Source organism: Myotis nattereri (assembly GCF_964212035.1).
Source record: "Myotis nattereri genome assembly, chromosome: 1".
Classification (NCBI taxonomy): Eukaryota; Metazoa; Chordata; class Mammalia; order Chiroptera; family Vespertilionidae; genus Myotis; species Myotis nattereri.
This window is the reverse complement of record NC_138075.1, coordinates 229,830,099-229,952,297: the sequence shown is the minus strand read 5'-3', so window position 1 is coordinate 229,952,297 and position 122,199 is coordinate 229,830,099. Positions and strand designations below refer to the sequence as shown.

The following is a 122,199-nucleotide window of genomic DNA, read 5'->3' as shown; positions in this document are numbered from 1 at the left end:
TCTAATTTCTTAAGGGAGAAGCTTGGATTATTGATTTGATACTATATTTCTTTCCTAATATACATATTCAGTGCTATAAACTTCCCTCTAAGCCATACTTTAGTGGCATCACACAAATCTTGGTTTGTTGTACTTTGTTTCACTTAGCTAATTTCCCTTGAATCTCCGCTTTGACTCATGGGTTATTTAGAAGTATGTTATTTAATTTTCTGTTATCATTCTGTTATCGAGTTCCAATCCAATTCCAATATGGTCAGAGAACATGCTTTGTGTGATTTTATTTCTTTAAAACATTTGAAATATTATGATTTATCATGGCGAATATTACTGTGCGCTTACAATATGTTTATTGAGTGGAATGCTTTCTGAATATCAGACTCAGCTTGGTGGTGATGTTTGTAGTTCTCTGTCTTGCTGATTTTTGTGTACCAGTTCTGTCCAGTGCTGAGAAAGGAGTGTGAAGTCTCTGACTAAAGGTGTTGGTTTCTTGTTTTCTCCTTACAGGTTGTTTAGATTTTGCTTCATGTATTTGGAAGTTCTGTTGTTTGGTACATATCTATTTAAGATTGTATGTCATCTTGGTGAATTGACTTCTTTTGTCATTTTTATGTCCCTGTTATTTCTGGTAATTTTCTTAGCTCTGAAATTTACTTCATCTGATATGAACAACCACTCCAGCTTTCTTTTAATTAGTATATGCATGGCACATCTTTTTCTACCCTTTTACTTTTAACCCATCTACATAATTTTATTTGAAGTGGGTTTCTTAATAGACATCTGCTTGGTTAATTTTCATTAATCATTATATTTATATTTTTACATGATGAATCTATCAAGTATACTTACTAGCCTGGCTGAATTACTAATCGAATTTCTAATTGGAACTAGTACGGGGTGCTTCTTTGCATTGTAGAGCTCTCCTTATGGGACTTTTTGACCTAGAGGCTCTGAACTGGTTTGCTGGCGTGCACTAGTGTGGAGACGCAAGCTGTTTTTGCTTTAGAGAACTAAAGTTTAACCAACATGAGTGGAAATTGAATAACTTGTAGCTTATAATTAAGGAACACCACAGGCAACCCTACAACACATTTATTTTTTTATTTTTTATTTTTCTTTAATGTATTTTATTGATTTTTTTACAGAGAGGAAGGGAGAGGGATAGAGAGTTAGAAACATCGATGAGAGAGAAACATCGACCAGCTGCCTCCTGCACACCCCCTACTGGGGATGTGCCTGCAACCAAGGTACATGCCCTTGACCGGAATCGAACCTGGGACCCTTCAGTCCACAGGCCAACGCTCTATCCACTGAGCCAAACCGGTCAGGGCTACATTTATTTTTTTACTGTAGAAGCCGATTTTAGTTTCTCAATGATCTTAGAGTAATTCCAAAATGTTTGTGACATTGAATTATCATGTTTTCTGTGAAAATTACTTTTTTAAAAAATATATATATTTTATTGAATTTTTACAGAGAAGAAGGGAGAGGGATAAAGAGTTAGAAACATCGATGAGAGAGAAACATCGATCAGCTGCCTCTTGCACACCCCCTACTGGGGATGTGCCCGCAACCAAGGTACATGCCCTTGACTGGAATCGAACCCAAGACCCTTCACTCCGCAGGCTGACGCTCTATCCACTGAGCCAAACCAGTCAGGGCTGAAAATTACTTTTTACATATATTTGTAGAATGCACAGAACATTTTTTTGTGTGACTATTTTGAATACAATATTAGTTACATCTAGAAACTGAATGAGAAATTTGGGGACTTTATTATGGCTTTGGAGTTTATTAAAAATAAAATTTTATTTTAAATAATTCTTCATTTATTTTATTTATTTATTTAAATATATTTTATTGATTTTCCACAGAGAGGAAGGGAGAGGGATAGAGAGCCAGAAACATCGATGAGAGAGAAACATTGATCGGCTGCCTCCTGCACACACCCCACTGGGGATGTGCCTGCAACCAAGGTACATGCCCCTGACTAGAATCGAACCTGGGACCCCTCAGTTCACAGGCCGACGCTCTATCCACTGATCTAAACTGGTCAGAGCTCTTTATTTATTTTTGAATAATTTTAGGCTTACAGAAAAGTTGCTAAGTTAGTATAGACAGATCCCATATTCCCTTCAGCCACCTTTCCCTAATGTTGCTATCTTATGTAACTTTGGTATATTTGTCAAAACTAAGAAATTAAGATTGCTGCAATATTATTAACTACAGACTTAATTTGGTTTTCACTAAATTTTCCATTGATATCCTATTTCTATTCCAGGATCAAATCTAAGACACCACATTGCATTTAGTGGCCCAAAATTTAAATTTTTACTCTTTTTAGTTGACTCATCTTTGAAATGGGAAGATTAATTTTTATTTTCCTCAAGGAAGTCCTACAAAAGCTATTTGATATTCACGTTTAAAGTGATAGTAATTTTATATTTATGCTAAAATTCAGTAAAATTACTAGTTACTTAATAGTTTGCTGCAGTATAATTATTTTCTCTAGAAATACTTGGTAATTATCCATCTGCGGTGCAAGTAGCCCAACAGAGTAGACAGACATTCTCTGCAAGTTCCTGCTGAGAGCTTAGCCCCTCTTTAGAGGCTACTGCGGGGTGACCTGTCAGTGCAGATGCACCCCTCGCTGATGGTCAGGACAGCTTGGAGAAGTTACCACTCCCTCGCCAAAGCTGTGTGGTTGTCTTCGATAAAGAAATTCCGTAAGTGAGTGGTTTTTTTTATCCTCACCTGAGGACATGCTTAGAGAGAGGAAGGGGTGGAGGCAAGGGAGCTGGGAAGGAGAGAGACAGAGAGAGAGACATCCATGTGAGAAACATCCATATGTTGCCTTTCATACGTGCTCCAACCAGAGATGAACCCACAACCCAGGTATGTGCCCTGACTGGGAATCGAATTGGCAACCTTTTGGTTGCACAAGACAACACTCGACCAATTGAGCCCCTCTGGCCGGGCCATCAGGGAATTCTTGATCATGCTTATAATGTTGTTTTCTGTTTTTAAAGGCATAAACTGGCTTAAATTGAAGCTACTGTCCATGTTCTCCCTTCCTTTAAAAGAATGATATGTCAAGTAAATCTCAGTTTTAAACAAGAACGATAGGAAGGTTGGCTCCGTCAGCCAGCCATGGCGGTTGAGTGCCTCTCCACAAACGGAGCCGCGCTGGCCTCTGCTTGCCTGTTCACAGATGCCGCGCCAGCACAGCCGTCTCTGAATAACGACGTTTTCTTCAACGTCGTTCAGTTACAATTTTGTGGAAAAGTAATGGATTCCTGGCCTGGCCTGTCTGTGTGGAGTGTGCATGTTCTCCCATGTCCATATGGATCTTCTCTGGGTCCTCCCGTGTCCTCCCACATCCCAACCCTGTGCCCATGAGGTGGATGGCATGTCCACATTGTCTCGGTGTGAGTGTGGGCGCCCCTTCGATGGAAGGATATCCTGTCCAGGGTGGGGTTCCGTCTTGTGCCCTGAGCTGCCAGGATAGACTCTGGCCAGCCATGACCCTGAACTGGAATAAACAGGCTGGAAAATAATGACCTTACTTTTTTAAATATATTTTTTAAAAAATATATTTTTATTGACTTCATAGAGGAAGGGAGAGGGAGAGAGAAATAGAAACATCAATGATGAGAGAGAATCATTGATCGGCTGCCTCCTGCATGCCCTCTACTGGGGATCAAGCCTGAAACCCAGGAATGTGCCCTGACTGGGAATTGAACCGTGACCTCCTGGTTCATAGGTCAACGATCAACCACTGAGCCACACGGGCTGTGCTAAACACCCTGCACGTGAACAAATGCTCAGGAATCATGTCAGATTCACAACTGGGTCCGGATCAAATGCCAGTGCTTGTCAGGATCCCTAGGCGACACGTCTGTGCAGTGTGGGGCCTTATTGGAAAATGTAAGGACGGACACGTGCGGCGAAGGCACACCACCCTTAGAGACTGGCAGGGTGATGGGCAGTCTCTGAGAGTGTGTGCCCAAGGAAGTGACAGTCAACAAGTCGGAGAAGAGCTCCAGGGTCCCCTCACAAAACCTGACCTGACAACAGGAGCCTGTCCAGGGCACAGCCACATGCAGCTGGCCTGAGATCTCTAGAAAAAACGTATTTTGATAAGTTAGCTAGCAAACAAATCAGCAATACCTAAGCACGGGTTTGTAACATAAAAAGAAGAGTTTAGTCTAAACATGGACAAGCTGAGTTACCTTGCCACAGGTGAGGGAAAACAAGGCCTCAACTGTCACGCTAGGGCAGCAACCACATGTTAGGACTTACTGACGGCCACTGCAGTGTCCAGCTATCGCCAGCAGCCTCCACCAGCATAGGTGAGCATATCAAGTGTAAGTCTGACCTTGAGAGGATGAACTGACAGAATCACCTGCAGCAAGGTGAGTGTCTAAGTGTAGGAAGAAGTGAGCTCACCAAGCCAAGGGCAGTGCCAGAGTCAGAAGACCCAGAACAGTCACATAGAAAGGAAGGCAAGAGAGTTCCAGAAAGGTGTATATATGCAATTGGCTCAAAGGTATCAGGACTGAAAATAAACACAGGACTTGGTAGGGAGCTGATCACTCACTGACCTCTGGGAGGGTGGATTAGAGGGAAGATGAGCTGGGTGAGGGAGTAAAATAGGACTGAGGGGGAAGGCAGGAGAAGCAGCCAGTATTAACCAGTCTGATTAGGCAGACTTTTAAGTCATGTGGTGACAGAGGATAGGAAAAAGTCAGATAGAAAGATACCTTAGGTGGTTAAGCCCGGTCAAGAAAAAGACTGAGGGAAGTGAAGATGGGAAACTCAGAATTCAAAGGCTAAGGAAAATAACTTGATGAAGGGGGAAAGATTTGAGACCCAGAGAGAAAAGAGAGGTTTTGAAAAGACTTCAAGATAACGTGGTCACATAAATTTTGCAGTGAGTTTCCATGGGTTAACAGACTCAGTAAAATCTATCAGTTAGGAACCCCTGGAGTGTAGGATTCGCTTTGGAAAAAGGGACAAGTGCTTTCTTCCAATAAGACGGAGGAAGCTTAGAGCTGGGAGGATGAGAGCCTCTCGCAGCCAGAGCCTGGCAGACAAGGTGCAGTAGAAGAGCGAGTGCAGATGTCATCTCAGAATATTCCTGCTTACAAAACACCAAACTTCTAAATAAAGACCCAAAACATTTCTAATATTAAATATTAAAATCAACATGAACTGTACATACATTTAAGAAAGATAATAGCTCGGCCAGCTTGGCTCCCTGGTGCAATACAGAGGGTCTGTTCAGATTGCTTCCTTCCTGTTCCTATGGCACAGAAACTCAGGATTGAGCCGGACTAAGACTTTAGGCCACTCCAGAAGCTAACACAGTTGTTTCATACTGTCCTAGTTATCTATTGAAGCACTCGTGAGCTTACTCATCCAGACTCTTGTGAAGAGCTAGCTAGCTGATCAGAAACCTGTGTGTGGGGTTGAGAAACTAATGGATTTTGTTGCTGACAGTGATGGAATAAAATATTCTAAAAATTGGATTTTATTTAGCAGTAATACAGAAGCAGTCCAAAAGTAGTTATTCAGTCATATCCTATATAATAAAGAGCTAATATGCAAATGGTTGTCGTGCCCTCATGCCGGGGCCGGGGGACCTGAGGACGCGCCCTGCCCCTCCCCACCCCAGCGCTGGGGTGAGGGGACCTGAGGCCGCGTCCCCCACCTGGCGCCCGGCTGGGGGACCTGAGGCTGTGCTCCCTGCCCTGCGGGGCTTGACAGGGGTGGGGCCGGCTGGGTCTGGGTCTCGTGTGATTTCGAGGCGTGGGTGGGTGGGGACTTGACTCTGGGTCCCGTGGCACGCCCCAGATTCTGACATGAGGGAGATTTTCTATACATTTTACCAATTTTCTTTCATCTCTGACACTTCTATTATAGAGAAAGGGCAAATAGCAATATTAAAATATTTCCTCTAATTAATTCCCTTTTAATGTGTATGAATTTCGTGCACTGGGCCACTAGTCCTCTGTATATATAAAAGCTTAAGTGACCAGCTGACCGACCGGCCAGTAGCTATGACACGCACTGACCACCAGGGGGCAGACGCTTAACTCAGGAGCTGCCAAGTTGCAGTCACTTGGCAGTGCCGGTTCTTGGGTGATACACCTGGAACCAGAGAGGAGGGAGCCTGATCCCAGAGTGTGTCACCCAAGAACCGCCCTCTCACAATCTGGGACCTCTCGGGGGATGTCGGAGAGCTGGTTTTGGCCCGATCCCTGCAGGCCAGACTGAGGGACCCCACCGGTGCATGCATCGGGCCTCTAGTTTAAACATAATCATGCAGGTGTGAGCTTAGTTCTTGTTGCCAGTTTTTATGCTGACAGTTCTGGTGTTGAACATCCTAAATCATTCTCTTTGTTAATCCTCATCCGAGGGTATTTTTCCATTGATTTTTAGAGAGTAGAAAGGAGTGGGGGAGACAGAGAGAAATATCAATGTGAGTGAGAAACACACATTGATTGGTTGTTTCCTGCATGCACCCCAAACAACCACATGCACCCCAAACAAAGCCAGAGATCGAGCCTGCACTCAAGGTACATGCTCTTGACTGGAATTGAACCTGGGATCCTTCAGTCCACGCCGGGTGCTCTATCTACTGAGCCAAACTGGCCAGGGCCATCCTAAATTATTCTTGAGGCCAAGAGGAAGACTCAGTCTGGGCACACCTGAGATCTGGCTTCACTAAATTGCTCATTCATTCGCCATGTATAAGGTGTTCCCCAAAAATGTATACACACACTTCAAATAATTATAAAGGCATAAAGGCGGAGTTTATTAAAATACATTTCATTTTCATTTAACAGCTATCAGCTGTTCACATGTATATGCATTTTTTTTTTTGCACACCCTGTGCCCCCAAAAACCTATTATGTGACTGGCATGGTTCTTGGCACTGATGATACATCAGTGAATAAAGAAGGAAGAGACCGGAAGTTAGGGGTGGTGAGCGATGAGGCCAGCTGTGTGAGCATGGTGCCGCAGTGTTATTGGGTGGCAGAGCCCAGAGGCAGTGAGGAAGCAAAGCAGACATCTGGGTAAGAATGTTCTAGATTGAGGAGATAGCAGGTGCCAAGGCCCGTGACACTCAGTTTTTAATTTTAGCAAATTTCAATAAAGTAAAATAGGAGACCTGAATGTTATGTAGAATACTAGAAGCCCGGTGCATGAAAATTCAGCCTGGCCTGCCCCGTCTCACAGTTCGGGAGCCCTCAAGGGTGGGAGGTGATGCCCCCATCATACCTCTGCTGCTGCCACTGCTGGCCCTGGTTACCTGAGCCTCAGGCAGCCCTGGGCACAAACCTCGGCTGGCCCTGGTTACCTGAGTCTTAGGCAGCCCTGGGCGGCTGGGCAGATGCCATCCGAGGCTTGCCTGCATCTCAGGCCAACCCTGGGGGGCTGGAGGGCTGAGGGGACTGGGGGACTCTGGAGGCAGGTGTGCAGCGGGGCTGAGGGGACTGGGCATCGCCATCTTGTGGCTGTGGGCGCCGCCATCTTTGAGGGCATGGCAGTCAATTAGCATATTCCCTCCTTATTAGTTCTTGGCGCCGCCATCTTTGCGACAGCATGAGGGTCAATTAGCATATTACCTTTTGATTAGATAGGATTATGTAGAATACTAGTGGCCCGGTGCATGGATTCGTGCACAATGAAAGGAAATTAATTAGAAGAAATATTTTATTTTTGGGGCCCACAGTGCCCCAGCAACAACATAACTCATGGCTGAATGTGGAATTGCACGGCCCCTTGAGAATCAGCCTCCTTCCTCTCTGGTTCCGGGGTGCATCACCAGAAAACATCTGCTGCCAAGTCACCACAGCTCGGCAGCTCCTGCGTTGAGTGTCTGCCCCCTGTTGGTCAGTGCGCATCATATGTACCGTACCGGACAGTCAGACAGTCACTTAGCCTTTTTTTTTATTTCTCTTTTTTGGCGCCCAACATGGAGCACGAACACTTAGCCTTTTTTATATATAGAAGACTAGTGGCTCGGTGCATGGATTTTTGCACATTGAAAAGCAATTAATTAGAAGAAAGATTTGTGTGGTAATTACATTACTGCAAAAGATTACATGTCAAAATAGTATATATAGTATTATAAAATTAAAGTACAAATTATTTTAATATCACTATTTGCTCTTTATAATAGAAGTGTCAGATGTGAAAGAAAATTAGTAAAATGTATATGAAAATAGTATACAAACCGTATATAATAAAAGCCTAATATGCAAATCGACCGAACAGTGGAACAACCAGTCGCTATGACGTGCACTGATGCTCAACACAGGAGCTGCCTGCAGGCCCAGGCCGGCCAAGGCGGTTGCCAGCGGGGGGTTTGGGGGGGCCCTGATTGCCCCACAGAATGGCACTGATTGCCAGCCAGGCTTAGCGACCCTATCTATGCACAAATTTCATGCATTGGGCCTCTAGTTGATTAATAAATAATAACAACTTGACATAAAAACAACAAAGACATAGAAAAATAAAAAAACATGATATAAAAACATTGATAAAAACAATGATTGATAAATTGATTAATAAACAACATGATATAACAACAACAAAGACATGGTATAAAAACATATAAAAACAACATTGATAAAAACAATGACTGATAAATTGATTAAACTTATTCGAATATCTCCCTATACACCACAGTAAGAGTAAAAACACTTTCAGAGTGCTTGACTAATTTCCCTTGTGATGAAGTCTTTACAACTTAAACTTTAATGTCACACGCTCTTCGAACTTGAGAGAAAGCAGCATATAACTGACCATGTCCAAAAATGGGTTCAGGTAGGAATATTCCTACTCTGTCTAGAGTTTGTCCTTGTGATTTATTAATAGTCATCACAAATGCTGGCATCACGGGAAACTGTCTGAATTAAGCTAAATGGGAAGCCAGTGTCAGACGGGGACAAATCAGTTCTTGGAATCAGAACAGCCTCTCCTTCTGCAGATCCTGTTAATACTTCAGCTTCGATTATGTTAGGTTGCAATCTTTTGTGCCAATAGTTGGTCTTCAGACATTTTCTGTTGACGATGCTGCTTTCTTTCAGCTTCAGAGGCATGTATGCCAATAGTTGGTCTTCAGATACATTCTGGCATCACATGTGATTTGGTGCCAGTGAGAGATTTATTTATTTATTTATTGTTTGAGAGTTTTATATGTATCGCACATGTGTGAGTCAATGTTTATTTTTAAATTTCCAGTGCGCATCATATGTACCGGGCGGTCCGATGGTCACTTAGCCTTTTATATATACAGATCCTGTAGAATCTGGTTAGAGCCACACCTTTGTGGGTGGTCCTGGGATTCAGAATGCTAGCACTGGCATGTTGGGGTGGTGAGTGTAATCTGACTGCATCCAGTTCAGAATCGCCTGGAAGTGGGGCTGCGCTCCAGCTCAGATGCTGGGTGATTGATTCACAGTCATCAGAGATATTCCAGCGATGGCTTAAGTAACAGAAATTTAAAGCGTGACTTCCACTTTTGTCTGTTGACAGTCTTCTGAAATTGTGGCCGCACTAGGTAGCCCAGCAGTTCTTTCGGATCAGGTTCTGGGTGGTCAGGCAGCAGAGCCTGTGGAATCCTGGTCGCTGTCTGCTAGGCTGGAGACTGTGAATCTGCGCTGCCTCGGACAAGGCGCCTCATTCTTCCCAGCCCTGCAGGACTGAGCGCGGTGCTTGGCTTTCCCACTTGAGAGGGAGCAGGGCCTCATGGGAGCCGCCGCGGGTTTTCCAGCTCCAAGTTCCGAGTCATTCTGAGCTGAAGGCGCAGCTCTGTGAGCCTCCTTCAAAAGCTTTGATGACATGCTCAGACATCAAAATAAGCCAAACGCCATTTTCCCTCCATTCCCTTTGCACTATTCCTGATGGTGCCATGAACTGGGGAAGAAGAGATGCTCTTGGTCACCTCATCCGTTACTCCTTTGGTATGAGTCACAGCAGAACGGGTCCTCCAGCCTGCTTGCGTGAGGGGAGTAGTTGAAACTTCCTCCCTCGTTGCTCAAGTCCCATGCTGACATCTAGATGTAAGGCTGTGTGTGCATTACTCAGGCGCAGGACGCGGGGCGCTCCTTCCTAGAGCAGGGTTTGGCAGGGTGGCCAGGCTAGTGCTCAGCCCTCACGCCTGGCCTGGGAGCTTTTGTGCCATCTGCTAGGAGGGCGATGGTGTCCAGCTCCCACAGGTGGGGTACATCTATGTTTCCCAGGTGGAAGTGGGAGCTCTAAGTGTAAGAAGTAAGGCGAGCCCCCAATTCAGAGTCCTGGAGGAACAGGAAACATACTCTGGAGCCAGGCAGCAAGGCCAACATCTTTACGTCTATGTGGAAGGGCGCACACCCAGCAGGCGGGGCTGCTCGGCTTTATAATCCCTGGCCCATGTGACCTGTTCCTCACTCTTGATTGGAGCTCAGGTGTACAATCTTTTGCAATTGGCTGATTGAAAGGGAGGGTCTGGCCTTTGCTGTTTCAAGATGGCGGCCCCCAGGGAGCTGCAAGCCAACATGGCGGTGTCTAAATTGTTCTTTGACAGAAAAGGTGCCTTTTTTATTCTCACACTAGAGGCCCGGTGCACGACATTCATGCACTGAAGGGTGTGGGGGTCCCTCAGCCCGACTTGCACCCTCTCCAATCCGGGAGTTTCTGTCTGTCTTTGCAATCATGTAAGCAAATTGTCTGAGATCCCAACTCAGTTTGGTTTGTTGCTCACAGAATATTAGAGGCTTTTTTTTTCTTTGCTTTATTGGTGGAGATTTCCTGGAAGTTTTAGGATATCTTCCCTTTAATTTTTCCTAGACACTCTGATTTTACTTATGTCTCTCATCTTTGCTTTCCCTCCATTCCCCACCGCAACAGTAACTTGCTCCAGGCTGACTTTGCTCTAGTCACTAGAGCAAAGTGTCTAGGACCGTGGTCGGCAAACTGCGGCTCTCAAGCCACATTCGGCTCTTTGGCCCCTTGAGTGTGGCTCTTCCTAAGCCTTAGGAGTACCCTAATTAAGTTAATAACAATGTACCTACCTATATAGTTTAAGTTTAAAAAACTTGGCTGTCAAAAGAAATTTCAGTCGTTGTACTGTTGATATTTGGCTCTGTTGACTAATGAGTTTGCCGACCACTGGTCTAGGACAGGGGTGGGCAAACTTTTTGACTCGAGGGCCACAATGGGTTCTTAAACTGGACCGGAGGGCCGGAACAAAAGCATGGATGGAGTGTTTGTGTGAACTAATATAAATTCAAAGTAAACATCATTACTTAAAAGGGTAGGGTCTTTTTTTTTTTTAAGTTTTATTCATTTCAAACGGGCTGGATCCGGCCCGCGGGCCGTAGTTTGCCCACAGCTGGTCTAGGAGATCCATTTGCCACCAGAACTACTATTCCCAGCATTCCTGGTTCTCCCCACGCTCTGGGCTTCCGCTTCTGGTGCTGGGGCTGCCACCAGAACTATGATTCCCAGAATTCCTGGTGCTTCCCTTCCTGCTCTGTCTTCGTCTCATGGCCTCCCACTCTGCCAAATCCTCCAAGCCACCAGCTCTCCCTCTCTGCTCTCTGTCTGGCGGTTGGGGGGCCAAGTTCCCCAAGCCATTCCACTCTCCGCCAGCTCTCCCGCTCTGCTCTCCACCCGGCGCCTGTGTGTGCAAATCAATCTGCCATCTTTTTCGGGTTAATTTGCATACGCACTCCTGATTGGCTGGTGAGCATAGCAGAGGGACAGACAGTTTACATGTTTCTCTTTTATTACCTACACCAGGGGTCCTCAAACTACAGCCCGTGGGCACATGCAAATACAAATATTGTATTTGTTCCCATTTTGTTTTTTTACTTCAAAATAAGATATGTGCAGTGTGCATAGGAATTTGTTCATAGTTTTTTTTAAACAATAGTCTGGCCCTCCAACGGTCTGAGGGACAGTGAACTGGCCCCCTGTTTAAAAAGTTTGAGGACCCCTGATCTACACCAATAACAGACAAACATGCAAATTGACTGTACCTTTGCTATGCCTTAAGCCATGCCCACCAGCCGATCAGAGCGACTATATGCAAATTAATCCAACCAAGATGGCAGCCGGCAGCCACGGAGCTGGAGCAAGCAGGAGGCTTGGTTGCCCCAATGATGGAGGAAGCCAACTTCCCGCCTGCCTCAGCTAGCTCTGAGCTCCACTCAAAGCAACAAAGTTTCAATTATAGAAGATAAATAAACCCCAGATACCTGCTTTCAGCCGGCCGTGGCCATGGAGCTGGAGCAAGCAGGAGGCATGGGTTGCCCCTGGCAATAGAGGAAGCCAAGCTTCCCTCCCGCCCGCCCTGGCCGGCTCTGAGCTCCTCTCAAGGCTACAAAGTTTTAATTATAGATGGTAAATAAATCCCAGAATAAAAAAAAAAAAAAGGGAGAGGCTGGGAGCTTCTGTCCCCAGGTGGGCTTGGCCAGCCTGAAAACGGCCCTCAGCCCCTCACCCAGACTGGCCAGGCACCCCAGTGAGGACCACCCCCAACCCTAAAGGGGGTGTGGCCAGCCTGAAAACAGCCATCAGCCCCTCACCCAGGCTGGCCAAACCTCCATGAGGTGAGGGTCCCCACTTAGGGGGGCTTGACCAGCCTGCAGACAGCCATCAGCCCCCCACCCAGGCTGGCCAGGCACCCCAGTGGGGACCCCCACCCTGAAGGGGGTGTGACCAGCTGCAACCAGCCATCAGCCCCTCACCCAGGCTGGCCAGGCACCCCAGTGGGGACCCCTACCCTGAAGGGGGTGTGACCAGCTGCAACCAGCCATCAGCCCCTCACCCAGGCTGGCCAGGCACCCCAGTGGGGACCCCTACCCTGAAGGGGGTGTGACCAGCCTGCAAACAGCCATCAGCCCCTCACCCGGGCTGGCCAGGCACCCCAGCGGGACCCCCACCCTGATCCGGGACACCCTTCAGGGCAAACCAGCCGGCCCCCGCCCGTGCACCAGGGCTCTATCCTATATAGTAAAAGGGTAATATGCAAACTGACCCTAACAGCAGAAAGACTGGGAATGACTGGTCACTATGACACACACTGACCACCAGGGGGCAGACGCTCAATGCAGGAGCTGCCCTCTGGTGGTCAGTGAGCTCCCACATGGGGGAGCTCTGCTCAGCCACAAGCCAGGCTGACAGCTGCCAGTACAGCGGTGGTGGTGGGAGCCTCTTCTGCCTCCTCAGCAGCGCTAAGGATGTCCGACTGCAGCTTAGGCCTGCTCCCCGCTGGCAAGTGGACTTCCCCCAAGGGCTCCCAGGCTGCCAGAGGGATGTCTGATTGACAGCTTAGACCCAATCACCCGGGGAGTGGGCCTAAGCCAGCAGGTAGTCATCTCCTGAGGGGTCACAGACTGCGAGAGGGCACAGGCCAGGCTGAGGGACCCCCCTCCCTCCCCCCAGTGCATAAATTTTTGTGCACCGGGCCTTTAGTATAGGATAAGTGCCGACCACGTCAGGGCCCCTTCTCCTTCCTGCCCCTCCCTCGCCCCTCCTGTCTGTTCTCTGGATGAGCCAGGGGTCTTTTGACTTCGAGACGGAAGGCCGCCCAGTGTAAGTGCTGAGACGTGCCCTGTGCAGGTGGCCCCACTTGCTATCCTGCCTCTCCTGCCGTGGTGGCTGCCCGCCCTGCTCTTTGGTGGCTCTGCGTGCCCAGCCCCAGCTCTTCCTCCTGGCAGCCGGGCTGACTTGGCTTTGCATTTTGGTTCATGTTTCTCACAAGTGGGCCCAATGGTGTTTTTATGGCCTCGCCATGCGATGGCCATGCTGTGACGGGCTGCCTGTCTGCCCCGGGGTTGGTGGTCCCTCTGAGGCGGGAGGGACGAGAGCCCCCCCGGCATGTTTGGAGGCACACACCGGTCAGGTCAGGGCACTGCTGTGTGGAAAGCGCACCTGCGCACTGTAAGGTTGTCAGTGGCTTCTGGGGAGAAACCCCTTCTTTCTTACAGATGTCTTGGAAGAGTGAGTCTAGACCAGAACTTTCTATTTGCCACTCTGAATCTCAGGCAGGACATCCAAAGATTGTACAGCCTGAGTGTCAGCTCAAGGTTGAGCCCAGAGTAACATTTCAGGCTTTTTCTCTCATACCCTTCCCCCTAAATGAGATCCCCATGGCGCCTGGTGGAAACCAGGTTGTCTGGGCGGAGCCTCGCAGCACCGACCGAAGGACGGGGACCTGGCAGGCATCTTCCCAGCCTTGCCAGGAATTCAGCCTGTGGCTTGGAGAGAACCTCTTGTGGTCTGATTGGTACAATGAGAGATTAGGTGAGATTAAAGGTTGCAGTCTGGGCCTGGCGACTGCCAGTGGTTGGAGCTGTCAGTAGGCCAGGGAGGCGGGGAGCAAATGCTAGGCCCAGCCTGGTGTGCGGACCTGGGGCCTGGAGGAAGGGGTGCTCCCGGCTGGGACCTCAGCACTTGTTGACAGAGGAGGGCTGTGAAGAGCAGGGCAGACAACTCTGGTCGTGGCGAGGAGGGGGGTTTGCAGAGTAACAGTGGGCAGAGGGAGGGAGGGAGGCTGGGAAGCTGCTCCTCATGTCCGGGAGAGGTGACAGTGATGGTGGCGGAGAGAAGGGCACATTTGAGCTCCATGGGGTTGAATTTGATTCTTAGGAGTCTGACTTCAGAAACGGTTTCCTCTGTGAAGGGGACAGGACCAGGGCTGGCTTTAGGGGACAACTCCTGTCTTTGGGAGTCACACTTGTTTAGGACCAAGTACTCTCAGTTCACAGCGCGCTCTGCGTCAGGTTAGTCCGTTTCCTTTCCTTCTCTGTTTTCTGCTCATCCTCTCCCCTCCTTCCGAGTTTGCCCCTCGAATGGGCTTGGGTAGTTGGAGATGTGGGAATCTGTTTGAAGCCCTTGTTCACTGCTAAAGGGTGTGGGGCGTGCACCCTTCTTTCTCCCTCACGCCCTCCATGTGGCGCTGCCTGTTGGCCCGGCATGTGTCACATCTTCCCTCGCCCACAAGTGCCTGCTGAGTGCCTGCTCCTCAGCTCTGCCCTGGACGGATGTGGAGGGCCTGTCTGTCACTCTGACTATGCTGGTTTTCAGAGTGTTAAGATGAGAACATGGGAGGATTTGGAGCAGAAGAGTGATAGGCTATGGCTTAGGTTCTGAAAGAATTACTCCAGCTGCTTTGTGGGTGGAAGGGGCGGAGGCTGAAGCAGGAGGACTAGCTGGAGGCCTGGGGTCAGGTGTGGGGCAGCATCTGACGGGTCTGCGGTTTGCCTCCTTGGTTCCTGCTCATGGGATGTGGAGAAAGGGGCAGGACCTTCTCCCCCCGGGGCAGGTGGGGCACAGTCTGCATGGACCATGCCATGGGAGGCCTCAGCGTATCCGTTTAGTTGTGGACATGGTGAGCGCCTTGGGGTTAGGCAGTTGTGCCAGACAGCTGAGCCCCAAACCAACTTCTGGGGGCTGTGTGTTACTGACGGTGGTGGATGCTGTTGGTGGGGAGCACGTGTAAGAAAAGGCCAAGAACAGGGCCCTAAGGTTCTCCAACATTCAGGAGCTATAGCCTCTTAAATTTTTTATTGATTTCGGGGAGAGGAAGGAGGAGGGACAAAGTAAGTGGTAGAAACATCAGTGATGAGAGAGTGTCCTTGATCGGCTGCCTCCTGCTCACCCCCTACTGGGGGTGGAGCCTGCAATCCAGGCGTGTACCCTGAGTGGGAATCGACCATGATCTCCTGGTTCAAGGGTCGGCGCTCAACCACTGAGCCACATCAGCCAGGTGGTAACCTCTCTTGTAGTATTAATGTTTACATCTAAACGGCCTTAAGTAAATTTAGAGCAGAGGAATTTTAAGTTAATATTACATACACAGCATTTTTTATTACATAATCATTTTGTGTTGATTATACAACATCAAAATCAGAAGCAACATTAATTCATCAGTTAATTCTGGTTACCAAAGAGTTATTTGGGTAGATAATAGGCCTTAATCCTACTCCCCACCCCTTCAATACACTGAGTGGCCAGATTATTATGACCACCTGACATTTGTAGGCAAATTAGCTATAATTTCGCGCTGAAGTTGCTAGAGGGCCAGATCATTATAAACGTCTGAATAGCACAACATACCTAAGTATCGTTGCTGATCAAGTTCATCCTATCATATTGATGGCATATCCCAATAAGATGGCTTCTTCCAACAAGACAATACTCCATGCCACGGTGCTTGTATTGTGCAGGAGTGGTTTCAAGAACATGAGGGAGACTTTACCTTGCTTAGGTGACCCCCACAATCACCAGATCTCAATTGAGCATTTGTGGGACGAAGTTAAAAGAGCCACCAGGCAGCTGGTTCCACAACTATCAAATTTCACAGAACTGGACAGTGCTATTCATCAGGCATGGGGTCAGATTCCTCGCATCACCTTTCAACATCTTGTGGAGTCAATGCCAAGAAGAATCGCCGCAGTATTGAAGGCAAAAGTACTGATGGGGTGGTCATAATAATCTGGCCACTCACGTTCAAATATATCCCACGTTCAAAGGCTGTTAAATCGCGTTGTTTACCCATATCTTCAGAAAAAAATCACTTCTACTGTCGTGGTAAACAACCTGCTTCGCTATTTATAATGGTCTGGCCTCCAGCAACTTCAGCACGAAATCATAACTAATTTGCCTACAAACGTCAGGTGGTCATAATAATCTGGCCCCTCAGTGTATATGCATTGCTCCTTGGCCTGGCCCTGGGTTAGCGAGAGCTCTGACCTAGCCATCGAGGGGCCGGGAGTGAGCAAGGGCAGCACATCTCTATGGGAACAGAACCACAGCAGGCAAACTCGGAGCAAGCTTTGCAGTGAGTGTGCTCAGGGACCATTCCCTGAGTGAGAATTCAGGATGATGCCCCAGAAACTAGTAGAATCTGGTCTGTGGGGGTAGGACTAAAGGTGTGGTGACCAGAACCACCAAGGGGTGTCTGGTGTCAGGAGCTTGTGCTTCTAGAAGAAACAGCTTAAAGAATGCAAATTTCTTCATTGCGCAAATTATTGAGGTTTTTTTGATGATTGAGTACATACCAGAAAGTGTGATTGTAACATTGAAAGAACACCATAAATCCTGTCGTGTGTGGCTTGGCATGGTCAGGTTGTAAGGGAGGTAACGAGGAGTGGTTTCCGCTCTCCAGAGACGTGTGTGTTGTAGGAGAGTTGGACAGCAGTGATAGAAGCAGCAGCAGCCCAGGACTGAGACCAGAAATTGGTTTATACGGTTCTTTTGGCATTAATTTACAGTGTAAGCAACAATTGCTGAATGGCTCTGCCAAAACCAGTTATTCATATGTGTGAGCATTAGTTGGCAATTATAGAGCGCTTCCTCTCTGTCAGGCACTGTCACACCCGTTTACGTGAGTGTGTGACTCTGTGTCAGGCACCGTAGTAACCATCTGCGTGAGTGTGTACCCTGGAGTAGGGCAGTGTGGGGCTGGGAGAGGGTGCAGGAAGCTGTGACCTAGCTCCTTGGGGCTCCTGCTGATGTTGCTGCTTCCTGAGTTCAGAGCTGGAGAAATCACAGAATGCCAAGCCACCGAGAAGCCGTGCCCTGCAGGTGCCTAGCGGTGGACAGTCCAGAATGTTCTTGGTGGAAGTTGATGGCAGCCATGGCAGCTCAGGTGGCAGCCCATGGAGTAAGTGGTGGGAAAGAGGCTGAGAGACATACGCATGCAGGTCACCTTGTCCACTGGGCGTTGGCAGCTGCTTCTGCAGCAGAGGTCACTGTTGAGCGTTCACATGGAACACGGGTACCCTTGCACTTGGTGCCAACTCAGATTCCTTCTCTAGATCTCTCTGCCACTACTTACCCCTGAATCTTCTTTCCAAATTCCTGACCACCCCGCCGAACACTGGCTGCTCTCAGTGGCTGGGTGTAGCTCTGCATGTGTGGCCATTTCTCCTTCCTGACAAAGGGTACAGCCAAGGGTACTTTCCAGACTTCCACTCCCAGGTTGGATTTCCCCTCCCCACGCGGTCTCAGGCCCATCTGAGTGCAGTGTCGGCTGTAGCACCTGCTGCTGACTGGTGCCACACGTCCTTTCGCACCATTTGTAAACAGACTCAGCGTTTTCTTCCTCAGTTATTGGTCGTAGGAGTTCCCCAAGAGGCCACAGGCCACTTCTGAAGGAGTGGCAGTGCAGCCACGGAACTGTGCAGTACACGTGGGATTTCAGGGTCGTCTTGCACACGGTGCCCTGGTGGGCAGGCAGCTCAGGCGGCTCCTGTGGCAGCAGGCAGCCTTTTCTATTGGAGGCCGTCACTCGGAGAACCACTGGGAGCGATGGATGATAAGCCACGAAGGCCGAGAGTCTCTGCTTGTTCCTTCAGGGGACATGGCCTGCTCTGAGCGGTGCTATGGGAGGGTGAGTAGAAGGCATGTAATTGGGACCATGTCTGTGGTCTCACGGAGTTTAGTCAGTTCATCAGGACAGAGACACGTCTCCCTGGCGGGAAGCTCTGAGATGCTGTGGGAGCGGGTCTGAGAGGGGAGGGGAGGCGTGAATGCTGTTGAAAGCTGAGGGGCATTTTCCAGGTGGAACGAGAGGAGGAGGTGCCGCTGGCCCCCCAGGCGAGTTTGCTGGCGGAGAGGCAGGTGACCGTGTGCTGGAACACTGGTCTGGATTCAGGGGCCTGGGCGTGAACCTGGACTCTGTGCTGTTGGGTGAGCTTACTTCCTGGTTCTGTTCCTTAGCTTTTGAGGTCATAGTCCCTACCTTCAGAGTCATTGTTAGAGTTACAGGAGGAAATCGATGTTGAGCACTTAGCACAAAGCCCGGCACTCAGCTCTTAGCTTTGTAGCCGGGTCACCTCCTCTCTCAGGGCTTCTGTAGTAACAGGCACATATTTTTATATTAATACTCTTTCATTCTGTTGAAACAGTCCACTCCTGGGCCGTTTCCCCAAGAGCCAGAGCGTACATTTGGTCAGATGACGCTCATTTCAGTAGGGCAGAGATGACTTCTCCTTCAAGGAGCAGACGTCTGGGACCCTGTGTGAAACGGGCTGCTCTTCAGTAATTGGAAAGTGAACTAACTGCGTGCCGCAGAGGGGCCCCGAGCTCTGACAGGCATAGCACGCGCTCCGAGAGCAGGCCCGTGAGGCAGGGATTTTTAGGTGAAGCTGGGCATGGAGAGGGTCAGCAGGGCCCATGTTGCCGTGCTGTAAGCGAAACGGGGCAGTCGCCTCCCAGCGTGCAGCATACATAAGCACAGGTTTTTTTGTTATTTTTTAAAAGGTATTTTTTAATTTTTTAAAATATATCTTCATTGATTTCAGAAAGGGAGAGGAAAAGAGAGATAGAAACATCAATGATTAAAGAGAATCATTGATTGGCTGCCTCCTGCATGCTCCCCACTGGGGATCAAGCCCGCAATCCAGGCATGTGCCCTTGACCGGAATTGAACCTGGGACCCTTCAGTCCGCAGGCTGATGCTCTATCCACTGAGCTTAAGCCAGCTAAGGCCATAAGCACATTTTTTAAACATTTACCAAAATGGATCATATTTTGGACCTTAAAAATATCTCTATGAATTTGGGAGAATTAAAATTATACAAAGTATCTTTTCTTTCTTTTTTTCCCTAAATTTAAAAAAATTTTGTTGATTTGAGAGAAAGAAAGACATTGATATGTTGTCCCACTTATGCATTCATTGGTTGCTTTTTGTATGTGTCCTGACTGGGCATTGAACCCACAACCTTGTCATATCCAGACAATGCTCTAACCAACTGAGCTACCCGGCCAGGGCCCAGAGTATCTTTTTTGACTACAATGGAATTATATTAGAAATCAGTAACAGAAAGATACTTAAGAAAGGGCAAATATTAGGAAACCATACTTTTAGAACCCATGAGTCAAAGAAGAAATCAAGAGGGAAATAAGAAAATTTTTTTAACTGAGAATGAAAACACAACATGTCAAAATTTGTAAAATGTAGTCAAAGCAATACTTACAAGGAAATTTATAGCACTCACCACCTCTGTGCAAGGGAAAGGGCTCCACCTTAAGAAAGTATATCAGCCCCGGCCGGTTTGGCTCAGTGGAGAGAGCCTCGGCCTGTGGACCGAAGGGTCCTGAGTTCAATTCTGGTCAAGGGCACGTACCTTGGTTGCAAGCTCCTCCCCAACCAGAGCTCCGGTGGGGGCTCATGCAGGAGGCAACCAATCAATGTGTTTCTCTCATGTCGATATTTCTCTCTTCTCTGTCTTTCCCTCTCTCTAAAAATCAATGGAAAAATATCCTCAGGCAAGGATTAATGAAAGTCGATCAAAGAGCCATTTATACACCTCCAAAGAAAGGAAATACTAACATAAAAGCAAACATTAATGAGAAACAATTTTAAATATGGAAAATCCATGAAACCAAAAGCTAATTAATTCTTTTAAGATGAATAAAATTGATAAGCCTGAGCCAGGCCAAAGATTGGACTAGATACTGTATAAGCCTGTGAAAGGATATTTAACAGAATTACTAGGGAAAGCCACAGTGAGACAGTTGCCACACAGACATTACAATGGCTACAGTTTAAACAACTAGCCACATAGATGAGGATGTAGTTCACCAGAACGCTCCAAAAGTGATCTTTGGGAGAACTTTGGAAATTTCTTAAAAGTTAGACATGCATGTCCTGACGGATTGCTCAGTTGGTTGTAGCATTGTCCTAATACACCAAGGTTGTGGGTTCAGTCCCTGGTCAGGTCACATAACAAGAACCAACCAATGAATGCATGAATGAGTGGAACAACAAATTGATGTTTCTCTCTCCCTTCCTCTCTCTAAAGTCAATGAACATGTCCTTGGGTGAGGATAAAAAAAAAAATGTGCACCTACCACACACCAAGAGTTGAACATGAATGTTCTTCTTTTTTAAAATCTCTTGAGGATAGGTTTTTACTGATGTTAGAGAGGAAGAGAGAGAGAAACATGGGTTGGTTGCCTCCTTGTACACGCCCCAACTGGGGATCAAACCCACAGCCTAGCTACGAGCCGTGACCAGGAATTGAACCTGTGGCCTTTTGGGTGTATGGGTCGACTCCAATCAACCGAGCCACTCGGTCAAGGCAGCAGCTATTCTTTGTATTAGCCCCAAATTGGAAACAACCAGAATATCTCCAAATGGGAGAATGCATAAAAAAGTTGTGGCTCACCCACACAGTGCAGTGTTACTCAGTAATGAAAAGGTTAACGTTTCTGCTACATGCACACATGGGATCACCTCCAGATACCGATACTCTGCAAAACAAGCCAGACCGAAGAGAACATGTTGTGTGGTACCATTTATATAGAGCAGTGGTTCCCAAACTTATTTGGCCTGCCTCCCCCTTTCCAGAAAAAATATTACTCAGCGCCCCCTGGAAATTAATTTTTTTTAAATTTTAATAGCAATTAAACAGAAAGATATATGTATTAATGTTTCTACCTTTTTCGTAAAATATAGTAAAGAAAGGTGTAAATTAGAAACATTGAAGTTTGAAATTATGAAACTATTTATTGAACTCAGAATAGAAAGGTAATACAAAAAAAGTTAAAACAAACGCACCTGTGACCATCACCGCCCCCCCTGGATCGCTGCAGCGCCCAACAGGGGTCGGTAGCGCCCACTTTTGGAATCACTTATATAGAGTTCTAGAAATTGCAAATTAATCTTTAGAACAGTGGTTCTCACCCTGTGGGTCGAGACCCCTCTGGGGGTCAAACGACCCTTTCACAGGGGTCGCCTAAGACCATCAGAAAACACATATATAATTACATATTGTTTTTGTAATTAATCACTATGCTTTAATTATGTTCAATTTGTAACAATGAAATTGGGCGTCACCACAACATGAGGAACTGTATTAAAGGGTCGCGGCATTAGGAAGGTTGAGAACCACTGCTTTAGAGACAGAATTCAGTCCAGTGGTCACCTGTGACCGGGGTAGGATTGGCGGAGAAGGGAGTAGACGTGGGGTACAAAGAGGCACCAAGTAACTTGGAGTGGGTAATGGTAGTGTTCATTATCTTGACTAGAGACCCAGTGCACGAAATTTGTGCACTGGTAAGGTCCCCAGCGGCTACTGGCCTCCAGCCGGGTACTCTCTCCCTTCCCCTGGCCGGCCCGCCCCCTGGTCGAACTCCCTGAAGAACTCTGGTTGAGGGGACAATTTGGATACTACATTTTTATTATATAACATTATCGTGATGTTTTCACAGGTGTATACATGTCAAAATTATTCATAGTGCATGCTGCAGATATTTTCAGCTTATTGTGCCTCAGTTCTACTTTAGTACAGCTGTAAAATGTTTTTAAAAAGATCATTGGAATTTATATTTGTGCTTCACATTTAATCACAGTTAGGAGAGTAACCACCTGGTAGGGCATTGGTGTTTGAGTAACTGGCATTGTAGTCAGCTGTTGTGTGTGCATGTGTGTTTTGTAGTAACCTGTTCGTTACTTGCTTTGCTGAAAAAGGAGTGGAGAGGAGAGTTTCACCTCCTGGGAGAACTGGCTTCGTATTTGAGCATGTTGGTCAAGCGTCAAGCAGTTTTGACTTTGCTTCAGGACATTGTCTATGATCTCTCCATGGATGATTGCAGCTAGCTCCATGGCTTTCCTGACCACACATGCTGGGGATCCCAAATTAAATGTCCAGTTGCATCCTTGCCCTGAGTGTTCATTCAGAAACAACCTCCCTGCTGTTTGGATGTCTAATACCCATTTCATACGTGCAGGCCCAGAGCAAACCCGTGGTTCTTCCACTGTCCCAGCCTGTCCCCCTGCCCCGCCCCGCATCTCTGTTGTCGGCATCTAGTACTGAGGCAGCTGGGCCTGTCCTCATGGCATCCTCAGGTCCATTGGCAAGTCCTGTGGCTCGACCTTCCACACCGGCAAGTCTGACTGCTCTGCTCCTTCATGCCTCCCACCTGTGCCTGGGACTACCTGGAACAGCCTTACGTACGTTGTTTCCTCCCCAGGGTTCATTTTTTTTCATGCAGCAAAGTTTCTTTTTAAGATGAAAATTGGCCATGCCATCTCCTTCTGAGAAACCTCCCCAGCCTAGGCCTTCATCCTGCCCCTTGACCTGCCCACATTCGCGCTTGCTGCTCCTCGGCTCCCAGTGCTCTCCCAGATCTTCACATGGCGGCTTTATGTTTTTCAAAACTTAACTTTGCTCTTGTTAGAACCATGTCCTCCTAAGGTCCCACTCTGCACCCTTGGCAACTTTCTTTTCTTCCTGGAGGAGTTTGCTGCCCCTGGAGGTGCAGTGGTCATGTCTGTGTGTGTCTGCTGTCCCTCAGGAACCAGCAGGGCCTCCCTCCTATTCATCTTTGCATCCTGTTGTCAGAGCCTTCAGGACGCCTGGCATCTAGTGGATTTCAGACCTCTGTGGAAGCCACTCCACACGATTAGTCCACACGCTGTGCAACTGTCCTTGCCTCTCCTCCTCCTCGTCCCTGACATCTGCTTCCTTAGAGGTCTTGTTAGCTCTCCCGTCACAGCGACCTCACGGCCACCTCACTCCTAGGTGGCTTCTCCCACTTCCTTGCTCCACTCCTTTGTCACATTTTATCTCTTCTGTGCACATAGCCTTCTCCTTGTTAGAACAGGAGACCAGACCATGCCTGGCTCACTGCTCCCTCCCCCCTCCTGCCCCAGGGCCTTTGTGCTTGCTCTCTGGAATGCTCCTCCTGCAGATATGTGTGTGGTTTCCACCAGCTCACACTTCAAGTGTGTCCAGGTGTCTCCTGGAGGAGGCCCTCACTGGCCACGCTAAAGGGTACCATCACCAGCTCCAGGCATTCCTTTCTGCTCTGTTTTCTCCTTCTCAGTCACCACTATCTGGTGTTCTGTATTTTTTTAAAATCTTTATTCTTGATAGTATTACAGGTGTCTCCCCACTCCCCCCGTCCCATTTCTCCCCTCCACCTGGTTCCCTCTCCACCCTAGGCCTTCACCACCCTATTGTCTATGTCCATGGTATGCATATCCTATCTAATAAAAGAGAAACATGGTAATTAGCGTACATCCGCTACCCTTCCCATTGGCTAATCAGGGCGATATGCAAATTAACTGCCAGCCAAGATGGCGGCCGGTAGCCAGGCAGCTTGAAACTAACATGAGGCTTGCTTGCTTCAGTGACGGGGGAAACCAACGTTCCCCGCCTGCTGCTGCCGGCCTCTGAGCTTGCAGTTTGAAACATAGTTACAAATATAGAAGCTAAACAAAACCCCAGAAACCTGCTTTCAGCCAGCCGGGATCTCAGAGCTGGAGTTGATACAGTGTTTCGATTATAGAACACAAACCAGATACCTGCTTTCAGCAGCAGAGGCCTCAGAGCTGGAGTCAGAGCTAAAGCTGGCCCAGAATAAAAAAGAAAAAGAAAAAAAGGAGCAGTTGGGAGCTTCAGTCACCTGCCAGCCTGAAAACAGCCATCAGCCCCTCACCCAGACTGGCCAGGCACCCCAGTGGGGACCCCCACCCTGAAGGGTGTGTGACCAGCTGAAAACAGCCATCAGCCCCTCACCCAGGCTGGCCAGGTACCCCAGTGGGGACCCCCACCCTGATCCAGGACACCCTTCAAGGCAAACCAGCCGCCCTGAACCCATGCACCAGGCCTCTATCCTATATAGTAAAAGAGTAATAGGCCTCCCAGCCCCAGGATCAGCGGAGCTGCGAGGCCTCCTGGCACTGGGATCAGCATGAAAGGGGGCAGCGCCCAAACCCCCTGATCGCCCTGCGGCTCTGTGTGTGACAGGGGGCGGAGCCACAACCTCCCTATCTGCCCTGCTCTGTTCGTGACAGGGGAAGGCGCCCAAACCCCCTGATCAGCCCTGCTCTGTGCCTGATGTGGGGAGCTCCCCAACCCCCTGATCACCCTGCAGCTCTGTGTGTGACAGGGTGCGGCGCCCCAACCCCCCCCCCACGGGCCCTGCTCTGTGTGTGATGGGGGCGGCGCCCCAGCCCCCTGATCGGCCCTGCTCTGTGCCTGATAGGGGGGAGCTCCCCAACCCCCTGATCATCGCCCTGCGGCTCTGTGTGTTACAGCGGGCGGGGCCACAACCTCCCTATCCGCCCTGCTCTGTTCGTGACAGGGGAGGGCGCCCCAACCCCCTGATCAGCCCTGCTCTGTGCCTGATAGGGGGGAGCTCCCCAACCCCCTGATCAGCCCTGCTCTGTGTGTGACAGGGTGCGGCGCCCCAACCCCCCCTCCCCCACGGGCCCTGCTCTGTGTGTGACGGGATAGAGCCATAACCTCCCCATCGGCCCTGCCCTGAGTGTGAGAGTGGCAGCGCCCCAACCCCCTGATCGGCCCTGCTCTGTGGGTGATAGCGGGCGGCGCCCCAACCCCCCCCCCCCCAGGCCCTGCTCTGTGTGTGATGGGGTAGAGCCATAACCTCCCCATCGGCCCTGCCCTGAATGTGACAGTGGCGGTGCCCCAACCCCCTGATCGGCCCTCCTCTGTGGGTGATAGAGGGCGGCACCCCAACCCCCTGATCTGCCCTGCTCTGTGTGTGACAGTGGGCGGTGCCCCAACTCCCCTATCGGCCCTACTCTGTGAGTGACAGGGGGGAGCTCCCCAACCCCCTGATTGACCCTGCTCTGTGCGTGACAGGGAGTGGCACCTCAACCTCCCCATCGACCCTGCCTTGAGTGTGACAGGGGGCGGTGCCCCAACCTCCCAATCGGCCCTACCCTGAGCGTGACTGAGGGTGGCATCACAACCTCCCGATCTACCCTGCTCTGTGCATGACAGGGGGTGGCGCCCCAACTCCCCAGTCGGCCCTCTGCTCTGAGCCCGACCAGGGGCTGCACCTAGGGATTGGGCCTGCCCTCTGCCACCCGGGAGCAGGCCTAAGCCAGCAGGTCGTTATCTCCCGAGGGGTCCCAGACTGCGAGAAGGCACAGGCCGGGCTGAGGGACCCCCCTCCCCCCCGAGTGCACAAATTTTTGTGCACCGGGCCTCTAGTATGTATATAAGATTTTTGGTTAATCTCTTCCTGCATACCCTCCCTACCCCCAAGATTCATCAGTCTGTCCATGTTTCCATGCCTCTGGTTCTGTTTTATTCATCAGTTTATTGTTTTCATTATATTTATTTTGATTTTTTGATACAATTGTTGATAGATATGTATTTATTGCCATTTTATTAGTCATGTTTTTTATCCTCCCCCTCCCCTTCCCTCTGCTTCCCACTCCTCCTCCTCTTCCTCTTATTAAAGGATACCCTTCAGCATTTCATGTAATACTGGTTTGGTGGTGATGAACTCCTTTAGCTTTTTCTTATCTGTGAAGCTCTTTATCTGACCTTCAGTTCTAAATAATAGCTTTGCTGGGTAAAGTAATCTTGGTTGTAGGTCCTCGCTATTTATCACTTTGAATATTTCTTGCCACTCCCTTCTGGCCTGCAAAGTTTCTGTTGAGAAATCAGCTGACAGTCATATGAGCACTCCATTGTAGGTAACTAACTGCTTTTCTCTTGCTGTTTTTAAGATTCTCTCTTTGTCTTTTGGTCTTGGCATTTTAATTATGATGTGTCTTGGTGTGGTCCTCTTTGGGTTCCTCTTGTGTAAGACTCTCTGTGCTTCCTGGACTTGTAAGTCTATTTCTTTCACCAGGTAAGGGAAGTTTTCTGTCACTGTTTCTTCAAATAGGTTGTCGCTGTCATGCTCTCTCTTCTTCTTCTGGCACCCCCATAATGCGAATGTTGGTATGTTTGAAGTTGTCCCAGGGGCTACTTATACTATCTTCATATTTTTTTACTCTCTTTGATCTTCTGATTTCGTGTTTTTTGCTTCCTCATATTCCAAATCGTTGATTTGATTCTTGGCATCTTCTACTCTGCTGTCGATTCCCTATAAATTATTCATTTCAGTTAGTGTATTCTTCATTTCTGACTGGACTTTTTTTATGTCTTAGAAATTCTCATAAAGATCCTTGAGCAACCTTATAACCATTGTTTTGAACTCTGTATCCAGTAGTCTGCTTGCTTCCATTTAATTTAGGTCTTTTTCTGGAGATTTCTTCTGGTCTATGTTTGTGACATGTTTCTTTGTCTCCTCATTTTAGCTGCTTTCCTGTATTTGTTTCTTTGTATTAGGTAGAGCTGCCATGTCTCCTGGAATTGGTAGAGTGGCCTTTTGTAGTAGGTGTTCTATAGGGCCTAGTGACTCAGCTACCCCAGTCACCTGAGCTGGACACTTTAGGTGCGCCCCTGTGTGGGCTGTGTGCACAGTTTTGTTGTAGTTAAGCCTTGATTGCTATTGGCATCACTGGGACGAGTTGACCTCCAGACCAATTGGCTATGTAGACCAGGCTGCTGCAACTACAGTGGGAGAGCTGCTGTGCAGGAGACACCCTATGGAGCAGGACTTGTTTCAGTGGAGCTATGGTGCTGAGTCTGCCGCTTGATTGTGTCGCTTGTGGATGTGTAGAGTTGTAGTCTACTATGGTCTGAAACTGTCTGCCAGGTGTACTGGGTCTGGTGCCTCCCAGGTGGTACACAGTCAGCCACTGCCTGGGACCACCCTGCAGGAGCTACAGAGCTATCTGCAGATGGCTGTTACTTGTATTGGGCTTGGAAATGCCAGGTGAGGGCAAGCTGTGAAGCAAGGTAGGCTAGTGCTAGCACTGGGTCTTAGGCCTCTCATTGATAGTTTTGGGGTATGCTGACGCCAGCTGCTGCTTGTTTGAGAGATTTTAGGAATGTCTGAAGCCTGAGCCAGGATAGGCCATTCATATGTCAGAACTGCTGCAAACAGCTTGGGTGGGGCTGAAAATTGGATGGGGTGTGGCCTCAGGGAATCACCAGGCTGAGCGAACAGTGTGAGCCAGTCTGATGGAAACTCAGATATGGCTGCCAGTCAGGTCTGCGACGGGTGTGTGTGTGTGTGTGTGTGAGCATAGGAACAATGACCTCTGCGAGCATCCTTGACTGGGAGAAAGCCGCCCCTGAGTTCCTGCCCTGATGCCACACCATCCAGTTCCTCCCCATAGGTCCCTGGATCCCCCAAAGCCACTGCCCCCGTGGAAGTGAGTCCAAGTAAGTTTATGTGCTGGTCCCTTAAGAGGAATTGCCTGGGTCTCCAGCAGCCTCTGTGCCACTCAGTCACAATCCTCACTGGTTTTTACAGCCTGAAGTTACGGGGACTTCTCTTCCTAGCTCTGGAACCCTGGACTGGGAGTCTGGTGTGGGGCTAGCGCCCCTTGCTCCTCATAGGAAGCCTCTGCAACAGAGATCTCCCTCCTGATTAAAAAAGCGCCACACGTGGGTGTTGGACCAGCCTGTCCCTCACCTCCGTCCCTCCTACCAATCTTGATGTGCTTTCTTCTTTCCTTCTCTAGTTGCAGGACTTCCATTCAGCCAGCTTTCAGGCGGTTCTGAATGAGGGTTGTTCTGTATTTTAGTGGTAATTTTGATGTGGTTGTGGGAGGCGGCGAGTACTGGCATTTACCTACACTGTCATCGTGGTTCTCCTAATGAGTCTTTACTTACCTGTCTTCTTTATTTGTCTTTGACAAGAACATTAACTCTCAGGACCGGGATCTTTGTTTTATTCACCACTTGTTCCCAGTGCCTGGACCAGTGCCTTGGCACATGGTGGGCTCCCAGGAAACACTGGGTGGACAGGCAGATGCATGGTTGCTGAACTGGATGCTCTCAAGTCAGTGCTGGCTCTTTTGATTTCTGGCTTGAGGGCCTTTGTAACCTTGGAACCAGCATCTCCTTTGTGGGTAAAAATGGCCTAGAAAGGTATGAAGGCTGTGGCAGTTCTGTTGGTGGTGGGCTGTTCTCCAGGACTAGGGACAAGAAATGGCTTTTGGGTTACATAGGGTTAAGGCAGAACGGTGTGGGAAATGGTCATAATTTAGACTTCTCAGATCTGTTGGGACAGAGAACAACAGTGACTCCCATGATGTTCCATTGTTTGAGGAGCAGTCTGGAGCCTTCTAGAATACCACTGAGAGAGAGTGCTCAGTTCTCTCCCCTCACACCCCAGACATTCACATGGCTGCTTAGCTGGGTTTGGGTCAGTCCTTGCAGCCCTGTGGATGTGACAGGCGTAAGCAGCTTGCCCACTGGTTATAGAAGGTAAGGGCCCCCTGCAAGGCCCTCTTTGGCCCACGTGCTGCTGTCGTTCGTTCAGTTATCTCTCAGCCCCTGTTTACGCACCTGATCCTGTCAGGCCTCTCTGGGCTTTGGAGTGGAGCTGGGTGCACCTGGTCCAGTTAACACGGGCGTGTGTGAGCCTCAGTGCTGGAGGACAGGGAGGAGCCGGGGGCCGATGGAGGCCTGGTGGGCTGGGTGGGCATTGGAGGGGGCCTGTGGGGAAACTGGGGATGTGAAATAGCCCAAAGTTCCAGCCGCCAAGCCCTGGGCCGCCTCCCTCCTGATTCATCCTGTGGCCGGGGCACTCCAGAGGGCCAGGGGCCTGCGGTGGGGGAGGGGGGCAGGTTTCCGTCGCCTCCATCCTGCATGTGCTGTGGCAGAAGTTGCCTGCCTCTGCAAGGCCATACCTGGCTTCCCTGCTCACCTGTTGCCCAGGTGTGCTCTCTCGAACCTCTTCAGGATTTACAGATGTTTCCTCTAAGGTGCAGATGATTCATCTTGGGCTCACGCTGATTAGGGTTAAAATCTTGGTGCCTGCTTGCCGACCTTGTGACATTAGGCCTGTTTTTTATTTACATATTTTATTGACACTATTACTGATGTCCCTTATCTCCCCCCTTGCCCACCTCCACCTGCCCCTGCCGCCTTTACATTAGGCCTGTTTTTAACTTGGGAGCCTGTTTGTGTTTTAAAGGCAATTTTACTTTTCCTGCAATCTTTTGGAGAGAATAGGGTGATCATCTTGCTTCTTCCTCCTGTCCCGGAGGCTTCCTCCCCACCCTCACCCTATAGTTTAAGACCTGTTTGAAAAAGTGGACATCGAGATTGGGTGGCTGTCAAGCTGGAAGGGAGGCTGGGTTTTGCAAGGGGTGGGGAGTGATCGCCAGTAGCCGCCTCGGAGGTGGGTGGAGCCTGCTGACTTGCGCCCTGGGCCTGAGCAATGCAGACAGACCTAGAGTGGTGACTCTGAACTTGGTTGATGCGAAGCATCCTGGTGCTTCCTCAGTCAGAACACTGGGACCCACTGCATCGTGGGAGCTAATACAGAATCTGGGTGCAGGGCCAGAGGGAGCTTCTTCTATTTTTTTTTTTTTTGAGGGAGAGTTTCTAACTCCTCCTAAGATGCTCCTGTGGCATCACTGTTTTATTTGAAGTATGATGAGGTCCTAGAACTCTAGGTACAGTTTTCTTCAACAAATTCTCTATTTGATGTTTCGTTCCATAAACACACACACATTGTAATTTTAGAGCTACATATATTTTTTAATGATCTTGGTTTTGTGGATTATGTATTGAAAATAGAAAACATTCTTCTATTCCAGACTCCTTTTAACTTTGGCATGAATCACAGAACTCCACCCTACCCCGCCGGGGACTACTGCCTGCTGTGCAGAAGCGAACGCAAAGACTCTTCCTTCCTAGAGAGTGGGATTAAGACTGCGAGCAAATTGGCGCTTTCCGTGGCTCCCAAGGGCAACAGCGTGCTGCACCTGCCGCTGTGGGTGTGCCCTGACTGCAGGCGGACCGTGGAGAAGGAGGAGAGGCACGGAGGCCTGGACCAGCCAGCGGTGAGTGCCCTGCAGAGCGCCCGCGCTCCCTGACTTCCTTAGCCAGCGGGTCGGGGCTTATTGGGCAGTGAGATCGTTGATACGGGTCTGTTTTCTGGGAACAACTCCTTCCTGTGCCATCCTCTGGTCCCTGCTCCGCTCTCCACCTGCTGGGCTTTCCTCTGGGTCTTCCCTGTCACACCTGCAGGAGGTGGTAGTGAACCTGCCCCCCTTGGTCACACAACTTGGTGAGCAAGTTTGGGGGGCTCAAAGATAAGCTTTGTAGTCTGGTCTCAGGATTTCTTTGGCAAAGCAGTTTGCTGAAAAGCTGGAAGGCTTTTCATGTGTTTAATTTTAATCTAGACAATTCCATGTGCCGGTAACTCGCCCGAAATTCTTTCCCAGGTGCAATTCTCAAGTCCTGGTTTCCTCCTTTACCTGGATGTCATGTCTCAGCTAAATGGGGGCTTTCTTGAGGCCCAGGCTTGCGTGGGAAGGCCACCCCCTTAATCTCATTGTTGGCGCAGACTGTGGCTTAGGGGGCCTTGCCTCTGAAAGGGCTTTCAAATCTGCTCTTTGGGTTCTGGAAGGAGTTGGCTTTTGCAGCCATTTGAGGCCCCACCATCGAGGGCTTCTCTGCTCCGTTGATCTCTGCTTGGGAGCAGTTGTCCTTGTAGCCTGTCTTCTGACCCAAGACTGCTCTCGGTTGGTCCCTGGTGAATGAGCGGCTGCTGCACAGTGTACGTTGCCTTAGTCTCTCTGGTCTTGTCTGTCTCCTTGCTGCCTGCCACTGAGCCAGTGACTTCTGTTTTGGGGTTTCCTTGAAGGCAGCACCCCAAATCATGTGGCATTTTCTGGAGTAGTGCTTTCATAACTAAACCTAAAAAGAAATGGGTTTTGGCCTCCCACACGCCCCTTCTCCTGCTCTGTCCCTCTGGCGCCTCTTTCTGATCACTGTGTATTCGCTTTGGTTTTTTTGTTGTTGTTTTTTGTTTGTTTTTTAATATATTTTATTGATTTTTTACAGAGAGGAAGGGAGAGAGATAGAGAGTTAGAAACATCGATGAGAGAGAAACATCGATCAGCCGCCTCCCGCACATCTACTGGGGATGTGCTCGCAACCCAGGTACATGCCCTTGACCGGAATCGAACCTGGGACCTTTCAGTCCCCAGGCCGACGCTCTATCCACTGAGCCAAACCGGCTGTTTTTTGTTAATCTTCGCCTGAGGATATTTTCCCATTGATTTTTAGGGAGAGTGGGAGAGAGAAGGAAAGACAGAGAGAAACATCGATGTGAGAATAACACATCAATTGGTTGCCTCCTGCAGGCTCCCGACCAGAGCCCGGGGTGAGGAGGAGCCTGCAGCTGAGGTACATGCCCTTGACCGGAATCAAACCCGGGACACTTTGGCCCGCAGGCCGACGCTCTATCCATTGAGCCAATCCGGCTAGGGCCGTGTTCACTTTGTATTCCTTCACTGGAGCATACTCCATGAGGGCAGTTGTTTGTGTGTCGTGTTTCCTTACCAAGAACTGTGCCGAGCCTGGCATATTTTAGGTACCCAGAGTATTCCAATTAATGAGTACATAACTGAATGAACAAAGAAAGGAGCAGACCGTGGGATCCCTCATTGGAGATTAAGAAGGTGGGTAGGCAGTGTTGAGTTTTCACCCTCAGGTCTTTCTGCTTTTATCATTTTCTTCTTTCCTTTCTGTGTGCACCTCAGGTGTTTGGTCCCCCCTGTTGCTGCAGACGGCATGTTAGTGCCACCGGCGCTGGTTTGTTCCTGAGCACTGTCGGCGGCGTGCCAGCTCTTTCGCAGCTGAGCGTTCTGTCTCCAGCTCGCTGCCCTTCCTTCCTGTGTCCAGTCCTGTCCCACCTGCGGTGCCTTTGGGGAAGGGTTGCTGCTTCTCTTCTGGTTTGGGACGCAAGTGGAAGCATCTCCGATTTCTCTTGCCATTCAGGGAGTCTCGCTTCCACACTCCCAATTTGCCCCAGATAATGGATTATCTAATGAGGCTTTTCTCCTCATCAAAAAAGTGACCCCAGGATCACCCAGGTGTCTCGTTGGCCTGTGTTTGTAGACTTAGACCTCCTGTTGTTTTCATAAAGTTGGCCTCTTTGCTCAAGCTGGTTAAAATTGCTGGCCTTTAAAAATATACATATAATTTACATGTGATAAAATTCACCCTTTTAAAGTGAATGTAGTTCAGTGAGTTTGACAAACCTATGCAGTTGTGTAACCACCACCTCCACCCAAGCTCCCTTGTTCACTGTCATCGGCAGCACCTCCCCTCTCCCCCCAGCCCTTGCAACCATCGCCCTGATTCCGTCCCCACCGTCTTTCTTTTCCCGAGGTCACAGTCTCCTGTAACTCGGCATAGTTGTGTGTACTGCTGCACGCATTGTCCAGCTGCACACGATTCGTTTCCTCATTCACTGTTGATGGACGTGGGGTTGCTTGTGGATTTGGACTTTGCTCTGGCTACGTCACCACACCCCAGGAGGTGGGAACCTTTCTTCTCTCTTCCCAACTCCCCAATCCATCTCTGCCCTGCTCAGCTCAGCTGTTGAGCTCCCCACTTCAGGGCCAAGGCCCTTCTCACCTCTTACCCTCATGATTGGGGAGGCCTTTTCCCTGGGGCTTCCAGGTACCTATCCCTTTCCATCCCCCCAGTGCTTTATGCGTGGTTATTCTTTTCCTCTTTATTTTATTATTTTTATTTTAAATTAAACATATGTTTATTGATTTCAGAGAGGGAAGGGCAAGGGAACGAGAGAAACATCAATGATGAGAGAGAATCGTTGATCGGCTGCCTCCTGCATATCCCTTCCCGGGAATCAAGCCTGCAACCCAGGCATGTGCCCTGACCGGGAATTGAATCAATGACCTCCTGGTGCGTGGGTCGATGCTCAACCTTGACCACGCCGCCGGGCTGTTCTTTTCCTCTTCATGTCACAGATCTTTTCTTCTCTCCTGGGTCATGCCCAGGGGAGTGCAGATGCTCTAGCACTGTCCACTTGTTAAATAACCGCCTTTGCCCAGCCTCCCTTCCCGCTGTCACCATCTCCTTTCGCTCCCTTCAAACCATGCATGTCTCTGTAAATGTAAAACTTCTGGTTTAATGTTTGAAGTTTCCATTTCTTCTCAGGTTACTTTGGTAAATTATATTCTTAGAAATTATCAGTTACCGGTATGCACTTGTGTGCAGACAGTCTCTTTAATTCTGACCATATTTGTAGATGCAACTCTTGGAATTCCTCATATTTCTGCCCCCCCCCCTTTTTTTAACCAGTCTTGGCTAGAAGTCTGTCAATTTTGTCTTTTCAAGGAAGAGCTTTTTAATTTTTAAAATATCTCTCACTTTGTTTCATGCGTTACTGCAGCTTGATGTGCGTGCGATACGTATTTGATTAGTGAATGCTGTGGGACACACAGTAAACGTTGGGAGGTACCCGTGAGTGCAGCAAGTCACTGTCCCTCTCACCGCCTCCTCGCCATCCTCCTCCTCCCAGAGGCATCCACTGCCACCACATCCTGTCTGTTCCTCTGGAGAGGTTCCTTTTGCTCTGCACCAAGGAGGTAGCGGTGGACACTGTCAGTAAGTGAGACGTGTGGCTCGCCCAGTGTCGTGTTCTGGGAGAGGGGTGCGTATGCCTCGAGAGGTAGGGGCTGCGCTCCAGCTTCTGAGGGCTGCTGACAAGTGTCTTGGAGCCTGAGCTTGGGTGCCATCTGCTTGGGGAGCTGCATTCCTGTGCTCATCTCACCTGGAGACCTGTGGGAGCCTGAGCCCTGCCCAGCCTGCTACGTGGGAGAAGGAGTGAGAGGGCCTGTCCCCGTGCCGATGCCCGGAGGCCTGCAGGAGGCAGTGGGCCTTCATCCCACTCGGTCCACAGCTGCCGTGGCTTCTCCTTTCTTTCTGTGGCTACTCCCCGGCCTTCCTAAGTTGAGTTCTTTCTTACCCACCAGTTTCTGTTCTCTGGTATGTGCTGGAAACCTCTAATGGATGCTCTCGATTTTGAAATGTTAGTTGTATTGGCTCAATTTTAAGTATTATCCAATTTTCAGTATTTCTGTTTTGAACTATGAATTATCTACTATTCATAAATAACCAAACATATCTCTCTAGGATTACCTTTAATCATGCTTTTACTTTACTGCTGTTAGAATTAGAGGTCATGGTCTGTGGTCAGTTTCACTAACCTGTGGTTAAGTTTTCATGAATGTCCGTGAGAGCTTGAAAATGTCTCTTCAGGGTTGAGATGGAGAACCTTGTTAATTATGCTCATAAGCCTTTTGTATTCTGATTGGTTCTCTGTGTGCTTAACTCTCTCAATTTCAGAGTAATATCCGTTCAAGTCTCCTACCATGCATGTACGTTTGTCTTTCTTATTTCCATCTTGATTGACATGTTTCAAGGCTGTGCTGGGTGACTATAGGTTAAAATGATTAAATCTTCACACGTTCCTTTTCCTCTTTTTAAAAATATTTTTTATTTATTTAAAAAATATATATTTTTATTTTTTTATTTTTATTTTTTTAAATATATTTTATTGATTTTCCACAGAGAGGAAGGGAGAGAGATAGAGAGCCAGAAACATCAATGAGAGAGAAACATCGATCAGCTGCCTCCTGTACATCTCCCACTGGGGATATGCCCGAAACCCAGGCACATGCCCTCAGCCGGAATCGAACCCAGGACCCCTCAGTCCGCAGGCCGACGCTCCATCCACTGAGCCAAACCGGTTTCGGCAAAAAAATATATTTTTATTGATTTCAGAGAAGAAGGGAGAGGGAGAAAGAGATGAAACATCAATGATGAGAGAGAATCATGGATCGATCGGCTGCCTCCTGCATGCCCCCTACTGGGGATCGAGCCTGCAACCTGAGCATGTGCCGGATTCGAACCTGGGACCCTTCAGTCTGCAGGCCGAAGGTTTACTCACTGAGCCAAGCCGGCTAGGGACGCATTGTTCTTTTTCTTGCACTGAAACCATCTGAGGCCCCTTTGTCCTAATGAGCTACTTGCTGTGTCCTAGGTGAACTCCTTCCCTCGCCTCCTTTTCAGTCCCTGGATGGGGCCTGTATGTCCGCAGAGAGGCAGGCTTCACTTGGCCTCCTTTGTCCTACTTGTTAATCGTGGAATTGACCCTTGTCACTGAAGGGTTGCGGGCGGGTGGGTTTCGTTCTCCCCAACACAGGTCCCGAGCCCAGCATTGCCCTCAGCCACATCCCCTCTCTGCCCCTGGCCGGCCTCCGCCTTCTCACAGGGCCCCCTCTCTCCTGCGCTGGGTTAGCCAGATGCCTGCCCCCCATCCCACGCTTTCCTTGGCGTTCCGGCTGTTCGGAACGTGATACAGACGTCCGTGCGGCAGCAGCATTTTGTGTCTTATGTGTTTTGTTGGAGATTCACAGATGTCGCGTCTTCTTTGTTGTCACCTTCCGACGCGTGGCATGGCGTGGTTTCCAGGTTTTGCTGTTGAGTGTTGTACCTGGAGCACACGCTCGCCCGTTGTTGTGGATACGCGTGGAGGAGGAGTCACGGGATTTAGAGTGTGAACTGACCTGCAGGTTAAGAGCAGTAGCATATTTTTCAATGAAAACTATTTTCTGAAACAAAAATAATGTCGTGAGGGCTCTGGTCGGTGTGGCTCAGTTGGTTGTCATCCCATGCACCTAAAGGTTGCAGGTTCGATTCCCAGTCAGGGCACATGCCCAGCTGGTGGCTTTGATCCCGAGTGGAGGGCATGCAGGAGGCAGCCAATTGATGTTTCTCTCTTCATCAATGTTTCTCTCTCTCCCTCTCCCTTCCTCTCTCTCTCTGAAATCAATAAAAAATTATTTTTTAAAAAATAATAATTTAGTGAGTAGAGTAGCATTGTTGTGAGAATCTTTTTAATGTTTGTATAATAGAAGATGCTAGATTCTCAATCTGTTGTGATAGGTTGTTTTGATTGAAGTATATGAAGAGAATATTTTAATACCTGTTTTTAGATAACTGCATTTTCTTCTTAAGCAAACTGTGTTTTAATGGTTAGTTACAGTGTAGAGTCAAGCAACCTTTATGATTTTCCTCTGCTGTTAAAGTCAAGTCCATGCTCTCTGGATGAGTCTCTTGCCCGTGTGTGATTTTGGAACACCACCCATCGGTCATTTGTGAGAGCAGTGGCTGACCAAGTTAGGGACCTAGCTGATGCAGCACCCCTCCTTGTCCAGTCCTGGACATCATGTCTGTTAGCACCATCTCCATCTCATCAGAAATGTACGCGCGGAGCAGCTTCTGCCCACAGTGATGGCCACATTTCATTCAGTGACAGGCTCATTTCATTCATTTTTGAGAAAACGGGCTAATGGCCATGTCTGAGTCATCTCGTTGGGTCTGTCAGGCGTCCTTCCACGCGAGGCGGCTCGTGGCTGATGCTGCTCCTCACTGAGGTGCTTTCCCTGGGGACGCTTTATGTGCACTTCCTGTTTCCTCACAAGGAAGGTTCCAGAGGCGTGGCTGCAGGTCTGGGCTGGAACACATTCATGGCCCTGCTGCCCAGGGGCACTCCGACGGAGACCTGGTGCTTTTAAACTGAGCGCGTGGTGGGCAATGCCGCGGCACCGTACACCTGGCTGTGTAGCCGCTTCTTGCCGAGGGGCCGGCAGCTTCACCCACCGTCACGGCCAATGTCAGCACAGTGGGAAAGTCAGTGGCATCTTGGAGTGAATATGGAAACGGTTCTCACCAGTGGCCCCACTGAAAAGGTGCTCGGGACTCCCAGGGGCCCGTGGAGCACACGGTGAGAACCACCGTTCTGTTGGGTTGTCTTTCTTACTGCCGCGTGGCATTCGTTCCTTTGTGTTTAGTCAGACCCCGGTCGGCTCTATGCCCGCAGACATCACCCGCTTCCGATGTGCTTCCCTTTTCGCTATGTGTACACTGCCTTTGGATGAATACTAGTTCATTTTTAATCTAGCCAAATTGCTCAAAAAAATTTTAGTAGTTATTGCCTTCTTTAGTTCTGTTTATTAGTGTTTTTTCTCCTATATGAAATCACAACTGCATTTTTAGTATGTATTTTCTTCTGGCAGCACAGTCCAAAGGAATATGTGAATGACGAATGTAAGCCACATAGGTAACTGCAGATTTTTTAGTAACCCCTTACCAAAACTAAAAAGAAACAGGTGATATTATGTTTTACCTCAGTATATATATATCCAAGCTTATTTCAGCATGTACTCAATATAAAAAATATTAGTGAGATTTTTCTATATTTTCATACTGAATATTCAAAATGCTGCTCACCTTTCAAATACTCAGTAGTCACACATGATATGGGACTACTGAACAGCACGGTTTTATGCTTGTATTGTTTTGCATTCCAATTTTTTTTTTAAGAGAGAGAGAGAAAGGGAGAGGGATAGAGAGATAGAAACATTGATGAAAGAGAAACATCATCAATTAGCTACCTCCTGCATACCCTCTACTGGGGATTAAGCCCATAAACTTGGGCATACGCCCTGACGGGGAATTGAACCAGGGACCTCTTGGTTCATGGGTCGATGCTCAACCACTGAGCCACTCCGGCCAGGCTGCTTTGCATAGACCAGTGATGGCGAACCTTTTGAGCTCGGCGTGTCAGCATTTTGAAAAACCCTAACTTAACTCTGGTGCCGTGTCACATATAGAAATTTTTTGATATTTGCAACCATAGTAAAACAAAGACTTATATTTTTCATATTTATTTTATATATTTAAATGCCATTTAACAAAGAAAAATCAACCAAAAAAATGAGTTCGTGTGTCACCTCTGACACGCGTGTCATAGGTTCGCCATCACTGGCATAGACCTACAACCCACCTGGGATCGAAATTAAAATTTTATATGGTTGACAAATGTAAAACTTTAGATAATAATAAAAAAAATTTATATGGTGTGGAGTTAAGGTCAAGTTTAATGCATTGCCATGTGGAGATCCAAAGCTACCTTTGATTACTATGCAAAGGCCATGCTTCAGGACTCCAGAATGTGCACGTGCGCGTCCTGCACAGTAAAGTTCACACCTGGGGGGCTGTGGATGGATTTTCATGGTCTTTGAAGCGGTTGAAACACTTCGTATCCTGATAATGGGGGAAGGTGTGTTGAGAGTGGAGAGCTTTGGCCCTGACTTATATGACCTGGGGCCTGGGTAGGACTTGTCAGGTCAAGGCTGTGAGGAAGGACCGGAGGTTGTCTCCACACTTCGATGCTGTGCTGAGGCCGAGCAAAGACCTATCGCAGGCCTGGGCTGCTTGGGCAGGAGAATTGAGACAGGCAAAGAGGAGGGCTGCTTGGGGTGCTTTACACAGACCTCCGGCCGCAGGCCTGCCTCAGAGAACCTGCTGCTTAGTAGCCAGTACCAGGCCTGTGTTGAATTCAGCAGTTTAGTTTCAGCTAATCATTCATCTTTTTCTTTAAAACAATGTGTACTTGAATTTTAATAATTTTCAGGGTTTTTTTTTGTGTGTGTGTGTGTGTGTGTAAGTTGTAGACCAACTTGAATTTTCCTACTTACACAAGGACTCAAAAGCACAAGTTATATCGCATGTGACTTTAGTAGATGTTTAAATAGCAAGAAGTTTGGTTGGGTGGGAAGTGGCGCTTTGGGGAATTTTTTGTAAAGAGGTCTTGTAGCCAGCCCAGCAGCATCTGGCCACAAGGACGACTGCTCGGCAAATTCAGGTTCTGGTTTTGTGTGTTCAGGGTTGACTGTGCTAAAGGCTCTGTTTGGTTCTGGACATTAGCAGTTGTGTCTGGGTTCTCATGTATGTGGTTGAAATGTAAGTCCTGCATTTTACACTAAGAGCCAGATTCTTTACTAGTTACCCTACAGAAGGCATACAGCCCCAATTGAAACCATCCATTTAAAATGCTGATATTCGCCCTTCTCTTGAATGTTTGTCATAATACAAACATACCGTCCCTTTATAATGAACTTCATGGAGTGGATGCTCACGTAATTTGTCACTACTGTCCAGAATTGTCAGAATGAGAGGACAGAAAGATCTTCGGAATGGTGGTCTTTGGCTTTTTCGCTTAATATATGCTTTTGAGATTCATCCATGTCACTACGTGTGCCAGTGTTAATTTCTTTTTATTTCTAAAGTAGAGGTCCAATGCACGAAATTCATGCATGGGGCAGGGTGGGGGGCAACGGTGTCCCTCAGCCCTGCTTGCGACTTCTCGCAATCCGGGACATCCCTCCTGCAATTAGGGGCCCCTCGCTCCTAACGGCCCGCCTGCTTGCTCCTTACCACTTGGCTCCCTGCTCCTTACCGCCCACCTGCTCACTCCTTAGTGCTACTGCGGAGGCGGAGGCGGGAGAGGTTCCCGCCACTGCTGTGCTGGCCAGCCCTGAGCCCAACTTCTGGCTGAGTGGCACTCCCACTTTGGGAGCACACTCACCACCAGGGGGCAGCTCCTGCATTGAGCATCTACCCCCTGGTGGTCAGTGCGTGTCACAGCGACCGGCCGTTCTGGTCGTTCCTCCGTAATGGTTTCTGGGCTTTTATATTTATTCCAGATAGCATTCCACTGTATGGATGAACCACCATTTGTTTCTCCACCAGCAGTAGAGTAGTAGTATTTGTGTTTGCTGGTTTGGGCTGTTGAATAAAGCTCCTAACAACATCTCAGTACATGTCTTTATGTCAACATAGTTCATTTCTCTTAGATAAAGACCTAGGAGTGGATTCAAGGTCATAGGCTAAGTGTATGTCTGATGTCACAAGGAACCATCATGCTGTGTTTCAGAGTGCTGGTGCTGTTTCCCAGCCACGTGTGCGAGTCTCCATTGGCCTCCATCCTCGCCTAGGCTGGGTATTGACAGTCCTCAATGATACCCATGCCAGTGGCTCAGTATTAGCCCAGAGAGCTTTAGTTTGCATTTTCCTAATGGCTTGTTGAGCATCTTTTTATTGCTTTTTTCCCACCTGTATCTCGATGGCTGTTCACATCTTTTACCTGGTTTTAATTGGTTTGTTTATCTTATTGAGTTGTGAGAGATCTTTATATATTCTGAATACAAGCCTTTTATTCGATACATTTCTCAAATATTTTCTCCCGGTGTGTGGCTTGCCTTTGCATTATATAACACTCTTTTATGTAGAGCAATAGTTTTACATTTTGGTCAAGTCTAAGTTATCAACTTTGAAATGGTTTGGGCTTTTGTGTTCTATGGGAGAAGTCTTGGCTGCCTCAGATTTAAAGAACTTTTGGTCTGTGGTTTTTCTAGATATTTTATGGTTTGAGCTTATACATTTGATCTGTGACCCATTTTCAGTGAACTTTTGTGTCTTTGTAAAGAGTTGCAGTTCATCCTTTTTGTATGTGAATGTCCAGTTGTTCCAGTACTGTTTGTTGAAAATACTGTTTTTCCTCGTTGAATTACCTTGGCATTTTTATTTAAAAAATCAATTGATGCCATATGAGAGGGTCTGCTTCTGGACTCTGTGTTCCACTTTGCGTAGATACGGTCCTTTTGCCAGTACCTTACTGTCTTGATTCGAGAAGCTAAGTTATGAAATTAGGTAGTAGTGGTTCCCAGCTTTGTTATTTTTTTTATAAGTGTTTGGCTATTCTAGGTCCTTTGCATTTCCATAAAAAGTTTAGTATCGTCTTGCTAGTTTCTACAGAAACACCTGCTGAGATGTTAGCTGGCACTGTGTTGTGTTATAGGTCCGTTTGGGGAAAATGGGCATCTTAATAGTGAGTCTTCCAGCCCATGCATGTGGCATGGATCTTCATTAACTTAGGTCTTTCAGGGTTATTCTTAGAGCAGTTCTGTAGTCTTCACACTGGAGGCTTTGCATGTGGTGTATTGAAAACTTTCCAAAGTATTTCACATTTTTCTTGGTATTTTAAATTATGCTTCTAACATTTTTAAATATCCAATTGTTTATTGCTAGTATATAGAAATGCAACTGCTTTTTTGTTTATTGAGTTTATATCCTATGAAATCCCATTTATTCTAGTGGTCTTTTGGTAGAGTCCTTAGGATTGTCTCCGTAGATGGTCATGTCCTCTATAAGTAACGTGTTTCTTCCTTTCCAATCTGTATGACTTTTGCTTTTTCTTGCCTTGTAACATTGGTTAGGACCTCTAATATGAAGCTGAATAGGAGTGATGTGAGCAGACATTCTTGCCTGTTCCCAGTCTTAGGGGGAAAGCACTTAGTCATTTACTGTTAAGTATGATGTTAGTGGTAGGTTTTTGCAGATCAGGTTGAAGAAGTATACTTCTGATTTTAGTTTGCTGAGTCTTATCAGGAATGGATATTTAATTTTGTAAAACTTTGTCTACATCTATGGAGATGATCATGGAGGTGCTTTTGTTAAAATTAGTTATGGTGGTTTTTAAATGTTGAAAGCACGTTGCATTCCTGGGATACTCCAGAGTTGGTTGTGATCTATGTGTTATGCTTTCTCTAGGTTGTTCTATTGCAGGGGTCCTCAAACTTTTTAAACAGGGGGCCAGTTCACTGCCCCTTGTTGGAGGGCCGGACTGTAGTTTAAAAAAAAACTAGTCAGCCGCTAAGCAACAGGCAGCGGCGGCAAAAACACCCGGTGGGCCGGATAAATGTTTTCGGCGGGCCGCAGTTTGAGGACCCCTGCTCTATTGGATTTGCTAACGTTTTAAGGAGTATGGCATCTATGTTCACAGGGCTTCTTAGTCTGTAGGTTTCTTGTCACACAATATCTTTGTGTGGTTTTGGTGTCAGAGTATTACCTCATAGAATGAACTAGGAAGCATTCTCTCCTCTGCTTCTCCTGTGAAAAGTTTGTGTAGTATTCCTGTGATTTCTGCTTAAATGTTTGGTAGGCTTCCCCGGTGACACTGTCTTGACCCAGGGTTGCTTTATTGGGATGGTTTTGAACTAGGAGTTCAGTTTATTTTATAAAGTTTATCTCTTTCAATTTATGGGATCTGTAGTGATTGCACCAACCCCACTCCTTTCATTCCTGATACTTTGGTTGAGTTTTGTCTCTCTCTCTTTTTTTTTTTTCCTGACAACCTGGCTAGAGGTTTATCATTTTTATTGCTCTTTAAAAAAACCACATTTTGGTTGAATTGATTTAATACTTTCTATTCCATTAATTTTTGCTCTTAAGTTTATTATTTCTGTTTTTCTACTGTACATTTAATTTGTTATTCTTTTGGTTTCTTAAGATAGAAGTTTACATTAGTGATTTGAGACCTTCTTTTCTGACACACGTGTTTAATTTTATAAATTTTTTAAAAAATATATTTTATTGATTTTTTACAGAGGGGAAGGGAGAGAGATAGAGAGTTAGAAACATCGATGAGAGAGAAACATCCATCAGCTGCCTCCTGCACATCTCCTACTGGGGATGTGCCCGCAACCCCGGTACATGCCCTTGACCGGAATCGAACCTGGGACCTTTCAGTCCGCAGGCCGACGCTCTATCCACTGAGCCAAACCGGTTTCGGCTTCTTTTTCTTTTTTACCTTTATTTTTTCTTTTATTTCTTTTACAATATACAAAATAAATCTATTACCAGATTGTAGATACAAAATAATTAGCCATTTACATGCAATAAACATTAATATTTCAAGAAAAACGACTTTAAATATGTTACATGCAATAAACATTAATATTTCAGGAAAAATATATTTTAAATATAATGTTACATGCCATAAACATTTCAAGAAAATATTTTAAATATGATTTTACATGCAATAAACATTAATGTTTTAAGAAAAAATATTTTAAATAGAATAACATTACCAAAAGCTATAGGAAATATTAAAAATCTTCAGATAACAGGATTACTTCTATTATATTCTAAAATTTTTTTTTCTCTGGCTCTATTTTGTTCATCAGTTTATGTTGTTTATTATATTCCACAAATGAGTGAGGTCATATGATACTTATCTTTCTCTGGCTGGCTTATTTCACTTAGCATAATGCTCTTCAGGTCCATCCATGCTGTTGCAAATGGTAAGAAGTCCTTTTTTTTACTGCAGTGTAGTATTCCATTGTGTAGATGTACCACAGGTTTTTAATCCAATCACCTGCTGATGGACACTTGGGCTGTTTCCAAATCTTAACTATGGTGAATTGTGCTGCTAAGAGCATAGGGCAGTGATGGCGAACCTTTTGAGCTCGGCGTGTCAGCATTTTGAAAAACCCTAACTTAACTCTGGTGCCGTGTCACATATAGAAATTTTTTGATATTTGCAACCATAGTAAAACAAAGACTTATATTTCTGATATTTATTTTACATATTTAAATGCCATTTAACAAAGAAAAATCAACCAAAAAAATGAGTTCGTGTGTCACCTCTGACACGCGTGTTATAGGTTCACCATCACTGCACTAGACATCGTGCACAGCTTGGGTGGGGATGTAAATTGAGTAGGGCGGGGTCTCCGAGAATCACCAGGGCGGAGCAAACAGCAATGGCGTCTCTGCGTCCCCAAGTGCCGGCGAGGAGCTCCGCGAGAAAGCTACCCTCGCTCTCCGACCCACTGCAAGGCAGTCCCGCCTCTCCCCGTAGGTGTCTGGGACCTCAGAATCCTGCCCCAAACAAGCTCAGTGGATTCGAGAGCTTGTATCCCCTTCCGATTGAAAAAAAAACGCGCATCCAGTTGCAGTCCGCCTGGCGTGCGACTCCATACCTCTGGTCTTGGCTTCTCTGCACCTCCTACTCAGTCTCAGTGTGCTTCTTTCTTTCCTTCCAGTTGTAGAACTTCCACTGGGCCAGCCTTCCCATGGTTCTGGATGATAGCTGTTTTGTCTTATAGTTGGTAGTTTCAGTGTTGTTGTGGGAGGCAGCACACACAGGTCTATACCTTATGCCTCCATCTTGGTTCCCTCAGTATGGACATTTTAATGATGTTGATTCTACCCATCCATGAACACAGTATATCCTTCCATCTGTTTATGTCTTCCTCTATCTCCTTTTTCAACGTCCTGTAGTTTTCCGAGTACAGGTCGTTTACCTCCTTAGTTAAGTTTATTCCTAGGTATCTTAATTTTTTTGGTGCAATGGTAAATAGGATTGTTTTTTTAGTTTCTCTTTCTGTGAGTTCATTATCCTATCTAATAAAAGAGAAACATGGTAATTAGCTGTACGTCCGCTACCCTTCCCATTGGCTAATCAGGGAAATATGCAAATTAACTGCCAGCCAAGATGGCGGCCGTCAGCCAGGCAGCTTGAAGTGAACATGAGGCTTGCTTGCTTCAGTGACGGAGGAAGCTAACATTCCCCGCCTGCTGTTGCCGGCCTCTGAGCTTGCAGTTTGAAGCTAAACAAAACCCCAGAAACCTGCTTTCAGCCAGCCGGGATCTCAGAGCTGGAGTTATACATTGTTTCAATTATAGAACCCAAACAAACCAGATACCTGCTTTCAGCAGCGGAGGCCTAAGAGCTGGAGCCAAGCCTCAGAGCTAAAGCTGGCCCAGAATAAAAAAAAAAGAAAGAGAAAAAGGAGCAGTTGGGAGCTTCAGTCACCTGCCAGCCTGAAAACAGCCCTCACCCCCTCACCCAGACTGGCCAGGCACCCCAGTGGGGACCCCCACCCTGAAGGGTGTGTGACCAGCTGCAAATAGCCATCATCCCCTCATCGAGGCTGGCCAGGCAACCCAGTGGGAACCCCCACCCTGATCTAGGACACCCTTCAGGGCAAACCAGCCAGCCCCCACCCATGCACCAGTCCTCTATCCTATATAGTAAAAGGGTAATATGCTTCCCGGCACCGGGATCAGCGTGACAGGGGGCAGCGCCCAAACCCCCTGATCGCCCTGCGGCTCTGTGTGTGACAGGGGGCGGAGCCACAACCTCCCTATCCGCCCTGCTCTGTTCGTGACAGGGGAAGGCGCCCCAACCCCCTGATTAGCCCTGCTCTGTGCCTGATAGGGGGGAGCTCCCCAACCCCCTGATCGCCCTGCGGCTCTTTGTGTGACAGGGTGCGGCGCCCCGATCCCCTGAGCGACTCTGCTCTGTGTGTGACGGTGCGGCGCCCCAACCTGCCCCCCCCCCCCCACGGGCCCTGCTCTGTGTGTGACGGGGTAGAGCCATAACCTCCCCATCGGCCCTGCCCTGAGTGTGACAGTGGCGGCACCCCAACTCCCTGATCAGCCCTGCTCTGTGGGTGATAGAGGGTGGCGCCCCAACTCCCCTATCGGCCCTACTCTGTGAGTGACAGGGGGGAGCTCCTCAACCCCCTGATCGGCCCTGCTCTGTGCGTGACAGGGGGGAGCTCCCCAACCCCCTGATCGACCCTGCTCTGTGCGTGAAAGGGTACGGAGCCCCAACCCCCCTGATGGGCCCTGCTCTGTGAGTGACAGGGGGCAGCACCTCAACCCCTATTGGTCCTGCTCTGTGCATGACAGGGGGTGGCGTCCCAACTCCCCAATCAGCCCTGCTCTGAGCCCGTCCAGGGGCTGCACCTAGGGATTGGGCCTGCCCTCTGCCACCTGGGAGTGGGCCTAAGCCAGCAGGTCGTTATCTCCCGAGGGGTCCCAGACTGCGAGAGGGCACAGGCCGGGCTGAGGGACCCCCCCCCCCCCAAGTGCACAAATTTTTGTGCACCGGGCCTCTAGTTGGTGTATAAAAAGCCATAGATTTCTGGATGTTAATTTTGTATCCTGCTACATCACCAAATTCATTTCTTAAGTCTAGTAGTTTTTTTGATGGAGTCTTTGGGGTTTTTTATGTACAATATCATGTCATCTGTGACTAATGAGTTTTACTTCTTTTCCAATTTGGATGCCTTTTATTTTTTCTTCTTGTCTGATCTCTATGGCTAGCACTTCCAGCACTATGTCAAACAGGAGTGGTGAAAATAGGCATCCCTGTCTGTTCCTGTTCTTAGGAGAAATGGTTTTAGTTTTTTCCCATGGAGTATGATGTTGTCTGTAGGTTTGTCATATATGGCCTTGATCATATATGCGCCCTCTATTCACACTTTGCTGAGAATTTTTATCAAAAATGGTGTTGGATTGTGTCAAATGCTTTTTCTGCATCTATCGATGTGATCATACGATTTTTGTCTTTCAATTTGTTTATGTGATCTATCACATTTATTAAACTGATAAGAACAGATACTACACTTGATCTTAGCCAAAAGGCCGAGAAGCGATATGTGATCTATCACATTTATTGATTTGCAAATACTGTACCAGCCCTGCATCCCTGGAATAAATCCCACTTGATCATGGTGTAGATCTTTTTAATATATTGCTGGATGTGATTTGCTAATATTTTTTGAGGATTTTAGCATCTATGTTCATCAGGGATATTGGCCTGTAATTCTCTTTCTTTGTAGTGTCTTTATCTGGTTTTGGAATTAGGATTATGCTGGCCTCATAAAAAGAGTTTGGGCCCTAACCGGTTTGGCTCAGTGGATGGAGTGTCAGCCTGCGGACTCAAGGGTCCCAGGTTCGATTCCGGTCAAGGGCATGTACCTTGGTTGCGGGCACATATCCAGTAGGAAGTGTGCAGGGGGCAGCTGATCGATGTTTCTCTCTTATTGATGTTTCTGACTCTCTATCTATCTTCCTTCCTCTCTGTAAAAGATCAATAAAATATATTTAAAAAAAAAAAAGAGTTTGGAAGTGTTCCTTCCTCTAGGATTTTCTGGAATAGTTTGAGGAGTATAGGTGTTAGTTCTTTGAATGTTTGGCAAAACTCCCCTGTGAAGCTGTCTGGACTTGCGCTTTTGTTTGGTGGGAGGTTTTTTGTTTTTTTTGGGTTTTTTTTTTTTGCATATTAGGCTTTTATTATATAGGATGTTTCTAGTATTTTTTAAAAAATAAAATGTTCCTAATCATATATATATATATATATATATATATATATATATATATATATATATTTCTCCTTATCATACAAATGAGAAAACTTGAGCTTATGTAGTCTAAATAATTTTCTCCCAACATATTTCATAATCTAACCTTATTATATACAAAAGGGTTATTTTATAAGCAGAGTAATTTATAAGCAAATCTTCTATGAGAATTTTCAGTTGATTCTTTAACAAGGATATTTTCTAGAGCTTAACACCAAAAAGTAACCCTGTAGCTGATAACTCCTACTCACATTAAATGGTAGAACCAGAGATATTGCAAAAGTATTTGCTGGGGTCCAACCCCAGCGGGTCCAGGGGTCCCCAAAGGTGTGGACGGAGTCAGCGAAGAAGGAATGACACGGAGACAGCGTTCAGTTGATCAGCAGCCTAGCCAGGATCTCCAGCCAAGTTCTGTGTCCATGGTCTCTTGCTAGGTTCTCCAGCCAGGTTCTCCAGGTTCTCCAGCCAGGTTCTGTAGCCATGTTCCCTCCCTAGGTTCTCCAGCCAGGTTCTGTCCAGGTTCTCCAGCCAGGTTCAGTCACCAGGTTCTAGTCAGGTTCTCTTGCCAATTTCTGTAGTCAGGTTCAGTCCAGGATCTTTTGCTATGTTCTCTCGCTAGGTTCTGTCTCTAGGTTCTGAGGCCTGTTTCTGTCCAGGATCTTTTGCCATGTTCTCTCCAGCGAAGTTCTTCTGTCTCTAGAGAATGTTCTGTGTAGGTTCTGTGCCAATTTCTGTCTCCTGGTGGGAGTTTTTTTAATTACTGCTTCTATTTCATCAATTGTTATTGGCCTATTCAGGTTTTTTGAGGCTTCCTAATTTAGTTTTGGGAGATTGTATTTTTCTAGGAATTTGTCTGTTTCATTGGCATTGTCCAGCTTATTGGCATAAAGCTGTTCATAGCATTTTCTTACAATCCTTTGTATTTCTGTGGTGTCAGTTACTTCTCCACTTTTGTTTCTGATTTTATTTATTTGGGTCCTCTCTCTGTTTCTTGATGAGTCTGGCTAATGGTTTATCAATTTTGTTTATCCTTGCAAAGAACTAGCTCATGATTTCATTGATTTTTTTAGGCTCTAATTTATTTCTGCTCTTTTTATGGCAGAAATCAGGTCGGCGGGAAGCGACAAACCTTATGCACTCGGAAAAGAACTGTTTATTCCAATACTGCCGGCAGTATGGGAAATCAGCAGATCATCCACAAAAATCTGCTCTGCTGCCACCCATAAGCCAGCTGCTTATGTAGGGTAGGACAAAGATTACACAGGGAAATTGGAATATAGGCATGGGGAAGTAGAGATTTCAGGCATGGGGAAGTAGGAGGCTAGAGTGGGACTCCATTGTTTGGGCAAGAAGGCTGTTAATCTTTCCATGAGAATGGACCACATTCCAAGGTTGACACCCAGGTCCTGAGGGTGTACAACTCCCAGCCAGGTCAGAATGGCCTTTCTTTTTAAGCAACACAAGGCAGTCATGGTAACAGAACATGATTAATGTTTCCCACAACCATAGCCCATCCCCAATATTCCTTTTTTGCCCCTAACACTCTAATCTTACTTCTACTTACTCTGGGCTTTTCTTGTTATTCTCTTTCTAGTTCTTTAAATTGTAGGGTTAAATAGTTCATTATTAATTTTTCTTGTTTTCTGAGGTATGCCTGTAGTGCTATGAACTACCCTATGAGGACTGCTTTTGCTGTGTCCCAGAGATTTTGGGTTGCTGTGTGTTCATTTTCATTTGTTTCCAGGAATTTTTTCATTTCTTTCTTGATCTCGTTGGTAACCCATTTATTGTTTAATAACATGCTATTTAGCCTCCATGTGTTTGAATGATTTGGGGTGTTTTAATTTTTTACAGAGAGGAAGGGAGAGGGATAGAGAGTTAGAAACATCGATGAGAGAGAAACATCGATTTAGCTGCCTCCTGCACACTCCCCACTGGGGATGTGCCCGCAACCCGGCATCGAACCTGGGACCCTTCAGTCCTCAGGCTGACACTCTATCCACTGAGCCAAACTGGCCAGGGCTAGTGTAGTTGATTTCTAATTTCATTCCACTGTGATCTGAGAAGAGGCTTGATATGATTTCAATCTTCTTGAACTTGTGGAGACTTGTTTTATGTCCTAACATGTGGTCTGCCTTTGTGAATGATCCATGTGTACTTAAGAAGAATGTATATTCTGGCTCATTGGGGTGAAATGTTCTGTGAATGTCAGTTAAATCCATCTGATCCAGTGTGTCCTTTAGAGTCTCTGTTTCCTTATTAAGTTTTTGTCTGGAAGACCTATCCAGTGAAGTCAAAGGGGTGTTAAAGTCCCCTACTATGACTGTATTGTTGTCAATCTCTCCATTAAAGTCCTTTAGAAGTTTCTTTATATAGTTAGGTGCTCCTATGTTGGGTGCATATAGGTTTACCAGGGTTTTATCCTCTTGTTATATCGATTCCTTTAGTATTATGTAGTGACCATTGTTGTCTCTTGTGACGGCCTTCATTTTATTTTATTTTATTTTATTATTATTTTTTTGATTAATTAAATCTTTATTGTTCAGATTATTACATTTGTTCCTCTTTTTACCCCCCATAACTCCCCTCCACCTAGTTCCCACCCCACCCTCCGCCCTCACTCCCCACCCACTGTCCTCATCCATAGGTGCACGGTTTTTGTCCAGTCTCTTCCCGCATCTCCCTCACTCCTTTCCCCCCACCCAAGAATAGTCAGTCCACTCCCTTTCTATGTCCCTGATTCTATTATAATCACAAGTTCATTCTGTCCATCTGATTATTCACTTGATTTTCAGATTTACTTGTTGATAGATGTGTATTTGTTGTTCATAATTTGTATCTTTACCTTTTTCTTCTTCTTTCTCTTCTTAAAGGATACCTTTCAGCATTTCATATAATCCTGGTTTGGTGGTGATGAACTCCTTTAGCTTTTTCTTATCTGTGAAGCTCTTTATCTGACCTTCAATTCTGAATGATAGCTTTGCTGGATAAAGTAATCTTGGGTGTAGGTTCTTGGCATTCATCACTCCCTTCTGGCCTGCAAAGTTTCTGTTGAGAAATCAGCTGACAGTCGTATGAGTACTCCCTTGTAGGTAACTGACTTTCTTTCTCTTGCTGCTTTTAAGATTCTCTCTTTGTCTTTTGCTCTTGGCATTTTAATTATGATGTGTCTTGGTGTGGTCCTCTTTGGATTCCTTTTGTTTGGGGTCTCTGTGCTTCCTGGACTTGTAAGTCTATTTCTTTCACCAGGTAGGGGAAGTTTTCTGTCATTATTTCTTCAAATAGGTTTTCAATATCTTGCTCTCTCTCTTCTTCCGGCACCCCTATAATTCGGATGTTGGTATGCTTAAAGCTGTCCCAGAGGCTCCTTACACTATCTTCATATTTTTGGATTCTTTTTTCATTTTGCTTTTCCGGTTGGGTGTTTTTTGCTTCTTCATATTTCAAATTGTTTACTTGATTCTTGTGATCCTCTAGCCTGCTGTTGGGAGTCTGTATAATATTCTGTATTTCAGTCAGTGTATGCTTAATTTCTAGTTGGTCCTTTATCACAACCTCGAGGGTCTCATTAGATTTCTTGTAGGTCTCATTAAGTTTATCAGCAGTTTCTAGAAAATTCTTGAAAAACCTTAAAAGTGTGGTTTTTGCCGAAACCGGTTTGGCTCAGTGGATAGAGCGTCGGCCTGCGGACTGAAGGGTCCCGGGTTCGATTCCGGTCAAGGTCATGTACCTGGGTTGCGGGCATATCCCCAGTGGGAGATGTGCAGGAGGCAGCTGATCGATGTTTTTTTTTTTTTAATTAAATCTTTATTGTTCAGATTATTACATTTGTTCCTCTTTTTTCCCCCCATAACTCCCCTCCTCCCAGTTCCCGCCCCACCCTCCGCCCTCACTCCCCACCCACTGTCCTCATCCATAGGTGCACGATTTTTGTCCAGTCTCTTCCCGTATCCCCCACACCCCTTTCCCCCCCAAGAATAGTCAGTCCATTCCCTTTCTATGTCCCTGATTCTATTATAATCAACAGTTCATTCTGTTCATCAGATTATTTATTCACTTGATTCTTAGATTCACTTGTTGATAGATGCATATTTGTTGTTCATAATTTGTATCTTTACCTTTTTCTTCCTCTTCCTCTTCTTAAAGGATACCTTTCAGCATTTCATATAATCCTGGTTTGGTGGTGATGAACTCCTTTAGCTTTTCCTTATCTGTGAAGCTCTTTATCTGACCTTCAATTCTGAACGATAGCTTTGCTGGATAAAGTAATCTTGGTTGTAGGTTCTTGGTATTCATCACTTTGAATATTTCTTGCCACTCCCTTCTGGCCTGCAAAGTTTCTGTTGAGAAATCAGCTGACAGTCGTATGAGTACTCCCTTGTAGGTAACTGACTTTCTTTCTCTTGCTGCTTTTAAGATTCTCTCTTTATCTTTTGCTCTTGGCATTTTAATTATGATGTGTCTTGGTGTGGTCCTCTTTGGATTCCTTTTGTTTGGGGTTCTCCGCGCTTCTTGGACCTGTAAGTCCATTTCTTTCACCAGGTGAGGGAAGTTTTCTGTCATTATTTCTTCAAATAGGTTTTCAATATCTTGCTCTCTCTCTTCTTCTGGCACCCCTATAATTCTGATGTTAGTATGCTTGAAGCTGTCCCAGAGGCTCCTTACACTATCCTCGCATTTTTGGATTCTTTTTTCATTTTGCTTTTCCGTTTCGGTGTTTTTTGCTTCCTCGCATTTCACATCATTGACTTGATTCTTGCGCTCCTCTGTTCTGCTGTCGGGAGTCTGTATAATATTCTTTATTTCAGTCAGTGTATGCTTAATTTCTAGTTGGTTCCCCAATATAACATCGAGGGTCTCATTAGTTTTCTTGTAGATCTCATTAAGTTTATCGGCGGCTTCTAAACAGTTCTTGAGAGACCTTAAAAGTGTGGTTCTGAACTCTATATCTTCCATTGACAATTTTGTCCTGTTTCTTTGTCTCCGCATTTTGTTATGCTTCCTTGATGCACCCCCTAGTGGTCTTTGTTTGTGGTCTTATAGTTAAATCTTGATTGTTGTAGCTAATTCCAGGGAGGGTTTGACCTCCAGGCCAAGTGGCTATGAGAATCAGCTGTGTCAGCAGTGAGAGAACTTCTGTCCTCTAGGGAGGTGCTAATCTGGCGTTTGCCTGAGGCTATCCGGCAAATGCCTCTGTGCAGGGCTTGGGCGGGGCGGGTCGCACAGGATCAACAGGGTGGGCCGGAGAGAGCAGTTATGGCGGCTCTCAGTCCTGTCCCCAGGGGCTCTGCCTCTCTGAGTCCCAGCACCCGCTGCAAAGCTCGGAGAGAAAGCTGCACTCGCTCTGACCGAAGCCAGGCAGTCCCGCTTCTCCCGTTTGAGTCTGGGTCCCTAAAGACTCGCCCGGATCTGGAGCTCAGAGTCTGCGACTCCCTCCCGATTGAAAACGCCAACCGCGCCCTCCGCCGCCAGCCCGCTCCGTGCACTCCGCACCTCAGAATTTGACTTCAGCACTGCGCCTCCTCTGAGTGTCCGTATGCGTTTCTCTTTCCTCCTAGTTGTAGGACTTCCACTCAGCCAGCGTTCCAGTGGTTCTGGGTGATGTCCGTTCCGTCTTTTAGTTTCACTTTTGAAGTAGTTGTTCAAAGCAGCAAACTCCGGCGTTAACCTATGCCGCCATCTTGGTTCTCTCTGATCGTTGTTTCTCTCTCATCGATGTTTCTAACTCTCTATCTCTCTCCCTTCCTCTCTGTAAAAAATCAATAAAATATATTTTAAAAAAAAAAAGTGTGGTTTTGAACTCTATATCCAGTAGTTTGCTTTCCTCCATTTCTGTCATTTGTGTCCTTTTTCTTTGTCTACACATTTTTTATGCTTCCCTGTGTTGATAAAGTGGTTTTCTGTGCTAAGTGTCCTCTAGGGCCCAGTGGCTCAGTCTCCCCAATTACCTGAGGAGGACACTCTTGGTGCACCCCCTTGTGGTCTTTGTGCCCAGTCTTGTTGTAGTTAAGCCTTGATTGTTGTTGGTATCACTGGGAGGAATTGACCTCCAGGCCAATTGGTTGTGAGAATCAGCTGTGTCTGCAGTGGGAGAACTTCTGTGCTGGAGACACCCCTCCTGGGCAAGACTTGCTTCAATGGGGCCTTGGTGCTCACTGAGTCTGCCCCCTGAGTGTGTCCTTTATGGTTCCACGGAGCTGCAAACTGGATGGTCCCACTCTGACCACTGGGCACACTCGCTCCTGGTTCTCTAGGGAGGTGGTAATCTAGCCTCTACCTTAGGCTATCCAGCAAAAGCCTCCCTGCAGGGTTGGGTGGGGCGGGTCCCACGGTATCAATAAGGCGGGGCTAGCAGTTAGGCTGCTCTCAGAGGCCTAGCTTCTCAGTGAATTGGCAATCACTGCAAGCCCCTCCGAGAGAAAGCTGCCCTCGAGTTCTGACCAATGCCAGACAGTCCCGCTTCTCCCGTATGAGTCTGGGTCCCCAGAGACTTGCCCGGAACAGGAGCTCAGAGCCTGAGACTCTCCCCCCCGATTGAAAAGGACAACTGTGCCCTCAGCCGCCAGCCCGCTCCGTGTGCGCCTCTGTACCTTAGTATTTTACTTCCGCACTGCGCCTCCTCTGAGTCTCGGTATGCTTTTCTCTTTCCTTATAGTTGTAGAATTTCCACTCAGCCAGCCTTCCTGTGGTTCTGGATGATGCCCATTCCGTCTTTTAGTTGTATTTTTGAAGTGGCTGTTTGATACAGCAAACTCTGGTGTTTACCTATGCCGCCATCTTGGTTTCTCTGATGGCCTTCATTTTAAAGTCTATTTTGTCTGATATGAGTATTGATACTCCAGCTTTTTTTTCTTTTTCATTTGCATGGAGATTTTTTTTTTATCCTTTCATTCTCATCCTGTGTATATCTTTTGTTTTGAGGTGGGTCTCTTGAAACAGTGTATAGTTGGGTCATATTTTTGTATCCATTTAGCTACCCAATGCCTTTTGATTGGAGCATTTAATCCATTTACATTTAGGGTTATTATTGATAGGTACTTATTTATTGCCATTTTAATTCTGTATGCCTAGGTGTCTCTCTGTTTCTTCTTCTCATTACAGCAATCCCTTTAGCATTTCTTGTAATGCTGGCTTGGTGGTGATGAACTCTTTTAGCCTTTTTTTTTTTTTTTTTTTGGTCTGGGAAGCTCTTTAATTGACCTTCTATTTCGAATGATGGCCTTGCTGGAGATAATAATCTTGGTCTCAGATCCTTGCTTTCCATGACCTTGAGTACTTCATGCCATTACCTTCTAGCCCAGCCGTGGGCAAACTACGGCCCGCAGGCCGGACCCGGCCTGTTTGAAATGAATAAAACTAAAAAAAAAAAAAAAAAAGACCATACCCTTTTATGTAATGATGTTTACTTTGAATTTATATTAGTTCACACAAACACTCCATCCATGCTTTTGTTCCGGCCCTCCGGTCCAGTTTAAGAACCCATTGTGGCCCTCGAGTCAAAAAGTTTGCCCACCCCTGTTCTAGCCTGTAGAGTTTCTGATGAGAAATCAAGTGTCAGCCTTATGGGAACTCCTTTGTAGGTAACAGTTTTCTTTTCTCTTGCTGCCTTTAAGATTCTTATTTGTCTTTTTAATTTTGGGCATTTTCATTATGATGTGTCTGGTTGTGGGTCTGTTTCGGTTCTTCTTGTTTGGGGTTTTCTGTGCCTCCTGAACTTGTGTGACTTTTTCCTTTTCCAGGTTAGGTAAGTTTTCTGCTATTATTTCTTCAAACACCTTCTCTATTGCTTTCTCCCTTTCTGCCTCTTCTGGCACATTTACTATTCTAATATTGTTATATTTTACATTGTCCCACAGCTCCCTTAAGCTGTCGTCCTGTTTTTTGTTTTTTCTTTTTAGTTCTCTGCGTGATATTTTCCAACTCTGTCTTCTAATTAATTGAGTAGATTCTCAGCTTTCCCTAATCTGCTGTGTATTCCTTCCAATGTGTTCTTTGTGTTATGTCATTCTTTATCTCAGAGTGTTCTTTTTTTTGTAGTTACTATATCTTTTTTCATGCTGTTGAGCATTTTTACCACCATTACTCTGAACTCTGATTCAGATAAATTTTTATCCCTGCTTCATTTATCTCTTCTTCTGGAGAATTCTCTAGTTCTTTCATGTGAGGGTTGTTTCTTTGTCTCCTCATTTTGGCTTTTTGTTTGGATTTGTGACTATATATTAGGTGGATTCTCTACACCTCTCAATCTTTTGTGCCGGACAGTGTTAAAGGCTGTTTCTGACTAATTGGACCAGGCATAGACTCAAATCCGCCAGAGACCGCTCTGCCAATAGACTGATAGGATGCCTACTTAAATTGCCCCCAGACAATTGTCCCCAGGAATGGGGAGAGTTTTTTCTACACGGAGCGACAGTTGCTTCTGCCTGGAGGCTAATTGTTACTTTTAATCTCTTAAGTGTCCTCAGGGCAAGGTGTTTTCCATTAGGGTGTGTCCACTGTCTTCCCCCCAGGCAAGGTAGATGTCTGTGTGGGAAAGATGTCCTCCTCTGTGTGAGGGAATGACTCAGACCAGGAAACTTGGGGTGTCTGCCTTCTGAGCTCTGTGTCCTGAGTCCCCTGTCCTGGGTTCTGCTCTCACAGCTCCAGTCCACTTCACCCTCCCTCTGCCAGAGCACCAGGTGGGTGGCTCCACAGGGAATTTTGTGTGTTGGCCCTTTAAGAGGGTGCCCCAACGTTCAGCTCCCACTCCCTGGCAGACAGCACCCCACTGTTTTTCACAGCTAGATGTTATGCGGGTACCCTCCTCAGTTCTGGTGCTCTCTGCTGGGGGGCCCAGCTTGGGGATTAGACCCCAGAGTTCTCAGTGGCACCCCCCACAGCTGAGATATCTCTCTGGGACTTCAGTGCCGTCTGTGGGTGCCCGGCCAGCCCTTTCGCCCCTCTGCCCCTCCACCCCTCCTACCAGTCTCTATGCGTCTCCACCTTCGGTCCTTGGGTATCAGGGTTCTCTCCTGCGAAGTTTCCATTGATTATTCAGGAAGTTTTTCTTTATTTTAGTTTTAATACCAGTTTGTTCCTGGGAGCGTGTTCATGCCAGATATCTTCTTTTTTCTTAAAGTACAATTGATATACAACATTATATGAGTTTCAGGTGTACAACGTAACAACTTGATATTTGTATGTATTGCAGAATGATCATGACAGTAAGTCTACTTGGCATCCATCACCACCTAGTTACAATTACTTTTTCTTGTGATGAGAACTTTTAAGATCTGTTCTCTTAGCAACTTTTAAACACACAACACAGTACTGTTAACTGTTGTCTCCATGCTGTACATTACATCCCCAGGACTTTGTACCTTTTGACGCTCTTTTTGTTATTGATTATTAGCTCAATTCTGTTATAATCTGTGAACTTATTCATGTGATTTAATTATTAAAAATTGTTGACATTTGTTTTATTGGCTAATCTTGGTTGATGTTTCATGTGCATTTGAAGGAATTTATGTTCTCTTGTGGGAAAGATAGTACTATGAATATTATTAGTTAAATCAAATTGGCTGATGGTGGTTTTCACACCGGCTACATCCTTTCTGGTGTTTTGTCTAGTTCATATATCCCCTTTTTATGTGGGACACCCTGACCTGTGAGGTAGACATCTTAATTTTCTCTTACAAATGCTTTGTTAATTTTCTTAGTCTTGATTCTTGCTGTGCTTCATTTTGGATTATTTCTATCACTTATCTTCAGGTTTATTGATACTCTACTGTGTTTGATCTCTTAAAGCCTATCTTGTTTATATATTCTTTTAAGGTGTTTTTTTTTTTATAACACAACTAGAGGCCCGGTGCACAAAAATTTGTGCACTCGGGGGGACGAGGGGGTCCCTCAGCCTGGCCTGTGCCCTCTCGCAGTCTGGGACCCCTCGGGAGATAACGACCTGCTGGCTTAGGCCTGCTCCTGGGTGGCAGAGGGCAGGCCTAATCCCTAGGTGCAGCCCTGGTCGTGTTCAGAGCAGGGCTGATTGGGAGTTGGGGCGCCGCCCCTGTCATGCACAGAGCAGGGCGGATAGGGAGGTTGCGATGCCACCCTCAGTCACACTCAGGGTAGGGCCGATTGGGGGGTTGGGGCACCGCCCCCTGTCACACTCAAGGCAAGGTCGATGGGCAGGTTGCGGCGCCACCCCCTGTCACGCACAGAGCAGGGCCAATCAGGGAGTTGGGGCACTCCCCCCTGTCATGCACAGAGCAGGGCCCATCGGGGTTGGGGAGCCTCCCCCCTGTCACGCACAGAGCAGGGCCGATCAGGGGGTTGGGGAGCTCCCCCCTGTCACTCAACAGAGTAGGGCTGATAGGGGAGTTGGGGCACCGCCCCGTCACATACAGAGTAGGACGGATCAGCGGGTTGGGGCGCCACACCCTGTCACACTCAGGGCAGGGCCGATGGGGAGGTTATGGCTCTACCCCGTCACACACAGAGCAGGGCTCGTGGAGGGGGGTGGGTTGGGGTGCCCCACCCTGTCACACACACAGCAGGGCCGATAAGGGGGCTGGGGCACCGGACCCTGTCACACACAGAACAGGGCCGTCAGGGGGTGGGGCGCCGCAGCCTGTCACACACAGAGCCGCAGGGCGATCACGGGGTTGGGGAGCTCCCCCCTATCAGGCACAGAGCAGGGCTGATCAGGGGGTTGGGACGCCTTCCCCTGTCACAAACAGAGCAGGGCGGATAGGGAGGTTGTGGCCCTGCCCCCTGTCACACACAGAGCCTCAGGGTGATCAGGGGGTTTGGGCGCTGCCCCGTCACGCTGATCCCGGTGCTGGGAGGCCTCGCGGCTCCGCTGATCCTGGTGCTGGGAGGCATATTACCCTTTTACTATATAGGATAGAGGACTGGTGCACGGGTGGGGGCCGGCTGGTTTGCCCTGAAGGGTGTCCTGGATCAGCGTGGGGGTCCCCACTGGGTTGCCTGGCCAGCCTGGGTGAGGGGCTGATGGCTATTTGTAGCTGGTCACACACCCTTCAGGGTGGGGGTCCCCACTGGGGTGCCTGGCCATTCTGGGTGAGGGGCTGAGGGCTGTTTTCAGGCTGGCGGGTGACGGAAGCTCCCAACTGCACCTTTTTTTCTTTTTTTTTTTTTAATTCTGGGCCAGCTTTAGCTCTGAGGCTTGGCTCCAGCCCTTAGGCCTCTGCTGCTGAAAGCAGGTTTCTGGCCTTTGTTTACCTTCTGTATTTGAAACAATGTTGCGATCCTGCTGGCTGAAGCCCGGCCGACTAAAGCAGGTTTCTGGGGTTTTGTTTAGCTTCTATATTTGTAACATAGTTGCTTAGAGTTGCAGCTCAGAGGCCGGCAGCAGCAGGCGGGGAACGTTGGAGTCCTCCGTCACTGAAGCAAGCAAACCTCATGTTAGCTTTAAGCTGCCTGGCTGCCGGCCGCCATCTTGGCTGGCAGTTAATTTGCGTATTGCCCTGATTAGCCAATGGGAAGGGTAGCGGTCGTATGCTAATTACCATGTTTCTCTTTTATTAGATAGGATACACTTGTGTTATTCTATTTAAGCTACTAACTTTGTGGTAATTTGTTACAGCAGGAAACTAATACACTTTCACCCACCAGCACATCAGCTCCAAGAGGCCAGGATGTGTCTTGTTCGCGGCCATGTCCCCAGCACCCTGTGCAGGGTCTCACTTATGGGAGGTGCTTAGGAGATATTTGTTGATTGACTGGACGGCTGTTTCAACAACCAAGTGCTCCATCCCCTGGACTGAGATGAATGACCCAGAGTGGTCATCTGATCTTTTAGGATGTTTTTCATCTCTAGAAGTTCTGTTTGCTTGTGTTTTACACCTTCACTTTCTCTTCTCGTGTTTATGCTTACCCTCTACTTTCTTGAACACGTGGAGTTTATCTGTAATCTCCAGTTTCAGATCCTTGTCTCTTGGTAGCTTCACATCAGTTATTTTGGGGTCTCTTTCTGTTGATTAGTTTCCCTCCTGGTTAGGTGTCATATTTTCCTGCTTCTTGGTTTTGTTATTGGATGCTGGACCTTGTGCATTTTACATCGTTGAGTGGCAGGTTTTGTTGTATTCTTTTAAGCTGCATTGGACTTGGACCAAATGCAGTAACTGAAGTTAAAATCTGTATCAGCTGAGTACACACTTAAGGACTTACTCGTCATCTTGTGCCCTGTTTATAAGGCCTTCACCTCATCCCTTGTCAGCAGGAATCGTTGCTGTCCCGGTTCTTGGTTGCTGCTCCGAGTCTGTCCTGTGTGCCCGGCAGGGCTGTTGGTGTGGAACACAGCAAGAGCAGGCCAGAAAAGGTGATTGAGGTCACCACACCACTCATTTGAACAGGCACACGCTTACATAGAGAACTCGCTACCCAGATCTGTGAAAGGAACTTAGAAGGGTCTTGGTGGATCCAGGGAGCAGCCACTCGAGCATGGGGTCCCCCTCACACCCCTGGGTAGCAGGAGCAAGCTGAGAAAAGGCAGGGAACCAGGGGGAGACCTGCCCCCGCAGTGCCCCTCCAGCACCCTCTGCTGACAAGGCTGGACATGGTGCCACTGGCCAAGGAGCAGTGTGCAGGGCCCGCCCTTCACAGAGCAGGGCTGGGAGGGTGGGCTGAAGAGGTAGTTGATGGCTGGTTCAGCCTGCTCCCTGAGTAGGTGTTGATTTTTCCGCTGAGGCATGACAGGTAGAGAGAATTGTCTTCAGGATTGAGTGGATCAGCGCTCCAGGCAAAGGGGGTGAGTGCAGCGAGGTTAGAGCAGAGTCTGCATTGGAACCTGGAAGCCCGTGGTCAGGAAGGTCGTTTGTTTCCAGGTGTGGAAGGTTCCACGCGGGAGTTCCATGCTGGCTCACTTTGGAGTCACTGGCTGTGGCTCAGGAGCCCAGGAGGAGGTGGCCCTGGTTAAACTCGGCCGGCAGCAGGGGAGACCCGTGTGTGGTCTGAGCGCTGCAGCCAGGTGGGCAGAACAGGAGCACCGCTTCACCGGCTGCCTGCCACCCGCCTAAGGAGTGACGCCAGCCCTCGGGGATGGGCAGACTTGAGGGGTGACAAGAGGAGGAACCATGCATTTTCTCCACGTGACTCTGCCCTTGGTGCCAGAGAGAAAAAGTCCTGTGTAACATTCGTTCAGAAAGTTCCAGTGTCTCTGTTTTGTGTGTTTTCTAAAAGGCATGTTTCTGAAATTTGCATGAGCATTTAAACATGAGTCTGTGCTGTTCTCTCTTTCAAGCAGGGCCAGGACTTCCTTCTCCACGGCCCTCTGGGCGGGTCCCCGGCAGAGGCAGGCGGCGGGAGGCTGGCTCTGGGCACCCAGCCACTGCCCTCCGACACGTCTTGTGCTTGTGAGGCCTGCAGCGAGCGCAGGTACGGTGGGCATGCAGGAGAGTGGGTGCTGGGGCTGGGCAGGACCGGCTTCTTCCTAAAGGCCACACCCTCCTGAGGGGGAGCCAGTGGCCAGGCGGTGGTCAGGGAGACCGGGCGAGTGAAGCTCCTCCCTCCTTCCCGCCCTGAGGACTGACCGGAGGGAGCGAGTCCTCAGGAGGGACAGGAGCCAGGACTCAGTCATTGGAACCCAGGGTCGGTGGAGTGGACTGGGGCTGGGCCGTGGTGGGGGTGAGAGCTGCCTAATGGGCCCGGGCAGTGGAGGTCTGGGAGCGGGGCTGGTCAGCATTCCCTATCCCTGTTGTGGGAGGGGGCCAACATCTCCCAGAGACGAGGTCTCGGGGACTGGCTGACCAAAGGCACCCCAGGGGCTGTGCCAGCTCGCTGCAGCGACAGCAGAGCCGGATGGAGTGGGGAAGGAAGTGGGTGTGGACGGGAGGGCCGTGATGGAGTCGGGGATGGCGAGGGTGGTGCTAACTGACCCTGACCCCCTGCCTTGTGCTGCCTCACAGAGAGATCTCGGCAGAGACGGACCGGGAGCCGCAGCAGCTGCAGAACTACTGGTCTGAAGTGCGCTACATGGTCCGCTGCATTTACCGCCAGGCGGGGACCCCACTGGCAGACGACCAAGACCAGTCCCTGGTGCCTGATAAGGAGGGGGTGAAGGAGCTCGTGGATAGGTACACGTGTCCCCTGTGTCTTGTCCTTTCTCGCCGGTGCCCAGGGAGCTGTGCTCTCAGGGTCTGGGTGCACTGCGGGGACTCAGCAGACACCTGGCAGGAGGGAGCCCTCTGTGTCAGGTTACAAGCTCTGGTTTGCTGAAACCCTTACTGCCCACATAGTGGGAGTGGAGTCACCCTTCTGCCACTTCTCGTGTTGAGATTGACACTAAGTCCTTCTGTGCTGGGTGCTGCTGAGCACTGGCTTAGCCTGAGGAAGACATTGGGCAGCTGTCCCGTCCACGCAGGCTCCGTGCAGCACGGCAGCCAGGGAACAGGCACTGCACGTGAGTGGCCAGCGCTGTGGCCAGGCCTGCCCGTGGGTGCCTCAGACGTCAGTGGCTTACATGTGGCGCCTGCTCTTCAGACCCCCCATGCTCATGACAACGCAGAATTTGAAGTGGACCTAATTTTATTTTTCCTTATAGTCTTAGCATCTTTTTTCTCTTTTTTGAAATGTTCCAAATAAAAGTGATAAATTTGAGTTATACATTTCATGGATTGGTTCTCATATTGGTTTCTTTTCCTCACGTTTTGAATGCGGCACCTTCGGGGGTTTTATAAACTCTTGCTTGCTGTGCCTTAGTTTATCCCGGACACGGGAGTAGTGGTTGGCCGTGGGCTGTGCTGACTGGTGGATGGATTCCGCCGGTGTGTTTGGGGTTTGACCTGTGAACCCCTGCTGTTGCTGAGCTGGTTCCAGGGGGGCCAGGTACCGTTTTTGCAGTTAGATTTCCCAGTGAGCAGTAGGAAGGTCTTGGCAACCTGCACATGAGAACCGTGACTTCACGGCTTAGGAAGAGCCTAAAGTGAGTTCAAAGGCAATTGATAGAAAATATGCAGCAGCTAGTGTAGCGGAGGGACGTCTGGCAGAGATGGGACAGTGGCCTGTGGGTGGCTGAGGTTTGGGAAGCACATTATCTAATCGTGAAACCCACTGTTAGGCTTGGGTAAGTCCACGTCCCCGTGCGGTTGTAGGTACTGTGTTCTGCTTAGTCTTTGTGTCCCAGAGCACTTGGTGTTTACATCCCGATGAGTCAGGAGGGATGTCTGTGAGGCCCCTTTCCGGGGCTGGGCTCCTGGTGGAGGGGACCCTCTCCTCTCCCGCCCTCGCATCCTGCGGGATCTGCTCTGCTACCACCTCCTGCCTCCTCTCCTGTCCCACACCCTTCATTCCTGCCCTAGGGCCTTGCATTTTCTCTTCTCTCTCTGGCGTGTTCTTCCCTTTTCAGGGTTTCTCTCTTTTTTTTTCTCCTTCCATCATTCACATTAATCTTCAGGCAGCTTCTCAAAGAGGTTCCCTATCTAAAGTCTCAGGGCCTCCTCACATCACCCGTGACACTCACCTTTCTTTTCTTAAATTGCTGCCCACCAACCACATTGCATGTGTGCGTGTGTGTGTGCGTGTGCACGGCGGCATGGCCTCCACCACACGGGGCAGTGCAGTGCAAGTACGTGTGGATGACAACATCTCCGGCACCCTCCTTTCTCTCGGTGTATAACTTTAAGAAGATCTACTTGCAAAAGTACGACGGTCATTTCATTACATTCATAAGGTCAACAATGGACAAGGAAAGAGGATGAAATGTGTGACTAATTTCGCCATGCTCATTAGATGTCTAAGAAGGAGGTGTCCACTCTACCTGTACGTTTGATTGTCCCTGTGTCACTCGAATCTTGTGTGGGTTTTCTTTAGCAGATGAAAAGCATTCTGTTTCAACGGACAGGTTGCTAGAGCAGTGATTGCCAACCTTTCGGACCTCACGGACTACCATGGTCCACAGACCTTTGGTTGGCGACCGCTGTGCTCGATTATTCTGCTAAAAAATCAATTTATCTCTGCGGAGTGTACTAATCCACAGTGGTTTTTACTGTGTTCTAGCCACATTTTGTATAAGGTGTCAATGTTCCATTGCAGGATTTTACGTGGCCTTTGTCTTTTACAGCCTAGATGGTGTGGCCATTTTAAAGTGGGATAAAGTGGAATAGGTGCCCTGGCCAGTGTGGTTCAGTTGGTTGAACATTGTCCTGTGCACTAAAAGGTCGCTGGTTTGGTTCCCGGTCAGGGCACATACCTAGATCGCCTGGTTGATCCCCTGTTGGGGCGAGTATGGGAGGCAACCGATCAGTGTTTCTCTCTCACATCAATGTTTCTCTCTCCTTGTCCCTTCTCCTTTCTCTAAAAATAATCAATAAAACATATTTAAAAAAATAAAGTGGAGTAGGCGATAATTCACCTTTTTCTCTTTTGGCCAAATGTGGTGCCCAGCGGTGGAAGGATTCACTCTATAAAGAGCAGGAGCTGTGAGGCGCCGTGTATTTACAGCTCGTGGCTAACACAGCGGCCACTCCACTGACCGGGTGTAGCTGGAGGTGGGGTTGCTGCTGCCGTGTCCTAGGTTTCCATCTGCAGGCTCCTCAGAGGCACACGATGAAAAGTGATGCCAAGTACTGCAGAGCAAGTCAGAAAAGCAGTGCATGACAGTGTTAACTTACTGTGGCTGGGCCGGGGGATGCATTAATTTTTTCTTGCTCTTCAGCTTACAAGTTTTATTTTATTCTTTTATTGGTTTTCTGGTGGGATGATTTAAATAAGATATGCTGTCTGTACATTTCCCCTAATTTTGAAAATAACGCCAGCCCCTTTGGGTTGTGCACTGCGTTCCTGGCAGGAAGGAGAAGCAGTCCGTGGCCGCCCCCCACCCTGAGATTACCTCATTAGGGTCACTCTGTTCACCTGTGACCATACCAGCATTCAAACATATTACTTGTCTTCAACCGCCTATGTTTTCACTTCAGTGGTCCAGGGTGCAGAAGGCCCATCTCCGGCAGCCGCCTCTGCACTGCTGTTTCTGCTCTGCCACCTGCTGGCTCCGTAGGCTTCAGTGTTCAGTAATGTGAGAGCCCACGTGGGTAGGTGACTGAGTTAGTGCAGGTGCGAGTCAGCCCACCAGGTGGTGACTGAGTTAGTGCGGGTGTGAGTCAGCCCACCAGGTGGTGACTGAGTTAGTGCAGGTGCGAGTCAGCCCACCAGGTGGTGACTGAGTTAGTGCAGGTGAGAGTCAGCCCACCAGGTGGTGACTGAGTTAGTGCAGGTGAGAGTCAGCCCACCAGGTGGTGACTGAGTTAGTGCAGGTGAGAGTCAACCCACCAGGAGGGTAAATGAGTTAGTGCAGGTGTGAGTCAGCCCACCAGGTGGGTAAATGAGTTAGTGCAGGTGAGAGTCAGCCCACCAGGTGGTAAATGAGTTAGTGCTGACACAGAGTAAGGTCTCAATAAATGTATTTTTTCCTGGCTGTTATGGATGGCGTGGGAAAGTTCCAGACACTTTCTGCCTGTCTCCCTCTGTTGCCTTGGACGAATGTTTCTCTCCCGGTGTGAGAAGGTGGTGGCATTTCAGGTGGGCTCCTGGGGAAAGGCTTCAGGAAAGATGCTCATGGATATAAAAAGGTGCTCGAGGGGTGATGCGGGGTCCCGGGTGAGTGGTGACTGTCCTTCTCTGTGCAGGCTCTGCGAGAGAGACCCCTACCAGCTGTACCAGCGGCTGGAGCAGCAAGCCCGAGAGTACGTGCTGGAGATGAAGGTCCGCCTCCTGCGGCAGTTGTCAGCTGCAGCGCGAGTGCGGGCGCCGTCTGGCCTCCAGGGCCCGCCGCAGGCCCACCAGTTCATCTCCCTGCTGCTCGAGGAGTATGGCGCCCTCTGCCAGGCGGCACGCACCATCAGCACCTTCCTGGGCACTCTGGTAAGAGCGTGTGCCTTTCTGGGCTTTGTTGGGAACTAAGCTGTGTAATGGGTGAGGCTGAGACCTGGTGGTGTCGTGTGCAGTCCAGATCCCCTCCCTGTGATGTTCGGGGGCCGGGCGGAGCCTGCCTTCTCTCCTCTCCTCCCCCCTCCCTATCTGCTGCTGATAAGTCTTGAGTGGATGGACAGGCAGTGACGTGTCATGAAACACTGTTTGGAGAGCGTGAGGCCTAGGGAGCGAGGCAGGCAGGGGACAGGATGCAGTGAGGACCAGTGTGTGGTCAACAGGGACAAGAAGGAAAAATGTCCGCATTGTCAGCTGGTCACTGTCGTTACTGTACACAGAGGCCCGTGTTGGATGGGATGTATGCGGGGGCGCCTGCTCATGGGGCCTTTCAGTCCTTTCACTGGACAGTCCAAGCCGGAGGAAGGGTGGGTGCTGTCCGGTCAGGTGCCGTCCCCACCCTTGGGTCTTGGACCACCACCAGGAGTAAAGGCGGGGGGCGTGCTGTGGAAATGGAGTTCCTAGAAACTGGATGTGCTGAGGTCATTTGGAGACAGGCCTGCTGGTTGGAAGCTGACCTGCTCCCCAGAGACAGCCTCTCGCCTCCTGTCAGAGAAGCACCTGTTCACCAACAACAGTCTGGGCCTGTGTGTGTGTGTGTGTGTGTTTAAATATATTTTTATTGATTTCAGAGAGGAAGGGAGAGAGAGAGAAGCATCAATGATGAGAGAGAATCATCGATCAGCTGCCTCCTGCACGCCCCACACAGGGAATCGAACTGTGACCTCCTGGTTCATAGGTCGACGCTCAACCACGAGCAACACCGGTTGGGCTGGGGTTTTTTTTTTATTATTATTATCACTTAAATTTTATTAAATGGTCCTTACTGGGCTGGTATTGGGTGCTTTCTTAGTGATAAAACTACACTTTGAAACAAATATAGTAAGTGGCTCCTAAGATTTTAAGCCCTAGTGGTCTGTATGTGATTCTAAAGTTGATAGACTTTTCACCAGAAAAGTTTACAAACACCATTTTGCAAGTAATCTCGGGCCCAAGGGCCTCCCTTGAGCGTTGATGCAGTAGATGTTGGCATTCCTCCGTGACTCCCTACGACCTCAAGGAAAGCACTCGTTATAGAAAAGCAGCTGGTGAGTGGTGGGCCGTGGGCCGTGTCAGGACCGTGTCAGAGAAGCGGAGTTCGGGGCTGAGCAGGCCACGCTGCCTCGGGGCCGCGCCTGCAGCAGCACCTGCAGCCCTGCCTCCACCTCTGCCTCCTGGGCCTCGCCCTGCTGCCCAGAGGTCCAGATCCCGCGCCGCCTTCTCTGTGACAGCACCTGGGGCTCCCGCGCTCCCGCCTGCACCTGCCTGGTGCCCTGCTGTGCCGCCTCCATGCAGGCCCGGCCTGTCAGAGCGCTGTTTGTGACGCTAACAAAAGTGAGTTTGAACCACATTTATTAGAGCAAATCCCTAGCAATTTACACAGAAATGTTTTCTTGTGGTTTGAAAAAAAACCTCATGAATTTTAAGCGCAAAATACAGCTATTTGGCAGTGATTCATCCCACCTTGTTCACACGTAGCGATACTCACTTTGGTTTCCAGTGGCCCAGCAGCGAGGCTCTCGGAGCACTTCTCTCCCCCAGGGAAACAGGGAAGTGCTGGTAACAGACTGAACAAGGTGGCAGGAAAGGCAAAAGCCTCAGGGCTGAGAAGTTCACATGCTCAAAAGCCCACGTTCACCCCGGGCTGCGGCCTGCGTCCCTCCCAGGGTGGGGCCTACACGTGATGCTGGGACCACCAGTGATGGCACCTCAGTGTGAGGTGACGCAGAGCTCCGAGCACTGGATTGGCAGCGGGACATGCGCCCTCTGACCGGGTGGGTCGGTGACGGGGAGGGGGCCACAGTGTCGCCTCCTGGAGATTGTAACAGAGCTGCTGCCGCAGAGGTGCGTGGTCTGACAGGTGCTGCTGGCGTCGCTGGGAAACTCGAGCTTGGGCTGACTGCCCTGCGTGCTTCCGGGCTGCCAGTAAAGCAGCCATAGGCCACTCTTCGGGGCTGTCCATGACCTACGTACCCATAGACCATTGTCACACCCACAAAGCTGAGAGTGGTTTGTTTTTATGGATTAACACCCAGTCCATATAAAACTTTCCCCATTGGCTCAAAAATCTCTTTGTGGTTGGATTGTTCAAATGAGGATCCAAGAAGGTTCACAGACGGATCACAGAGTCCTTCCCGGCCCGTCCTGTGATCCCCATGGTCTGAAGAGTCTGCAGAACTGAGCTAAGGTAAACTCTGAGTCAGCGTCTCAGAGCAGTTCTCCATAGTTTGGGACTTGGGTCCTTTAAGCTTACAAACAGGGCCCCAAAGAGCTTTTGTTTATGTGGACTTTTAATCAATATTTACTGTATATCCTCACCCGAGGATATTTTTTCCCATTGATTTCTAGAGAAAGTGGAAGGGAAGGGGGGGAGGGGGAGGGAGAGGAAACACTGATGGGAGAGAGACACGTCTATTGGTTGCCTCCCTCACGCACCCCTACGGGGCTGGAGAACTTGCAACCGAGGTACGTCCTCTTGACCAGAACTTGAACCTGCGACTCTTAGGCGGATGCTCTGACCACTTAGCATCTGGCCAAGGCACAAATAGCATATTTTAAATAAAACATTAATTTTTTCAAAGCAACACATTTACTTATTTTAAATATGTTTCTGTTAATTTTGAGGAGGAAGGGGGAGAGAGAGAGAGAAACATTGATGAGAGAGAACTATCAATTGGCTACCTCCTGCACACACCCTACCAGGGATCAAGCTTGAAACCCAGGCATGTACTCCTATTGTGAATCGAACCAGCAACCTGTTGGTGCAAGGGTTGACCCAACCAACTGAGCCACACCGGCCAGGGGCGAACGCATTTATTTACATGTTTGCACATTTCTAGTGTCTGGCCCTGGGTTCTCCCCTGCTCTGCGCACAGCTTGCTGTGCGAGGCTGTCTTGGCTGGGCCCTGAGGAAGGCCTCCTGGAGATGTGTATTGGGGACGGAGGAGTGGGTGGCAGCCTTTCAGATGGTGGGACTTTTCTTAAAGTCCACCAGAGCCGAGTGCACCTCCCACGGAAACTGTAGCCTCTGAAACCACGTGGCACAGCAGACCCACACTGGCTGCGGAACCCTCTGCGTAGCTCACACTTGGATTGGACCTGCTCACGCGCGGCTTCCTCACGGCACATGTCGATCACTGGACGCACTGGCTCCCCGGGTACATGTCTTCAGCAACACGAGTCTCCGTGTGGAAATGACCACTGCTCCTCAGAAAGGCCTTCAGCTGGAGAAGCCTCGCGGCACAGCGGCCGGGGCAGATTCCCTAACTCCGAGTTCCTGGAAGCTCAGGCTGGGTGATCGGCTGCAAATGGGGTCCTGTGTTTTCCTGGAAGCAGCACGGTCACTGCGGTGTGACCCAGCCGGCTAACTCTCTGCCCTCAGCTTCTCCAGAAACAACACCCCTTCGTCCTGAGCCTGCAGGCCCGTGGAATGCGTTTGCCTGGAAGGTATTTCCCCAAGCGTGACCTTCTGGGAAGTGCACTCGAGGGGTTCATTGCACGCGCCCTGGGGCCAAGCAGGTTGAGGGTCATGTGTTCCTTATCAAGCATTGAAATAGAGTGGGAACTAGACCTAACTTACGCCTCCAGTCCTCTGGGAAATGCCTGACCAGGCTGTGATGGCCATGAGATTGAAGCTTCCGTTCACGGGACACTCGAAGGCTGCACACCCTGTGTCTCAGGTCTGCCGTGGGACCTGACGGCACACCCTCCTCTTCCAACTCCACACGTCGGCCTTGGAATGTGGGGAGTGAGGCTGGGGAGGCCAGAAAGCCCGGAACCACGGACTTTTCCTTCCTGCCTCTGCCCCTGGCCCGGCTCTGCCGTCCTCACACAGGCTCACCACTCGTAGCGCTGTGACAGCACACGTCAGCTGCGGCATCTCTGGCCCCAGCGCAGGGTCGCTGGTGTGAGCAGTACTGGCCTCAGAGACACTTGCCTCAGCACCTGCGACCGTCCCCCTGGGTCCAGGCGGTGAGGGCGTTTGGGACCTCAGTTTCCACGTGCCTCACTGGGAGGGTGGCTTCAGATCTCACAGAACACACCCAGCATCTTCAGGAACGAATCTTGGCCTGTTACCTCCAGTAGCTCAGCCCTGGAGCCACAGCTGTGCCCCAGGGTTGTGCCTAGTGCCTGTGCTAGTGCCTGTGCTAGTGCCCGTGCTCGCAGGCTGCCGGCAGGGCCCACAGCCTGTCCCGAAGGTGTAGGGGGCGGGGCAGGTGAGACCCGACTCCTGGGCAGTCCTGCGCCTCTCAGCTGGCCTGGGTCTGGTCTGCAGCTGCCTTGGCTCCTGCTGTTCTGTTGTGGAGACGGTCGTCAGTCAGATCACCGCCTTCTCCTGTGCCCTGGGGGCTGCAGCGTTAGCCTTTGTGTCCCTGTGCCTGGCCCAGTGCCTGCGCACAGGGGTCTCCGCTGAAGTCCGTGGCACGTGTCCTTTCCACGCTGTGGTCTGTGGCCATGTTGTTACAGCACATTGGGTGACAGGCTGAGTGCACCCCTCCCAGGTCCTGGCGGTCGGTGCGCCCCACTGCCCTCTGCTGAGCACTGGCTCCCAGGGCGGCCGGGTGTGAGCAGGGAGGTGTGGGTGGAGCTGGTGTGTGGGGAAAGCGTTAGGTGGAGCCGGCACAGGGCAGGGACACCACCAAGGAGGGTGGGCACTGAGATGCCAGGCCCTGGTGGACCTCCACGGTCCCGACCGCAGGGCTGGTGAGCAGCGGGGGCAGCTCTGCCTCCAGTGTTGTCCGCCTGTGCCAGGCACTAGTCTGGGGCAGGCAGTGGGGGCTTTGGGTGCAGGTCGGGTCATTGCTGCCATCCCAGCTCAGGGCATCCCAGCTCCCTTTGGCTGAATTGGAAATGGGCACAGATCACTGTGTGTCACCCCAAGGAGGCGCAATGACGTGTGGAACTTAGGCAGGTTCCCGAGTGGCAGTCGCTCGGTCAGGAGCCTCCCCAGGGCCATAGGTGACTTGAGCACAGGCCGTGCATGGAGCTTGCACATGGGAGCATGGATTCGCACGTGCAGTTCTTGCAAGTCCTGTCAGGAGTGAAGGCTGCGAGTAGGGAAGGTCATGTCGCCGCTTGCTGCCCACTTACGTGGTGTCTCGTGGAACAGTGCGCCTCTGTCAGGGGAGGTTTCTCAAGAGGCAAGAAAACGTGCCTGCATTTAACCCTTTGCGGTCATTTGTCTACTCTCAGCCACCAAAGCTTTTGTACGGTTCCGGTCGTATGTCTGCTCTCAGCCACCGCAGCAAGGAACCGTATGAATCTTAACTCTATTCATTCGTGTATCAGTTCATAATTTCTCTGAAAGCTCTTAAGTGTCTAAGCGACCTTGTCACGAACCAAAACATTGTCCCGACAAATCGGAGATATCGAAACTCAATATAAACAAACGCGGTCGTTCCACACGCGCCATGCGAAACCCGTGGCGAGTCAGTCTCCTTTTGAGAGTGAAGAAATCAACAAGCTTCGGAGATACTTCGCAGAATTTCAAATAAAGCTTTACAAATTACGTTTAACTGTAATTAGGCATTCTCGCTTGTTAAGATATTTCAAAATAATACTCCAAAATGGCAAAAAGAAAGTTACCGAAAGAAGGGGACTGCGAATCTGAAAGTAACGGTGAAGAGTTTTATTTTGGCACCTTGAATACTGACTCTGACGTAGAAAGTGATAATGCTTGTAGTGATTTTACTAGTAGTGACGTAGTTCCAGAAAAGAATTAATGAATCTTGTTTATCCTTCATAATCTCGCATGTTACGTATCACTGCTCTTTCAATGGAAATTAATTCCGACCAGTACGACACCCATGTCCCAATTTAATACAACCGCAAAGGGTTAAGTAACGGAAAAGGAGGGTTTTCGCTACATGGTGAATCTAATTATAAGGAATGACTATCAAGTATGTGCAGTGGTTTCTCTTCTTTCTCTGCCCTTTCCTGGCCTGTGGATCTCGCTGCGCTGTTTCTGTGTGCGAGTGCAGGCGCGAGGCCAGTGGGCTGTGTGGTGCAGGCAGAGACCTCCACCCGAGTCCTCGTGAGCGGAGCTGGGCCTGGGGGACTGGGGCGGGGAGCGGGAGGGGCGGTCCGGGGGATTTCGGTCTTCAGCAGCTCGGTGCGTCTTCTGCTTATTTTTTGACCAGGAGAGTGAGCACCTGAAGAAGTTCCAGGTGACGTGGGAGCTGCACAACAAACACCTGTTTGAGAACCTGGTGTTTTCGGAGCCTCTTCTTCAGAGCAGCCTGCCAGCATTGGTGTCGCAAATCAGGTATTTGGTCCGCACCTGCGCACGCCCCGGGTGTGCGCACGCCCTTCTCCTGCGGGCGTTGTGTGTGCCCCCCGGAAGCAGTGCGGCCCGGGCGTCCTCGCTGGGAAGCCGCCGGCTGTGGGGAAGGCAGTGGCGGGTCAGCTCCAGAGCGCCGAGCCCAGTGAGCGGTTTCCAGCGAGAAGCTGTAGGCCCCTTGTCCCCACCCCACCCCCACTCGCCACAGGTCGCCATCTTTCTCCGACGCGCTGTGGCTTCCGCAGTGTTCACCTGGGCCTGTGTCTTCTGCTCCCTGTTCATGTCCTCATTTGCCGTCTTACCATGTTTCTTAAGATAAAACACAGAATGAATGAGCATATAATTATATTTTTGTTTGAATTGGATTTTCTATTTTACTTAATTTGAAAACCAGGTCAAAAGTAGTATATTTCTCATTAAATATGTTGCTTACAGCCCCACATTTAGTAAATGGAATTGCTAGCTGGGTCTTAGTCATCTTGGGACAGTGATACTCACCACTGACTTTTTTCTTAGAAGCTGCTCCTTCTCGGAGCTTCTCCTTCCTGCCAGGCTCTGTTCTGGGGCCTGCACGTGTCCTTCATGATCCCTCCTAGCAGTCTGTGTGGCGTGGGGTGGGTCCCACATGTCATGTTGGGGCAGGTGACACACAGGAGCTGCCCTCTGGTGCTGCCCAGACCTTTGGACCCTTTTCTTTGTTGAAAGCCTTCTCTCCACAGGCTGGGGACCACGACGCACGACGCCTGCAGCGAGGACGCCTACAGCACCTTGCTGCAGCGGTACCAGCGCTCTGAGGAGGAGCTGCGCAGGGTCGCCGCCGAGTGGCTGGAGTGCCAGAAGCGGATCGACGCCTACGTTGATGAACAGGTATGTGTGCATGTGTGTGTATGGGGGGGGGGGGTGCCTGCAGGACTCGGCAGCAGGGGTCCAGGTCACCATCCGCCTGTCCGCGCCCCTGGTCCCTTACCGGCTGCTGCCTTGGGGAGCTGCTGAGTCTCGTCGTCGTTTCACTGCTGACTGAACACCTGTCGAGAGCCAGGGGTGCACATCACATGTGACCTTCAGAGTCCGTCTCTGTCCCTCGCTGGCTAGAAGGGGACGCAGACTTGAACATAGCCAGCCGTTCGGGGGCTCTTGGGGGAGAGGGGCCTGAAGGCTGGGCAGCCAGGGCCTCCTAGGTGACAGGAACAGGCTTCCAGGTGGCACCTCGGCCCGCCCATCTCTTAACAGCTGCTGGCAAAAGAAAAATGCATTTCCTAAAACCTGCAGGCCATACAGTACCACTGGGACTTGGCACCCGTTTGAAACTTCCATCCAAGAAGATGCTGCAGAGCCCCTGCGAGGTGGTTTTGTAGCCTGTGTTAGGCTTTTGGTGTCTGCACTTCTTACAGAGCTTACTCCGGGTACTTTATAACGAGTGGCAGAGTACATGGCAGAGTAAATTTCCTGAACAGCTGTGCTGGTATGTGTACGCCAGGCGGTTCTGTTCAGCCCTTGTCGGGCTCTTAGCTCTCCGCAGTTTCTAGCTGATGGCTGTGAATCTCTGCGTCAGGATGTCTTCTACAAGTAATACTAGTTCTGTCTCTCTCCAGCGCTGGAACTCCGGTTGGTTGGTTCTGGCTTCGAAGGAGTTTGGACTTTTCACATTGTCTCATGTTTCTCACACGGATCGCTGATGCTTTTTATCAAGTTAAAGAAATTTCCTTTTTTATCCAACTTATTATGGTTATTTTTGTTTAAAAATCCGAATAGATATTAAATTTGATTGTATATTTTTTATCCTTTTATACATTTCCAAAAGAATTAAGAGATTGTTTCCTAATTTTTTTTTTTTAAGGTTTCCTAATTTTTAGACATCCTTGCATTCCTGGGATTAAACCCTGCTAATTTATGACATATTACCCTTTTTTTTTTTTTTTAGAGAGAGAGGAAGGGAGAAGGAGAGAGCAAGAAACATGAACGTAAGAGAGAAACATCTACTGGTTGCCCCCCATACGCACCTCGACCTGGCATCAAACCCTCACCTGGGTATGTGCCCCAACCAGCACTAGAACCCGCAACCCATTGGTGCACAGATGATGCTCCAAGCAGCTGAGCCTCCCGGCCAGGGAGTGAGATGTTAGTGCTAATCCATCACGAGATTTAATTTGCGATGTTTATTTGGGACTTCTCTGTCTGTTCTGAGGCGCTGTGGTGCTCACTGCGGCAGCACAGACACGAACGCTGAGCTATTGTGTGTGGGATTTTGTCTTTAGGTTCTCATCTATTTTGTATGAAGGTTATGCTAGTCTCAGAGAACAAATTGAGGAATTTTCCATGTTTCTGGATTTTTCAAGAATAAATTCTGTTCTGTTCCATAAAGGATTCGCTAGAACCGCCCTCCAAAAACAAAACAAAACCAAACCTTTGGGCCTGATCTGTTTTGCAGGGAGGAGGAGCAGGACTGCAGATCTTTCACGGCCTTTTCCGTGCATGTGACATGTGTGAGCCTGTGTGGGGTCTCTGCTTCATGAGTGAGCTCCACAGATTGCTGCTGGCCTAGGAAGCTCCCTCCGCGTCTCGGGTGGGCGGCCCCAGCGCGTGCTCAGGGGGCGGTGGAAACGGGGCCGCGGAAGCGGTGGAAGGCCAGTCCTCCTGGCCTGCCGCACGGTCACGTTTGAGAGACGCACTTCCTCCACGAAAGGGCAGTGCGATGCCCAGCGGTCCCCGCAGAGCGCCCGCGAGCTGCTGCGAGGCCAGGAGAAGCCCGGAGCCTGCGCCGCTCGCCAAGCCGCGAAGGCTTTTTCAGGGCGACTCCCTTTAAAACCGCTGCGGAGGCCCTGCTGGCAGCGTCCTTCGGTGGGAAGGTGTCCGCTGTACAGGCGGAGAAGCGTCTGCTCTGTGTGGCCTGTCCCCCTCCCGCTCTCTGCGCTGCCCCTGGTTCCTGGGTCAGCCTGCGAGGCGTTGGCAGAACCAGCTTCCGCGGTGCTGGGCACCTTCTTTTCCCAGGCGTTTCTGCTTTACCTTTTGGCTGGTTTCCTGTCTTGTTAGGTCATTTTGGCTTCTTACATTGAACGCATACTTCTCAGTCCTTCATGATCTGCTTTGCTCTCAGTGCGTTTAAACGGATGCATTTTCTTCTGCGTTGTGGGCACATCTTATAAAACTTGATTTGTGGGGCTTTCATTGTCCATTACTTCAACATAGATTTCTTCTCTAATAATTTAAACTACTTAGAATTCTTTTCAAATACAAGAATTTTACTTGATGAAATTATTCTTGTATGGAGGGTTTAGGGGTAGCATTTTCTTGACTGTAGGATTGGATACATTTTGGAAGAAGAATGTATCCCCTTTCTATCCTTTAATGGTTACTCTTAAGTTTCTAATCATTGTAAGAATACATAGATTACATTTATACAAACATCGGATTCAGTCACTGAAGAGCCTCCCCCTCCTAAGTAAGACAGTGCCTTGAGCCCACTCTTATTTTCTCCTCCATCTGTTCTTTTGATTGTGGTGACGTGCACGTGACCTGACTTTTGTCATCTCACTCATTTCCGAGTGCCGTGCTCCCAAGGGAGTGCACTCATCGTGGTGAGCCTCTCCCATCACTTCCAGGACTTTGCTATTCTGTCCCCATTAAACAGCCACAGCCCTCCCCACTTCGGCCCCCCGGCCTCTGGCCCCCCTTCTGCTTCCTGTCTCTGGGCTCCTCGGGCTCCCATAAGTGGGTCACGCAGGCTTCACCCTGTCTGCCTTGCTCGGCCCACGGTCCTCAGGCCACACCGGCCACTTGCGGGCTCCAGGCCGCCGTCCTGCTCTGAGCCCCTCACGGGGACTGTCCGTCGTCTTCCTGTCTTCATGCCCAGCACGTGCAGGGCAATAATGGACATTCAGTACGTGACAGTTTCGCTTACGGTACTGACAGAGGCACACGCATTGTTTAATTTCTCTTTATAATTTGCACTCATTTCTATGGTGATTCTGAGTTAGTGTGAGGTGCTGTTGGTTCCACCCTTATCCACTGTACCTGCCCTGTCCCACGGCACCTGCCCTTGTCCATGGCACACCTCCCTGTCCCGTGGCACCTGCCCTTGTCCCGTGGCACACCTCCCTTTCCCGAGGCACCTGCCTTTGTCCCGTGGTACCTGCCCTTGTTCATGGCACACCTCCCAGTCCCGTGGCACCTGTCCTTGTCCGTGGCACACCTCCCTGTCCCGTGGCACCTGCCCGTGTCCCGTGGCACCTGCCCTGTCCCATGGCACACCTCCCTGTCCCGTGGCACCTGCCCTGTCCTGTGGCACACCTCCCTGTCCCGTGGCACACCTCCCTGTCCCAAGGCACCTGCCCTGTCCCGTGGCACACCTCCCTGTCCCGAGGCACCTGCCCTGTCCCGAGGCACCTGCCCTTGTCCACGATACACCGCCCTGTCCCGTGGCACACCGCCCTGTCCCGTGGCACCTGCCCTGTCCCGTGGCACACCTCCCTGTCCTGTGGTACCTGCCCTTGTCCCGCAGCACTTGCCCTGTCCCGTGGCGGGCTGCCGTACTGACCATCTGACATCTCCCCTGGAGAGGCCTGCATGCACCTGCTGGCGCTGAGCTTGTGCTGCTTCCCTTATCAGATGGCTGTGCACACCAGGCAGCGCACACTCACAGAAGACTGGGAGCTTTTCAGACACAGGCGTTTCCTTGAAGAGCAGGTGAGGCCAGGATCAAGGGGTGGTTGCTCACTGCATAGCAAGTGGCTCTAAAAGACCAGCACTGTGAGCCTCACAGCCGCTCGTGGGCGGGTGACGCCCTGTCCAGTCTATACTCTCTGGTGACGCAGTGAGGCCACCACGTGCACTGACCTCCCCACGGGACGGGGCCTTCCTTCCTCCAGCAGTTGGGCCCTCCACCAACCTCTTGACAGTACTTTGGGGGGCCTTGCTGCGGGGGCCTCAGGACACGCTTCATAGAAACTTGGCTTCCCTTGACTCTCATCCAAATTCCAGCTGCTGCCCGGCTTTCTTAGTCTCCTGGCCTCACCTTCCCCCTCCCCGCATCCTCACTTCCGTGGTCTGTGCCACGCGCCACAGGTAGACAGACGGCACCATCTCCGGCTCGCTCACCCGACCCCCAAGCCTCCCCCGCTGGCTCCCGTCCAGCCAAATGGCCCTTCCAGCTGCCACTGTTCCGTTGCCAGGGCGGATCCACGCGCCTTCCCTCGAGTCCATGCGCTCGCTTAGTCCATCAGAAGTTGAAGTGCTGCTTCCTAGGTAGCTCGCAGACACCCCTTTGTCTGGCCAGGCTTCGTTCCTGCTGCTGGTGTCTCCAACTGGCCTTCCTCCTGGCTGCTGGCTGCTTCCTTCCCACTCGCCTCTGCCATCTGTAGGCCAACCGTCCAGGCAGCCATCTTGCCTCGTGAGTGCCTGTGACCCCTGGGCACTGGTGCAGCACTCTGCTCAGCCCGCTGTCCTGCAGGCGGCCCACTCAGGCCCGGGCCCACCTCCTGGTCCCCTGAGACACCCTCTTGCTCAGCCCAGGGTCAGCGGGTCTTCAGGAAGTGTTGAGGGCCCGGCCGGTGTGGCTCAGTGGTTCAGTGTTGACTTAGGAACCAGGAGGTCACAGTTCGATGCCCGGTCAGGGCACAGGCTTTCCCAGTAGGGAAAGTCAGGAGGCAGCCGATCCATGATGTTTCTCTCTTGTCGATGTTTCTTTCTCTCTGTCCCTCCCCCTTTCTCTCTCTCTCTAAAAATTAATAAAAATCTTTTTTTTTAAGACGTGTTGCAAGGGAGCCCAGCTCAGTGTTCGCCCCCTGCCTGGATGCCCTCCTTGCCCCTGGCAGCATTGCCAGCACCTCCTCCTCCGGGCTTGCTCCGGCCATGGCCCCTTCAGCTCTGCAGGCCCCTCCCTCTGGCACCATGGCTTCCCCTCTTCGGTTCCTTTGCCTGTCCACTCTGCCAGAGCCTTGCTCCTTGGGTTTGTGATTCATCTCTGTGCCATGTCTGCCGTGAGGGCCCGTCAGGGCTGCTGGTCGCAGGCCTGTGTAGGCTCCACCTGCCCACTCCCGTCTGCTGACCTCGCTCCTGGCCACTCAGGAAGCTGTGAGCCTCGGTGTCGAAATAAGCATTACACAGCCCTGGCCGGTTTGCTCAGTGGATAGCATCAGCCTGGGGACTGAAGGATCTTGGGTTCAATTCCAGTCAAGGCCATGTACCTCCATTGCAGGCTTGATCCTCGGTCCCAACGGGGGTTGAGGGGTGGCGTGCAGGAGGCAACCAGTCAATGTGTCTCTCTCATATCAGTGTCTCTTTCTGTCTCTCCCACTCCTTTCCACTTTTTCTAAAAATCAATGGGAAAAATATCCTTGGGTGAGGATTAACAAAGAAAATAAAAAGTGAGCATGACACACATTACCATAGTGACTGAAAAGTATGAAGCATTTGTGTGGCTCAGTGGTTGAGCTTTGTTCGACCCATGAACTGAGAGATCACTGGTTTAATTCCCAGTTGGGGCACATGCCCAGGCTGCAGGCTCGATCCCCAGTAGGGGGTGTGCAGGAGGCAGCCAGTTGAAGTTTCTCTCTGTCCCTCTCCTTTCCTCTAAAAAATCAGTAAAAACATTTGTTAAAAATATGAAGCACATAATAACAGGAGACATGCCCTGCGGAAGTGACCTACGCTTTTCTAATTTCCTCTAGTTAACCAGCAAAAAGGCAGTCACTGGTGAGAACAACTTCACAGATGCCATGAGGCATGTGCTGTCGTCACGGCTGAGTGTGCCCGACTGCCCCAACTGCCACTACCGGAGAAGGTGAGTCCGCGCCCAGGGCCTGGGGCCACGTGGCCTGGCCGTCCTGGCTGTCTCAGTCACGGTTCCTCGTCCCACCCAGGTGTGCCTGTGACGACTGCAGCCTCTCCCACATCCTCACGTGTGGCATCGTGGACCCCCCTGCCCCCGGCGACACCCACGCCCACCCGCTGCCCCTGCAGGTGGGCCCTGCTTCCGACTGTGTCTCTGAGATGCGCCCGCCCAGCGTGTCGTCCGCCAGCTCGGGGTCAGGCTCCAGCTCTCCAGTCACCATCCAGCAGCACCCCCGGCTCCTCCTCACCGACAGCGGCTCGGCCCCAGCGTTGTAAGTTGGACCTTATGATAAGGAAGGTTCCGGAGGGTTAAGCAGGGCAGCGATGAGCGGCAGACAGCTGTGCCTACAGACGTCCCCTACCACTGCCTTCCGGGGAGGCCCCTGCTTCCTTTAAGCAAAGTTGAAAGCAGGAAATCAGTAAACCCAAACCTGGACCCTGTTTCGTCACCTTAAAAGAAATGGAAAATAAACACCCGTCAAGAGCAAAGGTGCTGGTGAGCAGGAGCCTCCCAGGCCTGTGGTTCGTGCGGGTGTCCCTCTTGGCCAGGGCAGGGTCACGCTTACCCCAGGAATGCAAGGACTCGGGTAGTCCCGGTCGTGAGCCCCGAAGGGTTCACTGTCTGTGTCCCACATTCCCTGCAAGCACATCCCTGAGCCTCGGGTTCCTCGCCTGGATTGTGATGCTGATAGCTCAGGAGTGGGTGTGAGTGCGGACCAGGGGGCACGCCTCGTCACCTCTGGGGCCGTGGCCCTCAGGAGCCCGAGTGCTGTCACCTGGGTGGGCTCTGTGCCTCCGTGGTGAGCTCCAGGGTGTGAAGCCTTGTCATGTGTTATCTTGTTTTTCTGAAAGTGGAAGATGCCTGAGTTTGGCAGTTGTGGACACTCTCCTGGAGCCACAGCATCACCTCTGGCTGAGGCTGTGGACGCACCGCCGTGTGTGCACCCAGGGGGTCCGTCCCGAGCCCTTTGCACTGAAGGTCACTGTGCCGGCTCTGGTCGTGCACCAGAAAGCGACCCGTGTTAAAGTGCCCACCTGATGCCCTAGCCTTGAAGTCTGCTTGCATTTTTTAAGTCAGTATTCCATTTGCCCATTGCTTGGAAGTCTTGCTAAAGCTGATGTGTAATTGAGTTCATGGCTGACTTGACCAGCAGTGGTCTGCTGGTAAGAAACTTCAGTATTTTGGCACATAGTGCCTTTAAAATTTTGTTCCGCTGGCTGTGTCTAGCACTTCAGTGGCTATAAAAACAAACACTAAAGGCCTAAGATGGCTCCCTGTATACCAGCGTGGCAAATTCACGGCCCACCAGCCACGAATTTGACATGCTTGCTATACACCTTTAATTTTTTAAAATAAGTTTTTATTGATTTTTTTTTTTTTAGAGAGAAAGGAAAGGAGAGGGAGAGAGAGAAACACCAATTGGCTGACTCCTGCACACCCCCCTCTGGGGATTGAGCCCACAACTGAACATGTGTCCTGACCAGGAACCGAACCGGCGTCCCTCTGTTGCATGGGACAGCGCTACTAACTGAGCCACACCAGCTAGGGCTGCACCTTTCATTTTCATTGAACCTGGACTGTGTCTGCTCAGCGATGGCAGGGAGGGCAGTTGTGCACCAGGTTGAATGGAAATGCCGCACCCATTCATCAAATGAAGCTGTTGTGGTCTCCTTCATCTTCCCCTTTGCAGTCTTGTTTTCCGTTCGTCCACCGAGCCCAGACGGAACCTTCCGGGTACTTGGCTCTTGTGCTGAGGTCACAGCGACCTGGGGAAGTGTGAGTGGTGCTGGGGTAGCGCCTCTGTAAGGAGAGCATGTCGGGAGTATGTCTGTGCCCATGAACGGCTCGTGGTGACCATCTCCGCTTGTCTCAGCTGCAGTGACGATGAAGATGTGGCTCCGTTGTCAGCTAAGTTTGCTGATATTTATCCGTTGAATAACTACAACGACACCGAGGTGGTGGCCAACATGAATGGAATCCACAGCGAGTTAAATGGTGACGGGGAAAGCGTGGCCCTGAAAGATGAGGTACGGCCGTGTCCCTTCGTCGGAGCAGGGATGCCACAGGGTGGTGGCCAGCATGCAGCGCTCCATGTCCTGTTTGTTTCCAAAGTCCCCACAGGGGAGCAGCACCAGTGCCAGTTCTTCAGAAGCTGATGATGAAGAGGCGGACGGCGGGAGTGGGGGGGAGCCACCCGGAGCCCCGAAGGAAGCCGTGGCCCTAGAAAATGGAAGTCCCACAAAGGAGGACAGTAAAGTGGACAGTCCCCCCCCATCTTACCCCGCTCAGCAGGTGTGATTTCATTTCTTCACGTTTTTGGTTTTGCCAAAGGTCCCTTTCTCTGTGCCTGTTTTCTCTGAACCTGAGCATTATTAAATACAAAATCAGGTCATTGTGAATAACTTCTGAAAATTAGCACTGGAGAGAATCAAGGCTGACTTACAAAATAAAAGTCCATCCCTCATAACCTCCTTTTTAGACTTTTTCTCTTCCTTGAACCTGTAACCAGCAGTCTTGGTTTTACAACACCCAGGAGCTGTGGACAGGGTGATGGCGCGGAGTTCTTGAATAGAAGCCAGGGGAGAGTTTTCTGAGCATGAAAAGGTGGGATGCTAAATCAGCAAAGGGTGGTTTTAGAAGAGCTTTTCCCCCTGGTAGATAGATACCTGTTTTTCTGTTACTCAGAGGTGAGGGTGTTTTATCAGACTATTATTTTTTTCTTAGTCACATGGAGCTATATAATAAATGTTCAAGCAGTTTTTATTTTTATATATTTATATATATATATATATTTCTTTTTGGAGAGAGAGGAAGGAAGAGGGAGAGAAATGTGAGAAAATTGACCGCCTCCTGCACACCCCTACTGGAGATTGAGCCTGCAAACTGGGCATGTGCCCTTGACCGGAATCGAACCGGGACCTTTCAGTCCACAGTCGACGCTCTATCCACTGAACCAAACCAGCTAGGGCTGGGCCTAGTCTTTTATTTGTGGGATAATATAGGTCAATTTGGGGAAATTCAGTCTTAACCACAAGCAGCCTGTCAGTCTGTGAACATGCTGTATATTTCTACTTATTTAAGTCACCTTTAATTTCTCTCTGACTTTTAAAAATTTATAGTCTTTGAGGCTTGAACATATTTTTAAAATTTATTCCTAAGTTCAGGTGTTTTTTGATTCTGTGGTAAATGGTATCTCCTAATTTCAATTTTCTATTGATTGTTGGCTGCTTATAGAAATACAGCTGATGTTTATATATTGGTCTTGTATTCTTCAGCTTTGCTCTGCTCATTATTCTCTGAGTTGGGTCTTGCATTTTTATCCTGTCCAGCTATCGTGTCCTTTTCTTTGGAATGCTTCATTTATATTTAACGTAACGATTGGTGATATTTACACCTGCCTTTTGCTGTTCTTTTCTGTCTCATGGTTTTTGTTCCTGTTTTCCCTTTCCTACCTTTTTTTTGCATTAAACAAATTTCATGCACCCTTTTAATTCTGCTGGCAATTCTAGTTGTGTTTTAGTTTGTTCAGGGTGTGGGCAGAGCCCAGGCCAGAGGCAGCTCCTGTGCCCTCCCCCCCGGCCCCACAGCTTTGCAGGAGGTCACGCTTCTCAGTGTGTTCCCCTCTGGTTGCTTTCCAGAACCTTTGTTCAGTGTGACCCCTCATTGCACCTTCGCGGAGTCCGTCCCTCGTGCGTACAGAGAGATCATGCCTTACGCATGGGAGCCAGCGAAGCCTCGCCCTGTGCTGTCCCTGTGGCGCCCTCCCCCACTCTGCCATCTTCACCAGTCCCCTCGCCTCTGCTCAGACAGCCCAGGATGCAGGCCCCCACTGGGGCATGGGGCGTGCACCCCTCTCTTTAGGTTCCTGCCGTCCTGAGCTCTTGGGTCCCTCATGTCGCTCACAAGGAGGGCTCGGGCCAAGGCGGGTGTCGGATGACTGCTCAGCAGCATGGGCTGGCGCTGCTTCCATCCTCCATCCCGGCCTCTGAGTGAGCAGGGCTTCTCTCCCCGCAGGCGGAGCCAGCTGCCAACACCTGCGAGTGCCACGTGTGCAAGCAGGAAGCTTCTGGGCTGCCACTGTCGGCGATGACGGCCGGCGCCTTTCCTTCCAGCCACCAGTTCCTGACCCCGGAGAGGCCCGCACACCCCGCCTTGCACCTGTACCCCCACATCCATGGGCACGTGCCCTTGCACACGGTCCCACACCTGCCTCGCCCTCTGATACACCCCACCTTGTACGCAGCACCCCCCTTCACACACAGTAAGGTAAGTTGGGCAGAAAGGGCCTGACAGACGCAAGTCCAGATGGGCAGCTCATAAAGGACAGCATCCGCTCTAGATAGGAAATGGGCGCCCGGAGCCTTAGCCCTCCCTTACAGTTCTAGTCGGTCATGGGAGCCGTGGCTTATCCCTTCAGAACGCGCCAGGACGGGAAGGTTTTCAGGTGACGGGCTACGCATGGGGCAGTCATGGCTCCAGGGCCGGGCTCTTACTGTGATGGGAAGCATGAGCTCTTCACCCAAGCTGGGCTCTCCGCGTCTGAAACATTTGTGCTCTTAGCACAAAATTAAGGATTGTGGAAGTAACAGGCTGGAGAGACCCGGCGTGCCGTGCACTAGAGCATCCTGGCCAGGCGGCGTGAGGCAGCTGGAGGGCAGGCAGGTGGGCTCCCAGCACCAGTTGGGCAGGACTGCTCCGGACAGGAGCGGGGATCCAGGGGAAGTTGATTTCTGTGTGCTTTTCTTCTCTGAGAACCCATGTTTATTTTGAATGTCTTAGACGCTGCAGGGAGATTTTAGGTTGGATTCACTTTTTGTGCTTAGTAGCAGCCTTGCGTCTCTAGCTGACCTTTGTTAACTCTTACCGCACCTGCTATTTTCTATTTTTATCAGTTATTTTGGTTCAAGGTTAGTTCTAATCAACCAAAAATAGAATATTTCCTAAACTCTCCTGATTGATTAATTTAAACAATGATTCTCAACTGGGGTCGAAAGGGAGGGCATGGCACAGAGGGGCTTTTTAGCCTGTGCACGTTTTCTTCCCCAAAGGGTGGCACTGTGAGGGGAAAGCCCAGGAGTGGGCTTCGCTGTTTTGTGCTGGGCAAGGGCACACATCAGGGATTCAAACCACCTCTTTAGAATGAAATGGAATCCTTTTACCATGTTCTATTACAGTAAGTACTTGGGAACTATACCCACACTTACGCTTAAATTGTGTTGGGTTGAATATTCCTCATTTTGAACTTGGAACGGTGCCTTTGTTAATAGAGCGGTTTAAGTAGCATTTTCAGGTATAGACCGCAGGTCCTGGAATAACATTGTTTTGGTCAAAACATCGTTTCATTATAACCTCAATGAGATGCTATAGGAGCCTAACTCTGTTTATGTTGATTATCGTGGGGTAAACTGGTTTCTTACACATCGTTTTGCGTAAAGTCACAGAACTTGGCGGCGACGTTTACTGAGGCCTTGCTATAACCAGAGCCAGGCTGTGTTCAGGGTCTGCCCAGTGTGCAGCCTCTGCCCCCCTGGGTGCATGTGTAAGGTGGGTGGGGGGGGGTATTCACCCTGTCTTACCGGAAGAGAGTTCTGTTTCCTGTGTTCTGAGAGAAGGTATAGAATATTCTCTTATAAACTCTCTTGTTGGCAGAAGCTGTGCCAGAGTTAGTTCCTGAAAATCTTCAAGTCAAGTTGTGAGATTGATTATTCCCAAAGGGGATTGGGACACCAGTTAAACACTCCACTGCCTTCCCCAGGCTTTTGGGCTTTTAAAAAATGATTGATTTCAGAAAGGAAGGGAGAGAGAGATAGAAACATCATTGAAGAGAGAGAATCATTGATTGGCTGCCTCCTGCACGCCCCACACTGGGGATCGAGCCCGCAACCTAGGAATTGAACTGTGGCCTCCTGGTTCATAGGTCAGTGCTCAGTCACTGAGCCACGCCGGCCGGGCCTGTGGGCTTTTCTCAGATGTCCAGGCAGTCTACAGAGGGATAAGGAAGGAAATAACAACTGGGGAGCTTATCTGTGTCTTTGATACCTGGTGGACTTCACTCCCGCCGATGGCTGTAGAAGACTCACGGTCATAAAGGCGAATCGGAGGACAGGCCGTGGAGCTCTGTTTCAGCCACTGTGCTGTTGACGTCAATATTGTTTACTGATGCATTGAAAGTACATTAGCTGGATGTCTTCTTTATTTGGAAAAATAAGGTGCATTTGGCAAAATACTTTCTTCTTACCTGCTATAAAAATGTTTTTCTCTAAACAAGCTTGCCTCGTCTCCCACCAGGTCTGACAGAGTGAGTTTGTATTATTTGAGTTGGGTTCACTTAGTTGAATGCTGCGGATGCATCTGTACTTGAATGCACAAGGTGTTCACAGCCCCGTAAGAGGTGGTAGAAGTTCCTGGAGAGAGCAGACAGGCTGCCTTAGAAGGGTATACACTTCAGTGCCGTCGGAGCAGGTCTCAGAGGCCAGGGTACACAGTGTGATGCCCGATTGTAGCTGGGAGGGGGCAGTGGGTGCTGAGTGTGGAGGGCAGGCCTGCACTCAGGCACTTCTGACCTGCTTCCCTTTCTGCCTTGTCAGGGCCTTCAGGAATTTCTGCTCTGGAAATGGAAGTTGTCACTTTTAAGACTTGATATCATTGTCGTAGTGATTCATACTTTGGCCATTGTGGGTGAATCTTTAGTAAGTAAAATGTTTGGGATGAGTATTATGAAAATTTTACTTTCTTAAAATTAGGAAAACTTGAAGACGATTTCTATTTTCTGATGTCTTCATACCAATGATGCATTTGACTTATATGTGAGGTGTGAGTTATTGGTAAGTTAAAGGTAGTTGCAGGAGAAAATACAGTAACAAAATGCTAGAAAAGAAATCAAAACGGTGACAGGGTAGTTCCAAATACTGGGGATTCCCAGCGACCTTTCCGTATTGGTTCCTCCTTCACTTCTGTTGTGCTCTGAGAACAGGCACTGTCTGTGTCAATTATTTCCAGTGTGTGAGGGTGTGCTTTAGGGTCCAGAGTGGGGTCGAACTTGGTGAAAGTTCCATGTGAGCTTGAGGAGCATGTGCGACCTGCTGCTGTTGGATGGCGGTTATGTGGTCTGTGCATGTCAGTTCCGTGCTGTGAGTTAGGGGTGCCGCTGATTCAGCTCTGTCCCCGCTGAGCCCTGTCTGCTGGCTCTGTCCCTCTGACGGAGGCGGGCCGACGTCTCCAGCCACCACCGCGGGGTCTTCTGTCTCCTTGTGGTTGTCTCCGTTCCTGTCTCCATGCTGTGACGCTGTGTGGCCAGGTGCTTGCATGTTGAGGGTTGTTGCACGTGCTTGGGGGATGGACCTGTTATCAGTAGGGAATATCCTGACATTTCCCTGCTCTACAGTCTGGTGTGTCAAGTGAATAGAGCTGCTCCCGCTTCTGCTTCGTGTTAGTACAGGACATGTCCGTCCCTTTCTTTTAGCTGAAAGGGGTCTGTGAACTCGGTGTGTTTCTTATGTAATCTGATCATCTCGTCATTTCATTGGTATATTTAAACCATTTAAAGTGATTTTTTTAAAATATATATCTATTTTCAAAGTTTTTTTAAAATTGATTCTTAAAATGCCCAACCAGCTGAGCCACACTGGGCAGGGCTCAGTGTGTTTGGATTAAGAGCAGTCATGTTTGTGCAGTTTTTTTAATTTTAATGCATGTGCTGCCGAAGCGAGCACAGTAATGCTCTCTACTTGGTGCCAGATGCTTCTTTTTCTGCCTTTTCTACTTCTGGCTGAGAATTTTCTGATTCCATTTAATCTCTTCTCTTAGTATATCAATTATCCTTATTTTGAACATTTTTAACAGTTGTATTAGAAGGTACATTTTAACTAATCTAAGTCTCCTTCAAATGACACTGTTCTGCTTCATGTGTAGTGTAGGTACCTTTTAACAGATTATTCGCAACCCTGCCCTCCCATCCCTTGCAATGCACTGTCGTTATTTTCATTTATCCATAATCACCAATAGTACCTTGTTGCTATTATTACTTTAAACAAAATTGTATTTTAGTTAATTAATACGAAATACAAAAGATTTTATTTTACTTTTTATTTATTCTTTCTCCTTTGCTCTCCCTTCTTTATGTAGATCTAAGTTTCTGACCTATATTATTTTATTTCTGTCTGAAGAAAATCTTTTAACATTTCTTGCAGGGCATGTCTGCTGGCAATGAGTTCCCTCAGGTTTTGTTTGTCTGAGGAAGTCTTTATTTCTCCTTCACTTTTGAAGGATAATTTCGCTGGATACCAAATTCTAGGTTGGTGGTTTTTTTTTTTCTTTCAACATTTTAAACATATTTGACTTCACTCTTTACTTGCTCAGTGGTTTCTGATGAGATGTTCTCTGTAATTCTTTTCCTTGTTTTATAAACACATGGGCTCCTTCTCTCCCCTGGCCCCAGACTGCTTTCAAGATTTTCCTTTCATCTTTGGTTTTCTGCAGTTTGTATATGATGTGCCAAGGTGTACATTTTGGGGTATTTGTTCTATTTAGTATTCTCTGAGCTTCCTGGATCTTTGGTTTCATGTCTGTCATTAATTTTGGAAAAGTCTCAGTATTACGGCTTTAAATATTTCTTCTGTCTCCCCCGCCGGTGTTTCAGTTACTGTATGTTGCATCTTTTGAAATTGTCCCACATTCTTGGATGTTTGTTCTGTTTTTGTTTTTTGTGGTTTTGTTTTTTTTGGGTTTTTTGGTGATGGTGGTAAGGTGGTTTTTTAAAAAATATATTTTATTGATTTTTTTACAGAGAGGAAGGGAGAGGGATAGAGAGTTAGAAACATCGATGAGAGAGAAACATCGATCAGCTGCCTCCTGCACACCCACTACTGGGGATGTGCCCGCAACCAAGGTACATGCCCTTGACCGGAATCGAACCTGGGACCCTTGAGTCTGCAGGCTGATGCTCTATCCACTGAGCCAAACCGGTTAGGGCAAGGTGGTGAGTTTTTATTCTTGTTTCTCCTTTTCCTTGTATTATAAACACATTTGAGAACTTTCTGTTGACATATCTTGAAGCTCACTGATTCTTTCCTTGGTTGTGTCCATTCTACTGATCAGCTAGCTCATCAAAAGCAGAATTTGTTTCTCTTACAGTGTTTTTTACTTCTAGCATTTCTTTTTTATTATTTCTTAGAGTTAGAGTTTCCATCTCTTCACATTACTCATTTGTTCTTGCATATTGTCTACTTTTTCCATTCAAAGCCTTAGCATAATAATCATTTTCAATTTCCTGCCTGATAATTTTCAGCCATTTTATCTTTTTATTCTCTCTCTACCCTTCTGTCATGTCTCTCTGAACCTCTGATGAATCCTTCTAGTTCTGTTCTTCACTCTGAAGCTCGCCTTCCTGTTTCTCGTCTCCTTGTTTCTCAGTCCGTTCTGAGAACCTTTTTGGATCAGTCTCCAAGTTAAGTGATTCTGTTACTGTGTTAAATTAAATTTTGAGTTTAATTTTAAGTTTAATTTTGAGTTTAATTGTTAATTAAATTTTGAGTTTTTAATTCCAAGTCTAATTCTTATTTCTAAGCTTCAGTATTTATTTTTCAAATATGTTAGCAACTTTTCATGTACTCCTGTTCCTCGATCATGTTCTTGCTTCTCTTGAAGCCTTTACATGTCATTCTCTTTGAACGAAGCCTTGAGGCTGTAGACCTCTGTTGCTTCTGCTGCTGCGTGGCTCCGTACACGTGTAGTAACTGTGATTACGAGCTCCTGTTCCGTGCATCCTCCTCTGAGAAACCCCCCAGCCCCACGTAGGGTGCTTCCACAGACGTAGGCTTCCGTGCGCTGGCGTCAGGCACCCCAGGGGCACTGACCCCCGGGCCCTCCCGCTCCCCTGCCTGTGGGACCATGGATCCATCCCCCGCCACTTTGATCTGGTGTGTGAGCCCTTGGGGCAGCCCTCTCTCTCCCCACCTCCACCTGGCCCTGTTTTTTCTTGTCATGTTATCATTTATTTGTGAAAGGCTTTCCCTGCTTTCTCTGTGGCTCAGCACTTGTTACAAAAGTGTTTCATGCCATTTAATCCCCCTTAGTGGACAGAGCCCCAGCAGAGGGGAACTGCGCATGACCTTCCGGAGAAGCGCACGTGTGAGCTGGGGGGCAGTTCACCCCGGGCTTGCTGCCTGCCCCAGGAGCAGTGGGTCCCGGCTGCAGGGCCAGACTCTGGACTGGCCTCTGAGGCTCCCAACTTGAATCCCGTCCTTTCGGTCTGGAAAACATGGGAAACACTCCCCGCGCGAGCAGAGGGTCTAGGCATGGAGGGGAGAGGGGTCCTGAATTCCGTGTGGGACCGAGGACTCTGTGGAGGTGGTCTCCAGGCTGCCCTCAGGGACTGCGATGCACCGAGGGGAGTTGCTGAAGTGGCCGCTCCTGTCTGTCACCTCCCTTCGGAGCCACTCAGCACACCCACTGCAGAGGGTTCGGTCAAGCTCCTGCAGTGCAGGTGGGAATTTGAGGGAGAGGAAAGCTCTTCAGCAGCTCGGGGCAGATGGGCTGCACTCGGGCCTGTGGGGGCCTGTGTCTGCTTTGATCTCAGAGGCCGTGCTCAGTTCTTCTGGCCCAAGAACTGGCAGCACCGAGCAGAGCAGTGCCCTCGCCTCTTTCCTGCCTCTGCAGGAGTGGGCGGAGCTCAGGAGGAAGAAGCACACGTGGCGTCCTGCCTCTGTGGTCTCCCTCTGAAGCTCGGTGTGGGCAGTCCCTCCCGTGCGTGTGTCCGTGGCTCGCCATCTTCTGCCCCTGCCCACGTGGCTCTGGGGCTGCCTGGTCGTGTGCGTGGACTCAGCGGGCTTAGTGAAGGCCACTGGTTGGCTGGGTGCCTGCGTGCCTTGGAGCTTGCATTTAAAGCAAAAGGGTTGTTTTCTTGTGAACCACTTCTGTCTCAAGAGTGGAGAGCAGTTCAGCACTGGTGTTCGTGAAGCAGCGTGGAGCCCTGGAGGGGTCGGTGTCTGGGCAGTAGCGCTCCCACGATGAGGGACTTCTTTCATGCTTGGATCACGGGTGTGCTGCCCGTGGTGCGGCCAAGATCCGTGAGCCTGGCAGGCGCCTGTCTTTCTGAAGAAAGCCACAGACGTCGAGGTTGGTCGGTGTCTCATGCGAAAGCATGCGTGCAGACACAGCCTGTCCTGCGCCCTCGCTCCCTGTGGAGGAATAGCTGGGTCTCCTGAGTGGATTTGCTTAGCGGAAGGTGTGAAACGAATGAAGAGCCATTCACGTACGTTTCCACCTCCCGTCTCACAGCCGGGCCCGACCTCTCCAGGCTGGACTCCCCCCAGCACTCTTCCATCCCACTCGTGGCAGGCCCGTGCTTCCCACTCGGAGCACAGACCAGTGTGCCTGGTCCCCGTGGTCAGGAACCTCAGAGGCTCAAGAGAAGACAGAAACATGCTCAGACCTGAAAATCCAGTGCTCTGATCTGCCTTAGAAAGCGTAGGTGCCAAGTAGGAAAGTCTTCGTGAAGAGGGGACACTAACTGTGAGCCTAGGGGTGGGTTTTGCAGAGGAGGTGATGCTGGGGTAGGGTTTTGAAGGGTAAGAAGAGCTCTCTGGACCCATGTGGTTGTAGGTCCAGGTTGTCAGCCAGGCTTTCTCCAGGTGAAACCAGGCATCACGCCGTGCCTGGGGGGCTGCGTGGGAAGTACTTGAGAAGAAGCTGAGGAGCCCTGCAGGTGTTTCTGTTGTGCCGAGGTCACCAGCTGGGCTGGCTGGGAGGAGCCGCTGGTTCCACCTGCTGGGCATTTCTGCCCCTTAGCAGAGTGTCTTCAAGACTCAGAACCTGCCAGTCAGTGACTTCCCATCAGCCCTCAGCACAGCAGCTCGCGGTGTGCCTCTCCTCTGCAGACGTCCAGTCTTGTTCTCTCTGCCGTGGGTCCCCTGCAGAGCGGCCAGCTCAGGCTCCCACCGTGACCCTGCGTGGCCAATGCAAACCTGTTTCTTCCCACTTTCAAGTCTCGAATCTCATTCCAGTTCACCCTGCATCTTTCCTCCCTGTGCCCGGTCAAGGTCGGGAGGGGCACAAAACCGCCCACATGGAGTGACGCCCGGGAGGGCAGCAGAGCCTGCGTGGGGTGGGTCTGTGTGTGGGGACCAGTCTTAGGGAGGGTGGTGGTCCACATACATAGCACCAAATGGTTACCGTGGCCAGGCAGTGTGCTGAACACTTGACAGACACTGTCTGATTCCTCCCTCCCACAGCCCCTGGAGGTAGGTATTTCCATTTTACTTAGGAGAAAACGAAAGCACAGAAAGGTGCAGTAATTTGCCTAAGGTCACACAGCTAGTGAAAGGGAGAGCTGACATCTGAACCCTTGAGACCGCAGCCTGAGGCTGAGAATGGGACCAGAGTTCACACCCAGCTGCGTCCCTGACACCTGCCAGGAAGGAGCCAGACGTCCAGTCACAGCTGTTGTCCCGACGACACCAGGCTTCCTTCTGTCCTCATCTTTGTGGCTGTCACTCACCATTTCTCATCCTTTCCTCTTGTGGCTCACTCCCCCACCTGCCCAGATTGGTCTTTCTCATCACCCAACCAGGTCATCGCCCCTGCTGCTTACCACCCTCTGTAGCTCCCTAGTCCCCTCAGCACAAAAGTCACACAAAGTTATCTCATTTGGCCCCTGTGGCCTGCCCCCTTCCTCTCACCCTAGCTAGGCCCCAGGGTTCTGCCAAACCATCACCTGCTCTTGGGAATCCTTCCAAACCCAGCTGCCCCGCTCTCGAGTGTACAGCACTCTGCTCAGTTGTGTGTCCCAGAGGGTGGGGCTCCCAGGCGTGGTCCCCAAGGGCAGGCTGTAGCTTCAGCGGGCGGTCCTGGGCCCAGGGCTGCTGGGGAAAGCCGAGGGCCCGGCCTTGGCCAGGAACCGGGTGGCCCGCTCCCTCGTGAAGCTTACAGAATTGGAGGGAAGGCCGACATTGAACCACTGGGCACAAGTAAGTCTTGAATTACAAGTGCGATGAGTGCTAAGAGGGAAAAAGGTGGCTTTGTTGTGTTTAATGGAAGGCCCATGGCTTGGTCTTGGTGTTAGGTGGTGAGGCCAAAGTCAGTGATGGCTTCTCTGAGGAAGTGACAGGCCTGAAGGGTGACTGTCATTCAGTGAGACCGAGAGCAGAGGATGTTCTAGAACATGGACACGGCATGAGTGAAGATCGGGGTCAAGGAGGAGCTGGGGGTTGGAGGACCAAGGGAAGGCCAGTGTGTCCAGGGGCTGGGTGAGCAGGAAGGACAGCGGGACCACAGTTAGCACTGTGACTGCATCAGAAACGCAGTGGGACGCGCTGGCATCGGAAGCGGGAGTCACCGCTCTCTTTCCACTCAGAAGCCCCTCCTGCAGGTGGGGAGGCTGCTGAGGGAGGGGAGGGACGGCCGGAGGGCGCCTGCTCCCTCCCTGGGACGGGGCTGCCCAAACGAGTAGTTCTTCAGAGTGCACGCCCTTGGCCCACATGAGAGCACCGTGTAAGGGTTTGCCATGTTTTTTTCGGTGATTCCAGAGTTTCCTTTTTAGCAGTAATAATGACAGTGTCAGAGGGGGTAGCCCGAGGAGCAGGTCTTAGGCCAGTGACCACGCTGACCGTGTGGCGAGGGGAGTGTTAGAAGCTCCTGAGCTGTCTCGGGGCTGCTTCACGTATTTCTTGAGGCATCGGTTGCTTTCACCTCCCACCTGGTTTCAGTGTGACCTGTGGTGTGGACGCGCCACCAGCCCTGTAAGACGTGTTCGCCAAGCGCGTCCCCCAAGGCTTCCAGAAGTGACGCGTCTGTAGCCTCACGGCCTGGGTGAGCAGATATGAATGTTGATATGTGATTAGAACTTTTTTCTTGTAGGCTTTACCGCCAGCACCTGTTCAGAATCACACAAATAAGCATCAGGTATTCAATGCATCTCTTCAAGACCATATTTACCCAAGCTGTTTTGGGACTGCTCCAGAGTGGAATAGTTCTAAGTTTATAAGTCTGTGGGGATCAGAAGTGATGAATGATAAGAACTGGAGTCCTGGCACTTTCCTGCCAGATACAATTTCTGGTAAGGAACCTGTTCAAACTTTATTCAAGTTTTCCGATGACCCAAGCTGAGTGGATGGCCATCTGGCTGTGTTCTCCCCTGGAAGCCCCAGAGGGCGGGCCCTCGTGCAGCCGTGCCCAGGCTGCTGCTCCCCGGCCTCTGCCTTCCATGGGCGGCCCTGGGCCCGCCATGCTGCCCCCTCCCTCCACATCTGTCACAGCCACGGCCGTAGCAGGGGCCCAGCTGACGCCCAGCTCTGCTGCCGAGTGCTGCTGAGGGTCTTGTCTCCAGGGTTTGGGTTCGGCCACTGGTTCTCGAGCAGGGGTGGTAACCAGACATGGCCCAGTGCACAGGGTGGGGCAGCAGTGCCACAGCCGACTCAAGTGTTGTCACTTACCTTCCTTTTCTCTGTTTCTGTACTGACCCTTAATGGGACTTGTCCCTCTAACAACTCCGCCCTCCCAGCCGCTGAGGCGCAGCTGTCACTTGAGAGCCGGGCGCCTAAGGGGCTGCTACCTCCCCCTCATCTCTGTCTTCACGTGGTTAGAGCCCCTGGCAGCCCCACGCCCAGCCCCTGCATGTGTTCAGAACAGCACGCTAGACTGGACATCTGTCTGGTCTGTGCCTAGAAAGGGTTTCTAGCTGTGTGACCTTGGGCAAGTTGCTTAGCCTCTCTGAGCCTCAGATTCTTCATCTTTAGGATGGGAATAATACTACCAAGCTCAGAAGGCAGTTCTAAGACATGAAAGAAAACGACTTGTGGGGAGCACCGAGCACAGGTCTTGACCAGCAGGTGCTCAGCGAGTTTTCTTTTTGCGTAAACGCCAGCGCACTCAGTCGTCCCAGCAGAAGGCTCACTGCAGAACAGCCCCAGCAGGAAGAGTGTAACCTGCGAGTGCTCTTTAATTGTAGCTAAATGTCGCTTCTTTAGAAGCCTTAATTTTCCCTTTTGTCTCTAAAGGGAGTGAAATATTAGGGCCAACATTCTCAGAAACAAGACCCGACACCCTCCCACCACCGCCGAGCAGTGGCTCGCCCACAGGTCTGGAATGTAAAGAGAAAAGAAACGCTGCAAGAAAGAAATGCCTGTACAGCTTCCAAGATGCTTTCATGGAAGCAAACAAGGTGGTGATGGCCACCTCCTCAGCCACCTCCTCCGTGTCCTGCACGGCCACCACGGTGCAGTCAAGCAATAGCCAGTTCAAAGTGTCGTCCAAGAGGCCCCCTTCCTTAGGTAAGGCCTACTGCTGGCGCGGCCCTCGGCGGCCCGGCGTTCACTGCATCTCGGGGATCGCCCTGAGCTGGCCTGGCCGGAGGCTCGGTGTCATTAGCTGTGTTCACGCCCAAGAGAATCCTACTGTCACGTGTCCTCTGGGGCTTGGCCACATGGGTTCTGCCTTTCATCTCTGTACCTGCTGTTGTGAGCACAGACATCTAAAAGCAGAACCTCATGGACAGTGTGCCTGTGGGCATCGCTGGTGTGCAGGTGGTGTGCTGTCACACTCGGATCCAAGCCCACAGGAGAGCAGGAAGCAGGGAAGCCATCAGACGGGCAGGTGGTGGGGCCCGGGAGCTGGCACAGAGGGCCACGCTGGCCAGGGCGCCGTGTGCACAGCGCAGAGCGTCAGGGAAGCTCCCAGCACATGGGGGAAGGGAGGAGTCCTGGTGCTCAGGAGGGACTGGTGGGGCGGCTGCTGCTGCCTGGGGAGGAGAAGGTCATGGTCGCTGTGTGAGCAAGAGCGAGGGAAGGGGAAGCCGGGTGGCACCTCAGTGGTGGTGAGAACCTTGGGTGTTCTCACAGTTCACCAGGGAGAGCAGGGTGCCCTGCCTGGAGGTGGCCTCACCACCATGGAGCAGCCTCAGGTGCTCCTGGGCGGCAGGGAGGAGGCACAGCATGGCCTTGGCGGGACGCGGGCCCAGGATGTCTGCTCAGTCTGACCTGGGACTCCTGCAGCTGGTGGCCGCTGCTCTGCTCAGAGGGGTGCCAGGGCGAGTTAGCGCGGGCGGGGCAGCTCGGAAGGACATGCAGGAAAGGGCTGTGCGGGGGGTGGGGGGATGTTCAGGACCGAGAGCGTCCTTCGTGGCGGGTGTCTGGTGCGAGGTGCTGTGTGGTCACAGTGACGTGTGCATCCTTTCCAGGGCCTGTGCCAAACAAAGTAAGTAGGGGCGTGTGTGTCAGAAATGAAGGAAAAAGGACAAAATGGTAACTGGTCATGCATTCAGGTGAAGGGTATTGGGTGTTTTTTTGACTGTTTCCTTCAACTTTTCTATAGATTTGAACATAATTAGACAAAAAAAATGGGTAGAAAGTCCTAAGAGGATTAGGACTGTGTGTCTGACCTGAGCTGTCGGCACGACTCCATGTCTGACGCAGGTGAGGTCTTCCACGGCATCAGCAAGGAGGAGCACAGGCACGCGGTGCCCACCGCCCCGAGGAACAGCCCGACCGGCCTGGCGCCGCTCCCCGCGCTCGCCCCTGCCCCCCTCGCACCAGCCTCCACGCCTCACCTGGCAAACCTTGCAGCCCCCGCCTTCCCCAAAAGTGCCGCCACCTCTCCTGGGTTTGTGGACACGCGCAAGAGCTTCTGTCCTGCTTCGGTCGCCCCCACGGCCCCCAGCACAGACGGTCCCATCAGCGCACCTCCAAGCGTCTGCAGGTGAGCCCGGTCCTGGCGGTAGAGGCCAGGACACGTTGGAGACGGGGTGCTGTGCTCCTGACACCGGAAGAGCGGTGGGAGCTCTGCCCCTGGTGCCGGTGGGGAGGGCGGACGCCCGCAGAAGCCGGGTGGGGAGGCTGGTGCAGAGCAGGGCTGACTGGGTGGGTGCACAGTCCCCCCTCCCCCCGACCCATCAGGGAACGCGCCTTGGGTGGCTTTTAAGTTGTACTTGTTACACGCTGAGCAAAGTGCAACACAGCAAACTCTTGACAGTTTTGTTTTGTTTTAAATATGTTTTTATTGATTTCAGAGAGAGAGGAAGGGATAGGGCGAGGGAGAGACATCTGTCGGTTGCCTCCCGTATTCACATCCTGACCGGGAACCAAATCCCCCCCACCTGGTGCACCAGACGACGTTCAGCCAACCGAGCCGCACTGGCCAGGGCTGGACAGTTTATTTTGTTGTTTTGTTTTTTGTTGTTTTTCTTAAGGTGCCTGTGTGCATGGAAGTCATGCGTTTATTATTTTTTAATTCTCACCCGAAGACATGTTTTCATTCATTTTAGAGAGAGAGGAAGAGAGAGGGGGAAAGAGAGAGAAACATCCATGTGAGAGTGAAACATCCATTGGTTTCCTCCCGCACGTGCCTCAAGCTGGGACCAAACCTGCCACCTGTGCACGTGCCCCAACCAGAATCAAACCCTCCACCTTTCCGTGTACGGACAGCGCCCCAGCCCGCTGAGCCGCACGGGCCAGGGCTGCGCAGTTTTTATGTGAAGACAGCTTTTGTTACCTTTGAACTTGCCTGTTGAAAGCCACCTCCCACCCCCCAGAATAAAGCGGTGGTGGGGACAGTAGAGAGACTGTGTGTGACCACCCGCCTCACGCACCGCCTTGCCCCGCTGCCTCCCAGCCCCCCGACTGCGGCCCCCATTCCGTGTGGACCCGGGTCTGGTGGTGAGGGGCAGAGCCTCTAGGGGTGGCTGCTTGCTGACCGGCCCGTGTGCGGTTTCGCAGTGACCCGGACTGCGAAGGGCACCGCTGCGAGAATGGCGTCTACGACCCACAGCAGGACGATGGGGACGAGAGCGCAGACGAGGACAGCTGCTCCGAGCACAGCTCCAGCACCTCCACCTCCACCAACCAGAAGGAGGGCAAGTACTGTGACTGCTGCTACTGTGAATTCTTCGGGCACGGCGGGGTGAGTGCGTGCTGCCCGGGACAGGGACAGCAGCTGTCAGTGCCGCGCGGTGTCAGTGTGGGACAGTCACAGCACACACAGGCTGCGAGGCCGGGTGGGATTCAGGGGACTTACTTGCAACATAGTTCAAGCCAAGGTCTGGTCTCACACGGCAATTCCACTTCTAGGTTGTCCTTATCCTAGAGCAGTGGTTCTCAGCCTTCTGGCCCTTTAAATACAGCTCCGCATGTGGGGACCCAACCATAACATTATGTTCGTTGCTACTTCGTCACTGTCATGCTGCTACTGCTATGAATCGTCATGTAAATATCTGATAGGCAGGATGGTCTTGGGCGACCCCTGTGAAAGGGTCGTTCGACCGCCAAAGGGGTCGCGACCCACAGGTTGAGAACTGCTGTGGCCTAAAGGTCTAATGAAAACATTTGCCCAAAGATTTAGCTATAAGGCTTTCATCACGGCATTTTTGCCCGTTGGTGAGTTTTACAGTAGATGATTGGATAGGGGTCGACAGAGTGCCCAGCTGTGGGCAGCCAGGGTGTCCGGTCTGTCAGCCGCCTCCTGGGGACACATGTGCACACGGTTGTCTTCCCTTTTGAACACAAAGGGTACTGGCACAGGTGGACGTGGACAAGGACGCGCCAGCCCCCAGCGGGTGGCCGGGGGCGAGTGGGTCTTCCGTTAGCTCCGCCTCGCCTCCTCGGTGGTGTGCTTGGGGCTGGTCAGAAATCTTGGCCGTGGGGTGGAGGGCAGTTCTTTTTCCTTTCGGCTCTGAGCAAGGAGCCTGCAGTGGGTACAGAGATACAAGGGTGGACGTGGGCACGACAGGAAAGATGACCACACTGTTCACATAGAAGGAGATGATCAGTATGTGTAATTAGCTGTTTCTGATTTAAAAGTAGTTAACTTTTATACATAGCTGCATATAATTTACCAGATCTTTTATGAATATATAGATTTTCTTTTTTCCGGCCATTTGTTTCTCTTATTTCCTTATTTTTTTATGTATTACTGGGTAATAACAAAAACTTTAATTTTAGAAATAGTCTGAAGTTTCTCTTCCAAGTCATTGAAACTTGAAGTTTAATCTAGTCACGTTTTCATGTGTTGTCTTAGCCTCCAGCCGCACCCACAAGTAGGAATTACGCAGAGATGAGGGAGAAGCTGCGCTTGCGGCTGACCAAGCGGAAGGAAGAGCAGCCGAAGAAGGCGGACCAGCTGTCGGAGCGGGAGAGCATGGTGGACCACCGCCGGGTGGAGGACCTGCTGCAGTTCATCAACAGCTCCGAGCCCAAGCCCGTGAGCAGCACGCGCGCCGCCAAGCGGGCGAGGCACAAGCAGAGAAAGGTAGCCTGCGCCCGCGCCAGGGCGGCGGGGACTGTGACGGCGGGGCCACAGCATGGCTCCCACAGCCCTGCCTGCCTCTGGCCTGAGCTGGAGGCTGTGGGGAGCCCCACGCTGTGCCTAGGACGCATCGCCCCTTTGTGTTGTGGCTTTGCCTGGCTGGCCGGCGGGGTGCAGACCCTCTGCCTCTGTGCCAGGGAAGCAGAGGAAGTGGGGTGGTGTGGGCTTGTGACTGGCTGAACGAGTGACTCTGATAGGAGGCGGGGACAGAGGCTGTCTGCATGGAAGAGGCCGGGCCCGTGGCGTCGATGTGCAGGTGGCGGAGGAGGTGATGCCGTGTGGGCAGCCCTGGACAGTGCCCACCTCACCTCATGGCTGGGATGTGTCAGAGGCAGGTCCACCCCATGGTGGGTGTGACTGGACTTGACCTGAGGTCCAGCAAGTGAGTGGGGCCCTCAGGGACTGTGTGCCAGTCACTGCAAGGTGTCCTGTCCTTCGTTGCACGCCTCCTCAGGAACCCACCCCAGTTCTCCTGGAGGGCTCCCCACGGAGCCCCGGGCAGCAGGCCCAGCCGTCTCCCTCATGCAGCCACCTCGAGGCGTCAGGTCCAGGGCCAGCCCTCAGCAGGCAGATCAGGGCCAAGGCACATGGCAGCTTGCAGGGGTCTGACCGCAAGAAGGGCTGCCCTGGGAGCAGGTGAGGTCGCCGTGAGGTCAGGCAGAGGCCGAGGAGGGCCCGCAGGTCCCCTGGGCTCCGCATCAGCATGTGGCTCTCGGGCCTGTGCTTGTCCTGCTGAGGGGCAGACCCACCAAACCTGCGGGGCTTGCCAGGGACTTGGGGGAGAGCCCATTCTGCCCCAGGAGACCTGGTCTGCAGAGCCCACAGGAGTGGGGAGAGCGAGGTGTCGCCATCGGAAGTACCCTGCCTCTCCGAGGGGAGGGGTCCAGAGCCCTGGGGACGTCCTGGGCAGGCACTCAAAGCCTTGGGGTTGGCTCTACGCTTGTCAGGGGGCTCCCACCCTGGTCTCCTGTCCTCTATCCTTGCGGACAGTCTGAATCCAGACTTGATGCCACAGGCCCACCGTGGCCCCCTCAGCACCCACTCACCCTGTGCTCTCCTGAGCACCCCGTTGGGCAGGCGACCCACCCACAGGTTGCTTTGTGTCTCCCTCCTAGTCAGCTGTTGAAGTGAAGGTGGCACCCGGCGGGCTGTGGGTTCACTGTAGCTTCGTCCTGGGGAGTTCTCAGACCTGCGCCAGGAGGCACCTGCCAGCCGACACCAGGCCACCTGCGGGGCAGCTGGGGCTTCTACTGTGAAATTTGCTTCAGTTGTGAAGCTAGCTTTTTAAAACCTATCATTTTATTTTTAACATAATTTTATATTAAATGTTTTCAAAAAGATAACTCGGTCTTAAATGAACGCCTACTGAAATGTAGGAACTAGCTTCAGCTGGGAGGGCTCCACTTCCCATGCACTTTTTTTTTTTAAATATATTTTATTGCTTTTTTACAGAGAAGAAGGGAGAGGGATAGAGAGTTAGAAACATTGATGAGAGAGATCGATCAGCTGCCTCCTGCACACCCCCTACTGGGGATGTGCCCGCAACCAAGGTACATGCCGTTGACCGGAACCGAACCCGGGACCCTGCAGTCCACAGGCCGATGCTCTGTCCACTGAGCCAAACCGGTTCAGCCCATGCACTTTTTTTTTGCCGGAGCGTCTGACAGGCGCCCCCTTTGGAGCGTTTCCATTTGTGCTGCTAGGACAGGCGTCCCTATGGAGGGAGTCTTCACTCGATGAAAAGGTGCGTCCCGCCGTAGGATAAGCAGGAGGAACCTGCTGTCAGCATGCCCTGCGGCGTGGAGAAACCATTGCTCCTGGCACACTAGTGACGGCAGCTCGGGAGTGCCGGCCGCGTGCCAGGCTGGGAGGGGAGTTTGTTTCCTAGGGCACCTGTTTGCATGTCCTGTTGATGCACAGAAATGCCTCAGCTTTCACCTGGGCAGGTGCGTGCTGGGCACAGTCATGTGCCGTTGGCTGTCACCTCCATGTGCAGCGGGCGTGGGGGCAGGGCAGGCAGCAGCTTCCACCTGGTTTTTTGTGTCTGGTCAGTGGCTATGAGGGATTAACTACCACCTTCCCCAAATAAAGTAAGTCTATATGTGAAATAACTTGGGGTAGGTATCCTATCTAATAAAGAGTGCTAATTGACCCTCACGCCATCACAAAGATGGCAGCGCCCACAGCCAGTAAGGAGGGAATATGCTAATTGACTGCCACACCCTCAAGGATGGTGGCTGCCCAGCTGCCCAGGGCTGCCCAAGGCTCAGGTAACCAGGGCCGGCTGAGGCTTGCACTGCCAGCAGTGGAAGCAGCAGAGGTGTGATGGGGGCATCACCTTAACCCTGATCACCAGGTCGCCTTCTGCCCCTGAGGGCTCCCAGACGGTGAGAGGGGGCAGGCGGGCTGAGGTACACCCCCCACCCCTGCATGAATTTCATGCACCGGGCCTCTAGTGTTTTAATAAGAGCTTTTGGCTTATTATAGCCCTTTTGGTTTATATTCTTTTTTTAAACTTTTTTAAAAATATGTTTTATTGATTTTTTTACAGAGAGGGACAGAGAGTTAGAAATATTGATCAGTTGCCTCCTGCACAACCCCCTACTGGGGATGTACCCGCAACCAAGGTACATGCCCTTGACCGGAATCAAACCTGGGACCCTTCGGTCCCTAGGCCGATGTTGTATCCACTGAGCCAAACGGGTTAGGGCTTTTTTTAACTTTTTAAAAAATGTTTTTATTGATTTTAGAGAAAGAGGGAGGGAGAGAAAGATAGAAACATCGACGAGAGAGAAACATTGATTGGCTGCCTCCTGCACGCCTCCTACTGGGGACTAAACCCGCAACTTGGGCATGTGCCCTGACTGGGAATCAGACCGGTGGCCTCTTGGTACATGGGACAAAGTTCAACCACTGAGCCACGCTGACCAGGCAGGGTTTCTGTTCTTACTATATGATTCATTTTTTAATTATTTTTCCATATGTGTTAATTTTTCAATTGCCTACTGATATCTCAAACAGCCTTCTCTTTTCACCTGGCAGCTGGAGGAGAAGGCGCGCCTGGAGGCGGAGGCCAGGGCCCGGGAGCACGAGCATGTCCGCGAGGAGCAGAGGCAGCAGGAGCAGGAGGAGGAGCGGCTCACGGCGGAGCTGCAGCGGCTGCAGGAGCTCCAGAAGCTGCGCGCCGTGAAGAAGAAGAAGAAGGAGCGGCCGAGCAAGGACTGTCCCAAGCTGAGCATGCTGGCAGGGGCTTTGCAGGCGGCAGCAGAGTCCCTGCCCGACCCTGTGCACATGCACAACGGCTCCCTCGAGCAGAACGAAGAACCAGAAACCTCACCGCACTCCCCGTCCAGACACGCCAACCACACAGAGCCTGGGCCGGAGGCTGACCCCAGGCCGGAGGCAGAGCCCGGGGACAACAGGGACTCCAAGCTCCTCCTGCCCGACGGGGTCAGTGGGAAGCAGCAGGAGCCGCTGTCCTTTCTCCTGGACATAATGCATCACCACAAGGAGGGGACTGGCAAACAAAAGCCAAAACAGGCCGGGAAGGCCGGCAGCGAGGCTGGCAGGAGGCCCGTGGAGCCCCCCAGAGCCTCCGAGAGCCAGCCCAGACCCCGGCCTCAGACTGAGCCAAAGGCGAAAGTGCTCGACCTCACTTCCCTGGCGGAGCAGAAGCGAGAGGACAGGAAAGCCAACAGCAACAACAACAACAAGAAGCAGCTGAACCACGTCAAGGAGGGGAAGGCCAGCCCAGGCCCCTCGGAGCCCGCCTGCCCCGGGGAGCCTGCGCACAGCAGCAAGCCGGTGCCGGCCGACTCCCCACAGCCCCGCGGCAAGAGCAAGAAGAGCCGGAAGAAGAAGGGAGACAGAGCCGGCAGCTCGCTCGGTAAGCTGGGGGAGTCTGTGATGCGAGTGCTGTGCCCGCTGTGTCCCCGCTCGTGTCGGTTGCTGTCAGTGTCAGTGTCTAGAACACTCGCCTGCATGCCTGGCCCGGCCTGGAGGACACGGGGGTCTCCTGTGCAGCCTCGGGGGTTCATGCTTCGGGGGGGAGTCCTTGATAATACTTGCTTTCCTCTGGAAATTGGTCTAGTTAGTATTTCTGTCTCTAATGAGGTTAATTTTGGTGAACTGCATATCCGTAGTAAATTACCCTTTTAAACTAGATTTTCTAATTTATTTACCTAGGGATCTGCATACATAATTGGTTCATTTTGTAACTTTTTGATCGGCCACAGAAGCAGGTGACTGCGATGAGACTTGTGGTGAAGTGTCATGAAAATGACGCTGTGGGGCGGTGGGGTTCATGAGAAACTTGCCAGAACTTGCTGGCCAGGCGTAAGGTCTGACTTGAGAGTGAGGAAGGAGGTGGCCTGCAGCAGCCAAGGGGTGAGGTGGTGCCCGAGGGGGGTCAGATGCTTGAAGGGCGGATGCACAGGGGAGGCACTCTAGGGACAGAGCTCAGGATGGAGGTCCAGGTAGGCTGGGGGTTTGGTGGTGTGGGATCCAGGTGTGGTTGGAAGCACAGGGACCCTGGAGGCCAGAGGTGTGGGGCAGGGGAGGGAGAGCCAGACGGGGAGGGGTGTGGTCCTGTGGCCATGCGCGTCCTTAGGTCCTTAGGGGAAGCTTTTCGGGGGGTTTCTGTGAGCTCGCGGTTGTGGAGGCACTCCCCCTGTGCTGTGCGCCATCGCAAGTGTTAGCTGCTGTTCTGCACGTCAGCCACGCCTTGGTCATGCTCCTGTCAAGTGATAGGAAGAAAGGGAGCCCCTTTTTATTCGCCTCCAGCACATGGTCCCGGCTGAGGTCTGCAGGGGTTGAGCCTCGCCTCACCGGCCTGGTGCTGAGGCTGTGCCTGAGCCATGCGGCCCGCCGTCCCCTCACTCCGACTCAGGCTGCGGCCCGGGACGGCCTCGTGAAAGAGCCCCCTGTGCGCAGGGCAGTGGGGTTCCTGGTGAGGCCGGTGCTGCACTACAAACCGAACGCCAGCAGAGCCACTGCCGGCCCGGCCTCCTGCCCTCTTCCTGTGAGGGGCCTTCCTGCCCCGCCTCCCTCCCTCCAGCAAGGGCTTGGACAGCCTCTGGGCGGAGGGCTCAGGGCCCCTCTGGCCTCCCGGCGGAGACCCAAGTTAATGGCGCCACTCGGGATCGGCCGCCAGCAAGTTTTAGTTTGTGAAGTTGTTGCAGTTTAATAAAATCAGAGTTCTGCTCTGTTCAGATGCCTACGCTTATAATTCGACTTGCCTCTTTATTTCACAGATGATGTCTTTCTGCCTAAAGATATCGACCTGGACAGTGTGGACATGGATGAGACGGAGAGGGAAGTGGAATATTTCAAAAGGTGAGCGGCAGCGGCTGTCTGGCTCCCGCAGGCCCCGCCGTGGCCCCGCAGCTCTGACTGCAGCTTTCCTGCATGTGAGGCCCGGCACACACGGACCTCCTCACGCTCACCCTCACTCTTACTCTCACTCGTGTCCACTTCTCCCCTCCCCTCCCCCGTGTGTGCAGACTGGTTTACAGCAGTGGTTCCCAAAAGGGTCAGGGCCACAGCATCACCTGGGAACGGGGGTGGCTCCCAGACCTGGAATCCGATGGGCGGAGCCCAGTGTCTGCTCCCACAGCCTCAGGGGCATGCTCGTTGGGGCGAAGTGACTGGTCTGGAGCACAGTGGGAGAGGAGCAGGGTGTCGGCAGCAGGACCCGCCAGGTCATAGGGGCCTGGCCTGTGTTCGGGGCGGAGCTGTTCTCTGAGGGCAGGGGCAGCGCAGGTGAGCGTCCTGGCTGCTGTGGGGCGGGGCACGGGCTATCAGAGGACTTGCCAGCGTCAAGGGGGACAGGAGGCGCAGAAGGGGGAGCTCTCGAGGTGAAAGGTGCCTCACCAGCGCGGGTCTGCAGCTGTGGCGAGGAGGAGAGCCGGGTTCTGCGACGGCACAGGCCTCCCTCCCTGGACGGGCGTGGGCTGCAGGTGCTGCGCTTGGACAATGAACCAGAGTGTCGGCAAACACTCATTTTATCTGCCAGACTCGTGGCAACAATATAGTCATTTTCAGGTTCGTTCAGATTTCTGCCACCCAGAGTCGAGCTGGAAAGGTGAAGGAAATGTCCTTCTTTCCCTGAGTACCAGGCTTGCCCATTGTTACGGAAGCAGGTGGCACCCGTGGTCTTCGCAGATGCTGTTGAGCACAGTGTGTGATTGGAGCAGGAGAGCGGAGGCTGTGGCTGTCCCGAGGCCCAGAGGGAGCGACTGGGGCTGTGAAAGGTCTCCTTTCAAGTCACTGGCGCCTGTGAACTTGGGGCTAAGCGCGGGCAGGCTGGCATCCCCGGTGTCGCTCATTGAGAATGGCAGCAGCACAGCGCCCCCTCCCCGGGGCTGTGGGGCCCCGGGTGCCCAGACGGGCTCATCAGAACCTCCGTGGCAGCTTCCCTGCAGGGCAAGTGGAAAGGATAACCCAAACGGGCGCCCGCCACGTCCTGAGGACGGGGACCAGGTGCGGCCGGGCGGCAAGGCGTGGGGGCCGCACTGAGCCCAGGCAGCTCCAGCTCCGGTGACTGGTGTTTTGTCTTCCAGATTCTGCTTGGATTCCGCCAGGCAGACCCGACAAAGACTGTCCATCAACTGGTCCAACTTTAGCTTGAAAAAGGCCACCTTTGCTGCCCACTGAGTGAGGATCACCGGAGAGGGACGCACGGGAGCTCGCCAGGCCTTGCCGGGGGGCCACAGTGCCTGGGACCCAGCCCGAGGATGTGCCGCCCGCCCGCCCTGTTAGCTTGTGTGCGTGTCGTCTGTGAGCCTCTGATCGTAGCTCTGTGCCCTCGGGTTGGACAGTAGCTCCCGCCACTTCTTCCGCCACCGTGGCCCCCGAGGCCTGGGCCTTGGCCAGAGACGAGTTTGCATCATCCACGTGGCTCCGTGGCCCCTGCATCTCACCCTGTCCTGTCATCTGTCCCCCTGGGTGACGCCCTCACTCAGCTCCCACCCGAGATGGGTGGGCGGGCGGGGCAGGCACGCTCCGATCTCCACAATCTACTGTTCAGAGTGTACACGTTGCGCTGTTTGTGTCCGACCCCTGACTTGTAGCCAGCTTGTGTACGACCCCTGCCGAGTGAGAAAGTTCAAAAGCAAACCCACCCAGTACTCACCACCCAGTCTGTTAGAGTGTACGACTGTATTAACACGGAGGCCTGCCTGGCTACTTTTTAACATATTGTTAAGTAATATTAAAATCATGTCTTTCTTTTTGAAAGATGGAATACATTAGTACAGTAGGAGACCTCGTCTGCTTGCTTTCTGCTGGGGGTGATGGGAGTGGGCGGGGCTGGGTGTGCGGGCGGCTGCCCTCTCCAGGGGCCTTGGGCCACCACCCCATGTGGGCCCAGGCCCCAGGACAGAGTTCAACTGGAAGTGGTAAGTGCTAGAGAGGCAGTGGGCGGGCCCCACCCAGAGGGGTGCCGGGAAGCCATCACCTTCAAACCTGTGGGCTGACGGAGGCAGAGCAGAGGAGCAGGGTCCATCGGCCGGGGTGACACATGGCCCTGGAGGCAGGTGCCCATCTAGCTTTGTGGGGGTTGTGATAAAAAACTGCAAATACCAAGTTGGGGGTAAGCCAGGAGTGTGAATAGTATTTAAAATGAAAAAAGGAAGCCCAGCTTGGTCCCTTCTGAGGTCTCAGGCAGTTTTCAGAAAGGGCTCGTAGAGCTGCCACTCCCCTAGAACACTCCACGGCTCCCACTGTGCCTCCGGAAAACCTGCGAGGCCCTGCTTCTGTGCAGCTGCCTGGCGGGCTCTGAGCCGGGGAAAGGGGAGGTGGGCCGGCCTGGAGTGTTCTGGCCTCGAGGGTTCTGAGCCCACAAGGCTTCCTGCCAGAGGGACAGGGTGCAGGTGGGGAAGGAGAGGAGGCAAGGACTCGGGCTCCGGCCTGAGCTCCGAGAGGGACAGTACTGCCATCCTCGGGGCTGCGGTCAGTCGCGTAGGCCTCCCACAGGCTGAGTCCACTGCGGAACGAGGGCAGACAGAGGGTCAGAGCCCCAGAACCAGCGTGGAGGGGGAGGGGAAGAGTAGCCGAGGCATGGAGCAGGGAGGCTGGGACTGGCTGCAGGGCGCGAGGGTGGGCAGTAGCTGAGGGAACAGGGCAGGCAGGAGCCAGTGTGGCCACAGGCTTGTTGTTCAGGTGGCGCGTGGCTCCCGGGAGGACCCTGCAGAGGGGGACACAGGCCGCCTGAAGTGTCAGTGCTGCTGGTGTCTGCGCAGGGACACCTGGGGGCCTCAGACTCCACCCTGGCATCCTGTGCCGGTGGGAACAGGCACTGTTCACCCTTGCCTCAGGGCATTTATTTCCCCATTGATGTTGAAAGAGAGCGGAAGGGAGGGGGTGACAGAGACATCGATGGGTTGCCTTCCCCCACGACGGGCTGGAGATGGAACCTGCACACACACTCTGGGTATGTGCCCTGACAGGCAATCAACCGGAAACCTTGTGAGCGGATGATGCTCCAAATCCAACCAACCGAGCCAACTGGCCAGGGCCTGAGGGTGTGTCTGAGCAGGGGCAGCACAGGGCAGTGTCCCCTCTGGGAGCGTGGGAGCAGGTCTGAGGCCCAGCTTCCTGCCTGGAGGCAGCTCTTGTTTTGCAGCTTCGCCTGTGCCCTGCAATGCTGGTTTGGGGCCGCGTGATCGCGTGAAGTCCAGCTGCCCTGAAGTGCCACGCCAGGAGCCCGTCACACGGAGAGGTTTTGATCTTTTCCTCAGCTAGTAATTTTACTTTTTAAATTTATTATTTTTATGTACATCCCCCGTCAGTCTGTTCTCTGTGTCTTGTTGGTTGGTTGGTTGGTTAGTTGTGTTCTTTAGATTCCGTGTGCGTGGGCTCATGGTGCTTGCCTCTCTGCCTCACACTGAGGGGCCAGATTATTATGACCACCTGACGTTTGCAGGCAAATTAGCCGTACACTGCATCATATGGGATATGGAAGCCGAAGGCTTGTTCAAACACCCTTGATGTCTGCAGTTACCAAGATAAAACGTCTCCAATTTACACAGGAACACAAGGATTGGACGGTCGAGCATTGGAAAAAAGTCATGTGGTCCGATGAATCAGTTTCCAGTTGCATCATGCAGATGGCAGAGTGAGAATTGGGCGGAAACAGCATGAAAGCATGCACCCCACATGCATGAGTACAGCCCTTCAAGCTGGTGGGGCAGTGTTATGGTTTGGGGCATGTTTTCCTGGCATGATTTGGGCCCTTTAATTCATGTGGAACAACGTCTGAATAGCACAACATACCTAAGTATCGTTGCTGATCAAGTTCATCCTATCATATTGATGGCATATCCCAATGGAGATGGCTTCTTCCAACAAGACAGTGCACCATGCCACGGTGCTCGTATTGTGCAGGAGTGGTTTCAAGAACATGAGGGAGACTTTACCTTGCTTAGGTGGCCCCCACCATCACCAGATCTCAATCCAATTGAGCATTTGTGGGACGAAGTTAAAAGAGCCACCAGGCAGCTGGTTCCACAACCATCAGATCTCACAGAACTGGACAGTGCTATTCATCAGGCACGGTGTCCGATTCCTCGCATCACCTTTCAACATCTCGTGGAGTCAATGCCAAGAATCGCCGCAGTATTGAAGGCAAAAGGTGGCCCAACGAAGTACTGATGGGGTGGTCATAATAATCTGGCCACTCACGTTCAAATATATACCACGTTCAAAGGCTGTTAAATCGCGTTGTTTACCCACATCTTCACAAAAAAATCATTTGTCGTGGTAAACAACCTGCTTCCCTATTTATAATGGTCTGGCCCTCTAGCAACTTCAGTGTGAAATTATAGCTAATTTGCCTACAAACGTCAGGTGGTCATAATAATCCGGCCCCTCAGTGTATTTCACCGAGTGCCCTCGGTCCAGCCGTGTTGCTGCAGATGGTGACCTTCCATTCCTTTTATGCACACGTAGGACCCCATCGCATGTATGTCCCACATCTCTCTGTGTCTGTCCATGGACCAGGCTTACTCCACTTCTTGATTATTGTGGATAAAGCTGCAATGAAAATGGGCTTCCCAGGCACCAAACATGGGGTATGTTTATCTTTTTTAATTAGGTTTTTTGTTTTCTTCAAATACCCAGAAGTGGAATTGCTGGGTCATAAGGCAATTCCATTTTTAATTTTTTAAAATATATTTTTATTGATTTCAGTGAGGGATAGAAACATCAGTGATGAGAATTATTGGCTGCTTCCTACACGCCCCACACTGGGGATCAAACCCGCAACCCGGGCATGTGCCCTGACTGGGAATCGAACCATGACCTCCTGGTTCACAGGTCAACGCTCAACCCCTGAGCCACACCGGCCAGGCCAGTTTTAATCTTTGGAGGACACTCGATACTGTTTTCCACAGTGGCTGCACCAGTCTGCACTCCCACCTGCAGAGCACTACGGTTCCCTTCTCCATGTCCTCGCCAGCACTTGGGTTGATGTATTTTTTGTTGTGTATTTTTTTTTAGATGAAGGCTGCTTTTATTAAATGACTGAACCATGTAATTGCCAAAGCCACTATGTACAGGTAAGAGAGGCGAAGCTTTATTTCTTGGCCTCTTCCTCCTTGGACAGAGTCTTGATGATCTCCTTCTTGGCCTGGAGCCGCTCTTCACGGCGCTTGTGGGATTCCTTGGTCTTAGACCTGCGGGCCTCGGCCTGGTCAGCCAGAAGCTTCTTGCGAGCCTTGTCTGCCTTCAGCTTGTGGATGTGCTCCATGAGAATCCGCTTGTTTTTAAACACATTACCCTTCACTTTCAGGTACAGGCTGTGGTACATGTGGCGGTCGATCTTAGATTCACGATATCTTCTGAGTAACCGGCGACGAATTCTCATCCTCCTCATCCAGGTCACTCTCTCAGGCATTCAAGCATCGGCGGTACCCTTTCGCTTACCTATGCCCATATGCCTGCCCTTCCTGCGGGAATGGACAGTCACAGGCTTCCAGATGATCAGCCCATCTTTGATCAGCTTCCAAATCTGCTGCCGGGAGTTGGCGTTGGCGATTTCATGGGTCTCATGGGGTCCAACCAGACCTTCTTTTTGCCACAGCGGAGGACGCTGGAGGCAAGCCTCTTCTGAAGTCTGAGCATCCTCATGGCTGCTGCCACAGCGGTGAAAGGATTGATGTATTGATGGCAGCCATCTGGCAGGTGTGAGGTGGCACCCCATTGTTTTAATTTGCATCTCTTGGTGATAGTGATGTTGAACATTTTTTCATAGTCTCTTGGCTATTCGTCCTCTTCGGAGAAGTGTCTGTTCAGTTCCTTTGCCCATTTTTCATTGGATTGGTGTGGGGTTTTTTTGGTGTTAAGTTGTATGAGTTCTTTATACATTTTGGGTACTAACCCCTTATTGGCTGTATCATTGGCAAATGTCTTCTCTCGTTTGTTCGGATTTTTTGTTTTGTTGGTTTTTTCCCTGTGCAAAACTTTGTGGTTGGATGAAGTTCCATTTGTTTACTTCTTTAGCCTTCCCCTGAGGAGACATATCCAGAAAGATATCGCCAGGAGCAACATCAGAAAACTCAGTGCCTGTTTGTAGGCCAGCGGTTCCTCCTTTCTCCTCTCATGGCACACAAACTAATTACTAAAATAAAAGAATGTATTTTTTTGCCCATCTGACAAAAAAAATAGGTATCATTTTGGTTCATTCACCAGACGGCTATTGTGTTGGCTGGGTCCTTTTTTTACTTGACAATCTAAGGGGAAGAGGTCAGGTATTGCGTTTTAAAAATTCTTGTGGCGCACTGGTTAAAAATCGCTGCTCTTGGAGTTTATGATTTCAGCTGCTACACTTGCTTATTCTGTATATGGTATAAGAAAGTTTCATTTTTTTGCATGTATCGGTCCAGTTTTTCCATTTACTTTATGCATTGGCTTTATGCCGCTATATGTTCTCGCCCCCTGTGTCAGAGAGTAACCGCACCTGAGCGAAGATCTACCTGGCTGGCAGTTCCACTGGCCCGGATGTTTGGTGCTGGTGCCGATCTGCTTTGGTTACCGTAGCCTTGCAGTACAGTTTGATATCAGAGAGCATGGCATCTCCCAATTGGTTGTTTCTCACCAGTTCTTTGGCTATTTGGGGTCTTTTGAGGGTCCATATGGGGCCGTTGCAGGCCCAGCACTGAGAGCAAGTACACAGAGCCCAGGGCTGCCTGTGGAAGAAGCGGAGACTGGCATCTGGGGAGGCCAAGGGGCTGGAATTGTGGGGCAGCGTTCCCGGCAGGAGGGGCTGCACCCAGCCCTGGAGACCTGCAGCGTCCCCTCGGACCTGCTCGCCTGCGTGGGTGGAATCAAGTTCTGTGTCTCAGGGGAATCGCCAGAAAGCAGGAGGCGGAGGGAGGAGTGGAAGATACAAAAAAGATGCCAGTGAAGCTTGTAAAGAAATGAGAAGCACCCTGGACAGACCCACAGGCGAGAGCGCGCCGGCATCGGAGTGGGAACTGCCAGAGCGGAGCCAAGAGAGAAGAGGGAAAGGTGGGGCCACGCGCCCCTGTGCATGTGAGGAACAGAAGCCCTGATGGAAGTCAGCTGTCCCAGCCGCTGTCCCTGCCTCAAGGGAAGTGGGAAGAGGGTGTCCCCCAGGAGGTGGCAAGCAGGAGGCAGGCCTCTCATCCGCTGATCTGGCTCCTGCCCAGGTGAAGTGCTGCTGGGCCCCTCGCCCCAGGCCCCGCCCTGCAGCCTCAGCAGCCACTGCAGCAAACGTGTTTATTATAAAAATAAGTGGCTACAAAGCACACGGCTCTCACCTCTGGACGTGTGACAGACACTAAGCAACACAGTGTATTCCATGGCCCTGCCGAGGCCGCAGTGCTCGGCCCTCCAAACCTGGGGTGCCCTTCCACCCTGGGACCCAACGTGAGGTTCCCTCAGGCAGCCCCCTATTCCCGCGAGATGCAGCGTCCCAGGTGCAGGTGGGGGCGGGACCATCACCTTGGCCTGTGAGCTCCTACTCCGGCCCCAGCCTGACAGCTTGAGGGCCCAAAGCCCAGCTTCTGTTCCACAGCCCGAGGGGGACCAAGGTGAAGGCCAGAGCACCCTCCACCCGCATCTCGGGGTCCCACTGTCGCAAGCCGAGAGCACCGGCCTGTCCTCCGCCTGGCTCACAGGCAGCACTCGGCCACGTGTCTGAAGAGCTCCTCGCCCTGCTCGTCGTTGAAGCACTGCAGGCAGTGTGGACACTGCAGCTCCCCCTGGCCTCTCCGGGCAGCTCCGGGGCACCCGCCCTCTGTAGGGGGGGCCAGGCCCTGGGGTGCAGACACAGGCCTCTGGCCACCAGGCACCACCAACTCAGAAGCATGGGTCTCTGCGCGCTTGGGTGCTCTGCTCCCTGTGTGGATCCGGCAGGAGCCTGGCTCTTGGGGGTCCTGGAGAAAAGGCAGAGGATGTAATGGCTGTGCCCGGGGCCACCATGCTGGTCTCGGCTCATCCATCCTCGCCCTGCTTCCTGCTTGGCCCAGAGCCCAGAAGAGAAGAGGTGGCAGGAGGAAGAGCGGAGGCCAAGCAGCTCCTGGGGCCACAGGTCTCCTTCCTGGACACGGGCGTCTCCCCGGGTGCATGGCAGTGAGCACCGGAGGCAGACAACCCTGGGGCGGCCACTGCTGTCACACCCCACGCCAACCTCCTCCGCAGACAGGACCACAGGAGGCTTGTCTCCACCACCGCGCTCGTGCCAGGTGCCAGGGATGGCTCTGCCGGAGCGGGAAATGGGCCTGAGCAGACAGAGGACTTGGCGTTCATGGGAAGGAGAGAGAGGCCTGAGCGCTCACGGGCCGGCCCTCACACCCACCTGTCTGCGTGCCTGGCGCAGGGCCTCCACCTCATCCTCCAGCTCCTGGATCCTGCTCTGTGCCCGCTCCCGATCCGCCCTCTCCGACGTGAAGTCGTCCTTGTAGGCGAGGACCTGAAGAGAGCAGGCCCTCAGCCATCACCAGGCTGCACAGGGAGGGACTCGCCTGTCCTGCCCCTCCTACCTGCTGCTCCAGCATCTGCGCCCGCTCCTGCGCCGCCGCCAGCTCCCTCGCGGCCCCCGCACACTCGCTGATTCTCTCCTCCAGCTGCCGGTTGAGCCTGGCAATCTCCTTCCTCATCAGCTCCGCCTCGGGCTGGGGAGCCTGCAGCCCCCGCAGCTGGGCCCGCAGCCCCCGCACATACTCATCCCTGCTGGCATCGTAGCGCTGCCACTTGGCGTTGAGGTCTTCCACCTGCGGGCGAGTGCAGTGAGCGGCTGGCAGGGCCGCTCTCCTGCCCACTGAGCCGGAAGCTACTGAGGGGCGAGGAGCCGAGGGAGGGTCCCCGGGAATGGAGGAGCCGCTCCTCCGCACAAGCAGCACCTTAAACACAAGTGGACGTTTCCGGCCTCGGGAGCCGTCTGGACGGTGACCCTGCCCCCTCTAAGGACACGGGAACTGGCGGGCGTGGGAGCCACGGGACGTTCTGTCGTCCTTTTGGGGAAAGCACTGCGTCAGCCAGTGGCCCGAGGGCAGGGCCTGCCGAGCTCTCCCCGAGGGAACAGCAGACACTCACGTGAGTCACCTTCTGTTTCAACAGCCGGTTTTCCTCCTGGAGCTTCTCAACAGCAGCCTGGACAGAGGCGTCCCTGCCTGCATGTTCCGGCTGCACACAGAGGACTCGGTCACCAGGCGTGTCGGTCACGTGCAGCAGAGGGGAAGGACCCAGACCCAGGGGCTGCGGTCACAGGTGCCCCAGGCCCACCCCGCTCTGGGGCCAGGCCACACCCCACCTGCCACCATCACAGGTCAGCAGGGCAGGAGGCTGAGCCCACTGTCCACCGAGCACACTCCGCAGGGGCCACGGAGCTACAGGGCAGGACTGGCCGTGGCCTGGGCTCACCCCTTCCAAGCCCTCAACCCCGTGGTCTCCAGACACTCAGGGTCAATTTCACGCCGGTTCAGGGGTGTCGCACCCGAAGCCACATCCCAGAGCAGCCCTCACAGGGGGCAGATCTAGCTGGAGACTCAGGGAGAGCCTGCCTCTGACAGCACAGCGGGCCCTGCTGACAGGTTCTGGAGAATCCCCGACCACAGGAAGTGCTGGCCTCACTCACCGGGGGAAGCCCCATGACTCAGCCGGCCAGGCCCGGGGCTGGGAAGTGATGCTGACTGAGGCTGCGGGGCAGGCCCAGCCGGCCCACGCCCGCCCACGCCGGCCCAGCCGACCCCCATGCCTGGCCACTGTGGATCTCCACAGGGAAAGGACAGTGACTCCAACCAGACGAGAACACGCCTCCTCCCAGGGGCCCTGTCCTTCGGTCTCTGGCACACGTGGCGCTGAGGTGCCCTTTGGGGGAGCCACCCAGCTGCGCTGGTTCTCAGGCGGAGTCTCCCGGGAAGCTGAGCGCGGAGGGGCCGCCGGCCCAGGACACAGCGGAGCGCCTTGCGGAGCCGCCTGCAGGAGCCCAGCGAGAGGCCCTCCCGGGCCCAGCCTCCCCGCACCGCGGGCCGGCCGGAAGGAGCAGGGAGGTCGCCTCAGCCCATGGCCCCCTAATTCCCTCTGCTCCCGACACCCCCTCAGGAGCCCCTGTGGCTCCATCTGAGGAGATTCCTGACACTGTGGCCTCACTGCCCCCTCCCCCAACCCAGCTCCCCCGTCGGGGCCCACCCGCGCCCCCCCCCCCTCCATCCTCACTTCCTGATGAGGGCGCTGGAGCCAGAGGCCAGCTTCAGAGATGGCGGCCGCTCCACGGGCTCAGACGCAGGGCCACACAAGGCTGCGGCTCAGTCCTCTGCACAGGCGGCCGGGGAGCCCTGCCCCTCGCCCCGCAGGGCCCAGCCCTGCCCCGTGTCCCCGTGTCCCCGCACCGGGGCCCTGCAGGCCGGGTGGGCGGCCCTGTGAGCCCAGCTTTCCTGTCGCCTCTGCATGTCCCGTTGTTTATTTCATTTTACTTACTTTTCTTTTTTAATTTTTTCCCCTTTTTATTCATTTTTTTTCTTTTCCTTTTTTTTTGTCCCATCATTTTAGAAGGAAGCCCTGAGGGCGGGCTCTGCCCAGCAGAAGCGGCTGGGTCTGCGCGCGGGGCCCGCTGCCCGCGCCTCACCACACCGTGCCCCCCGCCCCCCACCCCGCGCCCCTCACCCACCCCCCACGCCTACCTCAGGCCTCTGCTCCCCCGCGGCCCCCTGTCGTGCCTCCAGACACTGGGCCAGGTGCTGGCACATGTGGGCCGTGGCCGCCAGAGTCCTCCGCAGCTGGCGGGTCTCGTCGGCCAACGAGCGGCACAGGGTGTCGCTGGCGGCCCGCGCCCGCTCCTTCTCCGCCACCCGCCGCCGCAGCAGGGCCACCTCCTCGCGCTCCGGCCCCGGCCCCGGCTGGCTCCGCAGCTGCTGCGTCTCCTTCTCCTTCTCCTCTAGCTGCTCCGACAGCCTCTCAATTTCCTGGGAAGATTGAGAAGCGGATTTACTTCAGGAAAAGCACGTCAGAGACCGGGGTCTACAGCAAGAAGCAGCCTGGTCCCCATCGCTAGGCAACAGGCACAGGCGCAGTCAGCTTCCAGACTCACAGCTGGCGGCCGCCGGAGCCTCGTCTAAACCCATCCTCACCAGCAAGGCCCGTGTCCGTTCTCAGCAGCGAGGGACCCTGCGGCGGGCGCGCACTGACGGGAGGGCAGACGCCACCACGGCCCCGCCCGCACTTGGGAGGCGACCTGACCCAGAAGCAGGATCTCAGCAGAAGTGAACAGTTAGGATGGAGTCAGACTGGACTAGAAGGGACCCCATCAAATGACCGGTGTCCCTGTGAGCAGAGGGAGATGTGCACACACGGAAGGCCACGTGGAGGCGGAGACGGGAGTGGCATCTCCAAGGCAGAACACAAGGCGGGCACTGCCACCAGAGGCGGGAGGCCAAGAAGGACCCCGGAGCCCCAGGGCGCCCGCCCTGCCCACCTGGGCGCGGCGAAGGGTGACATCTCGGCTGCGTGAAGCACCCAGCGAGGCGCTGTCACAGGAAACGGCTTCGTTTTTAAAAAGTCCTACAATTGCACTTTGCTTTCTCCGCGGCCTCAGCCTGGGCGTCCCGTTTTCAAGGAACCCCCTGAGGAGGCCCCGGGAGCGCCCGGCCGCCCCACGTCCCCGGCGAACAGCCTGGAAGATGAGCTGGGAGGAAGCGGAGGGAGGGGTGTGGCCTGCTGGTACCAGACACCAGGAACCTAGAACCTTCTCCTTTACAAAAACAACATCCAGAGGGGCCTAAACTGGAAACCGACATTCCTGTTCCCACCAGCCCCTCCACCAGCGGCGCTCAGAGAGGAGCCATTCCCTCTGGGCACTTCTCTCCAGAACCTCTACAGGCACCGAGAACGCGTGCTCCTACCAACCTGCCTTCCCTCCGGAACCGCCTTTCTCCGCCCGCCTCGTGCTTTTGAACTTGGGGTTCCAGTTCACAGCCCCCACCTCCGCCGCCATGTGCTGCCTCCTGTCCCCGTGCAAACACCCGGGTAAGTGCCCACAGTCGCACGGCCGCGGTGGCTTTAGGATTGGGGTTCAGCACTAATGGGTGGAACTCGGGACCCCACCCCACCCCATGCAAACGCCTCCACGGGTCAGCCCAGCACGTGACGGCACGCTCTGGCCCGTGCCCAGCGAACGTTCTGGAAACCTTGCCCTCGCAGGGGATTTCTGAGAGTCCTCCTTTCCCACTTCCCTCGGACTTTGCTCTAGAAACGAAGGAAGAGGGAAGGAGAACTTAAGTTAGCGCGGCCACCTGGCTCTCGCAGAGGCCTCGGGGGAGGGGCAGGCAGGCGGGAGGTGCAGGAGGGGGTGAGGCCATCAGACCCTGGCAGGGGAAGCGAGCCCCCCCACCCCCCCAGGACAGGAGCGTTGGCGGGGCTGGCAGCGACGGTGACAGCCTGAGAACGGACGCTTCACGGGGCTCCTGGCCAGACCCCGACTTTCACTTTCACCCAGGAAGAAGCCCCTGGGGGGGGGGGCAGCGGGCATCAGCGCCTCCTCCCGGCGGCCTGGGCCCCCAGGGCTGGGAGGCCGCTGAGCGGGGGTCTCTGCCCACGGCCTGTGGACCCCCCACCCCCACCCCACTGTGTGCCGTCAGCGGAGGCCGTGCAGGCCCCGTGGTAGCCGCACCACATGAGAAGCAGGAGGAGGAAGCCAGGTGGAGCCAGGCTCTAGCTCAGGGGTGGGCAAACTTTCTTACTCAAGGGCCACAATGGGTTCTTAAACTGGACCGGAGGGCTGGAACAAAAGCATGGATGGAGTGTTTGTGTGAACTAATATAAATTCAAAGTAAACATCATTACATAAAAGGGTACGGTCTTTTTTTTCAATAGTTTTATTCATTTCAAATGGGCCGGATCCGGCCCGCGGGCCGTAGTTTGCCCACAGCTGGCTGCTGCTGTTCCCGTGGCGCTGAGCCCAAACACACACCCGCCTGCTGCTTGGCCTTGAATGTGTGTGTTTCCTTTAAAAACCAACCACTTTTTTTTTAATTGAACTTTTTTTGAGAGAGAGAGGAAGGGAGAGAAACATTGATCTGTTGTTCCACTTACTCTCATGTATGCATTCACTGGTTGACACTTGTGTGCCCTGCCCAGGGACTGAGCCCCCAACCTTGGTCGACGGGGACGGCACTCTAACCAGGGCAATAACGGACCCCTTTCTGAAGGCCCGCCCGCTGGTCAGGGCCTGCCCGGGTCTCACCCCACAGCTCGCAGGAGCCTCCTCACCTGCCGTGTTCTCCTCGGCCTCCTCGGCACCTGGGCTCTGCTGCTGCGTCGCTACCCTGTCCCCCGCCACCGCGCCCACCCCCCACTGGACCTACTTCCCGCCCTGGCTCCGCAGTGCGCACAGAGCAAGGTGGCAGGCACAGGTCTGCCCTGGGCTCATGTCCATTAAATGCTAGTTACTCAGATCAAAAGCTGCCGTTCCAGCAGCATGACCGAGACGGCCTGTCCTTGGCCCGTCTGACACTGGTTTACTCAGGGTCACTGCATGTTTGTATATGAAACGCTGTCATTCCACAAACCCATACAACATGCGACAGAGGGAATTCTACAGCGAACACAAGACCAGAAGGCCAGTCTCCCGCGGAACCACAGATGCGGCAAACTAAGTCCCCACCAGCCATGCCACAGCGTGAGCAGGAGCGGCGACAGCGATCTCAGTCCTCACTCCACCCGCCACACCATCTCCACTCACCCAAGAGCAGCTTCTGTCATCTCCCTTCTGCACAATGGCACGCGGAGGCGCGTGGGTTAGGGCAGCTGCTGGTGTGACCAGGTAGGGAGGCAGCGGTACTGGCCGCCCAGCCTCACTGCCTCCGTCAGCCGCAGCTCCCTCACACCCTGCCTCGGGCCGGAGGACCTGGGCAAGACCTGACCTCGAAGCCCCCTTCCTCACTGGTCAAATGGAACGGCGAGAAACGACATCTCTACGAACAAGGAGCAGGGGTGGGGCGTGTGTGGTGGGGGGCCGTTCACAGAGCTCCCCAAGGGCACTCTGTCCACATGCCCCAGGCCTGGCACTGGCCCAGCCCCACGTGGAGGCAAATGCCTGGTTCCGACTGGGCAATACAGAGAGCAGGACCTGGGCCGTCCTCCACCTGCTCACAGCACACAAACCACAGGCAACGGCCATCCGCAGGGCACGTTTGGTTGACCCTGAAGGACTTGCCAGCCTTATTTTTTGTCTTAAAAATCAGCTTTCAAATGTCAGTGAAGGCGCTGGCCCGGCAGCTGGGTTGATTAGAGTGCCGTCACGATATGCCAGGTGTGGTTCCATCCCTTGTCAGGGCCCCTTTGGGAAGCAGCCAATCAATGCATAAGTGGAACAACAAAATCAATGTTTCTCCAAAACCAATCAATAAAGTTTTAATTAAAAAGGCCCGGATCTGATAGCTTCACAGGTGAATTCTACCAAACATTTAAGAATTAATACCAATTCTCAAGTTTCCCCAAAAAACCGTAGGAGGGGGAATACTTCCTATATTTCTGATGCCAGTATTACCCTGATACCAAGACAGAGACACTACATAAAACCTACAGCCCAATGCCCCTTATGAACTCTCAGCAAAATATTCTCACCAAAATACTAGCAAACCAAATTCAGCAACATATTAAAAGGCTTACACACCATGACTAAGTGGGGTTCTTTTCCTAGAATGCAAGGATGGTTAAACTTATGAAAATTGGTCAATGAATGAATTAGATTGATGTGAACATCTCACAATATATACAAATATCAAATCATGTTGTATACCTGAAATTAACATGTCAATTATGTCTAAAGGGAAAAAAGCAGTTTACATTAGAATACCAGAGCTCTGGGCTGGAAACTTAAGTTGGCCTAGTTCCATGCTTACCCTACACTCAGTACTGCCCCACGGCACCTTCCTCCATCCCTTTCACAACTTGCTTCAAGGAGTGACCACTTATGTGCATGTATGACCTGCAATTAAAGGGCAGGAAGTGGGTCTCGATCGTCTCTGCACTGCCTAGCCTCCTGTGAAACAGCGTGCAATTACCCACTTCGCACGGCAGCAAAGGCGTCACACTTTGCCCCATCTGACCTTACAGCCACCTCCTGTGTCATGCTCCACACACTCTCCACGCCAGTTATCCTGGCTAAGCACTCCTACCGGGCCTGGCACAACTCGGTGCTCCACACCCCGGGAGATGACAGCCTACACTCAGTGCTGGGAGAACGGGAAGAACCATCCCCAGGTGTCCACACACACTCTACTTCCACAGAAAGGCTTCTCAGCGGAAAAGGCCCAATAAACACCTGAGTAGCAATGGTCAGTAACATTCACATCTGCGCACCCACTATGTGCAGATGAAGCTGTGTACGATATGTTAAACCGTGTGTTCACAACGTAAGACAATATGCTACACATAATATTTTCGACAGGCAATAGGTTATTTCTACAATGTCTATTCACTCAATGAGGCTATGAGCTTCATAAAGACAGAAATCAGCCTTTCTTGATCCTTTCTGCATTTTTAAAAATATTTTTCTATTGCTCTCATAGAGGAAGGGAGAGGGAGAAAGAGAGAAACATCAGTGATAAGAGAGAATCACTGATCTGCTCCCTCCTGCAGGCCCCACACTGGGGATCCAGCAGCAACCGGGCATGTGCCCTGACCCCATGCTCAACCACTGAGCCACCCCGGCCGGCCCTGTGTGCATTTCAGTGCCCATCAAATCCCCCGCGGGGAATGCCGCGCCAGGCAGGAAGACAAGTGCCCCAGACCTCATCTACCTGCGGAGGTAAAGGACGAAATAAAGGCCAACACAAGCAGACTCAGAGCAGAGATCAAAGGATGGAGGCGGGGGGGGGGGGGGGGGGTGGACGGGAAAGGAGAGGGGCTCGCCATGGCACGGGCAGTGCGCCCGGCGGCAGGTGGCCCTCAGGTAGGAAACTCAGCACCGCGTCCTGAACTACCCGCCCACCCACGATTCCCGGTAACTCCCAAGGGCGCAGACACGCCCCTGAGGCCTCGATGGGCCCCGCGCCCATCACGCACCCGCACCCGCACCCGCGCCCAGCCCCGGCCGGCGGGCGCACCTGGCGCAGCGCGGCCTCCACGGCGCCGGCGCCGCCCTCCCGCTGCCGCAGCTGCTCCCGGAAGCGCGCCACCTGCTCCAGCAGCGCGTCCACGAGCGACGGCGCCGCGTCCCCCTCCAGCGCGGCCAGGCGGGCGCGGAGGCGCTCAATGAGGGCGTCGCGGGCGGCCAGCTGCTCCTGCAGGCGCCTCAGCTGCTGCCCCGCCTCGTGGTACAGGCCGCAGAGAGTGGCGGCCGCGCGCGGGGCCCCCTCCCGCCCGCCGGGCCCCGCGTCCCCCGACGACATGTCTGCGGGCCTGGACGGGGAAGCGCGCGGCCTTCGGGACACTTCCGCGCCGGGTCGGGGCCGGACGCCCACCTCCCGGAACTTTAGTCTGCGAGCCCCGCCCCCGCCAACAGCTGGGACCCGCCCACTGCCGAGTGTCGGTCACGCCCACTTTCTAGTGCGTAGACCCGCCCCCCGGGGGCCCAGGACCCGCCCATTTTCCGGCCCCGCCTGCCGCCGAGTGTCGGTCACGCCCACTTCCTAGTGCCAGGACCCGCCCATTTCCCGGCCCCGCCTGCCGCCGAGTGTCGGTCACGCCCACTTCCTAGTCCCAGGACGCGCCCATTTCCTGGCCCCGCCTGCCGCCGAGTGTCGGTCACGCCCACTTCCTAGTCCCAGGACGCGCCCATTTCCCGGCCCCGCCTGCCGCCGAGTGTCGGTCACGCCCACCGCCGAGACCCAGGGCTCGCCCACCGCCCTGAGCCGGGCTGTCCCCCATCCTGTCCGGGGCCCTGTGGCTGTCCCCGCACGCGGGTGCTGGCTTATCCCAGCGGCTCCCTCCCCCCGCATCTGGGGCCGGACGTGGGCAGGGGTAGAGCGGCCTCTGATGTAGCTACTGATGGGAGGAAAAGAGGGCGTCAGAGACGACCCCAAGTTTGGGACCTGAGCGCTGATCCACAGCCCCAGCTGCACGCCGGTCGGTTCCTGGAGCTACAGGGAGAGAGACGTCCCCAGAGCTGAGCCTAGCGAGGTGCCCACCCACCCGGGGCGCACGGGGCGCCCTCCCCCGCATGCCCTGCTCCAGGGACGTGTCTTGTTCTTGGAGCAGAAAGAAGTCCGCAGGGAGCTGCCCTCTCCACGCTCGCTTCTCAGCATCCCTTTCCTTTCCCCAGTGATTTTCCGTGGCTCCACGCCTATTTCTTTTTCAGGGTCCGAGTTTTGCCCACGATGATGCCCGAGCATACGTGCGGTCTTTCAAAAGGTTCCTCCGGCCGAATCGCTGCTGGCCGCTGCCCTGGGCGGGTGCCCCTCCTCGTCCGGGCCGTGAGCTGCATCTGCTTCTGCCCCTTTGCCTCTTCGGAGCCGAGCTGGGCGGAGCCTTGCATCAGCCAAGCCGGCGGCGAGCCTGTGCCCTCCCCACCCGCAGGGGCGTGGTGGGGAGCGAGCGCGGAGTGCACAGGGCCGGCCCGCCCGTAGGAAGGACATGCTGGGCGCCGGCGGTGGTGGAGGACGGAAGCGCTCTTAGCGGTCTTCGTTGCTCAGTGATGTGTGACCTGGCGCCGGTCCCTGTGAAAATGAATAAGGAAACCTCACCAAACGGAGGCTGCTGGCCAGAAGGGGGCGCTCTCGCCCAGGACCAGCTGATGGCCATTACCGGGAGAATTGTCCATTGGGCTCCAACTGAGAGTCCTCGATTATAGGCCCCAACAGGTAAGGATGTGCAGCTGGCCCCGCCGGCGGGCTCAGTGGCTGAGCGCCGACCTATGAACCGGGAGGTCCCGGTTCCATTCCCGGTCAGGGCACAGGCCCATGGAGGCAGCCGATCCATGATTCTCTCTCATCATTGATGTTTCTGTCTGTCTCTCTCTCTCCCCCTTCCTCTCTGAAATCAGTTTTTTAAAATGTACAGCTGGTCCTCCGATAACCTCTTCTTTAATTATAACGTTGATGAGAAAAAAGTCGTTTCCCAGCTGGGACCACTTTCTGGAATTGACACGTGTTCCGTGTGCATGTGTGTGTGTGTGTGTATGTGTGTGTTTCTTCCCGCATCTCAACGAAGTGCACAGATTACCTTGTGAGTTGAATGGCATGTCCGTATTGTCCCAGTCGGGGTGGGTGCGGGTGCGGGTGCGGGTGCCCCTGCAGTGGAAGGGCGTCCTGCCTAGGTGGGGTCCCAGGAGCCTTGCACCCTGCGCGGGAGGACTGGTCGCTTGTGACCCTGAACTAGAATAAGCTGGCTGGAAAACAGTGATCTTTGTCTTCCTTAATCTTTCTTAAATGTATTGTAGCTCATATTTATCTCAATGTTTAGTGTTAGAAGTGTTTTGAGTCTTTATTTAGAAATTTGGTATTTTTCTGACCAGAAATATGCTGCAGGAACTTAACTCTTTGTTGTTGTTGTTGTTGTTGTTATCCTTACCTGAGGATATTTTTTACATTGCTTTTTCAGACACAGTGGAAGGAAGGGAGGGAGGGGAGGAGGGAGTGGAGAGAGAGAGAGACAGAGAGAGAGAGAGACAGAGAGAAACATCCACTGGTTGCCTCCTGCACACGCCCCAAGGTGGGGAGCAAACCCCCAAACAAAGTATGTGCCCTTGACCAGGAATCGAACCCACAACTCTTTGGTGTGCAGGCCGATGCTCTAACCACTGAACCAGGCCAGGCAGCTTGGAACTTAACTCTTATTTATACAAACTAACCTAGGGTAAAATTGGTTTCATTATATGTCGTTTTGCTTAAAGTCACAGTTTCCAAAAACCTATTGTTCACCCTCCTACAAAAA

At 51.5% G+C, this 122,199-nt stretch overlaps 2 protein-coding genes and 1 pseudogene across 3 annotated transcripts; 1 reads left to right on the top strand and 2 right to left on the bottom strand.

The window, feature by feature from the left end:
* Positions 1 to 30,350: 30,350 nt before the first annotated feature.
* FAM193A (family with sequence similarity 193 member A) lies at positions 30,351 to 105,119 on the top strand. The gene is made up of 20 exons (XM_081092483.1): positions 30,351 to 30,685; positions 60,756 to 60,886; positions 61,417 to 61,584; positions 65,131 to 65,365; positions 71,608 to 71,732; positions 72,467 to 72,614; positions 76,353 to 76,430; positions 78,413 to 78,525; positions 78,605 to 78,847; positions 80,450 to 80,603; positions 80,689 to 80,868; positions 82,591 to 82,842; positions 92,431 to 92,629; positions 93,570 to 93,842; positions 94,983 to 95,265; positions 96,282 to 96,465; positions 97,579 to 97,809; positions 100,909 to 101,752; positions 103,119 to 103,200; positions 104,427 to 105,119. The coding sequence occupies exons 1-20, from the start codon at positions 30,458 to 30,460 to the stop codon at positions 104,518 to 104,520; spliced, it is 4,245 nt and encodes a 1,414-aa protein (XP_080948609.1). The 5' UTR covers positions 30,351 to 30,457; the 3' UTR covers positions 104,521 to 105,119.
* A 1,520-nt stretch (positions 105,120 to 106,639) lies between these two features.
* On the bottom strand, positions 106,640 to 108,993 carry LOC308520034 (large ribosomal subunit protein eL19-like; annotated as a pseudogene). Its single transcript has 2 exons — positions 107,749 to 108,993; positions 106,640 to 106,750 (listed from the first exon to the last, which is right to left on the bottom strand). The product of its transcript is annotated as a large ribosomal subunit protein eL19-like (transcript).
* Positions 108,994 to 110,587: 1,594 nt separating this feature from the next.
* TNIP2 (TNFAIP3 interacting protein 2) lies at positions 110,588 to 119,751 on the bottom strand. Its single transcript, XM_081092439.1, has 6 exons — positions 119,433 to 119,751; positions 114,009 to 114,290; positions 112,423 to 112,512; positions 111,870 to 112,100; positions 111,686 to 111,799; positions 110,588 to 111,263 (listed from the first exon to the last, which is right to left on the bottom strand). Exons 1-6 carry the CDS (start codon positions 119,715 to 119,717, stop codon positions 111,000 to 111,002), a joined length of 1,266 nt encoding a protein of 421 aa, XP_080948565.1. The 5' UTR covers positions 119,718 to 119,751; the 3' UTR covers positions 110,588 to 110,999.
* Positions 119,752 to 122,199: the final 2,448 nt, after the last annotated feature.

Excerpts from the sequence above, each read along its gene's own strand:
- FAM193A (XM_081092483.1), top strand. The coding sequence starts at position 30,458 with ATGAATCACAGAACTCCACCCTACCCCGCCGGGGACTACTGCCTGCTG. Across the intron at positions 71,733-72,466 it reads GCATTGGTGTCGCAAATCAG|GCTGGGGACCACGACGCACG; the intron begins GTATTTGGTCCG and ends TTCTCTCCACAG. Across the intron at positions 95,266-96,281 it reads GCACCTCCAAGCGTCTGCAG|TGACCCGGACTGCGAAGGGC; the intron begins GTGAGCCCGGTC and ends GCGGTTTCGCAG.
- TNIP2 (XM_081092439.1), bottom strand. The coding sequence starts at position 119,717 with ATGTCGTCGGGGGACGCGGGGCCCGGCGGGCGGGAGGGGGCCCCGCGC. Across the intron at positions 112,513-114,008 it reads CGGGGGAGCAGAGGCCTGAG|CCGGAACATGCAGGCAGGGA; the intron begins GTAGGCGTGGGG and ends CTCTGTGTGCAG. Across the intron at positions 111,264-111,685 it reads TGCGCCAGGCACGCAGACAG|GACCCCCAAGAGCCAGGCTC; the intron begins GTGGGTGTGAGG and ends CCTTTTCTCCAG.